This window comes from Mugil cephalus, chromosome 12 (genome assembly GCF_022458985.1).
Source record: "Mugil cephalus isolate CIBA_MC_2020 chromosome 12, CIBA_Mcephalus_1.1, whole genome shotgun sequence".
NCBI classification, from domain to species: Eukaryota; Metazoa; Chordata; class Actinopteri; order Mugiliformes; family Mugilidae; genus Mugil; species Mugil cephalus.
In genome coordinates, this window is record NC_061781.1 from 20,896,067 (window position 1) to 21,031,345 (window position 135,279).

Sequence of the window (135,279 nt, forward strand, 5' to 3'; positions counted from 1 at the left end):
CTGGGTTTCATTCTTCTTAAGTTTTATGTACTTTGTTTCATTCTTTTGTGTCTGTCTTTTTATTGTTTTATTGTGAAGCACTTTGTGGTTTATTCCCTGTGAAAGGTGCTATATAAATAAAGTTTACTTATTTGTTTACTTACTTTGTGTTTAGTAAGAGTAAATAATTCATAATCACCTCAGGGGGATTTTTTGTAGCTCTGATTGTGCCTCAACTTTTTCTCTGTAGTTTTAAAGTCAAAAAGTCAGAATTTGTCAAAATGTGTACATAGTGTTGCCTTTAAGTGGGATTTGTTAGCTTGAGAAGTCAAAATGCAAATGTGTAACATTAGTGAGACTTTTTTTATTGTTATTTGAAACTATAAACGAGCAACGTTAGAGTGAAATTTGGCTTCACTGGCTGAAAGAAACAGTCGATTAAAAAAGTATTTTTATACATCATTTTTAAAACTTACAATTAAAAAGGAATAATTTATTTATTAATGGGGTTTAGAAACAATAGTAAGAGGATTTAGTCTGACTGGAGAGACGGGAGGGGAACACGCAGCTAATAACATGCTATAGAGTGTTAGCATAGACAGGGTTAGCAACCTGGACCTTTAGCAGCGTAACTAAGGGAGGCTTCCGGGTAGAGGGCTGCATTGGGATCCCGCTGGGTCCCGCGGGTCCCAAAGTCAAATCTCGCGAGAGCGGGCAGTATGAACTTTGCAAACGGGCGGGAGCGAGCGGCTAAAAAAAGAAACACTGCGGGATCTGGACGTAGCCTAGCGACAGGATGTCAACAAATGATGTCGAAAGGAAGCTCAAAGAAGGTATTTACAGCACTAAGACAAAACAAGGCAAGTCTGACATTTGGAGAAACTTTTCAGTTGCCTGTGACAAAGATGGAAACGAACTGGACTTTGTTAGTTGTAACGAATGTCCAAAAATACTAGTCTACAACGGACACACAACACACCTGCTCTGTTCTCCAGGAAAACGAAACAAACAACCCCACGAATCTATTAATAGCCTATAAAAATGACGTGTTTTCTCCTGCGGGAGGTGGAGAAGACACAAAATGAATGCGTTTCTATCATTGTCATCATAAATACTCAAAGTTTTGCGGGTGCGCAGGGCTCTAGTTCAGGGTCACCTGTCCCAGTCCAATAAGTTTTATCAAAAACAGAGTGAAAGTAGAGAAAGTCTGCTGCTTATCCTGACCTCTACAGAAAGGTGTAAACTCTATGACTTGTCTCTCATTTCATTAGCCTAATAGCATAATTACCTAAATCATATATGAAATTTTCAGAAAACAACAACAAAAAATCAATTTTTAGCAGCACACTGGTATTTTTTGTTGATATTGTAACAGTAAATTATGATAATAGGCTAACGATTTGTTTAAATACACTGTAGACTCTGGTTGTCAAACCAACAGACTCTCCATATGAGTGTGTTTGTGTAGAGACAATTAGTTATGTGTATTAACCCTTTATGGGGCAAGGAACCATATCTGGTAACTTCATCCCTCTGCTTCTGAGTGAGGTTTAGAAGCGTGTGGTTTTCATTCAGCCAATCAGAGAAGATCAAGGAAACAATCTCAGGTCAAGTCCTGGTCTAATGTGGTCTACAAGGTCCACCTCTGCATGAACTCTGAGCATAACTGATATTTATTAGGTACCAAGAAGTAGAAGTGTCCTAATGTTGTCTGATGTGATAATGTTGACCGTTGCCTGAATCAGCTCTGATGTTCTAATGCTCTAAATACATGCTTACACTTGTTTACCACTTAAGGAGAAGGAACCATATATGTTAAATTCATAAATCTTGATTTTTTCCCCATGAAAATTTAAAAAATTTGACAAAAGTAAAAAAGTATTGTTATACCCTTCAACATAAGTCTTTAACAGGGGAGGTACTGCAGGGGGGACGCAAAATGTTTGGTTGATTAGACATTTTTTATATGTATTTTTTTTTAATTTCCCCCCACAAATTTAGATTTCTTTATGTACACATAGACATGAATCCAACATATTTTAGTAAATGGATAAAGAATAGCTCAATACTAAATGCAAAATAATAATAATAATAATGTATATGTATGTATGGGTCCTTGGCCTGAAAAACATTGAAGACTCCTGCTCTACAATCACACTCTAGGGCTGAAATTTTGAATTTTCAGGTATTTCAATGAGTTCCCTGTAAAGGGTTAAATTCAAATGCTTTACTTGGCTTCTGAACGGATCTGTCGGCCATAACAGCGTGAGGTTAAATCAGTCCCATCCTCTCTTCACAGAAGGACACACATGGTCTGCATGTATTATTTATACGACAGGATTTGATCCTCTCAGTCTAAACATACTTACCATTAATATTTTAGTATCATATTTAAGCTGCCACTGCCACAAGTGCCTGAAATAAAAAAAAATAAAATAAAAAAATTACAAAAATCTCAGCGTAAAGAGGACAAAACATTATTGGGTTTTACAAGGTTGGACTCGGTGACGTCCAGGTGACTTGTGGTTTATGCAAATCAAATAAACAATAATCTAAGATGACTAAATTTAAACCTGGCTAGCTAAATTCATTGTAGCTTCACCTTGAGTAAATATGTTGAAAGAGACAAATTTTAAACATTCCTTTGAGAGGATTTTTTTATTACGTAGAAACACAAATGTGTAAACTGGAGAAACTATCGCTTCTTAAATCCGTGTGTGTGTTTTACTGGTCGCTCTCTTTCACACACACTCTCTCCTGTATCCTTGTACAACCTTGACGTGATGTTCAAGGTGAGGGTGTGTGTGTGTGTGTCTGTGTGTGTGTGTGTGTGTGTGTGTGTGTGTGTGTGTGTTAAGTGGGTCGTTGCGGTGCTGGTTCGTGATTGGCCGGATGTTCTGAGGAGCAGCGGGATGCGATTGGCCTGCTGCCGCACAGCAAATGGAGGCATGGATCCGCTGGGACCTGAGAGCTGCAAAGGACTCTGGGAAACCAAAGCCTGGCCCTGCTTTAATAGATGGAGAGAGAGAGAGAGAGAGAGATGGGGGTGTGGGTGAGGAGGTGAGGAGTGGGGGAGTGGGGGAGAAAGGTGGAACACTGGGCTCTAAGTAAAGTAAAAGACACTTATTTTTTATGAGGTTGTGAGTGATTTAAAAGTTGCAGAAACTACATTTTTTTGGCCACTTGGTGCCAGTAAAACACATTAACTACACACTATTTACATATTGCCTCTGTTCAGTTGATTGGATGGATTTGTTAGTGATCAGTCAACTATAGAGCATCATTACCATCCATTAAAAGTCCTTCCTTCTTTCCTCCTGCTGAATGTAACTCCAATTTTTTTTTTTGCTCTGTTTTTGGTCTCCACCAGCTACTGATGAAACTGTCTTGGTATTGAGCTGTTAAATGCTTCAGTTTTTTAATTGGTTAAAACAAAAGAGGATAGCTGGATGTCTGGGATTTAAAAAAACAAAAAACAATAGTGCTTTCCAGTAACCATAAAAAAAAAATGAAATTAAAAATTAAACAGGCATAAATTAATAAATATGAAAACTATTACACAAATTAACACGAGTGGAGCTGAGAAGGGAGAGAATGAGGGATTATTAAAGAATGGACTACATGGATAATTTTCCCATTGTCTGGTTTTAGAGTTATTCCAAGGAAAACAAAGGAAGAGCAACAAAAAAACTTTTAAGTTGTGGAGCAGAAAAACACTTAATGATTTATAGATCAGTTATGAATGAATGATGAATTAATGAATTTTTCTTTTTAACACTTTGAATTTGTATACGTGTCCACCTGAGATCCAAATATTTGTTTGGAATGCATCTTAATTTGTTTAAGATAAGATTAAGATCTTTAGGTATTTGGTATTAGAAGGATGTAAGTAGTTTAAAAAATAAGCATCGTCTTTGCATCAAATATAAGCATAAAATATATGCACACAGGGATTATTTCACTGTATATTACAATTTAAGTCACCAATGTGAACCGAAATATAAAACTGTTTATTTTAATGCAAAAGCAGAATTGAAAACAATAAAATCCCAACGTCCTCAAACGAGTACGTGTGAATTTGTTAAAGTTACATGTTATATCAAACTAGAAAAGTTAATAAGAATAAATAAACAAGTGTATTGTCCCTTCGCATGGCAGACAAAAGTGTCTCCTTATGAGGACAACAGCTACAAACATAAAAACTATTGTCCCCATATGAGGACAGCAGGTCTCCGCAGGATAAAGAAAGCAAAGGAGGGAAAATAAAGGGTAAAGAATAATAAATCCATTTTCAAGACAAATCCAACTGCAAATTAGTTTAAATACTCCCCTGTCCTTTCATTTGCAGCTACTGAAAATTAGATATTTTCATTTCTTAAAAAGGGTTAAGAGAGTCGTCCACTGTAGTTTTCAGCAAATGTCACTGAGGAACTATTTTCAGCGGTGGATTAATACAAAGTCGGTGCTACATTCTCTTGATTATTTAAGGCAGTGACACAGAGGGAACCACTGTGCACGAAGCTGCAGTGTATCTAATTGGAAAACAACAAAATATTACCGTTGTTGGAGAACTAAACGCTGACTTAAAGAGCGTTAACTCCAGAAGTTTGCCACCATGCAGACAGTCAGACAGACAGTCAGACAGACGGGCTGGTGTGTTTCTCTCAGAGCAGCAGTGAGGAATGTCACAGCCCTTTGACATCACAGTACCTGTCTGTCTGTCTGAGCGGAGTTAACCCAGACTTCACCGGATTATCAGCTGAATCCGATTCATCCGTAAACTGTGTGTTTGGGTTGAGGTGTTAGGGTGGACGTCATTACTGATCGTATACAGAGGAGGCTGCACATATGATTACTGATGATGCTCATTGGGGGAAGTTAATTCAAAAATGGACAAAGAGGTGGAGCGTCAGTGGAGCGGAGGAGGGTGGATGATGTTGAAGCAGACAGGTAGACACCAACCTGTTACTATATCTGATAATTATGTTTGATTTTCACACAGAGATGTGTAGATTAGCTACAGAGATGAAAGTGGTATCAGTCTAAAAGAAACAAACAAATTTTTGCTGTAAAGTTTGTTATTTTAACATGGAGGTCTACGGGTTTTTGACTCACTTTTGGAAAGGCGTCTGGCTTTTGCGCTAAGCCTCTAGTGGTCATTTTGGGAACTGCAGTTCTCCACAATTCGCCTTAGCTTAATTATTCACTCCTGAAGCGTGTTGCTTAGTTGGTAAATATCATCTCATACCGAAAGGTTTTCTTTTTACATCGAGGCTGAAAAATGACGTGTAAATGTAAAGTGAACGCATTTGGTGATGGAAAAACTATATCATTGAATATCTTTGTCCCCACAGGCATCAGAATACACAACTCTAACTGTTAGTGGGCTGATGGTTAATGGCTTGGCTGATTGCACATCGGCACACAAGACACTTTATGTAACTGCACACTGAGACACTTTGGGACTGAGACACTTTAAAATGTCTGTATATCTCATGTCTGTACATAATGGCTTGTATATCCCATGTAAATTGGACTGTGTATTATTTTCTGCAGTTCTTACTCCCTCATTCTCCTTATTATTTTATTTTATCTTATTCTTATGTCTATGTCTGGTTCATATATGTTCTTTTGTTATCTTGGGACGCTTGGACAAAACAGTTTCCTCGTGGGGATCAATAAAGTGATCTTGCATCTATCATTTGGGCTATTTCTGCATTTCATTGTTACTTTAAAACTGCATCTCTGTGTCTACATGTTGACTGAGAGGATCATCTTACCCTCATCTTGGCAAACTAGACAGAAGCAAACGATCGAACCAGCTGCACTCAGTCCACAGGTTAATTTTTATGCATCAATAACACCTAAATATTTGAGATGATTGCCTTATACGTGTACAGGATACTTTCAGAAGATCTTATTGGTACATTAAAGTACTTTGGTTTCAGTTTCAGCGGAGGAAAAGAGTGAAATGATCCTTTAATGTGACACCACACGACATTTTGGGCAGGTGAGTTGACAGTAAATACAGAAAGAGGGGGAGAAAAATACTGAGCAGGGCTGGATGACATGTGTTTGTGCGTGTGTGTGCTGCAGACCAGTATTTATAGTTTTGAAATAGATTTGATCTGTTGTTCCTGCCAAAAGCAAAACCTGGAAACAAATCAGCAAGAAACGGGGCATGCGCACACAGGTGAAACCCTTTCTCTTAATAATCCATCCAGCAGCGTGTGTGTGTGTGTGTGCGTGTGTTTATATGTTGGATGCATTAAGTCTCTCTCTCTCTCTCTCTCTCTCTCTCTCTCTCTCTCTCCCTCTCTCTCCCTCTCTCCCTGTGACGCATGCGCAGACGCGCCGCTCTCTGCTCTCTCCGCGCAGCGCGCCTCTCTCCTCTTGAGCGGAGAGTTGATCAGTGTCCGGACGGATTCACCTGATGGATGAATGGGAGCTCCGTGACCGACCTTGCTCTCCGTCTCTGTCTCAGCGGACACGCGCCTCGGCTCGGGATCGATTATTGGCGAATGATTGGCGGCTGACAATGAGCGCGTGAGCGGAGTTGAGCGCTTCAAACCGACGGGACTCCACTTTCTTCTTCTTCATCCATCACCTCCTCCTCCTCCGGTAAGTCACCTTCCTCCTCCTTCTCCTTCTGTTTTTAAACCATATCCCTTTTCTCCTCCTTCTCCCCCTCTTCCTCTCATTCTTTTATTTATTTATTTTTAAATCTATCCCCTCCTTTTTCTTTTATTTGGGTTGAAGGTTATGAAAGAGACCGAGCAGCAGCGACTCTGTGTCTCTGACCAGGTCACTTTCAGGTTTCTTCTGCCAACCAGAAAAAAAAAAGAAAAAGAAAAGTCAGACTTTTTAAATGTTGGTTTTCCCTCTGTATCAGCATTTTGATAATTTCCGGGCTGCATAGTCCACATTACTGCTCTGTACTCGAGTAAGAGTACTTAGTTACATTTCTAATTATACAAGTAAACATGATATCTAATAATGTGATGTATGTGGATTTGTAAGTAATCAAACTCTGGTATAAAGTAAAGTTGAAATAGATATTTATTTATTTATTATTTTATTTAAAGTGTAGCACTATAGCATGTGTTGATATTAAGGCGTTAACATTTATTCTTCTTATCCAGTTCACTCTTATCAAAGTTACAATGCTGTTTACTCGTAGTTTTTTTTTTCTTTCTTATCTTGTTTTATTTGACTTTTAAGTTCTTGCTGTTTGCGCAGTTTTCTTTTTCTGCTGTAGTAGCGCACGTTGCCCTTGGAGCGTTAACACAAATGTGTGTGACTGGATAATTGATTTTTGGCTTCATGTAAAGAGTTTGAATCTGTGATAAGACGACTTTTCAAACACAGTCAGCGGTAAAATAATCAGAAAATTCACATAAAATTATAAATGGTAACTGCTACTCTCTCACATCAAATGGATGCATCAGTAATAACAGAACTAAAATGATTGTTTTCTAATAATATGTGTTATACTTTCAATACTGAACTAATGCTTAGTTCACTATGTATTTTCAGTTTCTTCAGATGAAAGTGTTTAAATCTCTGCATGCATCCTGCAGTAAGACCATTATGATAATATCAATGCCCTCTTATATTTTTACTTATACTTTACTTAATTTCTCTACTTTTCTTTCTTTTACTACAAGACTTGTTGTGTTGTTGTGAGTGTTTAGCTATAGTTTCACATTTCATCGTTATTTTTAGATGTAATATTTTGGATGTTTTGGTTCGTTAATTAATCATCTTTGGCTCTAGTAATTATTAAATGTGTCTATATATATAGTATTACATTGATCAGTAGCTACTGAAAATGATGAGCTGTGTGTGTTTGTGTGTTTGTCCTGATACGTGACTCCTCGTAGTTGTTTTGATTCGTTAATTGTTTACACGCTGTCAAATATAAACTGTAACTGATTCTTTTATAATCAGGGCTGAGGACAGACAGACAGACAGACGCTGTAATCGTGTGTGTGTGTTAAACATGCTTCATTATTGTCAATCCCTCACAATAATCCCTCACAAACCCCACAACACACACACGCACACACACACACAAACACACACACACACGCACACACACACACAAACACACACACACAGTCTGAATCGTCCAGCGTTGTCCTGTCTCTCTCTCTCTCTCTCTCTGCCTCTGTCAAGTAGATGTTGTTAATTTTCACATAGGTGACGATACGACAGGTTTGTGTGTGATCTTTCCTTTCCTTTCCTTTCCTTTCCTTTCCTTTCCTTTCCTTTCCTTTCCTTTCCTTTCCTTTCCTTTCCTCCCCCTGTTAATTTCCTTTCCTTTCCTTTCCTTTCCTTTCCTTTCCTTTCCTTTCCTTTCCTTTCCTGTTAACAGACTTTTTTTCAGTTCTCCAACGTGGAATACGCTGAACATCCTTCCTTCCTTCCTTCCTTCCTTCCTTCCTTCCTTCCTTCCTTCCTTCCTTCCTTCCTTCCTCCCATATTAGTTTCCTTTCCTTTCCGCTCTGTTAGTTTCCTTTCCTTTCCTTTCCTTTCCTTTCCTTTCCTCCCATGTTAGTTTCCTTTCCTTTCCTTTCCTTTCCTTTCCTTTCCTTTCCTTTCCTTTCCTTTCCTTTCCTTTCCTCCCATGTTAGTTTCCTTTCCTTTCCTTTCCTTTCCTTTCCTTTCCTTTCCTTTCCTTTCCTTTCCTTTCCTGTTAACAAACTTTTTTTTCAGTTCTCCAACGTGGAATACGCTGAACATCCTTCCTTCCTTCCTTCCTTCCTTCCTTCCTTCCTTCCTTCCTTCCTTCCTTCCTTCCTTCCTTCCCTCCTTCCATCTCCTCTTTGTTTGGACATCTCTCTCTGAGTCTAATTAACACCAGTCAGCTTAATTAAAGCCGAGGTCTTTTGTGTTGAAGACAGTTTGATGGTGAACACGTTGAGACTGAGCTAATCAGAGGAAGTTTGCACCGTTAGCGCTAACGGCCGCTCTGCTGGACCACTGTGATAACGGTCCGATGTTTGAACTGTGTGATGTTTGAACTGCGTGATGTTTGAACCGTCTGATGGTCGTCCTCTCAGACTAATGCGCACTGTTACAGACCTGAGGTGTGAGGTAGAGTTTCTTCAGACCGCTGCAGATGTTCAGTCAGCAGGACAAACTATTAAAGCTTTAAATAACATCCATTTCATTAAAGACCATTTACCCCAACTGCTGCAATTTGGTTTAATGGACTTCAATTAAATCTTAATTTTATGGTGGTTTTATCCTTGATAATGTGGTTTTTACGACGGGATTCTCTTTGCCTTGTTAAGCTGCTAATAGACACTAAGTAGCTGTTACACCACAGCAAACAGCTGGCAAACTGTGTTAACTAATAGCTAGATAAATAAATACTTTGTTTACGGCAAATTCGCTAATATAAGATGAAGGTACTGCTGGGATTTGAACCCAGGATCTCCTGTTTACTAGACAGGCGCTTTGACCAACTAAGCCACAGCACCAGACTGATACACATCATCCAGACATTCGGCCACATTTCTTCTTCTGCACTGGATTCACGCTGTAGTCTGACATGCACCTCCCCAGGAAATGAAACTACACATCACAGTAACGCAGAACAACTGTGATTAGTTCAATATTTGCATTCCCTCTTCTGTGTCTCAGAATCAAATCAAATTCCTTCTCGCTTCTCTGTGCATTTACAGTGATTTCAGTGTTGTTCATATCCTGAAACATCATCACTGACAATCGTTTTGTGGTGGAAAGTCGAATGTGGAGCTCCTGCAAAGATGTGGCAGGTTAATCACATCGCTTGGTCAGGATTCATGTGGTTTGCAACGAAATCACTGTCATAGGACAATCCAACTGTGTGAAGAGTTTGATTTCTTCTTCGTATTTGTCTTTATTATTATTCTGATCAGAACTGATTCTACATCCACCTTGTCCGTGAAGGTTCTCAGTCATCCACGTCGTAGTATATCCCAAAAAACAAGTGGGGTTTAAATAAGGAACATTTGTGGGTGTTGTCCATCTGAAACTTAATGACAGGAGTCAGTTTTTTCTCTGTAATCCGTGTTCCGGTGATTTCCATTGTGAAGGAGGATATTTTCCTCCTTCAGCCCCGGATCTTTATACCAGTTGGAAAGGGTAGTTCACCTACGCACAAATCACGCGTCAATTTCTCACGTTTTGGATATTTATTTGATACACAGAGAATAGACATTGATTTCAGCGCTGAGGCTTTGGTCAGTTCACCTTAAGGGTAAAAAGAACCAAAAGCCCCACTTCAGGGACATACAGTGATCTTATTCTACCTAAACCCTCTACCAGGCCTCTCATGTGTCACTGAGTTTCTATGTGTAGCCGATTAGCTTTATCTGGTCTCCAGCATGTGAGATATTAGGGTGTAATGTGTCCTAGTCTGTGAGTAAGCTGTAGCAAAGCGAAAGACAACGGTTGATATGGTGAGATGGCGTAAGTAACGTTCTTCTTGATTCTTCCCAAGGTGATACATAGGCTGAAGGCCTTATTAACCCCTTTAAAACCCAACGCCATAATAGAAATGAGAATGAGAGTACGATGAGAATACACAGTTGATTGGTCACTGTCTTAGCGGCGTAATTACAGAAGGAAATATACGATGAACGCTTACAAAGACTTTTATACATCGCAGCTTTCGTCTTTACTAAGTCGTTATTAGAAACTACCAAACTCCACCAACGTGAACTAGAGACATTATCTCTCACAGGTTAGACAGTACCAGCTGTATAGATTTTTACTAACCTGCAGTCAGACTGTACTAACCTTGTAGAGGTCATCATAATGCATTCGTTATCTGATTACACTCCCTCTAAGTGTGTGTTTAAGTCCAGGTTTGTACAGTAAAGGTAGAACGTTCCCACTGTAACACGCTCTCTCTTTTTTTGCTCTCCTCCACACAAATCAATTTTTACCTATTTATAGAGCATGACATTACTAAACACTGCGTGACTGTGTGTGTGTGTGTGTGTGTGTGTGTGTGTGTGTGTGTGTGTGTGTGTGTGTGTGTGTGTGTGTGTGTGTGTGTGTGTGTGCGTGCCAGGACTCCAGCAGTGGGCAGATTGAGAAGCAGCATGTTGTTACGTCAGGACAGATTAGTTTGGAAACCTGCGGAGAGCACACACACACACACATGCGCACGCACACAGACACACACTCACACACTCTCACACACTCACACACACACACACACACACACACTGATGCAAGCGCAAACTGTTGGTTCTGTAAGTAAATCTACTGAATCAGTGTGTGGACTGACAGCAGGCAGGTGTAATGAGCTCATCGTAACAACTTCATTGTGAGGTTGGAGAGGAGGTAATTGAGATATTGAGATTTATTTTTTATTTTTTTTTATTGTGAGGTGGCTTGTAATGTTGTTGTGGTGAAGATGGATAGCGCTGCATATTAGTTAAATGTGAAGCCTTCAACGTGGCCTAATTACAGTTACCTTTAAAACTTGTTAATTAACAACATCTTGTTTATGTGCACCCTATGAAACAAGTGGTAGCAGCGTTTCCTGATGCTAAGCTAAGCTCTTAGCAAGAAAGCAAAGATGCAAATTCTCCAAAACGATTCCTTTAAATAAATCCAAATGCTCCGAGCTCATAAACCAGTGTTTGTGTGTTGCAGAAGTTTTGTGCTTGCCTGACTGGTTTGCCTCTGCACGTTTACATCGTTCGCGTGAACCCGTGAAACCGTGAGGTAGTTTTCTGTCTCTTTAACAGGAATAATACAGATAGTGGAATAGCCAGGTAGGCGCTAACAGCTAGCCACCTCATTACTCCCATTCTGTCTGTGGTGATTTATGGAGCTACCTGTGTGTATGTGTGTGCATGTGTGTGTGTGTGTGTGTGCGTGTGTGTGCACCTGCTCCCCGTGTTGTCTGCGGATGTTTTAATTAATTTCCTGTCATGTGACAAAGAGGAAGTGATGACCGTAATGAAATGTGATTGGGTAATTATTGTCAAAAACACAAATGCAGAGCTTATGGTGATCCAAGCGTGTGTGTGTGTGTGTGTGTGTGTGTGTAGAAAGGACAAAATGCACACAGGAAATTTTGACTGTGTGTGTGCGAAAGAGAAAGTGTGTGTGTGTGTGTGTAAATAGGACGGCAGTGATGAAGTGTTTCCTCGCGACTCGTGTCTCCGAGGTATTACACGCGCACACATTGAGGTTGTGAAGGTCACGCACACACACATTTACACACTGTGTCATCGGTCGGTCGGGGGCAGGAGGAAGTCGTCAGGAGTTTCATGTGTGAGACGAACAGTCACTCCACGTCTGCGCTAATGAAGCTGAATGTGAACGTGACGTCCGGTCACAGTTAGACAGAATAAATTAAGACACTATATTCTCCTCTATTTTTATCTGTAGGTCTGTGTGCATCACAGGTAACAGGTCTGGCCTCATGGGAAGTAGAAACAGGAAGAAACTAGCAGAGATGATAAAATGATAATGAAATTCAGCGTTGATAGGAGAGAAAAAAAAAACTTAAGCAAGTTGAATTTGTGAGGTGCCTCAAGTAAGAAAAATGTTTGTACTTTGGTGCCTCCAGATTCACCATCCTGATTGATGAGTGTGTCCTTTCCTGTTAAGACACTCTTGGCCTGGTCTCTCTTGTAAAAGAAGTCTTTGATCTCAGTGAAACAGACCTGGTTTCACCACCAAATAAAAAAAGTATTTAATCAATCAACTATCAATTATGGTTTTTATTTATTGTATTTGTACAAAGCTGAGGTTATTTCCTTCAGTGGGTGGGTTCTAACCTATCCCGCACATTTCGTTTTTTTTTTCATTCTGTACATCCTAACTGTATTTTTAACATTTGTGCAAAGAAATTAAACTAAACTAACTAAACTGGCTAAAAAAAGAAAAGAAAAAGTGTGTTGTTGTAGACTTGTGTAATGTCATCAGTTGCTCTTCATACTGTACCAATAATGAAGTGCAGTCTAAACACCTGGATGACTACCAGCCCTGACTGTTCATCAGATGGAAAGTCAATAAAATTAGTTCCAAACAAACAAAAATGTAACTTGGAGAGTGAAAAACAGCCTCATATCATTATTAGTCTGTGTCATCAGTGATTGTTCTGAGGTGCAATACAACCAAATTTGATGCAACAGTAGCTGAGTTTACATGGAGCCAAATATTCCGATTAAAATCAGCCCAAACCAAATGAAAAATGCTCCATATAAACATCTCATTTGGAATAAACAGGCCCAAACTGAATTAAATTTAATTTGGTTTCACAAGAGTAGAATATTCCTTCTCCCAAACCAATCGAAAGTCATGTAAACGGTGAAGTGGAATGAAGTCAGGCTCCGTTCTGTCTGCACATGCAGAACTAGAGGTTATTGCACAATTAGACGTCAGAAACAATGGAAATATTGAACTGTTTAAATAGGTCCATCAAAAATTAAGCTGGGATAGACCGAAATGTGGAACTAATTCAAAACCACTGGAAAACCCCACAAACTTTCCAAATCAAGCTGTTGATTTAATAATAAAACTGTAAAAACAACAGCAACTACTGCTGATTAGACGAGAGACCTCCATCTTTGATCAGTCACATGATGTTTTCATCGATCTACGCATGTTACACGTGTGTGAAACGGCCATAGATCACCTCACATGTAAACAGCTGATGTGAAACCTTAAATCGGAATGAGAAAAAAGTCTCCATGTAAACCTGGCTAATGCTACAAACATCCAGTTGCTGCCTCTTCAGTGAATGTGCTGGGAAGGGTTAACTCCTTCACATTTCCCCTTTTGTTTCACCTTACGTTGCTTTAAGGTTGTTAAAATCATCTACATCCTCAATAACAACTCTTCATGTTAATGAAACAGCGGGAAACGGCCCTTATGTCTGGGCTTAATCCACATGTGGTGCTCTAGGGACTATTTAAAGCAGCGGGACGGTGCAGATTTGATTGAGTGTGTGCGCTCACTGTGATGAAGGAACATGGTATCGAGTGCAACAGCAGTGAGGCTTGATGTGCTTTTAATCAGTTTTTGCTTCAATAGAGCATATAAATTAGATTTTTTTTTTTTTTTTTTCTTCTACTGTTTAACTTTGCCAAACAAAACTTCTTTGGAACTTGATCAACAGTTCTTGGATGTTAAAAACTGCCCATAAAATTGTGAAACCGGACCCGAAACTCAAAGAGTGCGCATTTGTTTTGAGTCCCATGACTCTCGTGACTCTCGGGCGTCAGAAGGACTTCAACGGAAAATTTAATTGTGTCAAACAAAGTCACAATGTGTCCTTAATGTGGACGAGATGGACGTTCTTTTTATAGAGACCCTACTTTACTCTGGACGTCCTCTTGTCTGTGAGGTCATTGTGCCGGCTCCAAACTTCAGCTCGTCGTCTGGAATACTTTCAGAGAGAAGAAACCTAAACTTAAACCGCCTGCCCAGGTGTGTGTTTGTCTCATGTTTCTTCTTCCATTAGTTGAGTGGAGCAGCTGTTGAATGTTTGATGAGTCAGCATGTGGAGAAGGAAGTGATGTCACAGTCGTCTTCTCGTCTTTCGGGCCGGGGTTAATGTTTTCCGGCTGCAGCTTTAAGATCTTAACTGATAGTGTTAATACAGAGGATGTTCATGTCCACGGTACAAAATATGTTTGTGACACTGAGGTTCTTTTTTTTACTGAAGGCCGTGGTAAAACCTTGGATGTGACTGGCCTGGTTCAGTTGAAAGTACAGGTATGAACAGGTTGGCACGGTTGGAGGTTGTTCTGGAGCTGTTATCCTCTTGTATCCTCTTTTGACACATTCAGAGAAAACAAACTGCTTTTGGAAAGTGTTTCCAAACTAGTTTTCTCGAAGACGTTTCACCACTTTTTTGTAGTTGCTTCTTCAGTTCTCGGTAACTGGTGGGGGGGCCCAGCGTCCTCATATGGGGACATTACGTTTTAGGTTCGTGGCAGTTTATTCTGCTCCATTTACGCCTATTGTCCTCATGGAGAGACACTTTTGTCTTATTACCGAAGGGTCAATGCACTTGTATATTTATTAACTTTTCTAGTTTGATGTGACATACAAATTTAACAAATTAATTAAGTACTCATTTGAGGATGTTGGGATTTCATCGTTACCAGTTTTATATTTTTATATATATTAAATTGTGGTATACACTGAAATAATCCCTGTGTCCACATAACTTCTTTCAAAAACTACTTCCAGTTCAAAGATAATGCTTATTTTTTTATACTTCTTAGGTCCTGCTAATCCCAAATACCTGAAGATCCGCGTCCACATATGGGGACGTTAGGTTTTAGGTTTAAGGAGGCTTGTTCTCCTTCTTTTAAACCTGTTGTCCTCAGGAGTGGACACGTTTATCTCCCATCTACCAGTAGCAAAGGGTCAATACATTAATTGGTGTAATAACGTGATAGAGGACATTTTGGTGGATTCATTCCACAGTCGATCATCACAGGACATAAGTGGACAAGGACAAAACCACATCAAATTTTACAGTTGAAATTTTTTCTTTAATAAATTCTTTCAATAGTAATGAGCTACCATTTAGCTAATTAGCTTGTTAATTACCTAAAGTACTCGTTTGAGGACATTGGGACTTCATTGTTTGCTATTCTGCTATTAAAATAAACAGTTATGTTACACACTGGTGACTTTATTATAACATACCTTGAAAGAGTCCCCATGTTTTTTTGTTTTTGTTTTTTTGGCAGAAATGACTTCCTGTTCAAAGATGACACTTAGGTTTTATATGTCTTCGGTCCTACTAATCCCTACTAATGTCCTAATGTCCTACTAATGGAAATTAAAAATGTATAGCAAACAAAAGGTTGGTTCTCAGGAGGTTAAAATACTGCAGTTAAGGTTGCACATAGCTTACGCTGGCGCATCCACATTCTTACATCTTGCAAAATCAACACAACACCTGCTCATCCTGCGTATGAGGACGATGCCATTACTTATCTGTCCTTCACCAGTTAAAGCCAACCCAAAGGATTTGGTTGACCTGCCAGACCTTTGCCAGGCATAATGAATTTTAAAGGACAGGGAGACTCCTGACAGAAATTCACTCATTAAAATGTTTTGACCGAAAGGAACCTCTGGGCTTCAGTGGTACTCTAATGACCCATTAAGGGCCAGCAGATCTCAAGGTGTGAATAGAAATGAAACTTTGGGGGCAGATGTGAAGACTGTGTTGGATAGTGGATGGAAAACTGTGTCTCAGTCCAGAATGAGGTCATTAAGAGACGCCAGTCATGTCAGTTATAAATGTGAACCACCCACAGATGTCCTGATAGCTGTTAACGAGCTAACTGATACATCAATTAAAAGAAGAATAAATTAACTAAAAAAAAACAAAATGACTTAGTATGAACAGGATATTTCATAAAAATGATATCAGCATGTGGTTAATTAGAAATGTGTTATCACTGTGTGTGTGGTGGATGGGTCGAGCATCACATGCATGTACGTCTTTAAAATGACATTAGGGACGGAAATAATTCCCCCTCACAGTGATATATTACTGAATATACCGATCAGCCACAACATTAAAACCACTGATAGGAGAAGTAAATAACATCGACCATCCTGTGTGGATGTTTTTTTAGACATTTACCACCCACCTAGACCAGACCAGACACCCCCACCCTATAGCTTAGACACTCCTTTATGACAGCAGCCATCCCCAGCAGGAGGCAGACTGACACACAAAAAACATGAAAAACAGCACAAGGTGTTGATCTGGCCTCCAAATTCACTAGATCCTAAACCGATCAAGTATCTGTGGGATGATCCCCTCCCCTCAACCAAAAGAATCAAAGGCCCCCCACTAACAAAAATAATGGAGAGGTATTGAAGTCAGGAGGGAGGAGGCGAAGTCAGACGACTTGTGACAAAACTGCTTGTTGTAATCTCTATTATTAGACCTCAGATTATACTAACTGAGCTACAACTCATACACACACACAGACTTTTCCGTGGATTATAATCTCGAGCCCACAATCCCCTTCTGTCTCGACCAATCCTGTCCCACCGCATCCCGCACGGCCTGCTGGGTAACCTACATGCAGTGGGCTTGGTTGTGTGGGTGTGTGGCAATCCCAGACAATCTGTAATAGAGGAACATCTGGTTTATCTCAGACGTTTCATCTTTGGGCAGGAAACAGAATTATTTAGAGATTTTCACGTTTGTTGTTGTTCAGCTGTGGGATTTTACCTGGGAACTGCTTGTGATTGGCTCCATTTCCACCCTTCACTAAAACATGTTGGATTCACGTTAATGTGTATTTAAATAAATTTAAATTTGTGGTGGAAAATTAAAAAAATATATATATCAGTTAAAAAATGTCTAATCAACCAAAGATTGTTGCAGTACCTCCGCTGACCACCGGGGGGTCACAGACGTTTGTTTACATTTGTTTAGTTGAAGGTTCTCTGTATTGAAATGAAATGTACAATATAGCAATAAGTAGAGGAAGATATAAACCATGAGTTAGTTTAGTGCAGTGTTTCCTGTTTACATCTTTCTATTTAAAGCACCGTTAAGCAAAGATCCCAGGATGTGATAATCAGCAGCAGCAGCAGCTTCTGAACATGCAACATCTGCGTAAAGACATCGAGAAACATCTGGATCCGGTCTGAACTCTGTGTCCTCATTAATGCTGAGGAAAGCGTCGACGAGTCCAAGGATTTCTCAGTTCTATCTTCTTCTGCGAGAGCGGTGGCCGGTGGAGACACCGAGGTGGTTCATTAGTGGAGGGGCCCCTCGGGTCTCTGGCGCCTTTGTTAGCAGTCACAGTTAGCGCTAGCGGTCCTGGATTCCAGCGCGAAAAAAGCAGAGTTTCACCTTGAGCCGTAAGTGTCAGGTCCTGACGGGGCGTCTATTTAAAGACGGAACTAAAGTCACAGCGTTCCTGAAGTGAAGGTTGGACGTAGAGGACTCCGGCTCCGCACGTTGAGTGCGCCTAATCCACGCTGTGTTTTTGTAAAGCATGCAACACGAGGTCAGTTGTGTACATGAGAGGATTAAAATTCACGCTACATCACATCTCGACATGTGAGCACGGTCAGATTAAATCCCAGGTTCGGTCAAATAGTTTCAATTCACGAGAGCGGTGGCCCAGAATCAGTCATCAGTACTGATGCGTAACGAAGAAATAGAGTCATACAATGATCAGCCATAACATTATGACCACCTGCCTGTTATTAGTTAAGAACAGCACTGACCCGTTGACACATGGACTCCACTAGACCTCTGAAGCTCTGCTGCTCCTTAAATAGATAGAGATCTCTTTAAGGATCTGGAGATAGAGATCTGGGGAATTTGGAGGACATGTCAACACCTTGAGCTGTTGTTCACGGTTCAAGGACCTGTTGTTCCTCAACCATTTTTGCTTTGTGGCAGGAGGCGTTATCCTTCTAAATGAGGCTACTGTCATCAGGGATTATTGCCCAGGGCCTGCAACAGTGCCGTACAGTGCCGTCTGCATTGCTTAAACCCTGTAGACCTTGTGTTTTTTCGATAGATACTGACCTCAGCAGAGAAAGAAACAGCCCACAACAGCTGCAGTTCTGGAGATGCTCTGACCCAGTCGTCGAGCCGTCGCAATTTGACCTTTGTTACAGTCGTTCAATTCCATCCTTTCATTTTTTTTATGCTTTAGCTTTAACTTTGGGGATAAACTGTTCACTTGCTGCCTAATTTATCCCACCCGCTGATACCGCTGACAGGCGCCATGACAATGAGATAATCAGTGTTATTCACGTCACCTCCGCTGGTCTTAATGTTTTGGCTGATGCGTGTACTTGAAAGCATAGGCAACAGTGCAAAACTAAAGAATTTGCACAGTGTTATGAAGATGTAACGTCAGAGTTTTAAGATGTTCATCTGCAAACGTCTCTCTGTGGACTTGACATTTGGCTCATACTGATGAATGAGATAAATAATGAATAACAAAATATTATAAATTCAGACCACCTCAGCCATGCAGCCTGCAAGTTTCTTTTCCATTTGACTGTGTGTGCGTGTGTGTGCATGTATGATCCTCTGAGGTAAATCTTTAAACTTTAAGGTGAAGCCTTGTATTGAGCTCGGAGGGAGTCTCCAGGAAATAGATGTCAGACAAGGTAACGTCCTGTGAAGTGATGGAAACATGACTCTGTGTGACTGCGCGGGGACCGACCGCACCGACTTCACTGGCTGCGTTGCTGCTACTACGCCTACGTTTCTGTGACAACCAGAAAACAGACACACAGGAGCACGGGCCGTCTCCAGACACGTCTTTCCACCTGTCTGAGGTTTTTTTTTTTTTTTTTTCCGTTTAGTTAAGGTGACTCAGCGCTCGTCTCGTCTGAGTCTCCTCCAGGAAAAGGCAAGATGGAGAAATCTCTTCCCGTCCCGGTAATTAACAGTTTTAAAGATGATTTATTGTGGTGTCGTGAAACCTGGCTGGGATTAATCAGTTAAAACTGATGCGAATGCACCATCACTGGCCTTGCAGTTCAGTGTCCTGCAGTGTGCTTCCTGGATTTAATTAACCTGTCACATATGGAGAGATGGAGAGGCTCACCATGGCTCACCTCATCTGTTTGCTTTAAAAAAATACATAATTTCTATAAACGTCTACACTCTTTATGCTGCAGCCATGAAAAGCTGCAGGTATAAAAGAAAGTCTGTCCTCTTCTAGACTGTATGCTCTAGGACATCTAATGACAGCCTGTTTATATAAATATTTGAACCAACGCACCTAAAATCAAAATAACACGCTGCATAGTTACGGTTATTTCATGAAGAAACTTACCCTAAAATTAACCCTTTTTATTAGTAGTAAAATGTATATATCAAGCTCCCACTAGTTCCCGCTTTTAGAGTTAATCTCCTCGACGCGGGGGAACGTCCTCCGATCGCTGCGTCAGTGTCTGGAGGAGGGAGGGAGGGAGGAGGCGTAATTATCCGAGCGGAGATCACCTCGAGTGTCCTCTTCAGGTTTCGGCCTCCTGCAGGTCTCTGGATCCACTACAGCCTGAATGTGATCTCCTCAGACAGGCTGTTAGTGCTGCTGTGAAGCTTGAGTGGCTGTGTATGCGACACAAAGGGGGAAGGAGATGTATATTTGAAGAGACTGAGGCTCAAAGGAGGAGGTCGACCACGAAAAGCTAACAATGGAAGCTATTATTTGCACGGCTAAGGTTTTACCAGTCTCTGCATGTTTATGTCTCTCTCTATATATATATTTAAAGCTGGTTAGTGGTTCTGCATGCATATTCAACCAGTCAATGTACACTTCTATTTAGCTCAAGTTTCGCCGTGTGGAGAACCTGTAGAAGGAGCTAATGTGCAAACAACGGTCATTTATTGTAGAGATAAGTTCTTCAACAGTTACAGGAGCTAAGAAAAAGTTAAGTTTCTCTATTTTAGTAATCAGTGTAGGATAGTTGGACTGGGAACGCTGGAACTTTTGAGGTTAGAGAAGCAGCTTTGGATCTCTAAGGTCACTGGTTTAAATCCTTTTGACAACTGAGTTTCCACAAGCACCTAAACACCCAATGTTTGTACACCGAAAAAAAACTTCAAACTGGTAACGCGCAATTTAATTTAAAAAGTTTACAAGTTAGATTAACGCAATTGATTTGAGCCAGATACAGTTAATAATTTGCTTCGAAATGTGTAAAATACTGTTTGTTAATAACCTAATAGTCTAAGAAAGGAAGCTTTTATAGTCACTGGGCGAGAGGCAGGGTTCACCCTGGACAACCATTCACACTGACACTAGAATCACCAACCAACCTAACAAACATGTCTTTGGAGGTGGGAGAACATGCGAACGCCACCCAGAAAGGCCTGAGTTGGACCTTCTCGCTGGGAGGTATCAGTGCTAACCACAGAACCACTGTGCTGCCCCACTCAAAGGTCCGGTATCCACAAGAAGCTAAATTTATGCTCCATGTGCTTCCCTAACACGGCACATTTCTTACCCCCAAAGGAGCGATCGTACCGCGTGAAGTGTGTTTGAAGATAATGATCAGTATATCAATCTAATGAGGGAGATAAATAAATTATTATTATTATTTGCCACTTTCAGGACAAAAAAGACAATTAGAAAAAAAGAGTTTCTGAAAAAATCCAAAGAAACCTAATGATGTCGGACGCAAAAAAACAAAACCTAAAGAAACTTCACTCACACACTTCGACTTAAATAAGAATAGTAGGTTAATCGAACAAAGTGTAATTTGTGATTAAAGCTGAAAACTGACTTAAATACACTTTATAGAGTGTAGTTGTCCACAGATCTAACTATATATTTGTTCTTCATTGTCTAAATGTAATCATTAACAATCGGCGTTAAATACAAGTTTATTAGGGGCTTTGTCAAGAAAGTTTTTTTTTTTTTTGCCCTGAATTCAGCCTTGCAGGTAGTTCATCTTTTTCCAACAAGCTCCATAAATCCCGTGCTCGGCTCGGTGGTTTCAGGTCAGAGCTGCTCCAGTTAGGATTCGAGGTCAGAAATAAAATGGTTTGCTGAGATGTGACCTTGTGTAGTCTGCCGGAGGTCTTGCACAGCCTGTGAAGAATCTGAGCCCGAGAAAAAGTAAACAGTCAAATATTATGAGATAATTTTTCAGGGGGGGGGGGAGCTGCGGTTGTTAAAAAGTCAAGGTTTGGTTGTATTTGAACTGGTTTGGAAAAAGATTAGCAGATGGGAAAAGATTTTTTTTCAAAATTTTCTGCAGAAAAAGTAGCTTGTGCACACAAAGGGAAACGCAAACCTGTTTCATGAACGTATTAGAATTAAAATATATTATTATCCAGTTCCTCAGATTTGTGCAGTGACAAATATCTAGTCTTGTCTCGTAGTTTGTCTCTGCTCTGCTTCTCGTGTTTGTGTCTTTGACCACTGTTATTACCAGCTCCAGGCCCCACTCTCAGACCTCTCTCTCTGTCTTTTCACATCTCCATTAGTTCCTTTGTCCTGTCGTCCCCTCCGGTTACTGTGTGTGTGTGTGTGTGTGGGTGTGGGTGTGTGTGTGTGTGTGTGCGTGGTGTTCAGTCTCTTTCAGAGTACAGTGACATACATCTCTTATCAACTCTTACTCCCCGTGTCTCTTCATCTTTAACACCAGCGGGACTCGCTCGGAGCTTTCGACCAATCAGACCAGCTCCTTGTTGTTGTTTTTTTTTCCTACTCAAGGACATAAAAGCAGGATACAGGCAAGAAGATACAAGATGAGCAATGAGATGGGGAAAACCTGGGATATCCGTGGTTATTGACTTCCCGACGTTGTCACATAATTTAAAGTTCGCTCTTCCGAGCAGAATAACGGCTCATAAAAGATTTCACACGTCACCGAACAATAACACTTAACGCCGAGTAGTTCCTGAGAATAAACATATATTTTGCACATAAGGCAACAATCAAGTAATTGTAGCAACAAAGATTTAAAATAAAGACTAGAAACAACCATTAGCTTATAGCTGTCTGGTGTTATGTGGATGAATATTTCTTTATTTACACACCTAATTATTAATGTGACGTATATTTACAGTGACACCTATTTGCTTTCTTCATTTCTTACTTCAAAATTATAAATAGTGATTCTTTATTTTTTTCAATTTACAAAATGCAAAGTGAGCGAACAAAAGAAATATTTGGTGTCACTACCCTTTGCCTTCAAACCAGCATCAATCCTTATAGGTACACTTACACAAAGTCAGAGATTTTGCAGGATCGATGCAGTGATCGGCTGAGGAAACTTAGTGTCAAGCTTATTTCCATTCGAAATCAGAATATGTCCATCAGCGCCATCAGCTCAGAACTGTCAGAAACCAGTGGGACCCAGGTTCACCCATCTACTGTCTGGAGACTGTCTGGCCAGAAGTGGTCTTCATTCAAGAGTTGCAGACAAAAATCAGTAACTCTGACGTGGAAACAAGGCCAAGAGACTCAACTATGCACAAAAACATAGGAACTGGGGAGCAGAAAAATGGCAGCAGGTGATCTGTACTGATGAGTCAAAATTAAAAACATTTGGCTGTAGCAGAAGGCAGTTTGTTCACTGAATGGCTAGAGAGCGCTACAGTAATGAGTGTCTGGAGGTAACAGTGAAGCATGGTGGAGGTTCCGTGCAAGTTTGTTGCTGCATTTCTGCAAATAGAGTTGGGGGGATTTGGTCTGGATTAATGGTCCTCAATGCTGAGAAATACAGGCAGATACTTACCCATCATGCAGTGCGATCAGGGAGGTGTATGATTGGCCCCAAATTTATTCTGCAGCAGGACAAAGACCACAAATATACGGCAAAGGTCATTAAGAACTATCATCAGAGTAAAGAAGAACAAGTAGCTGGAAGTGATGGCATGGCCCCCACAGAGCCCTGATCTCAACATCATGGAGTGAGTCTGGGACTACATGAAGAGACAGAAGGATTTGGGGAAGCCTACATCCACAGAAGATCTGTGGTTAGTTCTCCAAGAACGTTTGAAACAACCTACCAGCCGAGTTCCTTCAAAGTCTGTGTGCAAGTTGAAGAACTGACGCTGTCTTGAAGGCAAACGGTTTTCGCACCTGCCTAAAATTCTGCACACTGCTGTGTATTTCTGTTGAGTATTAAAAAGTGTTTGTTGTGTAATGAACTTGTAGTGGATAGAGCCAGGTCAACTATTTCCCTCTCGATAACTCACCGACCAACTACCACAACAATCACACAAGACTCGCTGTAATAGTGAAAATGCTGACGGGGTTTTCTCTTTATTTTGAGCTTGGTTGTGTTGCTCTGGTGGGTCTTGTCATTTTACCGAAGACTCACACTTCTCACACTTCTGATGTTTGGATTCAGGCTTTTTTGGGGGCATGCCTGGCAGCGGGGGGGTCGCCATGACTGGACTGGACGCCATGACAACGAACATTTTTGATGTGTCATTGTATTCTAGGCAAATAGTTCACAGAGAAGTCACTTTTTGACCTTTTCTATTGTCGTGAAGCTGAATTCACTTCATCCAGCATAAAGGATCATAAATTATTATATATTGTTATATGATGTAGATATCACTCTAGGATTTCTATCCTCCTCTGGATTAATGGCCCCTGAACATGTTTGACCTCCTAAGTCCAGTGTCCGTTCACCGTATCGCGCTCTGTCCTGCTTCAAGATCTGAGTCCAGTCGCAGTCCAGTTAAACTCGGTCTCATCTGGTGATGATCACCAACCGTGACCAAGCACCACAGAAACTCAAACAAGCCACGAGGCATGGTGCTACGAGAGAGTCCTTCAACACGGAAAAGCTGAAACGCGATGACATGAGAACACAGAGCTGTGTGAGACGAGGCCGGCAGGGGAGACGGGAGACGGGAGGGGGGGGGGGGGGGGATGAGGCAACCGTGCCTGGTGGGAGTAACAACAGTGGCTGTCACACCCTGACGGAGATAATGGGCTTTTATTTCTCCTCTGACATTAAAGAGGTGGAGATGAGCCTGAAACCCAGTCAGGTGTTTCTTTGAAGTCTTAAAAAAAACGGACGGATGTGAAAAATATTCCTGCTTTTTCTCTCCAGTCAGGAAATTCAGCCATTGTTGCTCGACTCCATGTATGTGTGTGTTTGTGTGTGTGTGTGTATGGTGGTGGGGGGAGATTATAACCCACAGCTGGCCTCTCTGATTACTGACTGCCTGGTCAGCGTGGATTACACTCACACACATAAACACACACACATATATATACACACAAACATACATCACAGTGGAAAGTCTAAAGACGCACACGTAATTTTTACCTTGAACGCTCTGTTCACTGAATCTTCCTTTGCTTGCATCTTATAATCTGTGTATGTGTGTAAGTGTGTGCATGCATTTACCTGTGCGTATCTGTGTGTGTGTGTGTGTGTGTGTGTGTGTGTGTGAGTTTGCGTGTTGTGTGTGTGTGTGTGTGTGTGTGTGTGTGTGTGTGTGTGTGTGTGTGTGAGTTTGCGTGTATGTGTGTGTGTGTGTAATACCCAGCTCAATAGAGCAGATATATTTAATCCTTCCCTCGCTGAAGCTGATGTCAGCATCAGCTGGCTCTGTGTGTGTGTGTCTGTGTCTGTGTGTGTGTGTGTGTGTTTTTGTGGCTAATTCATCACAGTGGCAGATTAACCAGCTGTCTGGAGAACATAAAGTCGAGCGCTAACAACCAGCTGGAAGAGGCACAGAGACGGAGAGTGTCTCCCGAATAGCTGAACCATACCACGATGTAGGTTGCTTCACCGCTCTGTTGGCCTGGTTTATGACTTTGTCTGTGAGCTCCTAAACTTTTCCAGAAATAAAACCTAAATACCACATCAGCTGACGTTGTGTCAGAGCGTAAAGGAAGCACCAGCTGGGAAAACTTATCCGTCTCAGACAGAATACATGAGATCACTGTCGTTGCTGAGTGAAAAAGTGAATCAGCTTCAGTGAGAATATTCTGATGATGAGAAGCAGCTTCTTGGGTTGTAGGTTGTGACTGATTGACTCCAAGAAAATGAGCAAAAAGAGCATTGAATAAGTGTGATTGGGGGAAGAGCGTGGCCCGAAGATATAACCTTTGGTTTACACCAGGATGTAAATATATTCATCTCTGCTGTAAAGTTGATCATTTTAACGTAGAGGCTCGATTTTGGAGCCTGACGTCATTCGAGGAAGTGCAATTTTGACGCATCAGTTCATAATTACATTTTATTTTAAACATATGAAATGTGTGTATTGCTGCAGCAGATTCAATATCTGATACAAACTGTACCTTTAAAGTTAAAGCTAAAATGAAAAAAAGAATCATAACAGATCTATCCTGACTAGATTTTTTGATATTTATGTTATAGGTAATTTTATTGTTTCCCATTTTAATTTTATAAGGAATCACGTCACAACAGTGTCGCATATAAGAATGTTTTCCTCTTTAACAATACATTTTTAAACAAAATACATGAATGCCTGTTAATAATACAGAAGACCTAAACAAAAGAAGTGCATCTCAGGGAAATAAACATTTTCCATTTCTTCCAGATGTCTTCAAATCTGATTGTTGATTCTTTTCATCACAAATATATCATAGATGGTTTCACATCATTCTTCTGTGCTTATGATGTCACGTTTAAGCCTTTACTTACTAACACCAGTTGAGTGTATCCAAAAAGAAGTTCATCCCAGTTAAACGTAACGTCCGTTCCAAATGTAGTCACTGGTTTTGCAAAGATCTTTTGCCAGAAAGTATTTATTTTTGGACGGACCCAGAACAAGTGGTAATGACTGGGAACGACACAGCCTCCAACAGCTGGAAGAACCTGAGTGAAGGGATTTCTAAACCGGTGTAATAAAGTACTTAATGACACATTTCCAACCAAATAATCTCCACAAGCTTGAGCATGATTTCTTCTGAAATGCAGGCATTGGTTTCCCTGTCCCATTTATGTATTTTTTTGGTAATTATCGGTAATTTCATTTGGGTTTTTAATGAGGTGAACAGGACGTAGCTGGTGCACATGGGACTCCTTAGTAAAACCATAAAATCGTGTAAATCTGGTTGTAGGGATGCGGAAACCTCGATTTACTCGTCTGTTTAAGCCTTACGACCGCTGCTTCACCTAAATATCAAACAGAAAAGTCGTTATGAGACAATTTAACTCGCACCATTAATGCCTTAATGAGCCTTAATGATCCAAAACCCTGAAGTGAACTGAGGAGCTGTATGTATAGTAGTAACGCGCGTCATGGGAGTAAACCGCCCTGAATGAGATAAAAAATGAGTGTGTCCTGTCGGGAGGTCATGTGACTTGGCAGAGCTTACAGGATGACAGATGGACGCAGTCATGGACTGACCTAAACATGCACAGACACACACACTGGACACACACACGCATATGTCATCCTTCCTTTCTCCTCTTACTCATTACTTCATCTCTCTCCTTGTGAGCGTTTGATGCTTCACACTCTGCATCCGGTGTCATTCATGCTCTCGTCCTTTCCGTCCGTCTGTCCGTCTGTCCGTTCCCTGCGTGTCCGTCTGTCCCTCCCTCAGCCAGTGTCCCTGTCAATGTCTTTTGGACCTTTTGTTGCTCTCACGCAGTGCAGTTTTGTTGGGTCACTTTTGTTCACCAGCCACTGAAAACGATTTTCCCCCAAACTTCTGCAGGAATGAGCACAAAATTCAGTCTCTCGCTCGTTCTCCTGAGGTTAGACTTAGACTTTGATGCAGTTTATTCATCCACAAGGGAAATTGCTTGGTCACAGTAGCTCAGTCGCATATAAAAACCACTCGAGAACCACTAGTTAAAAGGAAAATAGGTGAAGACGGTTAAAAAATAAAGTAAATTAAGCAAAAATGTACCCACTTTGCATATGTACAAATGCACAAGAAACAGAGACAGGAGTAAATATATGGTATTTACATAGTAAAGATTAATAAGATGCAATAATATGTATTAATATTAATAACATGGAGTTATCTGTTATACAAAGGTGACTTGTACAACTGCCTGTTAAGAGCTTAAGGACCTTTTTTGGTGTTATTTAGTAGTGTTTCCTAAAATATCTAACAGAGTGACTCCAAAGTGCTCAGTTTAAAATTAACCTGAAAGACGTCCGTTGTCAGGGTTTGTCTCTTACGTCTGTTCCTCGTCTTCCTCAGACATGAAGACTCCTCTCAGTCCATCTCAGCTCCTGGAGAGTGGGCAGATCTTTGCCTTCGGTGGGATGTGTCATGAGCTGATGGAGGCTCCCACGCCTACAACCATCAGTCTCTCCGTGCAGCAAACTCCGACTCCAGGTGACTGTCATGCTTCTGAATGTAATCTAACAGCGTTCTCCTAACAACCAGACTCAGACTATTTATTTTATTTTTTTTATTCCAGGTCAGGGCGGGGCCTACTCGCTGTGTGAGGTGTGCAACCTGCAGCTGACCTCCTCCGCTCAGGCCCAGCTACACTACAACGGCAGGTCTCACCTCCGGAGGGTGAGGCAGCTCCAGGCTGGAGAGACGGCACAACAGGCAGCAGGTGCATTACAACATGTCATGTGACTGTAGTAGCTGTCATAGTAGTACCTGAGTAACACTTTATCCCAAAATGCAACTGCAGTTTTTTTATGAAGTAGCTTGTTTCCAGTGTATTGTTGTCTGAAAACCCGTTATCAACCCGATATGCAGTGAGATATGTAACGGCCAATGCTGAGAATAACTTATTTTACTCAAAACTAACTAAAGGAAACAGCGTCCACCCTGCTGATAGTGGGCTCCAGGTGAACCCATATCGACTATTGTGGCTGACAGCATTTCCTTTTCAAACAGACCTTTCCACAGCTTGTAAACAGTGTGATGGGTTTTGGAGGGGCGGGGCTTAACTGGAGGCAAAACATCTCAAATTTACATTGCTTGTAAATGCCAGTTAGCATATTTCAACGGACAAGAATTTGGCAAGAATGCAGCAGGAAAACACATATTTTAGAGAATATATACTTACTCTCTGAGACCATGAGTGTTACGTTAAAAAGTTGACTCTGACTGATGAGACCACATTCAGACAAAATCTGATCTGATATGAAGTGTGCGCTGCTTTCCTTTAATCGCGTTCAACCAAAGTCGTCTACAATAACTTGACGTTAGTGTGTTTGCTTTTTCATTGTTGGGACCCAAAAATACACCAAGACGACATATTTGGGGTTGACAGTGACAGTGTTCACCTCTGTTTTGCCTCCAGGTAACATTGTGACATCACAGTAACATAGGCCCATGAAGGGGTCTCAGGATGAGCCGCCCCCATCCATAGACTAGCAGTTTTTTAGAGAGCGTTCCCTTGGAAACGACCTACAGCTACAAAGTGATGGAAAACTTTAAGGTTTTAGAAATTACTACAGTGAACAACAGCAGAAGTTTATTATTTATCATCAGCAGCAGGTTCGTTCCAGTGACTCCTGATGTCTTTTATTCCTGCAGGGACTCAGTCCAGGTGTCTTCCCCGGCCTACAGGCCTCAGCTCCCAGCCTGCAGGACTAACTCCGACTCCCGGTCACAGTCCGGCCCTCAGCGCTCCATCTAGTACAGCGGCAGGTAGGACCAGCGCTGCTAATGCTACAGCTACACCTTTTTTTTACAGTGACTGGACATTCTGTCAAAAAGTTACACTTGAACACACCGCAAAAGGTAAAGGCAGAGGCAAATTTTCTACCTGCACAAGTTCTCTGTCAAAGTCGCCCGTCGCCGACGGACGTTGTCGTGGTAACCAGAAGGATGTTGAAGGATATTAAAGAGGGCATTCATTTATAAAGTCTGACTGACTGTCTGCTGAGTGAGAGTGACTTTGGCTCATCCATCACCAACAGCTGCTGCCTCCTGGGAGAGGTCAGAGTGTGTGTGTGTGTGTGTGTGTGTGTGTGTGTGTGTGTGTGTGTGTGTGTGTGTGTGTGTGTGCGTCTCAGATTGAGGTCTAAAAGGATAAACAGACCCTGTATTAAGTCAGATCATCTCTGCAGTTTCATGCTCCGTACTCCTCTGTATATATGGTGCAGATTTAGCTCCGCCTCATCACCTGTCAGTCATGTGTGTCATGTTGTGGCTCGTATCTCGACATCTCTTTGATTTATTGGCACCGAATGTGGCAGAAACATGCGTGTTCCCAGATGATGTGTCCTACCAAAGTAACTCAAGTTTTTTTTTTTTTTAATTTTCTTTTGGCATCACCGTGAGTCTTGGGAGTTGAGATGTTTGGAATGATTTTTCTCCACTCTGGCACATTCTCCAGAGGTTAGACTTAGATGGACTTTATTTGTCCACAAGGGAAATTGCTTGGTCACAGTAGCTCAGTTTCACAAAAAATAAAAAAGAAACACTTGAGAACCACTAGTTAAAAAAAAAATAGTTGAAAAATGGAATAAAATAAGCAAAAATGTGCCCAATTTGCATATGTACAAACGTACAAAAAATAAAGACAGGCGATATGAAGGCTTAATGAGGTGCATTAACATTAATATCATGGAGTTACAGAAAGGTGACTTGTTGTACAGCTGGAAAATGTGTTGAAAATGTAGTGAAAACCTTTAATCCTGGATGATCCTGTGTCTTACAGTATTTTCTTCATGGTCTAATAATAGTGGCTCTTGTGGGACCCTCTAATGGAAAAATCACAGCCGATACTCGTCACGTTGCACGATTCTCTCTGGTGCTTCGATCAGATCAGACGCGTCTGGAGCCGTTTCAGATCGTGTCCCTTTGAGTCAAACCGCTGGTCAACGGAGGGAGAACTCGCTGCGAGATGTAAAGGAGTTAAAGTGGAGCAGGCGGCAGCGGGTCAATAAACTGGGACGCAGCAGCGCTCCCAAAAAATAAACAAATAAATAAATAAATACAACTTCTCCAAATACATTCCTCGTATTGGGACCTATTAGCTGTGACTTATCGTGTGTTATATGTTCGTCTTATTGTAACACTGTGTACAAGTTTGTTGATTAAAAAAAAAAACACAAAACGGGTTTTAGGAAATTGCCGTTTTAGTGCTGAGTGGAGCCATTTTATTTTTTTTTTCTATTTCCAGGCTGCACTAGAAACACTATAAATATAAGAAACACACACACACACACACACACACACATAGAGAGAGGGACACAACTAATTACCGTATGTGGGATAATTATGTCAGAAGAGACGGATGAAACAGAAAGACACACACACACACACACACACACACACACACACACACACACACACACACACACACACACACCTGTTTAAAGTGTGTGTAGCAGCAGCTGTAATTACACACTGTGTGCCCATATCAGTGTGCAGGCTACAGTAACACTGATTAAAGATTAAATCTCTTTCTACTGGAATCACACACACACACACAAACACACAACAACACACACTCTGAACGATGATGTCGTTCTATCTCTCTCTCTCTTTCTTTCTTTCTTTCTGTCCATTACGTGATGCTCTCTCGACCATGAAAAGCTCTTTGGCCTGAACTCAGTGCTCCTCCAGGCCAGGCTGTGTGTGTGTGTGTGTGTGTGTGTGTGTGTGTGTGTGTCGGTGTGTGTGTGTGTGTTGGGGGTGTGCGTGTGACAGTGACCTGGCTGAGCTGAGCAGCCTATCAGCAGTCAGGTCAGATGACATCATTGGCCAATACCAACAGCTGTGCTGCAGGGAGACAGTGGCCACCGTCCAGGAGCTTCTTAATCAATGATTTTCAGCTAAAATCATCGTTTTTTGGGGTTTTTTTTCAGCAGATGTGTATTGATCGTCGTTCTCCGTTTGAGCTCTGATGATCTCACTAATCTAGATAAATCAGGGCTCTGAATTTACGTCCTCGTCTTTTCTACTTTACTCTTTTTCTTTCCTTATACTTAATTGATGAATGACAGACCAGTATAACCTGAAAACGTTCATTCTCATTGAATTATTGACCTAAGTGCACAAACAACCCAACTGCTTTCAGCGTCGACATCAAAACGCAAATAAAATTCAAAGAGATAAAATATTCATAAGTAGAAGAACAGGTTGTAAATCGATTGTTTTCCAGGACTACTACTGATGCGTCATGTGTAAGAATCCTCTTTATGTCCTAATGTCAACAAACCATATGATTTTAAATGTTAACATTTAAAAATTGAACATATTTTTTATTTTTTTTTAGGATAGTGATAGTGATTTAGAACAGTGATTCTCCTCCAGTGGCCGGTGGTGTAATTTCAAGGGGTCCAATAAAATAAAATCTATCCTATAGAAAAAGATCATGACATTTATAGAAATATGATTATTTTACTCAAATGTGACCTTATCCTCAAATAAACCTTTATCTGCCTAAACTACAGAGAGTAACAGGACTTTTTATTCCTCCGTTTCAAAATAAGAGGCTCTACTGTTTCAGTCAGCTTACATTTCTTAATAATGCTCTTATTGTGAAACATATGCAGGAAGGTGATGACGTGTCAGAACCCCAAAAGATTGAGAACCACTGTTTCAGGATGCAATAAATAATTACCAGGAAGAAATGACTGTGACTGTGACGTTGCCTCACGTCACCTGTGTCACTTGTAGGACGCCACAAAGACGTCTTTCTTTTACTTACTGAACAGAGCACTCTAAAAAAAATTTAAAAAAACTAGAGCCACAGACGCTCGGCCTGACCTCAACATTTAAAATCCTAATCTGACTGTGTTACCTACAGCTGTGATCAAAGCTACAATCTCACTAAAACAGCAGTGAGGTCAGAGGTAGGTGTGAGAATTAATTAATAAGAAACGAAAACTGAAGCCACATTCACCTCAGTCAAACAAAATCAAATTATTTGTGAGACTAGTGCAAATGATTATGTGGAAAATGTGTCTGTGTGGCCCAAAGTGACGACTACGATGCTAAAAACCTGTCTTTATGACGAAGGGTGACCTTTCCCTCTGCTCGTCTTCTCTTCAGTGGCAGGTGGTGACCAGCAGGGGGCAGCATATACTCTATCTCTCACTCTCACTTTAACACACACACACACAAAGACACATTCACACACACTCACACAACTATAAACGCACACACCCAGCCACTAATGAGAGAAGTGAATTCCCGTGATCCACATGCTCAGAACAAATTAAGAGATTAACTCACATGAGACTAATAACATTTACAATATTGCCCTCTCTTCTCCTCTCCTCTGTTCATGTTTTCCCCCTCGTTACCTCTCGTTTCTCTTCGTTCACCTTTTCTGCTTCTGCTTCTTCTTCTCTCCTGACTTCTCCTTTTATTTCCTTATAACTTATTTGCGACTTTCCGTTCCTCTTCTTCCCTTTCCCACCTCTTCTCCTCTATCCTTCATGTATCTCCTCTTCACATCTTCTTACTTCTTTCCTCTCCTTCTCTTTTAATCTCTCGTTCTGTCGTGTTGAAGGACACGATGCTTGAAGCACCGAAGGTTTTTATTCAAGGGCGACCTCTGAGTTCTTCATTGGATTCTTCTTATATTCAGTGGAAACTCACATGTGTGTGTGTGTGTGTGTGTGTGTGTGAATAAGCTAGCTCCAATTAGCTCCCCTGGGCTAATAAAGGTCACCATGTTGTCCTGCTGATACCCCGTCCACAATGAGCCGGGAAATAGACGGTTATTAATAGACTCAGACTGCTGCTGCTGCTGCTGCTGGTGGTGCTGCTGCTGGTGCTGGTGGCAGCAGTGTGTGTGTGTGTGTGTTTGTGTGTGTTTGTGTGTGTGAGGCGGAGGGATTTGGCAGGTGTTGATGTGTGCCACTGTGCTGTGTTCCCGTGCATGTGCGTTATGCGGTGTATGAATAGACCCCCGCTGATGGATTCACACACTCACGGAGCTCCGTGCGGGCGATGACAACGGGCTCAGAGGTGGAGGCTGGGTTTATGACCAGATCTGAGCTGGTGATTTGACGTGCCAGGGTCACAAAACCGACACGCAGGGGTCCAACAATATCAAAGACACAACAAGGGGACCTGTAATCACTCTGAGACCTGGTACATGACTTGGTGTGACTGATGGACTAATACAAAGTGCGTAGGACACTCACAACCAGTAGCGTCAAGGTGAAGAACAACATTGTTGACGTTTACGTGTGAGTACGTGTGAAATGAATTACTTGCAGGGCTGGTAGGATTAACAACTAGTAAAGGTTTAGTGGAATTTAGTGGCAGATCTGGGAGCTGATGCCATTGATAACAACTCCGCCATATTGGGGAAAAAAAAAACACACTTTCCCAAAGATCCCGCAATAAAACGCTTGTTACATTATGCTGCTGTTGTGACAGCGTAACAGTGACGCTGTTTTTTTAGCCGACAAACTCCAAAACTAGATGTGCATCATGAAGCCTGACTGCGTCCGTTTAGACGCCTCCAGGCTCTTGAACGCAGCCCAGTGGCTCCAGAGTAGGACGGAGGAAAGTTAATGAGGTGGTTCCATATATCTGGACACAGCGGGTCGGGAGCGTTGTCACCGCCGGCTGTTTTAATGCTCAAAAAGAAAAAGCACAACTTGCAGCATGATAAGAGTTTGTGATTTGTAATCTGTTGAGTTTTACTCTGTAGTTGTTATTTTGTATCTGTTTAAAGTGCAGTAAAGTAGTTTTTCCTCAGACTTTACTGCCAATATGACAATGAGCTCTATTAGAGACCTTGTAGATCAACCGAAACTAGAAGGACTTGTCGACATGTAGCAGAATTTTGAGAGGTCGCAGGAAGAAGAACATGATGCTCATATATGTTTATATGTTTAAACAGAAAGAGGTAGTGTTGTGGTGCTTAACACTGATGCCTCCCAGCGAGAAAGTCTGGCTTCGAGTCTGACTTTGGCCTCTCTAGGTGGAGTTTACATGATCTCCTTGTGTCTGCATGGGTTTTTTCCAGGTTACTCCCAAATCGTTAGGTTGATCAGTGATTCTAAATGTGTGAACGGTTGTCAGTCTGTCTCTGTGTTAGCCCCCGCGACCCTAGTAAGGATGAGCTGTAGAAGAAGATGAGATGAGAAAGAGCTGGTTGACGTCTGATAGTAAACTTTTAGGGCTAGCAGGGGTGGGACTAGTTAAAGTCAGTAGAAGACTTGTCAAATTCAGATAGGACTAGTCTAGAATAGTTCAGGTTCTAAGGTGAGGTTATTAGTTAACGTTAAAACTAAAACGATGGAAGGATTATTTATTCAAGGTTTAGTGAAATTAGTGGGAACTGACTAAAGACACGTTCTTGGACTATTAGGGCTGATATTCTGTGTTGGGAGTAACGCATTGTGAAAGTAATATAATTACTGTAATGCGTTGCTTTTTTCTGTAATACGGTAATGTGAGGCTTAATATTTGTAATATTTTACTTGGTACAAATGTCAGTAACGTGTGTTACACTGAATTTTATACCTGAAATTAATTAAATCAATTAAGTTGTGTGTTTTGTACAAATTTGACATTAGCAGAGGAGAAAAAAATCGAACAAATGTTAACTTCCTGTTAGAGCTAGAGAACAGCTGATTGGGGAGAAGACGACAGCAGCAGCAGCAGCAGAGTCAGACTCTTTCACATTCACCAGATGGACGTATGCTCATTATTTTTTTTTCAGTTCGCCAGGGAAAAAGATACAAGAACATTATAGTTAAGTTCACTTTCTGTGTCAAACCAAAAGATCTTTGTACCTCGTGAAATAGCACAAGTAATTTAAAGAAACATCTAACGTGGTGCAGCTTTCTTTAGGTGTTCGGTTACAATATACAGTAGTAGCTTCTAGCTGTATTGATTCCAATATGAACACAACTACAGTATCTCTATCACAATATGTATTAAACCATGAGTCATAACTGGGGATAATTATATTATATTAGTCATCATGTCCACATCAAATGAGCTTCACTGAATACAATAAGATCTATTGAGAACCCAAAATCCATATTTCCAATTATTTTGATGAAAGTAACTTAACACAAATGTAATTTAATGCCTTACAATTCATCTCATCTCATCTTCTACTACAACCATTCACACTCACACCTCGGGTCAGTTTAGGGTCACTAATTAACCTAACGAGCCTCAAGTCTCTGGAGGTGGGAGGAAACCGGAGAACCCGGAGAAAACACATGCACATGACTCCTCACAACTCAAAGGCAGTAATATTACAAAGTAACTCATAACTTTGAATTTACAGTAACAAGTAATGCACTAAGTTTTTTTTTTTAAGTTACTCGTCCGACGCTGCTAAAAACCGAAGAAGGATCAGTGAGATTAGTCGAGAGGTCTATTAATAAACTGTTAGGAAGTGGAGCTAGTGAAGATCCTCTGCAAAGGTCAAAGAATTATAACACTCCAGGCCAGTAGGGTTAATAAATGTCAGGAGAAAACTGGTGGGACTAGTGGAAATATTAGGCTTCTGGATAAGTGGAGTAGTCAGTGTAGTGGAGGCTGGTTGGTGCAACTTCTAAATACAATGGACGGTCATCGATGTGATAGGAACATTTCACGTCCGATGGTCGAGGGTTAGCAGGAGTCTCGTTTTTCCTCTTTCTACCTCATTGCTTTCATTAATTTGTCGATTCAACGTCCTCCTCCACTGTGGACGCTGTTGATTTTCCAGGTTTTTACGTTGGTGTCGTTACTCGTTATAATCGTGTGTTTTTATTCTTTTCCTCCTTCTCCCTTCTTTGTAATCGCGACGCCGTGAACTGGCTGAGAGCGAAGAAGCAGCACAGAGAGAGGGGAGGGAAGGAGGGAGGGAGAGGGAGAGGGATTTCCATTGAGACAGAGGGGCTGTCATACCCGTTCACCCTGAACATCATCACCTCAGTGATTCACATACACTGTACGCTCTGTCTCCTCCTCGCTGTCTGACGGTCGCCCTCCTCTACCCTCACACGTGTCTCTCTGCGTCCGCCACAGACACTCAGACCGTCTCTCCTCCGCTGTTTTGCTCTGGGTTCCCCTCTTCGTTGTTTTTATTTTTTATTTGGGTGCCGGAGGAGCAGATGATAGAGAGGAGAGGAGAGGGAGGAGGAGGAGGAGACGGGAGGAGGTGAGACAGTTGTCTCCCCGTTCATGATGTGGAGTAGTTTCCTGAGTCGAGGTAGGAAATCCTTCTGTTTATGTCTGTTTTTTAGCTGCACGCTCGGCCGCCGTTTGGTCTTCGGTGTTTGTCTGTCTGTGTTTTCACAGTCGCACCGTGCACACAGGTGTGTTGATTCAGGGTGGAGGTGGAGGTGGAGGTGGAGGTGGAGGTGGGGGGGGTCAGGATTGCATGAAGGTTGTGACCTGGACTAGACCCTAAAGATGTCTAGAAATGAAATGAGAAAAAAAAAGCTAAAATTCTAGGAGCATAAACATTAACAGTATTATTTCAGTGCATTTGTGTGAACGTGTGAAAGTCCTGACTATTCGAGGTAAAGATGTTTCTGGGTGAAGGGAAGATGTGATGGCGGCTGAGTAAAACTGATTTGACATTAGCCTCGGCGCCGTTTTGACAGCTGCGTTTGAATGTTCTCTGCTGGTATCTTTTCTCCAAATGTCATGTTTTTTTTTTTTCAAATACTCAAACAAGCAGAAATATCTAAAATGCTTAACCGTGCAAAAACATTCAAGCGGCATTTAGGAAATGTCACGTGTGAATGCAATGAAAAAGCACAGCAGAACTCAGCTTAAGCAGCTAATTGAGAGAGACCACCAGCAACCTGTGACGGCAGCAAACTGCCACTCAAAACATCACTTTAAGCCTTGATATCATTTAAAGGGGTGAGTTAATAAAAGTTCATAGGGATGTTAAGACTAGCTGAAATGTTTTTGTTTGTAGGCTGTAAACGTGTTGGATATTTTAACATGGAAGTCTTTGAGGGATGACTTGGTTTTGGTGCCACCCTCAAGTGGACATTTCATGAACTGCAGTTTTCGGTTCTTCGCCGCAGGCTTGAGTTTTTTTTAAAGTTCACGAACCGGGTATAAGTTTTAGTTATTATCTAAGTCATAGGTGTTCAACATTGGTTCCCGACCCCTAGATGGTCTGTGGGGGTACTGCAACAAAATCTTTAGTCGATTAGACATTTTTTATAATTTTTCCGGAAAGGTCACGCCACTGATTCACATGTTTGAAATAAAAAACATAATATTTGGACCTGTGTATTATTTGAATAGCTTAATATTGAATGCAAAATGCTAATAATAATGTATATTTATAAATAGCATTAGTTTAATATAGAACAGATATAATAGGTAGGAGTTAATCTCTTTGATCCTTGATCTAAGTTTTGCATGTTAGCATCAGTTGCCAAATAGCACATCACAAACGTCATTTTTACATATAATAAACACTCTAATGAAACGTTAAGGCTACACCAGAGATGTGAGATACTGTGCCAAATTTAATGGCCGTCCCCTCAATAATTTTACAAACTTACACAAATACAAACTTCCCGATGCTGCCGAGAGAAGTCAGGAGGATCAGGATTCATCTTCAGAGGACTATTCGTCTATTTACATGTGCAGTATTTTGTTATTTTCTTGTGTTTCAACTGTGGATTTGAAATGCACAAAAACAAATAGATGCGAATGGTGTGGGCAGCTCTGTTACAAACGCTGTCACAACACACCTCCTCTGCATTATTTACTGTCTTGTTTGTGCCTGACCCGGGAGTCTGACCACCTCCTCCCGCTCGGCCTTAATGAGCGTCGCGGATCCTCGTACTTCCAGAAGATTCCTGGATGAAGCCTCGTGTCAGGTGCTGTGCGATTGGTCCACTCAGTTTGCTACTACTTCCTCCCGTCTGTCTGACATTCCTCTCATTACAGATAGCGTGACTGCTGTGATTACCCACACACTGCTGCTCATCACGACTGTGCACTGTGTGTGTGTGTGTGTGTGTTCATGGGGCAAAAACACACACAGAGGATTCACTTGTTTTACTGTCAGGTTTTATCAATTCAGATTCACGTCTCTTTTCTTTTTTTTTAAGTCAAGTACGTTAGTCTGTGCAGATAATTCCCTAAATTGTTTGACTATAGTATAGAAGTGTTTGTTTTTTTGGGTGTGTTTTTTGTACGTACGTGATTGTGAAATGATTGAAGCCAAAGTTTATCTTTGTGTCGTCTGATGTTAGTTTGCTTGGTTGAACATTAAATCTCGTGCAAGAGGCAGTGAAGTACTCAGGCGACCATAAATAAAAACTGGTCTAACAGTGAGTGAACATTTGACGGCGGATGCATCAGCTCTGATGGAGAAACGCTGCATCTTTATATTTAATTCTCTCTTCAGTAATTTCAAAATTAGTTGTGTTGTAATCTCCATAATTTACTTCATCAATTAGTCATTAATTGTCAGATAATTCCTCACAGTTTTCTTTTAATTTACTTTTATTTGAGAAAATGTTCACAACCCAAAGCAGAAAATGCATCAGATCCAGTTGTTTCTATTAGTTTCTCTTAATATCTACTCAGTTAATTGTTAAAGCTCTGCATGCTAGATGCTAAACATCATTTATATTTGATATTTCTTAGAGAAGTTTCCACATTTTCGTGGATGCTTTGCTTCTTGAGGTGCATAACCTGGACATTTCTTGACCGACTTCCTGTTCCACAGAGGCTCAAACTCTCACATTTTAAAGCCTGCGTCCTTTCCTCTAGTGCCAACATCTATAAAAGCTCTACCGCTGAGGTGAGACAGCTCCATCGTCAGTATCTTGTTTGCTTTGTCCAACTTTTTTTATTGTCGTGTGGCGGTCGTTAAATTCAAAGCACAGGTGATTCTGCTGCTCTGTTTCCGTTTGTTTCCCCTGTTTTCTACTGAGTCTCAGACAGGAGCTCTCCTGTCTGCTTTCATATTCCTGATTGGTCCGCTCTGTGAGTGTGCGTGTTCATTTTGGATGAAGAAGGATCTGAACATGACCTACTTACACACACACACACACTCGCACAGGCTTGTTATGTTAATGTGTGTGTTTCTTTGCATAATAATAATGCAGCGTGATGTCTAATGCTGCCGTCAGCAAATCCACGCTCGACCTGCGGTTGCTCAGCCGCTCGCTCTCCGTGGATGAGGAATATTTAAGATGCAGATGAAGGTAGAGAGAAGGGTTCTCCTCCCGGTAGGATCACTGGTGTATTAATATCCTGCGTTCTTCTAGACTTCATCTGCAGATGCAGTCGCGTTCCCGCTGCAGAGCTTTCTGCAGCGGGAGGCAGGTGAGGGATGTACTGTATTTTAATGGATGCCCGGAGGCAGGAAAAGTGGGCACATTATGGCTCCGCTTGTACCCACCTGAACCTCTTTAGTGACACGCGAATGGGAATGGAGGGCCAGATTAGCCATTCTGGGTTCATTCATGAGCACTTTGGATCTGAGGAGTGAGAGGAGATACTTGGTCTGAAGGAGAACACAGCTGGAACCATTACACGGTTAGCTTAGCTTTAGCATAAACACCGGAAGCAGAAGGAGTCGACTGACGTGAATTCGTCCAAAAATTCAAATAAATAGCAGCTAAGACCTCAAAGCTTAGTTTATACTTCCACGACGTATCAAAGGAGAGTCTGCGTCTACTGAGCTGATGGAAGCGTTTAGTCAGAGCCACTGTCTTACTTCAAACAATGCAGCCGTCTCCCCGTTGAACGATCTAACTGACTTGATCTAAGTGACTCAAATGAGAAGGATGGTGAATTTCCTCTGCGTGTCTGCTCACAACGAGCGGTCGATGAGGATTTTACTTTTGGGCTAATAACTTCTGGGGAGGTGCACGTCAGGCCACGGCAATAATCCAATGCAGAAGCATAAATCTTGCTTAAAGCTCACTAATTACCATGATGTGTGTCTTTTGTTCAATGGGAACAGAGATGGAGAGTCTACATTAGTCAACACAAACACTGGACGAAGTGAGATGAATAAGTGATGAATAGAAATAAGAGTAACTAATAGGTTTTTTTTTTTTAAAAAAAAGGGCAGGTGATTGGGTGAATCATCTGTCTATAACTGTAACGGATCAATGAACTAACTGAGACTGAGCCTCATATCTGAGATTTGTTCTTTAACCCGAATCTTGGTGCGATACAGTTTTGTTTTTTGGCAAATGACTCACCGACTACAGAAAAGGTCATTACGTTGTCTTCACATGTTTTATTTTGCGTTGATCTCAGGTTTCTACTAAAACAATCCAGAAACGACGGTGTAGATGGACTACGTCGTCCTCACTTGAAAACAACTTTTTAAACTGAGATGGTTTGATTAAGGCGTAGGTGGAACATCACATATGAAGCAGTTGTCTCATTGTCTCACTGCTTTGTTAGTTAGTTAGACTTTAGTTTGAGGAAAGGAAGTCCTGTAAACTGACGCTACATGTGGGTAACAAGCAGAAAATCACGGGTTAACGTCCTGCGTCCTCATATGGGGGGATATTAAGTTTAAGGTTTGCAGCAGCTTATTCTTATTCTATTCATTTAAGCCTGTTGTCCTCTTAAGTGGACGCTTTAGTCCGCCACCTAGTGGTAGCAAAACGTCAACGCGCTAGTCAAGATAAGAGCATACTAGCAGACTGATTCATTGAAACTTGTTTATTTAAGCTTGTTAACTTTTCTAGTTTGATGTGACGCATAAATTTAACAGATTCTATCAATAGTAACAAGCTACAACGTCACTTATTAGCAAGTACTCGTTTGAGGACGTTGGGATTTTGATCCTGTTTTTTACTCAGCAATGTTCAGGATTTTTAAATAAATAGCTGTATAATTTGTTACACACTGGTGACTTTATTGTATTATACAGCAAAATGAACCCTGTGTGTATATACGAGGAGATGTTTGTTGTTTTGTGTTTTTCAAAAGCTATTGAATTAAATATGCACATCAAACTAAAGCTCAGGTCTCGGGAGGTTAAAGGACTGTGATGAGAAAAAACATGAGAATCAGAATCGGTTTTATTGACCAAGTATGTGTAGACATACAAGGAATTTGACACTTAAATGTGAGTATATACAATTAACAAGGTACGACATAACATACATGAGAAATGTAGGCTGTTTGCAAAGACTGTACACATCTGACCATTTCAGTTACTAAACTATGCGAACAAATACCACAACATAAATAAAGCAACATATACATATGAAACAGTACCCCAGATAATACAAGATGCAGCATGGAAATAGTGCAGAAAGAGTCGTGCAGGCTCTAGAGAAGTTGAACTGTGGCATAAATTCAAGGATTATTTTAGAGGATGTTCCAGTCTTGTGTTGCCTAGATAACCCTCTTATGAAGCTTCCCACACCAGACGTTTCACAGTGGAACGTACAAAACATAAAGATATTTCTAGTGCACGTGAATGCGGCGGTGGAAACCAAAGTCTGGGGTCGTGTTAGGTTGGTGGAAATTCAATCTACCGTATCTGCTGCTCCTTTTAGGTCAAAGTTAAAATGAATCCAAAAAACACTTTGAATGAATGAATGAAAGTTTATTTGAACACAGAATAAAAGTAGAAAAAAAATAAACGAATGACAATAATCAGCAAAATAACAACAAAACTTAACACATTTTTATTTTCAAAAGGAGTGCGAAGAAGCCACTCCCTCTCGCTATGATAATTCAATATATGCTATAATAATTTATTAAATATTAATATAGATATACGGTATAACGTAGGTCCTCAACAGGGGGTCAGCGACCCCTAGGGGTCTGCAGAGGTACTGCAGGAAGGTTGCAAAATCTTGGTTGATTAGGCATTTTTTTATATATATTTTTTAAAATTTTTCCCCCATAATTTTCCCCAACAAATTTAAATGTTTTTAAATACATATTAACATGAATCCAAAATATTTTAGTAAAAGAATAAATGGAGACAGAAGATGTTTCCGGCACCCTGCTGTTGCACATATTTGAAATAAAAATAATTAAAAAAAAAATATTTAATTTAATTTGAATAGCTAAATTAAAATTATAATGTATATTTATAAATATGACTGGGCTATAAAACACATGTTGTAGGTAGAGGGTCCCTAATTAATCTCTCCATCAGTTTCGGGGTCCTTGGCCTGAACAACTTCTTGTCGCCACATCGCAGTTAGCCTCCTCTCGAGTGCACAACCCCTTCGCTGTTGGCTGGAGTCTCGCGCAGTGACACGAGTACAAGACAAGTCGAGACAAATTTACTTGTCCCATGTCTCCTGTGTAATGGAAACGTTCTTTTTATACTTCTTCCCGAAATTGTTCCCAAAGTGTGAGCATGTAAAAAGATGTTTGCCCTCACAACACGAGCAATGCAAGTACAACACACTGTAACAGGAGATGTGTGAAGCGGCAACAACTGCTCTCTGATCTCATCTCACACACACACACACACAGCAGTGACTGCAGCAGGGTAATTTAATCTTTAATCCTCCAGTATAATCTGTAAGTAGTGTGTGTGGCCGTCTTTTCTCTCTCCGTGTCGCACTCTCCTCCCGGGGGGATAGAGTTTCTTCTCTCGGGAGAAAATGGCAGCAGAGAGGGGGGGGATTAAGGAAGCAACACACTCACACACACACAGACACACACACACACACACCTGACGCCGAGGGTTCGGGGGTTCAGATAGCGATGACACATGCCACTCCAGCTCCGGTCACTTGATACACTCCCTCTCTCCCTTTTCACACACAAAGTGAGCGGTGGTGGGTGTGTTTTGCTCTTTGGTTTGTTAAAAGACGACAGCGGAGTAGAGACGGAGACGACCAGAACAGACTAGAACCCAATAAATACAGAGAGAAGAGTTGGGAAAAAAAATAAAAATCTCATCTGGATCGAGATTTTAAAGGCTAAAATACATCTGGTTCAGGTAGGAAGCTTTCCTTTAAAAGAATAATCACACTCTTCCTCCTCCTCCTCCTCCTCCTCCTCCTCTTCCTCGGTCTTCATCACTTCCTGCTCTCTGAGCTTCTGCTGCTGCTGTCGGTTTCGCTTTGACTCCATGCGTTCGAATCACTTTACAGTCTGATTAACAGCACCAGATGTTTCTCTTTACGCCGCTGACTCGGACCATGATGTGATTACCGTCGGAGACCAAGAGGAAATTTGTCACAGAAAGTAACTGAAACAGAAAATTTCCACTTTATTTTATCAGAAAGAACAAAATATTGTGAATGCTACAAAATAAATTAACTTCATATTAATCTATTGTTCAGATTTTAGTTCCCATTTCCTACTTATATGATATGTATCTATGTGTATTTTAAAGTTCCTTGTGTTTTCTTTATATTTTTTTGATAATCTTTTATATTCACACTGATAAGCCATAACATTTTGACTATGGTCATTAACTGAATAACACTAATTATCTTGTTATCATGGTACGTGCCTTGTATGTGGGATATAATGACAGAGCAAGTGATCTTTGACAAAAGCCAAATTTCGACCACGTCAGAGCTTCTCCAAAATTTTAGTTCTTGAGGGGAGTTTGTGATCTGCCGTGATCTGCACCTTTCAAACCGGCGAAAAGGGCCGTGGACGACCACGCAAATGTCAGGCGTCACCAGAGGATCATTGCATCATGACAAAAGCATCGACGCTATTCACTCCACGGGTTGGCGGGCGGTGTTGTGTGTTGATGCGCTGATGAAAAGAAGTGATCACCGCTGACAAGTCTTCTCTTGTAATCTAAAAAAGATTTATTACAAGGAAGAACAGCGTCAAAAACCCGAGTCCCCTCCCGCTCAGCTCCAGCACTCTCCTTCTATATGTATATATCTCAACTACAGAACATCCACAATTATAAACAAATTAAATTAAAAGCGACCTTGACCCCTTACATCATACATTGTACAACGGACAGATGGTATGAACATGTGAAGGAAAGAAACATCACTTGGTAACAGTAGGTATGCATTGACGTCACTGGATGCATTTACCAAACAGGTCCACTCGCCCTGGGAGCCATGACAGTGGAGGATATTAGATTATATAGAGCGGTTATTATCAGTGGTAACGTTGTTATAGACAGCTTGTAAGTAACCTTTTAACCTTTGAGCAATGAACACACTTAATAAACCCTGAAACAGAAAGAGGAATAGGAAGAGGACCATATACTTAATGTTGTGGCTGATTGTTGTATGTGTACCAGTCTAGAGAATCAAGAATCATTTATTGTCATTGTGTGAGAACATTTTGGGCAGTAGTTCCTGGTTTACGTAGTAAAAATGTGAAAACATTATAGTAAGCACTGTAAAAAATAAAAATAGAGCTCTTATAGACAGTCTGTTTGATGCTGGATGAAGAACTAAATCAAAAATAGATTGGACAAATAAAAATAAAAGCCTTACATGCACCATAAAATGACTGGATCGTAGGACGTAGTACCATTTTAATTTGGAAACTGCTGAAAGACACTGGAGCATGGACACAAACCGGACGCCTCTGTCGTGCCTTTGTTTGAACCAAACCAACCTTGTGTGGTCTATATAAAACTACATATGCAGTAGAGTTTGTGATTTAAACCTTAAATTAAACGGCTAAACATATTTACTCTGAGAACAATTGTAGGAAATGTCAAACAAGAATCCTTGAGAGGCGAAGCGCATAATTATGCAAGATAAATTTGGTAACTATGTGGAACCAGTAATCCACTTAGCTGAAAGACATGTTGTGCAACTGACTTCAGAGCATCTCAATCATTCAAAAGTACAGCCAGTGACTGATACATTTTGGATATCTGCTTCAACAAGTGTCACAAGGAACTTTACGAGAGCCACAAACACAGATACAAGATACGTTTTATGTAGTTGAACACTGAGCTGCTGGTTGACGAGTGCTAGTTAGTAATTACACCTACTGCACAGCTCGTGTGAACAATTTGATCATGTTACAAGACAAAGCTCCTCATGGACGTTATGAACAGCCACGGTTTGAAACACATCCCCACAGATCTTAAACCATGTCCTACACCTTTGTGAGCGTTTATTAATTTGTGTAATTACCACTGACTGAATATACTACGGACAAACCCATCGAGACGTCACCCATTGGATTCTGAACCTAGAAAATGAAGCCTGAAGTGGGCGGAGCACGCGGTCGCCATGTTGGATGAGCTTCACTCCCACACATGGATACTCCAAATATGGACGGGGGGGGCGATCGTTGGATGTTGACACCTGCCCATCCAACTCCCTGCTACCTGTTAGCTCAAGCTAAAACAGGAACGCCCTTAATTATGCAGAATTTTAAACCTTATTAAGAAAATAAATAAATAAACGAATGAGTTTAAATTTAATAGACTAAAATCGTATTTTGAACCAGGCTGTAAACATGTTTAATATTGATGTAAAGTTGGATTTTTTTGACATGCAGACTCCCTTTTGGAGCCTCAAGTGGCCACTAGATGAACTGCACCTTTGAACATTTGCACTTTCGCATGGGCTTCATCATTCCCCAGAGTCACTTAAAGGCTAGTCGGTAGCTAGTCGGCGTTGGTCCTAATACATGTTGAGCAACACATAGTGTTAATGAAGTAGCGGCAGCTTAAAAAACATAGAAGACGTCCTACTAGACTGTGTCCAGTCGCCGGAAAACTGGACAATTGCTGTTTTGCTATTTTTGACTTGTAGTTAGGGAGGTGCATGTCAGGCCATGGCACAGGATACCAAGCTATGCTGTACATTGTAACATTGATATACTGTGATCTCTTCCTTCTTTATCTTGGCAAGTATTCATTTCTGAATGGCCAAACCACCTCCCAAATTTGGTGCAACTTTTCAGCTTCACCAAGTGTAAAAAACTTTTACTTGGTAAGTGGATTCTTGATTTTGTGACAGTGAAAATGTTGATATCTATCAGAGTTCCAAGTGGCTCCAAAATGCACCGCTTCACAATCTCGTTGAGAGATGCTCTGATTGACAGTTTATGCTTCTACCGTAATGGAAATGTGCGACTCAGTCAGCTCATTCGGATTTATCCCGAAGCGGCATCTGCGTGATTAAATATCAGTCGCATTTCTTCATAACCACACCCACTGGACTTAGAGTTCTGCAGGTCAGATCGGTTACAGGAGGTTGAGTGTGCAGCTCACATTAAAACACCGTGAGATTCGCCTTCCTACGTCTTTATCATATGAGCCTCCAAGCCGCACTTGCTATGGCTGTAGATATGTGTTTGTGTGGGAATCGGAGAGGTGTGAATGCCAGAAATGATCCCGACCGCAGGCAGAATCATAAATCTGACCGCTGCGGAGGAAACTACTGACCAGCAGGAAACTGGATGCCACAAATGAGAAAAGGATTAGAATCAGTTTATAGGGCGCTTAATCTCAGCAGCTGTTGATGTCAGCGAAGGACACACCAGCAGAAAGAGGCTTTGATCATTTAAATATGTGGAGCCATGAAGTGGTCTGATTTAAGACTGGGATATTCTCAGACAATCTCCAAGAATTTAAATGGGATTCTTGTAATTAATGGATCCAGTTATAAATATACAAATGTTTGCACGCACACTTTGGTAAACTGTGAAGTTTTGGCAGAACAGCTTTCGTGCCAGTTTACAGACTGTTTCCATGCGAGCGCAGCAGCAGATGTTTATAACAGTATTTATAGCAGCTTCTTAGAACAGCAACTTACTGTAAGAGAGAAGGGCTTCTAGGTGTGCGTCGTAACCAGATCTCGAAGGACATAAGGACAAGATTAAGACGACTCTGTCATCACGCCATTAATCACACATGTTAGGAAAAATATCTCTAATTCATACAGATCAACACAATGCTAAATACAAACTGTTTTCTAGCGCGTATACTCACACTGTAAAACTAAGAGTGCATAGAATTAAAATGCTGAATGTGGTGTTGAAAAGAACTAAAGCGCCGACACTGGGAAAATAAAAAAAGAAAAGAAAAGGTCACAGTGGTGGATACAGTATACAGGGTTTGTAAAGGCTTAAAGGGTCTTCAAGGAGACACAAATAGTCCATCAGGATATTCGGATGTCATCCAAGCTCCTTTAAGTCATCCATAGGCAGATTTACGTTATCCATAAAGAAGTTTTAATGGTGTTCTTGAAGGAAGAAATCAAATCTGACGATGCCGTGTAAGGTCATGTTGAATGTTGGTTACAGAGAGGAAGGTAGTGATGGCGATAAAGTTTCTGTCAGAGTGATCTCCAGTGGGCCTTCTGGAAGTGCAAGGTGGTTCTTGTGTTCAGATGGTTCTTGTGCTGTTTAACTGCTTCATTAATGCAGTCTCATTGGTGCTCAAAGACACTGTCCCTATGATTTGGTCCAAGTGTCCCAGATTCCTTAATGGAGCTTTGAAACTTTTCTTTTGATGGTTTCAGATGGTGGTTCAATGGTACAAATGTACATTCAAGACTCATCAACTGGTTCTTATGTTACATAACTGTCCGTAATGGGATTCTAGTGGTCATTAAGAGTGTTCAAATTGTCCTTGGTATACTTTCAAAGGCCCTAGAAGAGGTGTGACTTCCAGGTGCCCATATTCTTTGATGTGTTGTTTGAGTGATTGATGATAAAGTTTATCTGGTTCTTCTGGTTCTGCTGCTGGAGTGCTCCTACATGAGGTTCCATGGATCATAAAGGTGTTTCAAACAATACTTAATTACTTTCAATAGCCCCGGAGGAGGGTGTGATGGTGTCGCTAAAGTTTAGTCAAATTGACCTTTTGCAAAAGTCCCGTCCCCCTCAGTTACTGTTGCTAGTCCGTGAAGCTTCTTGATGCCGACGGAGTCTCACCTTAGTGTCATGGCATCAGTGGCTACATGTGAGAAACCCCACAACCTCTACCTCAAATTCAACGAGCACAGCCTCAGGAGTAAACTGTCCATTCACAAGATGCTACATGAAAGATGAAAACAAAATAAAATTTAAATTGCCTCTCGGGATGCAATGTTCAACTTTGATGTAAACTCAACATTATAGAGAGCTCCCAGCATTGAGACTCAACACTACAGCTAAACTTAGCTAGCTAACATTAAGTTGACTTATATTAGTTAGGGCACTAATATTGCTAATATTCATCAATAGTAACCAGCAACTTTGATCTACAGTTTTGTAGCGTCTTGCTCATTAAGCCTTGCTAGCTCCACGTTAACTAGCTAGCTATCACTATAGCTTTAGCCCATTCTAGCCTTACGTTGTTGCAGCTGCATGTGTGCTTGTTTATTTTCTTTAGAATTAGCTGGGAGTGGGGCCTTCCACAATGTTTGATCCACTTAAGTCACCACTCCTGCTGTGTTTTTGGCTTCGGGAAGAACTAGCCTCCCCCAGATAAACTCTTGGGATGTCCAACTTACATATGCCATAGACGCACCGATTCACCATTTTGCTTGTTGGAGGTTGGCAGCTTGACGGACCTTGTTTACATAGTAACGGTTGCCGGGATGTATGATTCGACAATGACCTTTTCGGGACTTGGGGAATCGTGCGAAAGGTCAATTGCCCCCGTTCCTTGATGGAGTTCTGATGGTTCTAGCAGATATGTTTATAGGATAGTTGTTTTTTTGTTTCGTTTTTTCAGGAAATAAGCCTTAACGTGGTTTGCTGATTGAAGTTTATTGGGGTCTTGTGTTGCTGTTGTATTACTTGTCCATACGGAGGCTCTGGTATCATTAAGGTTGTTCATATCGTCCTTAGAGATCCACAAGATGTTGTGTAGGTGTCCCTATAGTTTAACCAGGTGTCCGAGGTTCCTTAATGGGTGATTTGAGTCATTCATGATGATGTTTATTTGGATCTTGTGTTGCTGTTGTTTGAGTGGTACTTTGCTGCAACATGTTCCCAGAAGAGGCTGAGAAGGTGTCACTGTAGTTTACCAAATTGCCTGCAGAAGTTTTCTTGTGAACTGCCCCAGTTCCTTGGAGCTCTGATGGTTCTAGCAGATGTTATTGTGATTATTTCAGATGTTCTTGATTAGGTTCTGTTGGTCAATTGCTCATTGAGGGGATTCTAGGGGATGCTACCGTCATTTGTATGGATTTAGTATGAAAGAATCATGATTAACTTGGAGGGGATAATCATAAATTTGGATTATGTACTTCATTTCTCTTTTTTTTTTGTATTGAAAGTCTGCTGGAGTTCAGATTTCATTACATTCCCACTGTTAGTAAATTACTGAGGGCAAAGCTTTTATGTAGCAAACTCCACCAAGCTGATGCCATCTTTAAAAATAGACACTAATCTGTATTTACTATCATAACTAATCTCCCACAGCTGATTCAGTCAGCGATCTGAGCCGTTGTTGTGGGTCTGACTACATGTGTTTATGACAGCACTGGGTTGTGTCATGTTGTTCTGGACCTAATAATGAGCTGCAGTTATAAAAACAGACACTGACTCACGGCTCTGTTATATGAAGATATACTCACCGGCAGCAACACCACGATACACAGCTAAGACACAGCTAGTGCGCTGTCAGTGCGCATAAAAAGCAAACATCTCAATCAGATCGTGTAACATATAAAACTGTCTTAGTAATCCTCATCTGCGGGGTTAAAACTAAATGTCAGACGTGAATATATGTGTTAGAGTGGGCGAATGAATTTTAAAGAATGAGGTTTTCTGCATTTAGACCGAGTTAAAATGAGTGAAGTGAAATTATAACTGACTTGAATGTCACATGGTGGATTTAGAAAAATGCCGTCAGGTAGGTTTAAGGTCTGTGTTGCATTTAATGACACATTTTTAAGCGGGTTATAATGTATTTATAGTGAAACTGGTATCAGAACAGGTTTGAGGCTTACATGTTTGTATGAAGCTTGGTTATAATGGGCTACTCTTCGTTTATTTACAATGGGCGCTATAGTTTTATGCAGTGCACGTGAAACGGTGCAAACAAGATGGGTTGAGATGAAGTATAGGGCATTTAAATTAGTTTGTGGTGCAGTTGAAATTGATTAGAACTAGTCATATTTTATTATTTTATTTATAATTATCATTTGTAATGATTACAGTCTGCCACTAAAATAGATTATAACAGTGTGGGTGCGTGAGAAAGAACTCACAGCTGCTTTGTTGTGTGTTTGAACTGTGAATATGTTTGGAAAGTTGAACTGAACAGATGGACAAAACTGGTGAGACCAAAACTTCTTCCTCCTCCTCCTCCTCCTCCTCTTCTTCCTCCTCCTCCTCCTCTTGTTCCTCCTCCTCCTCCTCCTTCTCCTGTGTCAGGGCTGATTCAGTTTCCATCAGTGTTTCCACCCACGCTGCGTTGTTATGAAATAATCCACTGTAGGGCTTCTACAAACTCTCAGTATAAATGTACACAGACAGAAGAAATACACATTCAGCAGATATACAGTGTGTGTGTGTGTAACGCCTCCAGAAGAAGGTGGAAAAAAACACCACTTTTACCGACCACCCACTAAAATCCCACTTATTTTTTCAGTATTGCACATTATGACTCAGGTTGTTAAGATGCTAATATATCTTACATTTCATTTATAACAGTCACAACCCTTGATGTGGTCTCTTTAACGTCGAACGCCCCGTGGCCACTGGACACATGGACTCGTTATGTGATCCACCGGTTCGCCCTCTCCTTCTCTTATCGCTCCCCTTCATGTCGTTACCTTTCTTTGCCTCCAGCAGCTGCAGCACCATATGTTTTGTACAATGCGGCTGTAAAGCAGCAGCTCAGGACCTTCTACAGCGGCATAAAATATCCTCCGTTTGTCTGAGGCTTTGCCAAGAAGTGTCACTCGGAGCTAACGCGTCCCGACCCCGCTCACATTAACACATTACTCACCCTATTAATATATAACTCAATAACTTCTTCGGTTTAGTATTTAGGGTTAGGTGTTCTCATATTAGCTTACAGGCAGTATTTATAAAACTATAAGCCGATATAATTTAATATAACCTGTAGATGTGTCAACAAAGTGCAAATTGAAGACAACTTTACTTATAAATTAGATTTAATATTAGTATTTATAAAATGAGTTAAGCCACAAGGAGCTAAGCACCACTCGCTATCGAATTAGAAATGGTAACTATAGCAACTGATACAGGTTTGTCTTTATTTTTAATGGTTAATTATAAGTGTAGACACTCACAGTTTGGACTTAAGTGATATTTGTCCTGTCTTCCCATTTTCCTGGCTTGCTGTGAATCAAGTATAAAGTTATATTCCCCTACTTTTGTATGTGCCAGTTTATTTTGACATTTCTAAGGAATATATCCAAAAATGAAAAGATAAAGCTCTCTATAAGAAAACCAAAAATGTCCAGTTCCTTTTGTTTCACATTTGTTTTTTGGACAAACTGTAAATCCTCTGAGGATTTACAACGTATTTCGTTGCTGCGTCTGTTCCTGGTGTTTGGCAAAGTGATTAAAAATCAATTATTTAAACTCTGTGTTTGCAGGAAGTGGGTGTGGAGCAGTGGGCGGGGCATTGCCAGGACTCATAGGTGCCACCGGTCCCTCAGTGATGATGAAACCGTTCCTGTCATTTCCTGTCGAGACGACGTCACCGGTCGGGCTTTTCCCAAACTTCAACACGGTACGTGAGTGTGTTTGTGTAGCCGCACCGACGCAGAGACGCTTTTCACTCTGTCATCGCTCTGTCCTGTAGGCTGTTGACCTCTGACCTCTGCCTGTCTCTTGCAGATGGACCCCGTGCAGAAAGCTGTCATCAATCACACCTTTGGCGTTACCATGGTGCCCAAAAAGAAGCAAGTCATCTCCTGTAACGTCTGCCAGCTGAGGTTCAACTCTGACGTAAGTGTGTTGCTGTTAGATGAACTCCTGAATGAATCAGTAGCTTTGTCCTCCTGAGACCCTGCGTCCTCATATGGGGACAGGTTTTTAGGTTTGTGTTAGCTTCTTATTGTGCTTCATTTAGACACATTCTCCTCATAAGTGGACGCCGTTATCGGCCATCTAGTGGTAGCAAAGTGTCAGTACACTAGTCGGTGTAAAAACGTGCTAGCATGATAGCGTGCGTTCCTGAGGAATCTGTTTTATTTCTATGGTTGAAACTTCTCTATTTATGCTAAGTGACTTCTCTGGTTTGATATGACGTTTGATGCAAATTTAATAAATTCTATCAGCAGTAAAAAGCTACAGCGTCGCTAATTAGCAAGTTCCCATTTGAGGACATTGGGATTACACGTCCTGCTCAAAGACGACGCTTAGTTTTTATACGACAAAAAAAAACTCGGGCCTCCGGAGGTTAATTTACAGTATTTCTACAAGGAACTCTAAAATACCATTTCTATTGATGGTTGCGTTTCATCAGGAGGATGAAAAATATTTTTGATCTTGAAACCAATTAAGTGTCACTTTTAAACTTTTTTTCTGCCGCTACGGTGCAGAAAGAATTTAAAGTGATTCAAATTTCTCAAAACGTTTCTCCGCGATGAATTATTCAGGGGAATATTACCTTACTAAGCTACGATACGTGATACATTACGAGGTTTTGTTCCTAGAGATCAGCGGGTGTTTATAATCAGGTGTAACGCATAAATCTCTACGCTGTAATAACACTAGTTACGTGGAAATGACACGCGGCTCATTTACGACCGCTGAGAGGTAACGAGCTGCCTCATTAGTGGCACGCCAATCAAACATGACTAATTTAGTGGCTGATACATTATTCACTGGCGAACACGAAAACAGGAATCACCGCTGATGATGATGAGGAGGAGGAAGAAGAAGAGCAGAGTTAACTCCCCCTAATAAGCTGAGTTAATGTTGAGTCATGGAGCTTTTCAGACAGTCACACGGGGACACCGTTAATCCTGAGTCTGCTTTTACTTGTCACACAGACGCAGATATGTGAAATGCGATAGATCGCATTTATTTAGCTGAACTGATCATATTTCAGGTGCACACGTCGAGTTTAACCACATGTGAGCTGAAAGCCTGTTAGCACAAACGTCTTATGCCCATCAGAAAGAATTCACATCATCCAGACCGCATCGAATGCTTGTATCGCAGAGATAAGTACGCCCATTGACGTCAGTCGTGATTTTAGCTAGATTTATGCTTCTGGGTCAGGTCTGTGTTGTCGGCCAAGTTGCATCCATCTCCCCAGAAACGTAACGTTACCCCTCCAACACCCCACACTCGACTCAGATCTACTTTCGCACTGATTTAAATAAAACAGCTTTAACCGTTCCACGTTTAGACGCTCGGAAACTCAACACAGCTGGGAAGCATTTTGGCGGCGTTATTGTTAGGGAGCGATGATAACACACCGGTGCACAAGGATGCATGCTTACCACAGTGTCAACCACAAGCTTACAGCGGGGACAACTTATGCTCTGCTTGGATCTGTTGCAGAACTGTAAACTGATCCGAAGGGCTGAGCGTGTGATTGGTAGGTGGACAGTGAGGGACAGGAGGACGCTGGGTAAACTGCCCTCTGCTATGGACAATCCATCCGCTAGGTCAAACATTAGAGGAGCAGATAGATTCAGCTCAGCTACAGAACTTATTTTATTTCTTACTCTGTGCAGCTGTAGAACAGCTTGTCTTTTTGCAACAGCTAAAGCTACTATGACCAAGCAATTTTCCTTGTGTTAAAGTCTTAGTCTAATCAACCTCTGGGGTGGAAATATGAAACCAGCAAGTAAAAGCTAAAAAATACATTTTGTTAATCGTCCACTGGCACCAAATCCCTGCAGACCAGACTTCCATGTTAAAATGTCATGTTTACAGCCTGGAACAATAAAAGAAAGATAGTTTTGATGTGTTTGTAGCTAATTTCCTCATTGATGACACTGAAGACCATCTCTCCGTCAGGAAAATGATTATAGTCGACAACAACCTGCCAGGAAACCTGTTAAGAGCTCATTATCGTGTCTGTTGTAAAAGCAGAAAAAATAAAATAAAATAAAAGACCAACATTTGTGTTTTGACCAGTTTTGAATTAGCTGGAAGTTAGGCCCTGCTAAGATAGTGGTAACCAGAGTTGAATGCGTCAGTACACCAATCAACCACAACATTTAAACCACTCACAGAAGAAGTAAGTAACATCATTGATCATCTTGTTACAATTCAGTTTTCGGCTTGGAAGCATTTTTAGAGGGACAAGGGAGACCTACACAACATTAGGAAGGTGGTCATAATGTTATGCTGCTTGTCCCGTGTGCATCTAACAGAAAAGATATTCTCCTCTTTATTACAAGGTGGCGACGACGTGCTCTAATCACAACTTTAAATCAGAGCTGTGTCTCAGAAGCTCAGGAAGCAGAAACGAGGCCAAACTGAAAGTTATAACTTTGCTGTGTGTGTTTATCTCAGTCTCAGGCCGAGGCTCATTACCGAGGCAGCCGACACGCCAAGAAGCTCAAGTCTCAGGAGAACAAGTCCAAGCTGCCAATCACCACGGAGACCAATGGGAGCGGCTGTAGTCCCGCTGGCCCCGCCCCTTTAGTCCTGGCTGCCAGCGGCTCCAGTCAACACACAGGTATCTTTAACCCACCGCTCATCCCAGCGACGCTACAGGTGACGTTTTCATCCTGACGTTTTATCTCCTCCTCCCTACAGAACTCTTATCCAGTGACACCACCTCCCCTCCCCTCAAACCCTTCCTCCTCTCCTCCACCTCCCCCCTCTGCTCCTCCTCCCCCTCCTCCAGCAGAGCAGGCAGCGAGCCTCCCCCCTCCAGCCCCCCCTCCGCTCTCCCAGCTCCGGGCCTCTCCTCCTCTTCGTCCTCCTCTTCTTCTTCCTCCAAAGCGTCTCCTCCTCCTCCTCCTCCTCCTCCTCCAGCTCCGGTCACATCCTCCTCTTCCCCTCCTCCTCCTACTCCTCCTTCCTCCCAGGATGCTCCTCCTCTCTCAGCAGAGTCAGAGGAGGAGAAGGCGAAGAAGCTGCTGTACTGCTCCCTTTGCAAAGTTGCCGTCAACTCGCTGTCTCAGCTGGAGGCTCATAACGCAGGTGAGGAGGAGCAATAAGGAAAACTTCTTTAAAATTATGTTTTGAGTTAAACAAAAATGCACACGTGATGACGGCTTCTCCCCATCCTCCCAACACACTGAACATTTTCAGAAACACATGCTTAGTGAGTGCTCATTTCAGCATGAATGCAAACACACACATCATTCTGCACAGTGAACAACATCCGAGTAAACAAACGCACTGAGTCGAGATGGGAAAGATGAAGCCGGCGTCACAGAGTCACACTCCCCAAACCATATCTCTGCAGGATCTATGCAGTAAAGCAGCGGCGATGCATCCAAAACGTGCTCTAAACCCGAATCTGTTGACATGCACGGCGACTGTGCAACACTTGAAATCAGCTTGGCAGGATTATATAGGGAAGGAGATTACAGAGGAGCGGTGGCAGACATCCTGAAAAACAGATCCATCGCTCTACAGCCTGTGCAAGACTTAAGCGTTTCAAAGTAATCTGCACTGGAAGTAAGCAAAAATATTTCCAGATATGGATCCTTCCGTTTTGTGGGTTTGCACCAGCTTCAATAGATCATATGTTCTGTCAGATCAGATTATTGGAGGCGCATTTCCCTGACTTTGAACTTTTATTGATTTACATCCTTTGATATCAGTCCTGGGAGCTTCTGACTCTTAACTTAATATGAACCAACTCTGCACACAATATGCTGCCATGTGTTAGCATCGCTGGCAGAAAAAGAAAAAGATTTTATTTAATCAAAAAACTGCATAAGGACTAGAAATTCCTCATTTTACAAGATGTTCTGTGAGATGAAGGGTCCTGATCAGCAGTAGCATCAGTGACAAACAGAGGTTCTATCTGGATTTTTACTCTTTTACTTTTTTAACTTCTCTTTATTTATTTTTCTATTCATGACCGAGTAGTAAGTGACTTGTTAGGGGCGTGAAAAACACACAAAGTGGAGTATTTATAGGAAAGACGCGTATCAAATCTGTAATCACTGGAGGGAGGAACCAGGGTTCCTTTAATGTTCCGCTACAGCTCTGAGCTCCCCCTGCTGGATCCCTCTGGTAACTACATCTAATCTTATAACTAAAACACAAAGTACTCCACACATAAAAACACTAAAAGATACTAAATATGATAAAATGCTGTGTTAGTTTAGTAAGTTTTCTCTGCTTATACTAAATGTGTGAAATTTAGAGACGCCTGCCCAGACAGACTTATAAATTTACAGCCTTAATTTCCGTCCACATTCACACCTTGAGAGCGGAGCCTCTCACTTGCAGTAGCTTTGTTAGAGCTTGAGCGATAGTTGTCAGGATGGCCGAGTGGTCTAAGGCGTCAGACTCAAGGTACAAACCTTCCTGTGTACCGGGACTTCTGGTCTCCGAATGGAGGCGTGGGTTCGAATCCCACTTCTGACAGCACTTTTTGGGGAGCAGTAAAATAAATGTATGCACCTGTGAAGAAAATGGATGACTCATAATACAGAGGTGGAATTTCCCCATGAGGGATCAATAAGGGAATAATTATCTTATTATCATTCAGGAAGTTGTTTAGGGGACAACCTCAGGTAGCGTCCAGCTGTTTACGGCAATTAGAGGCACCATTTTCCTATTAAAACCTCAACTTCCCACTAGTCTCTTAGAACTGCAGAAGCTACTTGTTTGGCTGTAACTTAACAGTTTTACAAAGATGGGGACGTCATGGAAATTTTTGTGAATGTTGGAGGGAAACATGTAGAGATTTTATAACAACTTGTCCTCAGTAGCAACTTGAAAGAGAAAACAAATCCTAAAACAAATGGAAGATGAGGTAGATGACATTAAACACAAGACATGTTTATATGCTGCATTATATTTGAACTAGATGCATTTATTCATTTACTTATCTATCATTAGTTTAGTTTAGTTTAGTTTAGTGAATTGGGACAATACACATTGATCAACATTAATGCAGTATCCCTCAGTTCAAATGCACCGGACTTAGCACAAATGCTACATTTCAGCTATAGTCCTAAGGCAAGTACACAACACAGGCAGAGGAGACTTTAAAACAACAATCATGTAATAGACAATTACAGAGCCAGACACATAGATGTGTCAAAACAAACCAAAAAAGGACAAAAACAGACAATATTATGACAAAACACTTCACCCATAATTATATATATATATATATAAATATATAAATATACATACATAAAACTTAATGGACCAAGAACCCAGAGAGTATACATCAAATTAAGAAAACCATTTAGTCTATGTGAGTACATGTCTGTTTATTTTTTAACCAGTGTTAGAGATTTTAAAGTAAGTCAGTAAGTAAGTTTTGGATGTGTGGTGGCAACTTGTTCCAGGAATGTGTTCCTCTTAATTTAGTCCTAGACCTCGGTACATTACAGCCAAATCTGGTTAGAGCATTTAAAAAATAAGACGGACATCCATAAAGATTTGATAGCTGTCCAGGTCAGGAATATTATACTTTATTTAGGACTTTACAGTAATGAAAATGAAGAGGTTTCCTGTCTAAAATGTTAACTGCTGCCTTCTTAAAGCGAGACTTGTTTTACTGCACCTTCTATCATATCATTTCGTTCTGCGTGTCGTAAAGGTTCGGGGTCTGCTTTCAGGTTCGAAACACAAAACGATGCTGGAGGCCCGCAGCGGCGCCGGGCCGATCAAAGCTTACCCTCGACCCGGATCCAAGCTGAAGAGCAGCAGCGGCAGCTCCACGGTGAAGGGCTCCGGCCTGCAGAACAAAACCTTCCACTGCCAGATCTGCGACGTCCACGTTAACTCCGAGATCCAGCTGAAACAGGTGGGAACATGCGACGTTATGCGTGCACACAGACTCGTCTCAGGTCTTAGGTCTCAGGTCTTGTCACCTGGTTATTTCCAGGAGCTGGAAGACTGTTAAATTCTGGTGGAGATGTGTGATTTGCACAACCCATGGTTCACGCTTCTTCTACTTTATTTAATTTATCCTGTTTATTCCCATCTACACTGTCTGTTAGTATATAAATATAGTTATTCAAGTATCTATATATTATAGCTTCTATGGGTAATGATGCTTCTGTTTGGTTGTGAATGACAAGTAAAAATCCTTGAATCCTGGTTTAAAGTGGGACCGTGTTTCTTCTTGTTGTTGTTGCAGCACATCTCCAGCAGGAGGCACAAGGACAGAGTGGCAGGAAAACCCAGCAAACCCAAATACAGTCCTTACAACAAACAGCAGCGCGGCTCACTCACTGTAAATCTCACTCAAATCCACTAATACAGCAGATAATGAATCGATTAAATGCTGTTTAATTAAATTTATTAACATGTTAACTTTTGTCTCCTCCCCCTCCTCACTTTTTGCCAGAAGGAGCTGGTCAAGCCCTCCCTCTCTCCTTCCTTCCTCCCCACGCCCTTCGCCTCTCCTCCCGCCTCCCTCACCCCCTCCATCTCGCTCCCTCCCTGCTCCCTCTCGTCCTCCCCCCTCCTCACACCCACCTCCTCGCACCTCACCCCGGCCATCTCCCTCCACCCTCGCCCTCCGGCCACCTCCACCCTCTTCACCGCCTCCTTCCTGCGTCCAGCCCCTGGACCAATCAGAACTAGCCAAGGATCCATCCTCTTCACGCCCTACTGATGTCGCCGGTGTGTGCGGGGGGGGGGAGTCGAACCAGCAACCTTTGGCCGGCCTGACCCGACTTCTTTGTTGGATCTGCAATGGGCCGTGATGGCTTGCAGGGTTTCCAACCTGCGACGTCCTCCTCCTCTCGGTCTGGATCAGACACCTTCCAGCCGACCGTCTGATCCAGGAGAGGAGTCACTGCTCTAAATAAACCACAGACCTGAACCTGAACAGACTCGGACGCTGAAAGGTTCCCACACATAACAGAACACCAGGAATTCTTCTATGCACACGTGTAAGTACTGGAAACTTCCAGGATAAGTTTTTGGAAAGGCTACTGAGTTTTTCCGCCCGAAGGCAATAAGTTAGTGGCCGTTGGAAACTTCTTAACGTCTGGAAAGAAATCCAGCTCATTTGTTGTCTTAAGTCACGGTGTTGCTCCCAATTCAGCTGAAACGGAAAAGAAACACGAGAAACATTCTCACAAAACACCTCATCGTCTGTGGAGAATGGCTGGTTTTACGGCAGCCTGAACTGACCCTGAAGAAAGAAACTAACATGGTGAAGACAGTAATTTTCAGGCTGAAGATGCAGCTCGCGTCGGCTCAGGTCGGGTCATCAGCGTTCGGAGGAGCTAACCAGCACAAAACAAGATGTCAGAAAAACTCATCGTGAACAACTACTACTGCAAGAGGAGAGAGAAATTAACGGATAACACTGGATGTATTCTAATATTTTTTTTTCTCTCATTGTTAGAAAATGTCACGAAGAGACCAAAACCAACAAAGTGTTAGTCTGCCTCTAAATACCTGTTCTCTGTCTCCGGTCCTTTGATTCCTACAGAAAACATCCATCATTGTTTTTAGTGCCCTTTAGTAATTTAAATGTCAACACGCAGACAGCTCTGCAACTGTTCCTCCTGCTCTCTGGGTAAGAAACATAAAAAGCAGAACATTTACTTGCAATATGTCCGCCTTGTCTACATCACCAGCCCAGAGTAAGATCTGAAAACCTCCAGCAAACACTTTCATTTTGACCGAGTGACGGATATAACGGCCTTATATCTGGTTAGAAATCAGCTTAAAATCCTTAAATAATTCAAATTCTAAATTCTAAATAGGTGCAACTTGTGGCCAGAAATGATAGTGAAGTGGCAGCACAGCCCTCAGTGTCCTCAACGGCAGCTACAGTCAAGCCAAGCTGGAATAAAGCAGAATTACAGGAGCCTAATTTAACTTCCTCTGAGTGTAATTGCTGGTAGGACCCTGCAAAACGTATGAACTTAAGCAGAAAGCTTTTTTTTGTTTGTTTGTCACAACCTGCTGATTTAGTTTCTTTATGTTCTGAGCACTACTTCTTCTTCCTGTGTGTCTGATGTCTCTGCTGCCTATTATAGACTCATTGTGTTCTCTGGACGTGGCTACTTCCTGGTTTTACAGTGAAAAGGCCTTTGGTCCTGAAAACTGTTTTTTTTCTTTTCTTTTATTCAGCCTTCCTGCTTGCAGAACTGAAACTTCTCTCACAAAGAGTCAGAGAAACCTTTTAAAACACATCAATGGAACTTTTCACAAACTGCACGTTTTCACCTCCCATGAGCAAAACTAAAAGTATTTTCTGTTTTTTTTTTTTTTTTTGTGCTCTTCTACTTTATTTTACAGTAAATGTTGTAAATATACGACAAGAAGTTTTGGTCCATTTAGCACTTTGTTCCAGCGACGGTTACAGATTTGACGTAAATGCAAATGAACTTTCAATGCTCAACTGGCGATACTGAACACTGGAGCCTGTAGGGGGCGCTAGCAGGAACTTGTGGCTATTGATCTTGCAGATAGCTTTCTTTAGCACTTTTACACTTCAGGTGGTTGTTTGACAGTCGTGAGAAGCTTCACAGAACCACAAGAAACCATAGAAACTCTGCAGAAGAAGAAGAGTCCAGTTCAACCAATCGGCTCAACAGGTTCGACCTGGTTGGTTGAGTTAAAAAAGTAAAACCTACCACTAGTGGACCCTGTTCAGACGTGGTATTTAGATGATCCTGAGTGATCTGATCTCAAGTGTACAGGTGTCGGTACCAAATCTACTCGAGCTCTTCTCTAGATGACGTCAGCTACATGTTCGACTCAGGCTGCGAGATCAGCTCATGGTTAGACAACACGAGTTATTTTTCACAAAGTGTAAAATAAAATAAAGCTCAGTAAAGGTTTTTATTTATCATTTTTAATTTTCCAAGAAAGACAAAAGAATACGATGATGAAATAATTTGAGTTCATTAGTAAATAATAATACAGCTCTCATCAATTTATTTAAAGAATAAAAGTACAAAACAAAACCGCTAAGTTGCTCTGCTTCGACAACAACCGCTAAAGCTGCTAAACCTCTCTTCCACTTCCGCTTCTTCCTGTTGTCCAACCAATTATAAAACGCAACGTTACCGTCCTTAACGACTACGTGACGTCATCTGGAAGCACCGGATACTCCCCAAGCAGATCTGGTACCGAGACGCATTGAAGACAGATTCAAGTCCGTTTTGTCCACGTTTGGAGGTCGTCCCTTGTGTCCACATTCCTTTAGCAGTGGGAACACACCACGTGTCCTGGCCACATTGACGGGCCGCCTACTCAACTGACTTCCCTTCGAGGTTTTCCTTATTTATTCGCAGATTAAAGTGGAAATTGTGGAACGTGTCACGGCTAACACACAACTGACGACACAGTTTATGGTTCTGAAACAGCAGAACTGAAGAAGCTACTTGGACAAGTGATGAAATTCAAACCTCTACAAGTCCAGTTGCCTTTTTTAATATTTTGGAGACAGCAGTACCGATTTATTAAGGGCAACAGCTGTTATATAATAGTTTGCTCTAGATGTTGGTGATAATTTGCATCCCGAGTGCAAAATTGAGATTAGATCTCATGTGGTCACTCATTCATGTGGTGTGAACACAGGCACCTAAAGCTGGATGCGTGTTAAAACCAGGTCTAAACAGGGACAGAGATTTAAAGGATAGGTTCACATTTTATTTACCCTCATGAGACCCTGCGTCCTTATATATGGACATTAAGTTTCAGGTTTTATTGCAGCTTATTCTGCTTCAGTTAAACCCATTGTCCTCATTAGTGGACACATAGTCTGCCATCTAGTGGTAGCAAAGTCGGTAAAAAAGTGGACAAGGAACAAAACCTCATCAAATTCTACGGTTGAACCTTATTTATTTATGCTAATTAACGTTTCTAGTTTGATATGACGCAAATTTAACAAATTTTATCAATAGCAATGAGCTACAACCTCACTAATCAGCAACTACTTGTTTGAGGATGTTGGGACTTCATTGTTCTGGTTTTACTCAGCCATGTTCATGTTCACATTGGTGGCTTTACTATAATCCCAGTGTCCACATATGAGGACATGGTTTTAGTTTTTTTCAAAAACTACTACTTCCTGTTTAAAGACGATGCTTAGTTTTTGTACTTCCTGGGTCCTACTGATCCCAAATACCTTGGAGAAATTAAAAATGCATTGCAAATAAAAGCTGGGGTCTCAGTCTGGCTAATCTGAGGTTGAGGATTTTAAAGACATGTTTTTCATGCAAATGTAGTCGACACATGTATCACAAATATTAATAATATTAGTGAAAATAATCCAGTTGGCTGATGTTGGTATGAAACAGTTTTCTGCGGTTATTTCTATGGTTTCTCGCGGTCCGTCTTCCTGCCTCCTCCTGAATAACTTGAAGTATATTTCAGTCTTCCAGTGATGATCAAACAGGACATTATGTGTACGTGTGTTTATCTATGCAGTATTTTGGTGTTACGGTGCAGTAACTCTTATCTCTCTTAACAAACGATGTAAAAAAAAATAATAATAATACTAATAATTAACAAAATAATGTGTCAAATCCGTGTTGATGATGTCGATGTGCGCACTGAGGCTAGTTTGAAAACAAAAGTCTCAGCTGTTCACGTGAACTTCCTGTCCGATGCAATAATGTACAGATCAGCTGCTGCTTTTCTATCGGCGCCGCTTCCTTGTCATGAACACTGACGCCTGAAAGGCTCCAAACTGGGGCCCAGTTATAACACTGGAATGAAGAAGAAGAAGAAGAAGAAGAATGATGCACTGAGGTTGTGTCTATGTGTGCGTGTGTGTGTGTGTAGGTGCCTGTAATGAACGTCATCTGATCAACTCCCCCTCCTTCCAAAATAAAAGCCCGTTTTTCCATTAGCACAAATGACGTGCAAACAGTTAAATATAACTAAAGGAGGAGTTTTTATCTTTTCACATTTCAAACAGTGCTTCAGTCTTTGCCTAAAATGCTTTAAAAAATAAATCCAGATTGTGAAGTTTCAAACTGGTCACACACGAGTCACCTCAGCGTGAACTCTGAACCGCACGTCTTCCTCCACGTTAAAAATCAACACTTCCTGTTTCGCCAACACCTCCATCGGCTTCTTCATGTACAGTATTTATTCTCTGAGCTTGTTTTATATGACGATGATGATGATCAAAATATGCAAACCTGTCAGGTGCAGATCATGTAACATTTTTTCTTCTTTTTATTTTGTTTCTGTAATTTTGTTTTGTTTGTTTTCATTAAAAACTGCTGTATATCAGACGCCCGTCCTTTTTATTTCTTTTTAAACTAATAGAAAATCCTCTATCTCTAAATCGTGCATAATTTTAAAACTCAATATAATTTAAAGTAAATGACTTATATAAAAATTCAACCCTACAGTTATAATGAATGTGGGTAATAGCTGTAGAGACCAGGCTGTAAACATTTTTATTTCTGGTGTAAAACGTTCAGTGCTCCCAGTGGTTTTTGGCTCTGGTATAAATTAGACTTTATTAGTGATTTAGATTTCTATGAAAATTAAATTTCAGTGCAGCGGCTCAGAGCACAGCAGGAATACTAAACAGAACCAGTATTTAAATTTAAAAACTTTGTATAAAAAAAGATAAATATGGGATAAAGGATAAATACACAGAATTATTTACAGGGAATAAAGAACTACTGGGAATCAAGACCAACTTTGACGTCACTTCACTTTTTTTGGTCGCCTGTCCAAAAAATTGAACTTGTACACATCATAAAGACCACAGCCAATGGTAAACTGGCTTATACACCAATCAGGCATAACATTATGACCATCTTCCTAATTCTGTGTATTTATCAGTTTTTGATCTAGTGGATTTGGAGGCCAGGTCAACATCTTGGCTGTTTTTCATGTTTTGTTTTTTTTTTTGTTTGTTTTTGTTTAGTTTTTTTGTTGAGTTGTTCTTAAAGTGTTTGTGTGTGTGTGTGTCATTGCTATGGGGTGGAGGTACATGTCTAAGTAACATCCACACGAATGTCAAGTCCAACAGTTTCTGCGTCACAACAAGAATTTATGAATTTGTAATCTTCTAAACTAGTTAGACACTCACTGTAAATATTTCCTTCTTCTCTATGCATTTTAATATATAAACACATAAAACTACGTGAACGGGACCAGAAATTCTCTAAAGAGACCTCGATGATGATGACACACTTACTTAGACTTAGACTTTAATGATCCACGAGTAACTTTGTTGCACATAAAAGTAAACACTCTTAAAAACCACAAGAAAGATAAAATAAAACATTAGATTAAAATAAAGTAAAAGTAAACATTATCTAGTAAAATCAAATAAAAAAAATGTACAGAATTAGCATTTTATACGACTGTAGATCCTCCACCTCCGTCTCATAACCTGCAGCAACACGAGGCCCCATGTTTACACATTAATGATTGAAAAGTGTTACTCTGAAGTCGGCTGTACCAAAAAAAACCCAAAAAAAGTGTAAAGCTCCAGTCAGCTACAGAAACCACAACCTTTCTGCCTCATCAGAGCGAGGTCACTCCCTGACATAGTCACATTTTACAAAGTATTTCTTTCAAAGCGACATGTTGAAAACAAGTTGCACACACGACCTTGGAGGCGCAACAGCTGATGGGAAACGTCGCGTCCTCGTCCTCCTCCCTCTGCTAGTAATTCACTGCAAACCTGAGCTCCTCAAAACAGTTTAAAATCACGACAGAAAACACAACACATAAAGCTTGAAGCTCATCCAAGGAGAAAGAAAAGCACTGAGTCACCGTGGCCTGAATAAACTGGTACTTTGTAGGTCAGGCACCGAGCTGAACTGGACTGGAAGCTTTTAACTGGATTGATCATTTACTGCGCACGCTGTGTGGAAATGAATAATTAGACCAGTTAAAAGGTGACGGGGCGTCTCCCGTACTGTACAACCTGCACCTACAACCCTGTGTCTTCTCAGGAAATGAATCTGTAACTGAAGAGAGGGACATCGTATGTCTTTATGTAATAAACTATGGGAAAGTTCAGGGGCCGACAAACATCTAGTAAAGTGTCCAATTACTTCTGTCTTGTTGCATTTGGACACTTTTTAAAGGGCCGTTCGGTTCTTTGAGTATCGAGGTGAACATTCATTTTTCAAATTCAAACAACAAAGATCCCATTCAAAAGACGACAGTAAGACCTAAAACACACATCACAAATAAAGGTCTAAACAACAGACAAAATAGTGACGACAGTAATAGATCATAACAGTCAATCAATCAATTAATCAATCAATCAAACTTTATTTATAGAGCTCTTTTCATACAAAAGATGCACCCAAAGTGCTTTACATAAAAACAACAACAACAAAAACAATAGACACAAGAGATACCACCCTTCTCCCACTCATGTATGTAAACAGACTAGGAGGCACTAGGGAGATAAAAAATAAATGAATAAACAAATAAACTTATAAATAAAATTAAATTAAAAGCCATTAAGAAGGTAAAAAATTATAAAATAAGTTAAAGTTAGTTAAAAGCCAGGCTAAAAGGATAAAATGATAAATGAAATCCAATTAATAACAAGACAAAAAAAGTAAAAAATAATAAAAAAAATAATTCAGTTAAAAATCAGACTAAAAATATAAATGATAAAATAACTCAAATTAAATAAATAACCAGCCTTAAAGGTAAACATACCCACCACCTATATGGTCCAGACTCCACATACTAAACATAAAAAAAGAAGAAGTAAATAAAATAAGTAAATAGAAAAAAGAGATACCAGTTATTATGCATATTAATTATCAAAATAAGAAATAAAAGGCTGCCATCTCTTAGTGTCGCCCTGTGAAGTAAATCTAACATGCTCTAATTTATTAATGCCTCTATCCAGTGAAATAAGATCAATCTCCTGGTGAACAATGAAGAGAATCCTGTTACTTTCCTTGGAGCAATTATTAGTTGTGCTTCCTCTAACCGCCTCTAACCACTAACCACTACCTCACAACTCGTATTTACTTGTATTGATGATATTTCCAGCTCGAAAACGCTCATATACTCTGCTACTCCCTTCATTGTTGTTTACGTTTGTGACCCTGCATGGTATCACACGTGAGTTGTCCTCATGCTGAAAACGTGACTCGTCACAGTTACATCATTCCCCAGAAGAAAGTAAAAATATCTATTTTTATTCAGGAAAATGGGAAAAACAGTATCACACAAGTGATTACTGGTCTGGAAATAGTTACGCGTTAGACTTGGCATTACTGGGAAAAAAAAGTAGTCATATTAGAGTCACTGTTCACAGATCAGGCATAACATTATGACCACTTACCTAATATTGTGCTTCCAAAACAGTTGTATCTCATCATTGAATGGACATGGACCTTCTGAGGGCGTCATGTGGTGTCTGGAAACAGGATGTTGTTGTTAGTGGGTCACTTTGGGTCCTATAGGTTTAGGGGAATGGCCTCAAGTTTGTACTCTTAAAACTGCTGGGTTGTTTCTGTAAACACATTTCTGGGTTGTTCATGCTGGGTCATATTTCTGGGTTAATTTGACCCAACTCCTGGTTCATTCATTTTCCCGCTCATTTGTTGTTGAAATTTGTTTTTATCTGGATCCAAGCGACTGGACAGAAGGAGAGAGAAGAGAACTCAGACACAAGATATTTCTGGTGGGTTAAACTGAATATTTACTTACATTTTTAATAGTTTTGAATTTAATATTGTTCCACTGCACATAATCACATACTTATCTTTAAACTTTGACCTAGAATAATAAACAGTACAGTTCACGTTAGCTAGCACTAGCTACCATGTAACATTTGTTATGTAATTTCAGTTGAAACATGGATTAGTGATGACGAGTAAAAACGCTGAAGTGGAGGAGGAGGAGATGGAGGAGGAAAGTTACAAATCACTAAAACTAAAGATAAATCTGGAGTTATTTTTATATCTTATGATGGAATTATGTTAGTGGTTCGACCCTTTCAGACTGAACTGGACTGAATGTGGCTCTTTAACTAAAATGAGTTTGTCTGGTCGCTGGGTTCTGCTCAAGGTTTCTCCCTGTTAAAAGGGAGTTTTTCCTTGCCACCGTCGCCCTCAGGCTTGCTCTGGAGGTTGCAGGCTGGTTTTTGTGAAGCGTCTTGAGATGATTTGTATTGTTATTGGCGCTATATAAATAAAACTGAATTGAACTGAAATTGAATTGAATTGAATAGGTCTGGTCTAGGTGGGTGCTACATGTCTAATTAACATCCACATGAACGAATGCCAGGTCCCAAAGTTTCCAAGCAGAACATAAGATGGTTTAAATGTCATTTACTTCTCCTGTCAGTGGTTTTAATGTTGTGGCTGGTCGTACTTACAGCCTTGTCCGTCTTCCGTGAAACAGACTGTGGTTAAACCTTCCTACAATAATAGTGTTCCTCCGCTGGACACTTTGTTTCAGACTGCACAGTGTGTTTCCAGTACCAGTATGTAATCTCACTGTATGTAGACTTCACCTTTTTCCTCAATCCCTGCAAAACAGACACTGTGTTCCTCTCTTTGCTTTATTTACTCTCTATCTCAAATGAGGAGCAGTTTCTTCCAGCATGAGGAGTTTTTGCAAGTAGTTACAGTATGAACCCGACGTTTAAAGTTTGATGAGGATGAGAGGGGAGTGGATGGGAGGTGGAGTCTTTCATTTGGAGATAAAGGAGGTGTGAAGCTGCGGAGAGACGCTGTGCAGTGCTGCAGGAGAACTTATTGTTTTATGTACAGGTGGAAGAATTGTGTAGTTGTTTTAAGTTTGCCCACATGCAGCTGAGCAAGTAATACCCAGGCAGAGCATTTCAAGTTGTAGTTTTAAGGCAGATTATCATAGTTTCTTCTGTGACCGCGCAGTAAATTCAATCATCAAGTGCAGCTGCAAAGTGAAAATAAGAGCGGAATAGAATAAAATGCAGGATTACGAGAGGTCAGTGTCGTTCCTGGGGAGCTGGGGCCCGTTCCAGTGCAGAGTGTTCTTCCTGCTCTGTCTCAGCTCCATACCATGTGGGTACAACATCCTGTCTGTCATCTTCCTGCTGGCGAGCCCACCCCACCACTGCCACATCCCCGCCACCAGCAACCTGAGCCAGGACTGGATCCAGGCCATCATCCCAGTGCAGGTCAGATCTCCAGTGGGTCCGTTCATTCTGAGCGGGGTCAAATAAGTGCATGAAAGCGATTTATATTTTAACCCTTTTAACATTCTGCTGCTGGGTTGAACATGGGACGACGGTAGGTTTTTGAACCAATCAGAGCTCTGTGCACGAGTTGTGTTTGAGTAAATGCTGCATGATGGAATATGTCAGTTTCTTCTGATTTCACTGATCAAAGTCAGTATGGCCAATATATAAAAAAATTCAAAAAAGATTCAGGCGAACCCAACAACTTCTTATTTTTTAACTGTGTGCCAACTTTCATTACTCAAGAACAATAACATAAGAGTGGTTCTGACTTTTGTGATAAAAACTTCAGAGTCTTGGCTTTTAAAAGAGACAAAATGTTCATGAACAGCATTCAATTTACTTTGGGTATGTCTTAATTTTTGCACAAGGGCTGTAATGATGAAGTTATTAAATTATTATGTCATGTGAGAATTACAAAGCTCTTACAAAGCTCCCTTTGATCAACAAACAGACTTTGACTTAAATAGACTTTATAGAGAAAGTCACAAGAGAAATTGATTAGTCAGGTAGCTCAGTTGCACATAAAACAAAACCAGTAGTAAATGAAACATAGAATAGAATAGAATAGAATAGAATAGAATAGAATAGAATAGAATAGAATAGAGTGTCCTTTATTGTCTTTATACGGTGTATAATGAGATTGGAGAGCTTCCCCTTTATTTACAAGTTAAAATACTAATACAAAAAAGGTGTAAGGTATAAAACTAAATAATAATAAATAAAAAAAATAGTAATAATAACAATTAAATAATGATTTTACTAACGTCAACTGCCTTTGTAAATATACACTTTTAATTGTTCATCATCTTTATATTTCTGTCTTGTTTTTTGATCGTCCATTAGGTATAAACAGCAGTCGTCACTATTTTTATATTTACAATCGCTCACATGCCCTATTGTACATTAAAAGTGTCACTCTTAGCTTTTTCAAGTCTTTATTTTTAGTTTTTTCCCCTCCACTATTCCCGTTATTTATACTGTGATCTGTTGAGGTTTTCTTTGGAGAAGCTCTAAAAACTGAACCTGCTCAGCCACAAACACCAAACAATCAAAGTTAGAGACTAGATGTCGATGACACTGGAGCATTTAGCTGCTAAAAAGCCAATCGTTTCCCCCAGGAGTTGGTAGAGACCAAAAATGGAGCTAAAAACAGATTTTAAATTGGACTCAGGTGAAGTGAAAATGCTAACTTTAACGTCAAGTCTTATTATTTAGGTGGAAATGTGCCGTATATCATAGTCCAAACATCAAAGTCTGTTTTTCTTTCCTCTTCAAATACAACCAACTAATAATTTACCGCGTAGCTTTGGTCTGGACGAAGGCTTTGACCTCATGTATGTAAGAACTGGTCCAGTCTGAACAGATGTGATGTGTGACGTCCTCCTCCCTGTTACTGAAATACAGGCCGAGAATAACACTTGCGTTATTTCCTGGTCTTCAGGTAGCCGGGCAGCCGGAGAGAAGCAGCTGCAGCCGGTATGATCTGGACTCGGTACAGAATCTGTCCGCTTTGGGAGTCACACCCAGACTAAACCAGATCCAGGGGCCTGGGTCCGGTCCAGAGGTCCTCCTGTCCAACCTGAAACAGGAGGGGTGCAAAGACGGATGGACCTACAGCGATGAGTACTACCACTCCACCGTGGTCACTGAGGTACTATTAATTCGTTAATAATGGAGTTTCCTGCTGTTATTGTTTAGACAGCGTCAAGGATGAAATCTGGACTGAATGTCGTGACCTTTTCTCGGTGGCCACCAATCATTGACTTCACATCGCTACAGGGAGCTACGACCAGAAACTGGAAAGGGCTGGAACCGAGACATCGCCATGGCAACAGCCACTCTTTAGACTCTAGAAAACTTATATAACGTTTTGCATGCGCGAGTTCTGCATTTTCTAACATGGTAGTAATAAAAGTCTAAATGATCTGCTCAGTACTGACTGGAGGTTATGAATAAAAACACACATGGAGGCAAATTCAAAATAAATGTGGAGTATCACTGCAATTAAATTCAATTCTATTTATATTTATATTAATGTAATGAATATATTAATGAATGAGTTTATAATTATGTTAATGTAACACTAGTGCTGCCGAACCAGGTTTGATTTGAGGATTTAATTCAATTAAATTCCATTTATACGTTGTTAATAATAAAACTTGTCTCAAGACACTGACCTAAAACCCCCAGAGCAGCACAAAACTTATATGTATTAGTGTACAGTAGGCATACACTGTGTAGTGAGACTAACTTACAGCGTGACAAGCTACGTTGTCCAGTGGCACTTCTATTGTTGCTTGCCAGTTTCAAAAACAAATAATTTAAACTAAAAACACATGATTTGTTGATGTGTCGCCACGTCGCTGGAATGCATGCGGAGTTGTAGGTTCGTCGTGGAGTGACAACTATCTGCACCAGTTTGTAGCTTCTTCTTTTTCCGCCGGTAGTGTGAGCGCTGCATAGCATCATGTTACAGAGAGGCAAAGCACTGAAAAATACACTGGAGGTGTGTTTCCACCGCAAAAAGCAACAAGTGTTGGTTTGTATTGCTTCCATGGAAAAAAATACTTGTGGCCAGTTACTTGACGCTGTGGAGAACAGGATTCATGGGAAGAAGTGAAGCAGGAAACATAGGTTCAGAGGCTTTGGAAGATGAATGAAAAGAACAATAACCACTTAACGGGTCATTTTGGGCATTTTTGTTTGACTGTTATGTTTGTTATATTATTTATATTATCCCAGACTGCATTATAACATATAACATATAACACATCATATAATACTAGTATGTACAGGAGGCTGAATGACTTTAGATTACACGTTCAAAGCAGAATATATACAAATATATTATGTCCTTTGTGTTGCAGTTCAGTCTGGTCTGCAGTGAAGAGTGGAAACAGCCTCTGACGTCTCTTGTCTACTTCCTGGGAGGACTTTGTGGATGCTTCGTCTCTGGACAGCTCTCTGATCGGTACTTTTTAGTTTCAGTTCAACGTGTCTTTCCAACGTCAGAGTAGGTGGGTTTTAAGGGAGGATCCAAATACAGGGGAAAGAGAAGGTGATGAGGTCGAGGTTCGAAAATAAATTTAATAAAGAGAAGAAAAGGCAGGAAAATCCAGAAGGCAAATAAAAACACAAGAATGCAAAAAAAAGAAAGAACACACAAAGAACACAGGAACATGGGACCTGATCACAGAGAGGGGAAAAAACACAGACAGGATGATGGGGAGAAAAAAAATCCCAGGGAAACTGAAGAGTAAAACAACATGACAGCAAACAAAGGGAAATGCAGGTTATATATAAGTACACACAAGAGGGCTGAGGGACGACAAGACATAGGTGAAACTAAGGAGGGAAATCACACCTGGAGAAACAAATGAGCAATCAAGGAAAACACAAGGAAGCACAGCAGACAGGAAACCAAGGAACTTAACAAAAGTAAAACAGGAAACTCAAAACCTATTCACAAATAAAAGACAAGGACACATTCTTATTCTGTAAATACGGTCAAAAAGCGATTGCCTTGGACGGTTCTCCTGCTAGCTATCGATGCTATCGTCCTACGTCTTTGACATTTATATTGCGCTGCAGGATTGACTGACCGCCCTCTTGTATTTGAAGGTTTGGTAGGAAGCCTGTGCTGTTTGGAGCCATCGCTGTGCTCAGCGTCTTCAGCAGCGCTGTGGCCTTCGCTCCGTCCTGGCCTGTCTTCACTGTGCTTTTCTTCATGCTGGGCTTCGGTCAGCTCTCCAGCTTCATCGTCATCTTTGTACTGGGTACGTCTTTTCTTTTATTTTTAGGACACGCTCCACTGATTTGGATTTTTAATAATAACTCATTGGAGGACAGCGTAAGACCTTGTCCACACCATTGAGAACATTTAGTGTAATTCTCCAGCCTCTTTTTAAACAGAGGTTTCCTCCACAGGTTCAGAGATCCTGATGGGACCAACCAGAGTGTTCTTCTCCAACCTGTGCTTGCCTTTTGTCTACGTGTTCGGTATGATGATGCTGCCTGGCACCGCCTACCTGGTCAGGAACTGGAGACACCTGTCCCTGATCATGGCCGTGCCCGGCCTCGCCTGTTTCCCCTTCTGGTGGTAAGATTCACTATCAAAGTTTTTTCTTAAGTTTGTTTTAAGTTATTTGCAGGTGACATTTCCACACTTTGTAACACTTCTTCAAATAAGCCGACTCTTTTCTCTGAGTGTTCAATGGGTCTGTGTATGTTTTGGTCATTGGATTTTACATTCAGAAAAGAATATTTTAAAACAAAAAATGAGTGGTTATTTTAGTTAGTCATGTTCAAGGAATTTTTCTTCATCAGGGTGGATAAACAAAACTTTAAAAGCTGGTCGATTTTCATTTTCTGCAAAAAAATAAAATCATGAGACGGAAACCAAAAAGTGCAACCAGAAGTAGTCATTTTCAAAATAAGAGCACCTATGAGGCTGGTACTATGTTTATGGCAAGAACGCCCAAATGCTGTATATGTCTTCTATCTGTGCTTTCCCTTGCACTGGTTAAATGTCTTTGGGACCTTACTCTGTGTCATCTGCAGAAATCTCTGCACACATGTTAGTGTTAGCTAGTTGCTAACTATTGATTGAACTACTGATTATATGAAGTTATTTTTAGTTTTTACCTGAAATATGCAGCTTAGTTTTTCTGCAGTCATATCCTCTTCACTGAGACTCTTTTACAACGTACTGATCCATACCCATCAACTTCTGTTACATTTCCTTCTAATAAATTATAAATCATACATATCTGGCTCACATTACTGACTGACTGTCCACCAGGCTAATTCCAGAGTCTCCTCGCTGGCTGGTGTCTCGTGGCCGTTTACACGAAGCAGACTTCATCCTGAGGTCAGCAGCTATGGAGAACGGAGTGGAAGCGCCTCCAGTCATCTTCCTCCAAGCTGACGTAAGAGCCTCTAAACTCTAAACGCCTTGTTCCACACAGTGAACTAAGGTGGTTGTTATATATATATTTTGATGTCTTTGTGTCTACACAGGTCGAAAAAGCTGAAAGCCCAAAACCACCAGCGACCCTCAACTTCCTGGATCTGCTGAAGAACACGAATCTTAGATGTATGACACTCATTCTGTGGCTCATCTGGTGAGTTAAGGAACTGCAAGAAAAATTGTTTTGTTACAAGAAACAGTTGATTAGTTCGTCCATTATCAACATTTCAGAGAGACGGAAATTCTTTTTTCTCCATCCCATGAAGAGCATCATCTCCGTTTTGTCTTACACTAGATCCACAGAACTAGACGTCTGTGCATCTCAACATGCTTCTGTATATTTTAACAGCCATCCTACCTTTTTCAAGGCTTATCTTTCAGAGTCGTCTTTCTCTCTGCATTCTCAACAGGGTTATCTTTTAAATTGTCCCACCCCAGAGTCCCGTGAGTCCGCTGTATTCTCTTTAGGATCCATTTAAGTAGGAGTCCCAGACTCGCCCGTGCATGGTGTCAATGCCCAAAACCTGGACGGAGGAAAGGCTGTTGGGATCCGGCTCGAAGGACCAAGTTGTTACGGAAATTCCTTTATCAAGAATGACAGAGTCACTGGAGTCTTGTTTGAAAGTTTTACTTTCTTCACTTACTTTACTTTTCCCCCACTATTTGGTGAAGAGGAGAATATCTTGTGTGGCAGTTTAACCACATATGTTGGCTCTTGTTGTCCAGTGTGACACCAACAGGACTTAAGATCTTGCTCTTTTTGCTGTTTGCAGGTTTTCCATGAGTGTCAGCTACTTTGGATTGTCCTTCAATATGTCCAGTCTCTATGGTAACCCGTTCCTCAACTACTTCCTGCTGTCAGCCGTTGAGCTGCCTGCGTACGCTGCCAGCTGGTTGGCTGCACGCAACCTTCGTCGAAGCCTATCGTTCATCTGCTACACCCTGCTGGGGGCGCTAGCTCTGCTCCTCATCCAGATCACCACGAACAGTAAGTATCGCTGGTGTTTCTCCACCACGTTTTACCTTTCACTGCGTATTCAAAGGTATTGGCTTCCAAGGTGATGAGTTTGGTCGTAGATGCCAGAGCAAAGATCTTCTCAAATCAAATGATGAGTAGGAAGGTGCATTTTTATCAGACCTTCTTCTTCCCTGCAGGTCATCCAGCTCTCACCCTGTCCCTGGTGCTTGTGGGTAAATTTGGCGTTCTAGCCGGCACAAGCGTGTTATACATGTACACCGGAGAGCTGTTTCCCACGGTCATCAGGAACACAGCGATGTCCTCCTGTGCCATGTTCTCCAGAGTGGGGTCTTCTGTTTCTCCGTACCTGCTGCATCTAGGTCAGACTAATAAATAAATTGTATTTGAAGTTGAATCTAACGAGATCTGTATTATAAAGAAACTGATCTGATCGAGTCTGCTTTGGCCTCCAGCTGTGTTCGGTCAGTTCCTGCCGTGGATCGTCGTTGGTTCTCTGTCACTTCTCAGCGTTCTGCTCTGCATCTTCCTGCCTGAGACCTTCAGACAGCCGCTGATGGACACCCTCCAGCAGATGCCGGTCACACGGCGGTGAGTCCGCGAAGCCTGATTTGTAGCTGTATGTAAAAGAGGCTTTAATGTAGCTATGAAGTGTGCACAGGTAGCCTCCAAGCAGGTGGGTTGTAGATATAGAGGTAAAATATGCTAAAATATATCACTGTATATTCCTTGCATGCATGAATTATGAGAACCTTAGTCGAAAGTTTTTATTCCTCTTTATTTGGATAAACAAAAATATGCAATTGAATTCTTTTCATGAAGTTACAAAATTCGTAACTCCTAGTATAAAATAAATATTCAGAAACTTTAACAATTATATTAATTCTTAGATGTTACTTGATGCCAGCATTTATTTATTTATTTTTACTTCCAGTGTTGCCCTGCTATTGAAGTATTTACACAAAATGTCCAACGTGCTTGGCATTTCTCACTCTCTGTCGGCCATCTTGTTTTCAAATAAAAATATTGTACTTCCACCAACTGACGGAAGTGTATGGAGTGATTCACAAGCCTCCGCTGTGTTGGTTGATAAGAACTTACGACACCAAAACCCATACATACATACACCAAAAACTGCTGTTGATAGCTGTCCGTTATAGTGACCACTGTGCATGAAAGGGAAAAAGAAATATTGATAATTGAAGTTCATTTACAAATAAAGCATAAAGTAAGAGGAATGTAAAAACAAAACAACCCAAAAATAAGCAGTTTTTTAACTGATGCAACTATCTCTTTTTTTCTATTGCTTCTTTTTCATTACCATGTACAGGTGGCCATGGAGCTCCACTACTCCTCCAAAGGATGATGGGAAATCAGTCAAAGAACAGCCAACCTCACCTGAGGTCATCTGCTCAACTCGCCTATAAGACCCCCGAGACACAAACAAACCAAAACTGTCAGCAACGTCAAAGTCCTCCACAATTTACATTTTGCATAACATTTTACATAATGGTGGTGTCGTTTTCCTGCATCCACCAGTTGGCGACTTGTTAACGGTGGAAGAGGACTTGATTAATCATCAGTGATGCGTTCACTGACACGTGAAGAGCAGTAACAGAGCTGTGCAACAGTGAGATTGCAAAAGGAACAATTGAGTCTCATAAAAAGCAACACAATTATTTTTTTTTCCCATTTCAAGCAAGATCTAAAACTGGCAACAGTTCACTTCACTGAAAAACAAACTAGTATTCTGTGTTTCCCTCATGGATTAAAACACTGGTTTGTTCGAGATAATGGACAGGCCTCAGTTAAAGATAAAAGTTCATAGTGCCACATGAATAAGAAGCTTGAAGAATCAATGATATTTAGAATAAACATGTTTTTTTTCTACCTGTGTAAATATTAAAACGTTGTTTCAAAATGTGTGACAAAGACAAATTTAACTTTGTGTATATATTTTATGTGCTGTTTGAATTAATAAATAAAAAGTAATGCAAAATGTGTATTTTTCACAATTAAGCAAACTGTTCCTGTCTGTTTAGTTATAATGATGTCACCACTCCCTGTCAACCTGAAAGGATTAATATAAACAACCCTAAAAATACAAAGATAATTGCTGATTGGATGATAATTATACAGTTACTGCTAACACCAACCACATTCAAATTTACTTTCATATTCACTTTACCTCATTTTTTCCCCCCACATCAACCAGATGAACTATGAAAACCACTTGTTACTGTGAACTCAACCTACTGGAAAGTCAGATAGAGGGCTTCATTAGTTATATGTTCAAGAACTTATACAAAAAATAAGAAAACTTTCAGAATTTACCAAACTGTATATTTATTCCGAAAGGCGCTTATAAGTAAAATGTATTATTATTATTGTTGTTTTTGTTGTTGTTATAGTATATTCATCAACAATCATCCTTAATATTTTAATTAATTTCTTATGTTTGACTTGTTGTTGTTATTTTTTATGACTTCCGAGCTTGTTTCATTTATATTTCTACATAAAGCTGATCCTTTTGTTGTTTCTGGGAACACTGAAACGTCTCAATGGTCTGAACTAGATGGGGCGTGGCCTGTTTGACTGTGGCTCCGCCCAGGAAACCATGCTTGAACTTTATGAAGTTAAACACGGTTTAACCGGAAAAGACGTGGCCATGATTTTAAAATAAAATCACAACACGTATACCGCACTACTATCTACTCCACTACCACATTTTACAGCAACACATATTAACACACGTCGTATGATGAAAGCACCTTATTCATAGATTTATTGCTGAATGCTTTATTATTAGCTCAAATTAGTGTCAGTAAAAGCTAGTGAGCTTGTAAAGTAAATCTCAACCTTATTATATACACTCAGGAACAGCCATAAAATCCTCATACATATTTTTTTCTGCTTTCTTTTCTTTTCTTTTCTTTTCTTTTCTTTTCTTTTCTTTTCTTTTCTTTTCTTATTTTTCTTTTTTCTTTTTAATAAATCACTTAAGCAGCTTCAGACTTGTGCTCCAAACTTGTGCTAAATTTCGACACTTTTCAGGATTTGAATCCCTTAAAAGTCTCCCTGACAATTACAAAAAAGTAAATTTGGACACAATATTTGTGGAAATCTTAACGTTCAAAAAAGGAAGATGCAATGCCGAGTTTTAGGATTTCCTTAACAAAATACGGAGCAATACAAATTACTGTTTGTTTTGAACCTATCAGCCAAATAAATTCGCGTTTGTGATTGGAATAAGACAAAATACTAGAAACGGTATTAAAATGAGACTATAAAAATTCAAAAGTGTTTTCTGGACGCTATTTTTTTCCATCCAGAATCTTTAAGGCTTTTATTTTGAATGTCGCTTTCCCGGAAGCCGCGTTGTTTGATCCGACTTAACTGAGGCTGCGCAAAGCAACGAGCTCCACCGCCTGCTCTCTGTGTGCAAACGGGGAACAAACTGAGATCTTCACTGTTTTTAATGGAAACTACATTTAGTTTCTGTTGATAAATCAGCCCGAGAGGAGGAAGGAGAAAAGAAGGAGAAGGAGAGGAAGAGCTCTAGAGGAGAAGGAGACACAGAGGAGAATAGGAGGAGGACTGGGTGGAAAAGGGGGAAAAAAATCGGGACAGTGTAAAATGCTGCAGATTTGACTCAAAGGTAAGAAAATCCTCTTTATCAATACTTATTGCTGATCGGTGCCGAAGTTGTCGGTATTAAGTGGATCTGCGGTGAGGGAGGTCAGATCCGCAGCAACCGCAGCTGCTGAATGTAGGTCATTGTGTCTGTGGGCCGAGCCGAACCAAGCCGAGACGAGCCGAGCCGAGACAAACCGAGCCGAGCCGGGCCGTCCGGCAGCCGCAGCCAGGCCGCAGGCAGGCAGGCCAAAGGGGGAGGAGGAGCAGGAGCAGGAGCAGGAGGATGGTGGTGATGAAGGTGATGGAGGTGAAGCCCTGCAGCAGGACCGGTTGCTGCATTATCATTTACCATCAATTACTACTACAGATAATGAGGGTAATAAATATATTAATTGCATTTGTGTCGAACATAATAATAAAAGGAAAGCGCAAAAGTCTCTGAAAACAATAAATATGCATGACTCAAAAAGAAGCAATTGAACTTTGGATCATTTTTAATATTTTTAATGAAACCCTAAAAACTCAGCTTATCTGCTTCATCAGGATTTTGTGGGAGTAATGTGGTCAGGTTTAAGATGGATTACATTCAGCTGCCTTCAGGTTTTAATTCAAATATTGACTTAATTTGAAGAAACTGCACCTTCTTGTTTACATCCAACTAGTGACAAGAGCTCAGACAAAACCAAAGTCTTTGTGTCATGTCGGGATCACTTTATTAATTGTGTTATCACACATTTAAATGAGTCAGGATGAACTGATTTAAACTGGTGTGGTGCCCTTTATGGGAAATGGATTAAATCTAAGTAATAAGTATAAATATACCAAAAGCCACATAAAAATAAAAGTGAAGATGGACATTAAAAGGAAAAAGACATTTTCTAAAGTACCTAAAAGCCAGAGCTATTGCTTTGAAAGACCACTACGACAGTCTAAGGTTAAAGCATATAAGGCCACTAAAAGAGTGATGAAGGTAATGCAATGTGCAGAGCGAGTTTAAAACAACACAGATGTCAAACCATCCAATAAACTGGCAGAAATGTAAACTGACTGATTTACTGGCTGATGGCTTTAACTGCGCTAACATGCTGATGAAACAGGCAGTAAATCACAGGGCTGAGCTGAAGCCAAGAATCTGAATCTGCTGGGATAAACGCCAGGGTAGAGAAAATCCTTATGGAAATTCACCGTGCTGTCTCTGTCATATCATACTCCAACTGGGGAGTTTGTGATGTGTCATTTGTGCTGCACACAATGTTCAGTCGTCGCCATGTAGTTTATAGGTCTGTATCACCTGTTACACGACTACTACGCTCCTGCATTGGGTTGCAGTGGGTTTGAGGAGGAGACTGAGGAGTCAGATTTCTGTGCTCTACTAGTAAATTTGACTTGTGTGATATTTAGACCGTGATATGTTGTGCATTTAATTTCTAACTTTAATAGCACACAGAGCTGTGGAACAGTGTAAATCTCTTGGCTTGTGTCAGGGCCTGAGGACGTACGGTGAACCTTTTCGGTCTTTGTGTTAGAGTTTGTGGACCAGCGTCTGTGTCTGTGAGCAAGTGTCTGAACTGGTGGACTTACGTCAGGACCAGTGGACTAATGTCTGAACCTTTGTCTTGAGAGTGCGGAGTGGTGTCTGAACTGTTTTTGACTAGTGTCCAAGTCATTTGACACTGTAGACTAGTGTTTTTTTTTTTATTATTGTTTTGTGGGCTAGGCTAAGAATTTGTGAACTAGGTTGTGAGTCTTGGGACTAGGTTCTGACTCTTGGGACTAGGTTCTGAGTCTTGGGACTACGGTCTGAGTCTTGGGCCTTAGGTTCTGAGACTTGAGTCTACGTTCTGTGTCTTGGAACTAGGGTGTGACTAGGTTCTGAGTCTTGGGACTCGTGTGTGAGTCTTGGGACTAAGTTCTGAGTCTTGGGCCTTAGGTTCTGAGCCTTGGGACTAAGTTCTGTGTCTACGGACTAGGGTGTGACTAGGTTCTGCGTCTTGGGACTCGTGTGTGAGTCTTGGAACTATGGTGTGACTACGTTCTGAGTCTTGGGCTTTAGGTTCTGAGTCTTGGGCTTTAGGTTCTGAATCTTGGGACTAAGTTCTGTGTTTTGGGACTAGGTTCTGAGTCTTGGGCCTTAGGTTCTGAGACTTGGGACTAAGTTCTGTGTCTTGGGACTTGGGTTCTGAGTCTTGGTCTTACTCCTTGAATTTGTGGACTAGTACCTGAGTCCTGGGACCAGTTCTTAAATATGATGAGTATTGAATTTGTGGACTAGTGCTCGAGTCCAAATTACTTTTGGGACATGGTGAGGTCGTTTTATAGGTCTTTAACCTCCCCTCTACCAAGAGAGATGTGTAAATGTACTTCTTGTTTTGTTTTTTTATTTTATTTTATGTGTGCAAATTAATAAAATAAAGTATCCTCACTAGACAGTAGGAATGATGGCATTAACCAAAACTCTGAGTGTAATAGAACCTTTGCTTTGAGTTTTACACTTGTGTGTGTTTCCAGATGTCCAACGTCAATATGGAAGCAACCACCATCCTCCCCATCCTCAAGAAGAAACTGGCCTTTCTGTCGGGTAAGATACTACAGAATGAGACGCGTGCTCGTGTTCCCTCAGCGTCAGGATGGTGTAAAATTTAAAACAGATTGAATAATCCGATTTCTCCTCTTTAGGGGGGAAGGACCGTCGTAGTGGTCTGATCCTGACCATCCCACTCTGCTCAGATCAGACCAGCATGGAGGAGCTCAGCGCCACTCTCGACTACCTGCTCAGCATCCCCAGGTAAACACACACATATTGTATGAAGTGTGTGTGAGTCTGTTTGGATTCAAGTTTAACGACATCGGATGTGTTTGGATTCAACTCGGCAGTGATTGTATGCTGGACATGAAACCTGAGCCTTGGCTCGAGTGGAAGACTCCGGCATATTTGGATGTACTGCTCGAAGCTTAAAGGATGATTACAGTTTATTACAACTTCTTTTTTTTTTTACTGTTTTGGCCTGAATATAAGAAAGCCACCACCACCATGAATTTTTCATTTTCACATGATTCAGTCCCTTTTTCCATTTCTGCACTGGAACATTCTTGTGGCTGCTTATCGCTTTAGCTTATTGAATTCACTACACGAGCCGCTTAAAACTCCTGTAGGAGACCATTAGCTAACAACGCTCTCCATTCAGGATAAATGCATGATGTTGAAAATACATGAATGTTTCCCAGAAAAGCTCCTCAGCTCCTATTTTTGTGTTTTTTATTATCTTTTATATCAACTATGATGAACTCGCTGTAACGCTGCAGATAACGCAACAACTACTTGGTGACAAATGACGAGGTGTTAACTTGTAATCCACCGGTATTATCTTTGTGGCAACACTACCTGGGCTGGCTGTAAGACAACTGCACATTTAGAGCTGCAGTAAATAAATCTGTTGCTCATTCATTTGCAAATATCGGCAATAATCACCTGTGCGATTCAATATTTTTTTGTATATATGCCATATGCCATTTCCCCATTGCGGAAGAAATAAAGGTTTTCCAATTATAAAGAATCATTTTAAATAGACAGCCTTCAGATCAAGGAAATTAGACATTTTTTTTTTACACATTCTCTGACGTTTGAATCACAAAATTATGAGGGGGACCAATACGATTTTTAACTGTGTTCAAAACCAAACTGGAGCTTTATGAATGAATCGGGACATGAATACACCACAGACATAATTTGACTGGGTCAGCCTGGCCACCAAAAAGCTGCACGACCAGGAACCTGCATGCAAATGTTAGTCTGTGTTATTCCTAGTGACGCTAAATGCTTTCTCTGTCTCCCAGTGAGAAGTGCAAGGCTCGAGGCTTCACCGTCATCGTGGACGGACGGAAGTCTCAGTGGAACATTGTGAAGACTGTGGTTCTCATGTTGCAGGTACAAACACATTTAATGTCCCCCCAGACCTGGCGCTGATTTGTTCTCCATTAGCTCCACTGAGTTTTTAAAAGCTGAGGAGGAGGATGACGATGATATTGATGCGGTTTCAGAATGTGATCCCAGCTGAGGTGTCGCTGGTCTGCGTTGTGAAGCCAGATGAATTCTGGGACAAGAAGGTCACGCATTTCTGCTTCTGGAAGGAGAAGGACCGTCTGGGCTTTGAGGTGAGTCTCTCGGCTTCTCGGCTGCATTTGGTTTCCTTATGTGTTCTTGCAATGACTTTGGAAATGGAGGTCTTTGTGGATTTTGAATATTTAGTTTCTAGTGAATGAGAAATGTTCACATTTGTCAATATTAAATCATTTTAAGGAACATTTGTCCAGAAAGGTGTCTCTGGTTAATCGTAAATGGTAAATTTTTTACTGCTGGAATTAAATCAGCTGTAACCTGAGACTTTCCATGAGCAGCACTTTTAAGAACCATAACAGCAGGAAAAAGGCAATTTTTGTTACATTACAGTTGAAGCATGACTATAGGGATGTCAGTGTTGGTTGGTCCACCACTTTGACACATTAATGCCCATCAGGATTGGGATAGTCTTGGAGGATCTTGGTCATCCAGGTCATAGTATGTCCATAAACAAGTTGAAACAAGGGCAACTAAACTTGTTGTAGACCTTCTTGAAGACGTTTCATCCACGTAGCTTCTTTAGTTCTAAGTAGTGGTTGAGGTTTAAATAGAACATCTGTGGGGTGTTGCCCATCAGAAAATTGCATGACAAGAGTCTGTTAACGACCAAATACTCACCTATAGTTGGAGAAAACTGCTGTGATCCTGTTTCTTTTCCTTAATAAATAGTATTCTAACAACCCATTATCATCCAGAAACTCCAGTCTCAAGCTGTGAACAAGGGTTCAAGCCCAGTAGGCCTTGTTTAAGTGTGTTTTTTGGATGTTATATAATAATAACTTTGCTTAGTTTTCTTGCAGGACCTCTGACAGGACATGGAAAATGTTATTCATTAATGTCATTCATGCAAGAATTTAGCATTTTAGCATTCTCACCGGCCGCCATTGCTCATTGATGATGACGTTGAAGAAGTCTGATTTAACTGGTCAAACAAACGCATATGATTGGTTGACGCCTCCATTGGAAGTGAATTGAAACTTGTTGCTCTGTTGCTGCTATGAACAAGATGTAATTGCGGGTGAGTGGAGCTGAGGTGGAATCTCAGTGGAACTGTGGTGACCGCATGAAGTTTAGGCAAGAAACTAGCGACTTTGAAGGCGCCCACCTTTCATCCATCATTGGGTAAATCAGTTTCACGTAGCCTGTTGTAAACCTGGTTCTGGTGGAAAGTTTTACACGTGGATGAGGACTGACTCGGTTTTGGCTCCATCCTCAAGTGATCATTCACCGTGCTGACGTTTTTGGTGCCTCCACATTTGCTTCATGGTTCAGCTGCAGCTTGCTCTGTCATTATGCTTGTGTCAGCATTCAGCTCAGCCTGAGTACGACGCGACAGAGCTGCTAGCACGGCTGTGAACTCTTGTTACTGCAAGCCCTGTTTAATAAGTGAGTGAAGTAAACGGATATGCTACAGTAGAAGTGCTGACATTAATTTCCCTTTCACATTCTTATGCGCTAAATCCAAGTGCCCGCGGGTTGTTTCCCCCCGTTGACGAGCGAGAAGCTTTCTGTTCCACCTTTTGACCCCTTCTTCCTAAAAAGCTTCCTCACTTCTAGTCGCCCTCATTTCAAGGCAAAATGGCTGCTCTTCGCAGAATGGGACCCATGACAATTTCAACCCAAGCATTTATGTTACCTGATATCAAACAGAGAGGCGGTTATAATAAGCTTGGGCATCATTTACCATCCTGAGTGCTGCCGGAAACCCGAGCCTGGATCAATGGTGAGCATGTGTGTGTGTGTGTGTGTCTGTGTGTGTGATTTTCGTCCGGCTTCCTTCTCCGTTACAACAGATGGTTTTTACTGACGGAGATCAGTAGTCACCATGACCCAGATTTCTGCAGCCATGTTGGCTCCACCGTTGTTGCCATGGCAACCGGGGCAAGTTGGTGGTTCGGTAGCGACTTGAAAGTTGTCGCGGGGAGATAATCCATCACGGTCGGTGTCGAAAGGAGTTATCTTCCCGTGCGCTGAGAACAGAGGACAGGGAGTGTGTCAGGAGGACCTCTCTCCGTTGATGCGTTCAAGGACGCCCCGGCATTTAAGTGTCAACTTATAAACGGTAACTGTTGTCATGCGAGGAATGACTTGTGGGATTTTGAACCTGTAATTTGTCATGCGTCACGGCGCTCCTCTATTATTTTAGTGCTTACACACTCACAGCTGCTGGATGGGAGATTCCAGCGACGGTGCCGAAATGTGACTCATCTTAACTATGGCGTCTGTTTGTGGATGACCCAGCGGGGTGTGTGTTGTACAGCTGCTCTAACGTCTGACCTAACATTTAAATACATACACACACATCTGCTGCAGTGACAACTGGATGACAGACTAACCACCAGCTGTCTTTCCGGGTTCATGCGTAAAGCAGCCATTGCAGTTGAAAGTGCTTCATGTAGTCACACCACAGTGATGAAGGATAAAACGTTATGTACAAGCACACACAGAGATGATTGGTGTCTACAAGTTTAAGACAGCTTGTTAATTGTTTCTCTATAAAAGATGCCTCATATCAGCTCCCAGGCTGTGCACTAACACTAGCGCTTTATCTCCAGAGTCAGAAATACTTAAAAGAAGCCAAACGTTTTGTCTCGTGATACAACAACTCTGTTGGATTTATGGACTGATACAAGGTCTAACATGTACTATTTGAAAGTTTGACTAATGCATTTGAAAAAGTTACGGTTTTAAATGAGAAATGTTGAGTCCAGAAGTTCAGTGTGGTTTGAATCCAGGATGCGTCCCTTGCTGCATGTCAAACTCAGAGCCTGAATCCCCAAGAGCAAATACGGAAGGCACAGTGGCTTTAACTCTTTTTAATTGGAAGAAATATTGAGGCATCTCTGTGCTTCAGGGAGACTTGGATGACTTGTAACTTTCTACTTCTAAACTTGGACGAAAGAGCAGTGAGTCATTGTATTTGGCCCTAAGCACCTCAGATATTCAGTATCATGCAGTTACTCTGGATGGCATTACCTCAGCCTCAGATCCTACCCTGAGGAAACATGGAGTTTTTTTGTTTGTTTTTGAACAGGATATGTCCTTTTACTTGCCCATAAAAAGTGTAAAAAGGGCTCTGTTTTTTCACCTTCACCTCTGGGTGTCATGTGCATAGTTAATATTTCCTAAGGGAAACTTCTATAATATGAAATGTACTGGGCCCAGCACAGAACCATGTGGAACACCATGATTTGTGTATGATCAGTAGGGTCAAATACAGCACTGAGCTCCAATATAGAGACAAATGAGTTGTCTGATGTGCTCTTACTTAAGTTTTAAAGTTTATTTTAAAAAAAACAGAAAATTTAATGTGCATTTGAATGCTTTTAACCAGCCATTGTGTGAGCTGTGGAGTGCACATTTACTCATGCGTTGCACGTTGCGCTTCCTCTCAGGTGATCCTGGTTTCGGCCAATAAACTGACCCGTTACATCGAACCCTGTCAGCTGACCGACGACTTCGGGGGAAGTCTGGACTACGACCACAGCGACTGGCTCAACAAGAGACTGGTACCGTGTTTTATGTAAAATCTTTCATGTATTCATGATTTTATTTGTTTATTTTTGTTTTTATTAATTGCTGTAGAAATGCCGTTGCTATGGTTGCCTGGCCCCAGGACTGAGAGGCTTGTGTTTGTGCGTTGCAGGTTTTTGAGAAGTTCACAAAAGAGTCGACGTCACTGCTGGACGAGCTGTCAATTATCAACGACGGCGACAAGAGCAGCTCGGTGGACAAGGACAAGTACGCACACATACACAAACGCAGACACACGGCGGTAGTATATAGTCTACTGACAGCAGACAGAGCAGATCCATAGTTGTGTGTCTGTCTGTCCTCTGCAGATCAGCTGACTGCGCCCTCTTGCCGTCCTTTGACCCTGAGACTGTCCTTCAGACTGGTAAATATAATTTTCTCACCTTTAATAGGTATTTTCACAGAAGACTCTGTAATGAGTTTTGTCTGACTGTGTGTTTAAAGTGTTGCAGCTTCGCACCCAAACAAGACATTTGCAGATAAAATGCTCCAGTGCAGCTTTCTCCTCTTTGTTATCGAGGACCAACCTACTTATTTTCCATAAAGCACACAGTGATGGCTGCGACAGCTCCACTGTAGTGAACGCACAACGATAAACCGCATCCAGTTTTCAGGTCAAGCGAGCAGCAATGAGAATAAAGGAGGTCTCCATAATGAAGCTCAGACATGATGGCTGACTGAACAATCATTTCACTATCCTCAAGACAAACACGCTTTATTCTGACATAAGAGAAATTAATAGAGCATGTTTAAAAGTGCCGTTCCTGGTTGATTCGGTCACACCTATAGTTACTGGTGGTAGAAACTAATGTGTCTGCAGATGACAGACCTTTTTCCATAATTTTATTTTTGTGAGCAGTGAAAGCAGTTGGTTACCTTCACTAAGTAGTTGAAAGATGTGCAGCTCTTCATCTAACAGCTCAATGTGGCTGCTCCACCTGGTTCCATTTTAGTTCATATTTTAAACTGTTGTCAACAAATACCAAAAAAATATGTTTTGTTGATTTATATTGGATGGACAACAACAAAAAGCATTGCATTTCATAATAAGGGTCATAATGCACTATATAAATACTGCAGTACTTTAATATATGGGTTTGATCATCAATGTGTTACCTAATTTACCAGTAACAGACATTCATTAAAATGAAAGTTGCCTCTTTAAAATTTTCATCCTGAATGCTGAATACAAGAAAAAAAAGAAAACATGATGACTACAAGCTCCATAAAACTCAGTTCTACTTCTCTACATACACAAGATGCTTCTCTGTAAATGGGGGCAATCAAACAGCAACATATGGATGATTATTAATTTATTAATTCCTTAGTTACTGCTGAGTTGTAACTGGAATTGCGGAAAGAATTGGATTCAGATTTGTTACACACAAGCTAGTAAAAATTAATGGATTCTAATAAAATGGCCTTTTACGACTGTTTTAATGTTTGGTTTGTGTTAAAACGGCATCAGAAAGTTAGTAATTCAACTGGATGGTTATTTTTGGTGGGTGTAGTTTGGTGCTGTGAGACTGGACTGAATTAAACGCTCGAGTGTTTATTATTTAGCCTAGCTCGCTGAATGAAATGTCAAAATAAAATAAACATGTGTCCTGGCAGCACAATGCAATTCAGTAGTACTACAAACCACAGCCTCCACAGTGAAACCACAGTTGAATCAACATCTCCCTCAGTTATTTTAAACAAACGCCAAACACCATAACCTTCATGGAGCTGCAACATTTAGACTGGGAGCAGGACGGTTACATTTGAATGCGTTTCAATGCATTTTATGAAATCCAGAGCAAGAAACAAAAACCATGTAGCGAAGAAAAACTTTATATATATACATACATACATACATACATACATACATACATACATATATATATTTTAATTTTTTTTATCATTTATTTATTTTTTTTATTTAGTATTTTCAGTCTAGGAAAAAAACAAGTTGACAATAAGCTGTCAAGGAAGAAAACAAACAAGCAAACACACAATAAAAAAACATGAGGGCTCCTCTGTTGATAATATTGTTGTATAAAATGTCCAGTGTCTTTAATTGTTAATGTGTAGTGTCCTCTATTGTTTTGATAAAACCAGGCCATGTCTCCAGCACTGTCCTTGGGCGAAGAAAAGCTTTTTTTGGCAGGATAATTATTTATGTATTGGTTTATTTCGTTTGGACAGTGCATGTTAATGAACAGTACATACACGATGTATTGTAACGATGCTGGTGTTAGCATTACATGCTAAATTTCATCCGCAGTCCCCACCAACAAATATATACACACATATTTTAAAAACAGAAAAAAAGGTCAACACATTGCAACACAAAAGGCCAATATAAAACAACATCACGACACCAAAAACAAATAAAAACAAGAATTCTTGTAGGTTTGGTTGAGTGGATCCAATATTTAAGTTGAACTTTAAAAGGACCAAAAGTTGGACATTCTTTTATCGTAGCGATTAGTTTGAACAGCTCATCTGATCTGCTTGAGGCTGCCCCGGAAAAAAAGAGTAACGGTATCAAGCAGACAGATTCATACGTTCATCTGGATAAAGCAAATCCACTGGATATAAACACGGTACAATCAAGAGTACACATAACAGATAAAGAGGACGGATAAAGCCAGCAATATTTATTATAAAGCAGCTTAGTGGGAATTTAGCCTGTTCATGAAGCTACTGTTAAAAGAATAAACGAGCAGACAGTAAGCAGATAAGGAGAGTATTGGTTCGGTTTGTGAGGAAAGGACCACGAACGAGAAAACGAGCCACTCAGCAGATCGGGGACGTGCAGCCGAGGCATCGATTTCCCTCTTTGAGTTACCAACCTTGCACAACAACGAAACACAAAGAGGGAATTCTGTGCTAAAGAAGGCTTTGGAAGATCCCCTTCAGGCTCCTGAAGCTTGATACCAGAGTCAGATGATGACATTTTACATATGGAGCCATTACAGTGAACAACAGTTGTGCCACTGTTCATTTAACAGTTGTTAATAGCGTCACATCGGGCCAGCAAGGTATGAAGTTTCACAGATCCAGACACACTAGCTCCTCGTCACCCTGACCTGGAGGAGGAGAGGAGGCTCGGACGTAAATAAATAGACGCTAACGATGGATGAATGATGACGGCTGCGTTCACTGTACTGAGCGGCCTGTGTCTGTGTGTCGGGGCGGAGGTGAAAGGCGTCTTTGTTTGCGGTGCCACCCTCCTCCCTCCACCGCCTCCTCTCGTAATGTAACAGCATGTACACACAAACAAACAAACAGTGACGCATTATTGTTTTCAGATGCCTTAATAACAGCCTTTTTAAAATGTCTCTCTCTCTCCGCAGGTCATGAGCTGCTGTCGGAGCTGCAGCAGCGTCGCTTTAACGGCTCGGAGGGGGGAGGCGGAGGAGGAGGGGGAGGACAGGGAGGTGAGGATGCGGACGCGTTCGCGTGACTGTGCCGGTTTGGCCCAGACTGACGGGTGGAGAGGTGGAGGATTTACAAAATGCTGCCTCCAGTGTTTGGTGCATATTTGTTTGTCCGAGCTGGAGTTGAGTGCGACGCAGCACAAGTGAATGATGGATTGTCGGGGTTGTGGGTATCACTGTAACACCAGGAGCGAGACGTCAGCAGAGTCTGCTGCTGACAAGTGTGCCTTCGCTGTAGTTCCACATTCGTCTTTTTCCGTGACGCCTGTTTGAACTTCTCCACTGAAACATCTAGAAAACACTTAAGCGCTTCATCAACATTATCAATGCCCTGTAAAATGTTAAGCTGCAGACTTTATTATTTTTTACTGAAAATGAATTTCCTGCCTGATCCCTCTCTGATCCCCGGCCCCCAGGTCCAGCCTGGTGCCCCATGGAGGAGGAGCTGCTGGCTCAGCCTCAGGTCATGAAGCTGCTGGACTCGCTCAGGGAGCAGTACACCAAATACCAGGAGGTCTGCAGGCAGCGAAACAAGCGCACCCAGCTGGACGAGATCCACGCCAAAGTCATGCAGGTACTGTCGCCGTGGCCCAGTGGCAGGTAGAGCGGGGCGATCACGAACCAGAGGGGCAGGGGTTCGAGACTCAGTTGGGCACTTGAGCAACTAAACACTAAACACAGAGTGGTTCTGTGAAGTGTCATGGTAGATCTAGGTCTCACTTGTGCCTCCAAAACAGTTGTGACTCATCAGAGAATGGATGTGGGCCTTCTGTGGTAACAGAACGTTGTTGGGGGGAGCTTTGGGTCCTATGGGTTGAGGGGAGGGGCCTCTGTGGATCGCATACATACTTGATCACTTCATCAATTTGGGATTTAATAGATTTGGAGGCCAGGTCAACACCTTGTGCTGTTCTTCAGGTTTTCTTGAATTGTTCCTAAAGCGTTTTCCTGCTGGGGATGGATGCTGCCGTCAAGGAGTGTAATTTCTATGGGGCGGGGGTGCCTGGTCTGGTCTAGGTGGGTGCTACATGTCTAAGTAACATCAACATGAATGAAAAGCAGGTCTTTCCCAGTATAACACTGAATTCTCACAAGGTGGTCAATGTTATCTATTTGCCCAGTCAGTGGTCATAATGTTGTGGCTGATCGGTATATATATATCGACATGCATTTGGTCGACTGTGATTTAAGATTTTGAAGGAATTCATTTGCTCTGGTTGTCAGATTTATTTACCTTTATTAGAATCAAACCCCCTCCCCCCTCTGTTTTCAGGGTTTACTCTAAGCAAAGCTACGCTAAGCTAACTGGTTGTAGTTTCACAGGAGATTTTTCTTTCAATAACATTCACCTCCCCCCATACACCCTATTTTTAATTCATTTGTTTTATTTTATTTTATTTGTAAAGGTCGAGCACAGAAAAACAGAAGCACTTAGTTGTTCATGTGCACGCGGGCGACTTTCATTTCCAACACATTGTCCCTGTACGCTTTCCTTAAAACACATGTTGTTGAACAAATGTGTGAATGTGGCCTCCGTACAGCCGCTGTGTGTGTGTGTTCAGGAACAACTAGATTATATGGTCACTTGAGTTGCTGCCGCCACAGGGGCTGATGGGTAACACCGACCGTCTTGGAGATGAGCCTGACATTGCCATGGTTACCGCAACATGTCGGTCGCTAGCCTGGAGGATTTGTGGTGGTGGTGGTGGTGTCGGAGGTGGTGGTGGTGGTAGTGGGGGGTTTGGCCTAGTTCTGGATCGAACTGTGGTGTGTTTGTGTGGTGTTCAAGGCACCACTGACCTGAAATGAATAATAAAATGCAGTTAAGTCATGATGATCCTGACGTGTGCACATCTGGACGGACGCTTTACAGATGTTACTGTCTGGCTCTGCTGTGGTGAATATTTCATCCGCAACTCATGACTCAATTATGACAACTGTTTGTAGTTTTATTTTGTAATATGCAGTGCAAACACACAGAAACATTATTGCCGCGTATAAACATAACACAACATCAGGTCAAACAAGACATTTTACTTTGTAAAATAGACTTGGGAGTTCATGTCTTTCTTACAAACTCCAGGCGTAGAGTTTTCTGCATGTGAGCGTTTAATCGACAGAGATGGTCTTCTAAAAGACAAACACAGATGTATTGTGGGAAATGTAGGTTTAACCCATTTTATCTCTGGCTCCACACATACACTAGAGCTTGATCACACAAACAGTAGAGCCCAGGAGCCCCCTGGTGGCCACTCATGGACAGTGGAGATCCTCAAATACAACAACTTCTTCCTCCTCCTCCTTTTCTTGTCTCCTCCTCTAATAATAATAATCTAAATAATATCTCACAGTATGTTCGTGTTAGCGAGAACATCTGTGACGTTTCTCCTTAAGTGTGTGAATCGTCCTGATTTAAAAGTCAACCATGGTTTTTACACTCTAGTGGTTTAATTCAGTTCTCTGGGGGTTTTGTCTTCCTCTCAGGTGGTGACGTGGCTGCAGGGTCCTGGTTCAGAGCTGTTGAAGACCCACCAAGCTATCGGAGACTCGATGCGGGCGGCTCAGGCCCTGCAGCAGAAACACGAGGAGATCGAGAGCCAGCACAGTGTAATGACACACACGGACACACGCACACACACAGACACACACCATCATCTTCACGTGACAAACTAATGAGTTAAACACAGATCCTCTGCTGTCTCTAGCCTGACCGCAGAAACCATTGAATTCTTAATGCATTTAATAAAACACGTTGATGCTGTGATCTCTGCTGACTCACACAGACACACACCAGTCTGCTCACACTAAACTGAAAAATTAACACAAAATACACTAAATATTAGAAACACTTTTCTCTGTGCACGGTGTGATATCACATTAGGATTTAATAGCTTCGTTATCAAAAAGATAAATAAAAACATTAACTGTCATGAAGTTATTTATTATATCACTATTTTCAAAATAGTGATGTTCGATACCAACGATTTCCCTTCTGATCCGATACTGAGTGAAATTCAGGCTGGTATCACTGATACTGATCCGATACCGATACTTTGTGAAAATACACCCTAATGTGTCTGGTAAACCTAATAAAAGTAGTGTATTTCAAATTTATTTCTTTATTTTAAAGTAAAGTAATTAGACCATTAAAATAAATTATTGTTTAACTATTAAGAACTACTATAAAAATAAAACTTGCATCTTAGTTCTGATACTGTTCTCTCCTCTTCTGTCCTCCTCATCATAAATGCCTCGTATTCTGTGTTGTGGTTTAACCTGAGGTTTGTTGTGTTGCCACAACTCAATAGTTTAGTTACTTTCCACTGTGTTCCTACATTACCTCAAATGACTGAAGTATCAAAGTATCGATATTCTGCTTTGAGAATCGTTTTTAGTGGTATCAGAGGTATCGATCAATATTTCAGGACCGATACTCGCATCGCTAATTTGAAATGTGAGCTGTGTGGTGATTCTGTGTGTGTCTGTGTCTGTGCAGGAGTGGTTTGCTGTGTACGTGGAGTTGAACCAGCAGATCGCTGCCTTGCTCAGTGCCGGGGAGGAGGAGGAGGTTCTGGAGCTGAAGGCGCTGCAGCAGCAGCTGAGTGACGTCTGCTACCGTCAGGCGGCTCAGCTGGAGAGCCGACAGAACGTCCTTCAGGCGGCACAGAGCTTCCACAACACCACACAGGAGGTAACAGACAGACATCGCCACTAAACATATAAGATACACATCAGGATTTCCTTTACATAGACATGTAAAAGTGGATTTAGCTCAGTCAGAGCTCTGTGTTTGCAGCTGTCCCAGCAGCTGGACGGTCTACTGGGCATGCTCTGCGCCGACGTGGCTCCAGCCGACGGAGCGTCGATTCAACAAAACCTCAAACTGCTGGAGGAGAAGCTGCAGTCTGTCGGTTTGTACTCGCAGTAATGAATCTGTTGGCGGTCCTCGGAAATAATGAAGGGTGCAGTAAAGTTCCTGTGGGGACATTAACGGCTTTCCTCCTCATGCAGAAGCCGGTCTGACCTCCCTGCGTCAGAAGGGGGGGTCGCTGCTGGAGCAGATGTGCAGCCAGCCCTCGTGGCCTCTGGAGGAAACCGAGAGTCCGGCCGGAGAGCAGCAGGACAATGTTCAGCAAATCCAGTCTGTAATGGAGGAGATGCAGCTCCGCAAGCAGAGGTAACTGTCTCCTGGTTTTTCTTTTGCTGCGTTTGCTACAGGTTTACGATGAGAAGAATATATTTTTTTTAAGGGCTTCCTCCGATCAAAACAGTGTGTTCTGATGAGATGTTTTCATTCAGATTGTTAAAATTTTAATCCAATTCAATCCAATCTAACTTTATTTATAAAGCACTTTAAAACAACCACAAGGTACCAAAGTGCTAAGTGCTAAAAGACAACAAATAAAACACGTAATAACTTGCACAAGGTATAGATACAAGATAAATTAAATACATATAAAACATCAGTAAAAACAGCTATACAATAAGATAAGACAACACAATAAAATAAACATCTTACAGGGTGTCAAAGGCCAGGGACAAGAGATGAGTTTTAAGAAGAGATTTAAAAACAGACAAGTTTAGGGGCTGCAACAGCGAACGCACATTTTTCCATTTTAAATCATCATGTTGTTTGTTCTGCAGCCTGTTTGTGTGATTAAAACACTGACACTGTGTGTGTGTGTGTGTGTGTGTGTGTGTGTGTGTGTGTGTGTGTGTGTGTGCGTGTGCGTGTGCGTGTGCGTGTGTGTGTGTGTTGCAGGTGTGAGGACATGGTGGACGTGAGGAGGCTGAAGATGCTCCAGATGGTCCAGCTGTTCAAATGTGAAGAAGATGCTTTACAGGTCAGACGCACAACAGCATAAGAGCAGACACACACATATCTGTATCTATGTGCACACTTCCAGAACTGGTTGTGAGGACTGTGTGTGTGTGTTCAGTCCGTAGAGTGGCTCGGTGAACTGCTGGACGCCTTGTTGAAGACTCACGTCAGGCTGGGCGACGACTCGCAGGAGACCAGGACCATGTTGGACAAGCACAGGAAGTTTGTGGATGTAGCTCAGGTGAGGCTCTTGTTTTATCTTTAGTAAAAACAATTATATAAATATGCACCATGTTGGTTTGGCCTATTAGCTCATGCTGAGGCTGAACTGATAATTGGTTTTGCAGGTGCTTTGGCAAAAATAAAAAGCGGACAAAGAAAAACTTTGACCTTATGTTGGCGCAAAAGTTGTACTTTTTATTTTGTGGGAAATTGTTTCTGAACTATTGCATGACCATTCATCCAAACCACAAATGTCAACCTCTAATTAACATTTGCTGCCGATTTGCAATTAAAAGTCATAGTGGTTTGTGTCTGCTGTTGCCTGCTGACAGTGACGACAGAATGGGTAGACTATGGATAGATTGATGACATCAGATGGCAGTTTTAAAGTGTTATCACTGGGAAATGGAGAACAAATGTTATTGTGTTGTTATCGCAAAGCGTCTTGGCCACTCAGAGCCACTCTACATTTAATATCTTGGACTGAGTTTGCTTCTACTGTTAGAACAAGCTGACAGGCCCGTCCTGATTTCTTAGACATTGTTGTCAACAGTGACGTTGCATTAAAAAGTCAGGGTGGAATTGTACAGTTCTTTTGGATGGGTTGCATTCAAATGTGCACAGCCACAGCAGTAATTTGTTTAGTTTTTGTACTTCCTTGGAACCATCTATAGGAAAAGTCCATCTGTGGCCCCAAATGTCCCACAGTTGGCAATGTTACTTTAAAAATGTAATCCAATACAATTACAGGTTGCCTGTTAAAAAAATGGAATCAGTAACTAATCAGTAAGTGTCACAATATACAAGCAGTGTACCTGATTATTTTTAGTTGCTTTTGGATTACTTCAATTCCAAACATGCAAATGAAGACAAACGTGTACAGAAGATATGTCATCAGCTAAAACGGCTCAGTGTATTTATTAGAGAAAGGCATAAAATCTCATTTTACACTCCAGGAAATGCTGAGACCAGACAAACCTGTATTATTTTATTTATTTATTTTTTTTAATCGGGTATCCGTTGATTTTTTTGATTTTTTTGATTTTTTTTTTTAAAGTGGGAAAAAAAAGAAAATTAAAACCAGAGCCATTTGTATAAAATATACTGGTAATCTGATTACATTTTTATCCCTGTACTGTAATGGATTACAGTTACCATTTTTTTTTGTATCCTGCTTACGTAATCCCATTACGAATCCGTTACTTCCCAAGCCTGCAAATGTCTGCATAAATCTTATGGCAATCTATCTGATATGAATTATATTATTATCATTACAGTAGAAATGTAGTTAAGAGCTGCTGGTATCAATGTTTCGATCACCTGACAAAAAAAATGGGCCAAACTAATTTGGATGTTGTGGTATAGCTTCGCTAAACACAACCGCCTCCTTTCCTCCGATTTTGTCATTGTTCTCCCTGATTTAAAATAACTTTTGTCAGTCTTTAAATTCAAATGTTTTCGGTCTGTCCATTTGATACAGTCAAAAATACGACAATAATTCACCATATTTCACAACCTACCTCAGTGCTTCCAAAAAAGTTAACGAGATGGTGCAGAAGAAATAATTCTGAAGTGAGTGACATTAACTCGTATCTTTTCCTTCAGAGCACCTACGATTACGGCCGCCAGCTGCTGCAGGCGACCGTCGTCCTCTGCCAGTCTCTTCGCTGCACGACGCGCTCGTCCGGAGACACTCTGCCGCGGCTCAACCGAGTCTGGAAACAGTTCAGCGTCAGCGCCGAGGAGAGGCAGCAGAGACTGGAGTTGGCTCTGAACTTCCACACGTCTGCTGAGAAGGTGAGAGATGATGCTCAGTTAGGTGTTAATGCTGTTTTCAGATCATATGCGCACTCGGTACATGTGTTTTTCTTTTTGTTTTTAATTAAATTTCAGGTGTTACAGCAGGAATGTGTGGAGGCGGAGTCTCTGGATGAAGTTGACACTTCAGGAAGGACTCTTCTGGACAGACTGACCGTGCCTATTATCTTCCCTGATGGGTACAAACACACACCACATATGCACATTCCTTCCCGACACTCTGGTTCTTTGAGAGAAGGGAGTTGCAAAAATGCTAACTTTTTGGCAAAGCCCAGTTTTAGCCCATGCTCGGGGACATTTAAAACAGCTGCTTGCCACATAATAAGAGCTGTGAGAGTCAAGAGAGCTGTGCTATTAGGTCCCCGAACCTGGCCTGTTAGCATTATGGGGACTCGCCTCTGGATCCCCATAATGCTAAACAGGCCAGTAGCACGCGACAAAACACAAACATGCTTCATAATACGAGCTCCCGACTCACGTTTTTGTGATTATTTCAGGAGCGAGCAGTACTTTGGGAGTCCCAGCGACACGGCAGCAGCAGCGGAGGGAGTCCGAGAGCGCCTCCTGCTGGTAGAAGAGCGACGACTGCAGCTTCAGGAGGCGAGGCTTCATAACGACGACCAAGAGGAGGGAGTGATGAACGGGCAGGAGGGACGGCTAGATGTAATCGGAGAGGAACTGAGTGAAAAAGAGGAGCAAGAAGAGGAGGAGGAGGTGGAACATGAGGAGAAAGACGGCGACGCAGAGCGCCGTGATGAAGGTTTAGATAGGGCGACGCAGGACTGTTAATGGATCGCTGGTGAGGTTAAACTGAGCAGCCTTAACGAAGCTCGGCAACGAAGGGCTGCTGATTCATTTGCAGAGTTCTCCCTGAGCGAGGAACCGTTGCTTCTGCCTAAACTGCAGCAGTAGGTTTTTCTTACTGCAATACCCATCAGCCTCGGTTCTCAACCCTTCCCTGCAAGAGGAAATTTACATTTAGGATGCAAGTTTTTTCCATCATGCACTGTCTGTGAAAGCTGTCAGCTCTGGACGAAGCAGCCTCATGTAGTTTTTTTTTTTCCTCAGCGGTTCAACAGATGAAAAATACTGGAATTATTTACCTGAATAACAAATCTTCACATTTCTGGAAGCTCTGTTGAAGATGATGGACTGTAAAATAGTTACCGTTGGATTCTCCTAACGTACGTCCGATACTTTCACAACCTCCCTTCTTGTCATCAACTTTCAGCAAAGTGGGAAGGACTTCCATGGAGTTTCAATCCCCAGAACAAACCTTCTGACAGAAATCCCTCTATTGCAGCATGTGGGAGAAGAGTCACCAACAAGTCCCAAAGAACATCAGGAAACTAGTGAAAAATCACATTCAGTCACCTTAAAGAACCAAGTTTTAAGAATTAGAGATTTATTTAAGATCTACTGCATTGGTAGAAATGGAACATGATATTAATAACATGTTTTTATCTGTGTATATTCACCTGTAACTATGAATTGTAGTATTTTTCCTCATTCCTCATCTTTATAGGAACAGTAGCCCAGAATGGACAAACCAAATATTTACCTATTGACATTTTTACAGTTAATGGAGGAGCATTAATTGGGTGCAATTTATAACCTCACCACTAGATGTCTCTCTAATTCCCATATACTGGTTCTTTAAGGTAAACCATTTATATTATTTTTGTTTTAAAGTAATTCCTAGCCCCATGTAAGTGGTATTAAACTATGCTAGCTTAGCTTTAGCAAAATGATGCATGACTTTGGCTCCACGTCTGCTTTAGGACAAAACATGTCCAACTACAATCTGCAGAAGACGTCCATTAAACGAAAGGCCAGCCCCCTGTCCTTTAAAACAATGTGCCAATAATTCAAGCTAAATATTGTGTATGGGAGTTTTGGAATTAAGTTTTATGTTATTGCATTGTTCAAAAAATAAAATAGGAAGATAAGAGTTCTGCATATTTGTGGAAATATTTTTCACCGAGACACACTATCAGGTGTATTGTAAGATCATGTCTCACAATAATGCCATTTAAAGCAGAGTCAACAAACAAATTTCACCCTAAATGTAAATTTGAGTGGTTCTTATAATTTCCTTCGTTAATGTCTTCCATTTCTTAAAAAAAAAAAAAAATGGCTTCAGTGTGTCTTAAACGTCTGTCATCTTCATTTAATTATCAGTTTCCTGTTGAAATTGTCTCTGGGACACCTCAGTAATATGTAGAAGCAAATGTCTTTCTTTCAAGGAGTTTGAGGCTCTGACCACATCGCTGCTCTTAAGAAATCCTGTGCTACCGTAACGGAAATCAAACTCTCGCTGCTCGCCTGGGCCTCTGACTGCAGTCCAGTGTCCAAATGAGGAACTTTTGAGACTTTGGTCATTTGTAGGATATGGTGACATGAGAATAGGACAGATACCTTTTTGTATTTATTTGACTTTTTCCAAGCAAACCTTTCTGTAATTGGTTGGCATTTTTTGACCAATAACTGCTGCTGTATGCGTAGCCGCTAAATGCTTCCTGTCCTCTTCGTCAAATGACATCAATGCATCGTCGTTCTCTCAATAAAGAAGCTTTGGAAGTTGCTGTCTGGAGTTAGTCTCCTTTATTTTGACAAATTAAACTGTGAGGAGCAAGAGCAAGAATGACAAACGGAAGATGACTGTTGTGGAGACCCAACAGAGCATCACCTGTTACCCTGAATGATTTGAGCTCGCTGGGCATCTGTAGATGGATATATAAACAGTTTCCTCTCTGCTGCAGTATGATCTTATTCATGCTGGGATATTTATGCGAGTTACTTTTGCATTTTGACTGACATTGGCAGTAACATTTATAGGTCCTTTAATGGTGAAAATAAAACATTTATTTCAACATAGCACATCCGCCTCTTAGGGTTACGCTGTAGAATCTTCCCTCTGATGTATGTAACATAGAGCCCATGATTTGAGTTGGCCGCTCTCTCTAATATACATAAATAATATACATAAATGCCTGTTGTATAAAACATGAAATCAAAAACTATGATTTTTCCTTAAAAGGTCCTATAAGCACTTCTATTTGAAATAAATAGATTTTCTGATTATTAGTTAACATGTCAGGCTACACTGGGTTCAGTTGACTCGCCCACACAAACACCCAGTAACTGCATATGTTTACAAAATAATTTAATTTTACCACTTACCACATAAATAGATTATGTAACACTCGTTTACACTCATTCCAAAATGCTTCACACAGGAAGTAATGAACTCAGCGGTCGCACTGTTCCATTTCTAGCCCACTACCACCCACACCTTCAGTTTTAACACCTGAAGTGCAATATTAAGTGATATCATGTTACAGAATAGAATTCATGGTAAGCTGAAGAGGGAAACCATCATGACAGCGTCCTCTCTTTTCGTCGTCTTCCAGGAGCATGAGTGAATTCGTTGGTGTGATGTTCATGTCGATGCCGATGGAGCAGAGCTGCAGAGATGATGGAAATCTTTAAAGTGAGTCCTTAACAGTGCAGGTCACCGCCGGGTCTCCTTATCGAAAAGGTCTTTGGCCTCGTTGATCTTAGCAGCGAGATATGGTGATCCACCTAAACAGATTTTAAAAAGAGAAAAAAAGTTTAGTCTGATTCTGTTATGGATGACACAGCAAACAACTTTTAGCAACTGAATTTTGTTCTTGGTTGAAAATGACTTTTGCTTTAGTAGCTAATCGCCAGTGTAACACAGCTCACCTTTATCTGGATGGTTGAGGACCATGATCCTACGATGGGCCTCACGTACTTTGGCCTTTGTGCTGGTTGGGCTGGACATACACAAACAATAATTCCATGTAATCTATCATAAATCATGCTGTCCTCTGAGGGACACATACCAAAGTTGTCGGTTCTCAAGCTGAATCATAAATGTACACTACCAGTCAAAAGTTTGGACACACCTTCTCAGACTTCCAGACTTTTGACTAGTAGTGTATTTACTACAACACTGTTTATATTACCTGATCCCAAGAATAAGGCTGGCCTCTCGTCTGGACATCTTCTGCTCAAAACCTCCTTTGTAATATGAAGAGAAAGCCTGAGGAGAGATATGATAGGAGTAATGTTAATAGTCAGAGCCTAACCAGACTCATATCAAAACTCTTGAACCTGAAGAGGAATGCATATTTTGTTTTCATAAACTGAGAATGACTCACTGATGTGGGCATATTTTTGACAGTTTCTGAGAAAACCTGTCCAAGAGGCTTCCACAGCTGAAAAGCATAGCGACCTAAGGACCCACAAGACACATGAAGCTGTTCAAACCAAGAAATTTTAAAGAGAATAACAAAAAGAACAGAACATAAAAGTAAAAAAAAAAAGACATGATGAAATTATCAGAAAACAGATCATAGATCACACAATTCTTACCTGCAAAAGCTGCAGCAGCCACACCAAGACCAACAGCAATCAGAGTCCCTCCCTGTCATTAAAAAAAGATATCCAACAGTTACCACACTGAGACAGATCATACAACAAAGAAATATTTGCAGGCCTCTTTAAATGCACTGCAGAAAGCTGGCAGGGAAAAATAAAGTCCCCAGCAATAAACAAGGTGAACATTTCATAATATTTCTAATACTGTGTAGGTATCCCTTGGTGCTATGGGGTTGGGGTGTCTGGTCTGGTGTATGTAGGTGCTACATGTCTAAGTAACATCCACATGAATTCCAGGTCCAAAGGTTTCTCAGCAAAACATTGAATTGTCACAAGATGGTCAATGTTATTTACTTCTCCTGTCAGTAGTCTTAATGTCATGCTTGACTGGTGTATACTAACGTTTTACATTAACAACTGGTGCAACATATTTCAGTAGATCGTAACCTTGTGTTTTGTTAGCTATATTTAGTTTGTTGAACCTGTGTTTGATATTTCCTCTTTTACGGTTTGATCCAGATGAATCCTGGCATTGTCACCTTGGAATATGCCCAGGCCATCAAGGGAAGAAAAAAATCCATTGATGGAATAACCTGGTCACCCAGTATATTCAGGTAGTCAGCTGACCTCATTCTTTGGACACATAATGTTGCTGAACCTAGACCTGAGCAACTGCAAAAACAGACTTGTACAGTCGACACTAGGCTTGATGGGTGCATCACTTCATCTGCCTCTCTTCTTAGCCTGATACCCCATCAGTCTGGACTCATCAGACCACATGACCTTCTTCCATTGCTCCAGAGTCCAATCTTTCTGCTCCCTAGCAAATTGAAGCCTTTTTTTCTGGTTAGCCTCACTGACTACTTGTTTTAACTGCATAACTGTTCAGTCCCAAGCCCTTAAGTTCCCTTCACATTGTACGTGTTCTTACGTTCACTATGTTGTTTACCTCAATTTGATTTCACTAATCATTTAAGTTATCACCCATCACGATCAGTCACGATCACCACATTTCTTCGTGGAAGACGATGATTTGCCCCTTATCAAAAATACTAACATCTTTCCACGAGCACGAGATGCGTCTTTCCACATGGTTGTTAACGAAATGAGAAGCTAACATTCCACAGTTGGAGTTAAATAACTTGTTGCAATTTGAAATATAATCGTCCATGCAGTAATTATCCAATAGGATGCTCGTACCTATTTGCATAGTTAAATCTAGGTGGATACTTTTTTTTTTTGTTAGTTTAAGGTTAGTTCAGTAGCTAATACATGTGATGCAACACAGCGACGTGCCTTTAGCGGTCATTCAGGTTACATAACTCTAACGTCTGGTTTAATTTGACAGGCTACTCAAATATGTTCCGTGTTAAAACAAATACTTACAAGCCGTCCGTCTATCTCTGCGTCACTCCTCATGTTTGTTTTTGGAGAATATTCAGCGTATCGCATCATGTCTCCTCCATCCGTGGTCATTCTGCCGGCGCCCGCCATGTTTTCTGTCAGAGCCCGGAAGTGATGGACGACAACATCCGGCTTAAAAAATAAAAGTCACGTCCTGTCGTGAATCCATGAAGGCTAGAAAACTCGTCAAAGCCTCAAACTTGGGCCATTGTTTGTCTTTATATATTTGATTACTTGATTTTGTCTGAGAAAATCTTACACAAGATATTGTTGATTGAAGCATTTGCCAGCTGTACCATTCTCCACCCAGGAATCTTATTTGTACTGAGGAGTATTAGGGCCACCAGAAAAAAATTAGAGTAAGTTTTTTTTTTTTCATGATGCACTTCAAGAAAAAAAAGTAGAAATATTGTCACCATCATTTGTAACTAGGGATGGGTATCGTTAAGGTTTTATCCAATACCGGTGCCAAACTGGCTTTTGAAATGGTGTCTGTGCTTAAAAGGTGCCCAAACTGCTGCTTAAGGGAAGGAAAACATACAAACTTTGTCTAAAACCAGTGGCTTTTTATTTTTAAGGAATTTTGTGACATGCCACTTGAACAGAATATTAATTTAAATAATATAAATACAACTAAGACAACTAAGCTCTGAACGACTGGACCATTAAAGACGATTACCTGTTACCCTTTTGTCCAAGATACCTTGGACACTCTCTCTGCTGCCAAGTGGTTCAGCACACTGGACCTTGCATCTGTTTAAGTGGAATGTCATGCCTTGTTGACTATGCCATGCTCCAGCTGGATGTATCGTTTCTTGTCTGTCCTGCACTGGGAGACTTGTTTGGTCAATCTCGACAACATCATAGTGCCAGGCAGGGATGTTTCAGAGATGCTGGAGCCGTTGGGCCAGGTTTTCAGTAGACTCCACCAGACTCATCTCAAGTTGAAACCCAGAAAATGTTGCCTCTTCTGCCGCCAGTTAAATTGCTTGGGCCCCATTGTCTCAGGGGAATGCATGGCCACTGATCCCAACAAGGTACAGATGGTACAGGAGTGGCCAACACCAATATCAATGCAGTAGATGAGGCACTTTGTTGGCCTTTGTAGTGGACGGAAAGCTGCCAGGCTGCTTTTGGTAAACTAAAGCAGCAGCTAAGTCCTGGGTTACCCTCTCGACCAAGGTGACATGATACTTGACACAGACACCAGCAATACTAGTGCTGTGGCTGAGCAGGAACCACAGGGCCATCATCATCCCTCAAGACAAGGTCACTACCGGCAATCAAATGTCAGTTTTGGTAATTGGGTTGCCCACTGAAGGAGAGTAGACAGTTCAAGAGTTCAAAAAAGGGGAAAAAAGACTGTTCTCCTTGACTACTGTTGTTGACTGCTTACACATTTACAGCTTGGCGCTAGTTTGTTATGTTTGAATGTGAATTTTAAAAGTCGAAAAAAAAATCATCTGAGGGGTAGTGGTCACCATCTGCGTTTGCTGTATATTCCCACTAGGGTTAAGATGGTGAGTTGTTCTTAAGAAGATTATATACTTCATAACAGTTTAACTGAAGGAACATTTTGATTCATGCCTTTAAAGGATAATTCTGTTGATGATCTTGTTTCTCTCAAAGACTGCTTTGTGTTTTGTTGCGCCTAAGGCTGTGCTTTTTACTACTGCCCACTTGTAATGAGCTTAACATCACTGGTTACTGTAGCATCTCTAAGTATTCACGTACGGTCCTTAAGCAGGAACAGTTAACAGTAAATTCAATGTGCAAATGGTCGGCTATAATTTATCTGTCTTCAAATAGACTGACAGATGCATGTGTATTACAAACCAGAACCTCTAAAATAAAAATAGGATTGAATCAACAGCTCTCTGCGTTATTTTAAACAAATGCTGAATACCATAGCCTTCATGAAGATACGATTTGGTGCAGGACTATTTTTACTAGTGTACCTAATGAACTGTCAAATGACTGTATAATCATTACCTCTGAAACACGTGACTTCATTGTTGATTTTAAAAAAGAGACGAATGAATTGAAACCCACAGTGGTTTCATAATTTATTTGAACGTTCATACTTCAGAGAGTAGAGATCATTTGGGAAATAATTTGCATCCTTCAGAACAATGGACAGAATTTATATCAACGGTGAAGAAGCCAATTTCCATTGCCCAGGTAAGAAAAGAGACACAGAGGTGAATAGATCAATGTTTTATCATCAGTCATTTTTACTGTTGTAGACTTTGTTGGTTTTCACTCTTTTTTTCTCTGTTCAGGTCCAAGGGGTTTATATACAGGTGTTGCTGTCTTTCTGTGTATTTTCCTGTTTGCTGGGATCATCATCCTTGCTGTTCTCTGTGAGTCTGGTTTTCATAACTTTACCTCTAATACTCAGTGCCTCCAACCTCCACTGACTGTGACTCACTAACATGGACCAGTCAAAGTCAAACTGTCATATCTCAGATATGGCACACATGTATGTAGAAATGCCACATATGTTGTACACGGACAAACAGAATTCCAGGCAAAACATTATGACCACCTTCCTTCTTGTCTTTTGGTTACTTCTTTGAGTTCTTCTTGGACAACATTGTTTCAAAGGGATCTTCTGTATTTCTGAAACGTGCATCTTTTAGACAATCACTCAGTACGTGATGCAGAGCTCTCCACCCTCAAAGACAACCTGACTGCAGAGAGAGACCTTTGCCTGACTAAAAAGTTGGAAAGTTTGTCTGCACAAAGTGAGTCTTTGGATTTGCTTGATAGTAATACAAAGGCATTATGATCAGACTTTATGTTTTACTGGCTCTTTAACTAACATTTTAAATCAAACTGATAAATGAAGACTCTAGCACCTTCATTACAGCTGCAAATTCCCAATCATTGAAAAAGTCACATCAATGCAAAATTTAAACATCCATGGTCTTATTAGTTTATAATGTCTTTTTTGATATTTGTTCCACATAAAACATATCTAACATGTTTGAAAGTGTAGAGCTTTGAATGTGTTTCTAAAACATGTATGTTTATTTATTTCAGACCATAAGTTAAATGATTCAGTTGCAGAGCTCTCTGCCATCAAAGACAACTTGACTGAGCTCCTTCAGACCAGCAATGATAAACTGTCCTCCATAACTAAAGAGAGAGACCTGCTGAACGCCAACCTGGCTCAAATGACAAAAAATCTTCGGTGCTTGTTTGAACCGAGTGAGTCTTTGTCTGTCTTACTTGTCGTCTTTTGATAAACATGTTTTACTAAAATATTCAGTGGTTAGGCGATCCAGCATGTAAAAAGATTAGTCTATGCACTGGTTTCAAACCTGCAAATGAATAAAAAACATAAAGTAATTTACAAAGTAATGATGAGGCAAACTCCACAATGCTTGTATTGATCTCATCAAACATGTACTGTAACAACAGTTGGTTAAATACATGAGAAGTTTAAAAAATAAAATAAAAAGACAATATAACTAAATACTATCCAGATAATTCTTGTCAAATCAACATTGTTGCAGGCCTTTCAAATGGTCATTTATTAAAAAAGTAGTACTCACACCTCTACATTGAGAAATCCATGGATTTGTAATGTCTCTTGTTTGACGTTTCTTCCAGATAAAGTGTGTCCTGCAGGATGGCAAATGTTCAGCTGTTCCTGTTATTTCCTCTCTGGAAAGCCTGGTTCCTGGGATGAAGGCAGACAGGACTGTAGAGACAAAGGAGCAGATCTGGTGGTGATAGACAGCCCTGAAGAACGGGTAGTGTGTGTTTGCTATTGTGTTTACAAATGTAGTCATTCATACATGCTAAATGCTTAATGTGCATTATGTTTATGTTATGGTACAACACTAAAAAGAAATTTTCCTGTTGGACAGATGTTTCTGTCTATCAGCATAAACAGCAACATGTGGATTGGTTTGAGTGACAGAGAAGTGGAAGGAACCTGGAAATGGGTTGATGGGACTCCACTGACTCTGAAGTAAGTCTTCATTTTGGTCCAATATTAACAAATGACTTCATCTTCTATCACATTTCCAGATGGCATTTCTCCCATTCGCAAAAATACTAATATTCAGAGACTTAACTTGTGGAAATCAGTGAGAGGAGAGAATTTTTCTTTTTTTTGAAGGCACACATTGGGACAAAATAACTTGTCAACAACTCATGGCATATATGACATGTGATAACATTAAAATATTTTATGGTGGGGCGGTGTCTCTCCCCCTCTCTGCCTCCATTTCCTGTCCATCTCTCTCTACTAAACTCTCAGTAAAGGCTAAAATGCCAAAAAAATATATACACTCTGATATATACTGATATAATGACAGACGTTTAGTGATTATATTATTTCCTGACCTTCCAGGTACAGGGGAACAAAACAACTTGATATTGCAGGTGGCGACCCAGAGAGTGGTGAAGAGGACTGTGTTCATATCAGACATGGAGACACCACTTTTTGGAATGATGTTTCGTGTGAAATCCCTCTGCAGTGGATTTGTGAAAAAATTCCATAAACTTGTTGTACACTTTGCTTGAACATCAGATATTTGGAGATGTTTTAACTTTACATCTTAACGCTACTGAAGCACCAATGTTTTAACTTTAGCTACTGAAGCACTATTCATTTATTCTGCAACTGTAAAATGCACCTATAGACAAAAGTAACTCACTTACTGTATATATATATATATATATATATATATATATATATATATATATATATATATATATATATATATATATATATATATATATATATATATATATATATATAACATTTTAACATTTAGATGAATTTAGTGTGGTTTTACATGAAGCATCAGCATCTTGTCCAGAGAGGCTGACTTCAACAGCAGAGAGAACACAGCGTTGCTGTCTGAGGAAGGAAGTCCCCCAACAGTGTTCAGGAATATGCGGAACCAAAGGGGATGTGTGATATTTTGAAGTGTATTTCATTTTGAGTTTGCTGGAGTTTGTATGGATAGATGTTTCAGTTTAAGTTTCAATTGTTGCTTTTCCTGTTGGTATTTTATTTCTGTAGAACATGAAGTGATGTTACACAATGACTGCTTTGACTATTTCCCAGAAACTGATGATGTGAGAGATGGTGACAGGGGTTCAGTTCAATAAACAATGTCTGCTGTTTAAGAGCTTGATGAAAATTGTGATTTATCTTCATATCTTTTCACCACTAATATGAAACTTTCCTCCACAGCTGAAAAGAGAGACCTCCTGAATGCTAGACTCACTGAAATGACTACGACAGCTGTGTTTAGACTCCTTATATCCAGTGTAGGCTCAGTGGAAGAAAATGTTTTTACTCTACAAAGTCAAGTGTCTCATATTTTGTACATTGTGTTTCTGCAACCTCTGCTCCACCATATAATCAATACAACTGGAGACTTGTCCTCTGCCCCCTGGTGGATTTATTCATGCTCTGCAGACATGCAGACATCAATTAAAACAAGTTGAGATCAGATAATATAAGAGATAAGATAATATAAGATCAGATAAGACTTTATTTATCCCTGTGGAGAAATGAAGGTGCTACATTGCCAGGGAACAATAGTGCAAATTGTAAAAAAAAAAAAAAATATATAGAATGTAAGACGAGAGAAACTATAAACTAAAAAATATATTTCCATATTATTTCAGGTTTATAGTATTTAGACAACTATTACTACCAATTCTATTAGTAGTCTTTGACACTTTCATACTTTTGACATATTCAAAAATCACTGGTTCATCACATCAACTTCTGCATGGATGTTTTTGTTCCTACCAGAACTGTGCGCTGCTTTTTCTGTTGGCTGGACTCATCACCCTCGTTAAACCTCTACAATATTCCCACAAAAAGTTTAATGGGAAAAGTTAGCATTATTATTTAGTATTGATTTATTTAGTATTATTGATAACTGATAAACAAACTAGAAAAATTAAAAAATATATATAATTTGTAGCAGCAACTCAAGGTCTATTTGTTTCTGATGCATGCATCGTTATTTATTTCAGACCATCACTCAATATCAAATGACTACTTTCAGCTGCATTGTTTGCAAAGTACAGTGGAATTGCAGTGTAGAAAGGAATAAACTGCAACTCCTCAAGAGAAAGAGCGTCCTGGTCTTGCTTCCCAAACCTGCTGGGAAAATGACTGGAGAGGGGTTTGACCACAAGTAATCACTTGGAGCTGCTAATGTCTCCACTGTGTTTGCTGACTACGGTCAGGTAACCGAAGCAGGAGCAGTTAACAGTAAATTAAATGTGCAAAAGTTCTGATATAATTTATCTGCCTTCAAATAGACTGACAGGAGCGTGTGTATTACAAACCACAACCTCTAAAATGAAAACACAGTTGAATCAACAGCTCTCTGAGTTATTTTAAACAAAAGCTGAATACCATAGCCTTCATGAAGATACAATTTAGTGTAGTACTATTTCTACTAGTGTGCCTAATGAACTGTCAAGTGACTGTATAATCATTACCTCTGAAACACATGACTTCCTTGCGTGTCTATTTTAAAAAAGAGATACGAATAAATTGAAACCCACGTAGGTTTAATGATTTTTATAAACATTCATGCTTCAGAGAGTACAGATCATTTAGGAAAAATAATCTGCATCTGTCAAGGTTCTATGTCTGTCTTTTATTTTGTGGAGTTCCAACACACGAACTGAATGAATGTATTAAACAATGTATGTATGAATGTATTAAACAATGTGTTTGTCAGCTATAATATAACTGTTAATATTTGCATTCCTGACTAACTACTGTATTAGGAGTATCCAAAAAAAATCTTAAGAAAGGCATCTGGACTTCTGGATGTAGGTGGACATGTACAATCTAATCGTGATATAAAGATATAACCGATGAGATGGGACATACCCTCCCTTCTCTAGACTATCCTCTCCTTTCCTTTACGTCACATGGGAAACAACAATTTAGCAGTTGATCTTGAAGTGATTCAAACAGTCTCGGCATACACACATACATTCATGCACATCACACCTATTCCTGGGGCTTTGAAGGTTCTTTGCAGTGTCTTAGCTGTTCCTAGGACTGTGCTCTTCTGGACTGAGGCAGTCACTGCCTCGAGTGCTCCACTTTCTGTGATATGGCCCATTGGGTTTTGGGTACTTCTGGCCCAGTGACCACACCACAGAAGGTAACTGAAAACAACATGACCAAGGTTCTATGGGACTTTAGCTTCTAGACTGACAGATTTTTTCATATACTTTTAATAGGGGAGCTGTAGAGTTAGTGGTTAGAGATGCAGCTTGAGGCTGAAGTTTTCTTTCACTATGACATTTGTTGTTTTCTCTCATCGCTATAGACACTGAAGGCCTGATTCATACAGTGAAGTTGTGTCTGCTACTTTAAGTCTTTCAAGCACTGATGTGCTATTAAGTGTTGATGACTCTGATGAACTGAAAGCCATTTTCATGTGAGTGTCTTGGCAAGTGGTTTCTTACCTCCAGAAGTATAGCTATCGCTTGCATGTCTCTCTGGTCTGTGAATCATTTTTTCTTTTGATATAAAATAATGTTTTATGTTGCGTATGAATTGCGTGGGTATGAATTTCTATTCAATAAATACCTTAAACCACATCGCATCTGTACATCCCATCCTGGTGATGAACTGAAGGAAATTTCAGATGTAATCTTCTCACAATTACAAACATTTGTTTGCTAAATAAATAATATAATTATAATATATATTATATATTAAATATATAAATTATATATATATATATGACAACAACTACAAAGTGAAAGTAAGATTCTGCAACTTTCTACAGAGCATGAATAAATTTACCAGGGGGCAGAGGACAAGTCTTGACGTTGTAGGGTTAAAACGTTGTCTTCTACTGAGCCTACAGTGGATATAAAGAGTCTAAGCACAGCTGTTCGCATCATTTCAGTGAGTCTAGCATTCAGCAGGTCTCTCTCTCCAGCTGTGGAGGGAAGTTTCATATTGATGGTATAAAGATATGATTTAGATGTTTTAGATGTTTCCTGCTTCAACACACCTAATTCAAATGAGTGGCTCGTTATAAGGCCACTGCAGAGCTTGATGATGAGCTGATCATTTGAATCAGGTGTGGGGGAAGAGGAAAACATCTAAAACATGCAGGGCAGTGTTCCCCAAGGACCAGGATTGGGAAACACTGCTCTAAATTCCCTACAAGGCTTGTGGGAACCAAGAGCATGGCATTTGTAGGTAACCCAACAACTTGTTTACTTGACACTAATTCTAAGGTACTATTTTGTGAAATGACAGCTATTCCTTCATGCTACAGTATAGAGTAGAAAATGATTGACAGAAAATGAACTTGATGATTATTCTTCCCAACAGGAGAGTGCAAGAATTTGTCAATTAGCATCACAGCAATTGTTGGAGTCAGATGTTCATGCTATTTGTGACAAACACATTGTCTCTAACTCCATTGTGGCTGATGTAAACCAGCCAGAGAACCAAAGAGTTGACCCTTGTATCAGGCAAGTCATTCAGCAAATGGAGTCAGGAGTGAGTTCATAGCCTACCATCAGAGCTGAGCTGCCAGAACTTCCTCTTTACTCAGATACCGCTCATCATGACACATTTATGTAAGTGCACTGGAACACTGCAAGGTAAACAATGGACAGCATGGTGCAAAACGTTGCTCTAAACAGATCAGATACATCAACGTCATGGTGTAAATTAGCAGGTCGACGCGGGATGCCTGTTCACACTGAAGCCAACCAGAGCTGAGCTCAGCTGATAAAAGCCGATTGCCGGGTCATTTGACCGGGGTCAAATTGCCAGGTTCTTCATGCAGTGTTAAAGGGGCTAGAGCAGGGGTGGCCAACCAGGCAGAGACCAAGAGCCACATTTTTTACTGTGTTGCGGCAAAGAGCCATATCATACACATGGGCACACATGAACATCACCCCATCCCTTCCTCACACACACACACACACACACACACACACACACACACACACATTAGCTCGGCCAGATTTATTGTAAATGTCACACACCAACATGATAATGACAGAAATTGACTCCTACAGTACAAAGAGAGGCCAGTCATCTTCATGTTTTCGTTTTGCTGTGCACCTGCCGTTTTGAGAGCGAACTTGGCGCAAATTGTTTACTCAAATGATCTTGCTTCTCTTGGGAAACTTTGAGGTATTTTCATCCAACACACATGCACGCTGGATGAAAATACCGTATTGAACTCACGCGAAGCGAAACCTCGATATGAACGTAAGAGCCGCATGGAACCGGGCTAAGAGCCGCATGCGGCTCCGGAGCCTCGGGTTGGCCAGCCCTGGGCTAGAGAGTGGAAAAATAGTCCTTGGAGCCAGATTGCAGCAGCACTAAGAATATATACTGGTAATCAATAATCACTTGACTGAATATGCAGTAGCCATTCCCACTCTAAAATGAAGACTTACTGCTGAGTCAATGGAGTCCCATCAACTCATTCCCAGTTTCCTTTCACTTCTCTGTTATTCAAACTAATCCATGGGAAGTTTTTGATGCTGTTAGACAGAAACATCTGTTCAACAGGAAGAATTTTTTTTTTAGCGTTGTACCATAACATAAATAAATAACAATGTAAATAACAATGATCAGACCAAAGACTGAGGTTAACTGAGTTTGTTTACTCTCCACACAATTAATACACTGAAAACGTAAGGTTGCTAGGAAACCGGCATAAACTCTCTGATTGCTAAGCAACCGTAAACTCTAACTCTTAAAGGTTCTTAAAGGCACAGGCCCTCTGGATCTGGGTGAATGTCTTTACTACGCTAACTATTGTGGGTCACTACAGTACATTAAACACAATAGCAAACACACACTACCCATTCTTCAGGGCTGTCTGTCACCACCAGATCTGCTCCTTTGTCTCTACAGTCCTGTCTGCCTTCATCCCAGGAACCAGACTCTTCAGAGAGGAAATAACGGGAACAGCTGAACATTTGCCATCCTGCAGGACACACTTTATCTGGAAGAAATGACAAGCAAGAGTCATTACAAATCAAACGCTCCATGGATTTGTCAAGTTAGAGGTGCAAGTACTACTTTTTTGGTAACACTTTCTATGATGGTTGTATTTATAATGCCCGATCAATGCACTCATGATGTTTTATAAGGTGTCTATAAAGCATTATAATGTGATTATTACCATCTATACATACATATAACAAGTCGTTATAACCAACTTCATGATGCATTGTGACAACTGGTTATGAATGATTATAATTTTAATCTGAATAGTGCATTATAAATATGTCAATATCTGTCCAGTCACTTGTTAGTTTTATGATGCATCATAACTACTTTGCTTTGCTCAATGTGTGTAGTGATGCATAATGAGTTTTGACTTCTACTATAGTCCTTTATATCTGTAGCTATAAGTATATGTAATAAAGTTATAATAATGTATACATCTCCCTACAGCACACACGTATAAACAGCTATGCAATATCATAAGTGCTATTTGTCAGCTCTAAGTAAAGTGACAAGAATATGACACTATTATTAACAGATATTAGTTACTATGAGTAATCAAAAGGTGCAATGAACTAAGTCCTGAGTCTGGCATCTTTACCCCATATGCACAATATTATAAATGACTATGTTAATATCATAGGTGGTATTTGTCAGCTTTATGTAAAGTAGAGCAAATGAGGTGTTGTAGATATAAGATTATAAACAAATATGAGGCACAATGAAATGAGAGCCTGGACAGTAAAGACAAAAGGAATGCATTTAGTTCACTTTATTTTCATTTAAACCAACACACATAATCAGAATGATGCTCTGAGCACATTACACAAACACATGAAACACGTGAAACAGGCCACAAAAGTGGCACAGCGTGGTCTTAGAGATGTGGCTCTTAAAAGTGCCTTTGGGTTGGTGAGGTGATTCAGGGTCAGAGGTCAGGGGATGGTTTGACAGCAACTACAAGAAGAAAAGAGGGAAATCTTTAGTGCTCTAGCTAAGTTTGTTTTTATGCAGAAAGGTTTGATTGAAAACACATAAACAGATCACGTTTTTTTGTTTAAAGCAGCGTAATGAGACATTGTGTTACCGCATATCATGCAGGCAGCGCAGATTACCCGTAGGTGGCTTAAGCTAGCTAGACAAAAGTTACAAGACACGGCTAGTTTTCCCTCACAAGTGAGATCGTTTTCATCTTCTTGCGTTTAATGATTGAAACCATTCGAAATCATTGCTTTCGTACGTAAACCATGTGCTTCGTGTAAGCAAAGTAAGGCATTAGTTCCCAAAACACTAGCAGGACAGAGACACATCCTACCTGTCCTGGAGAGGGCTCAGCAGAGAAAGGGCAGAAAAGCCGCTTTACGACTAGTACATACAGTCAATGCTTTACGTCAGTGGGTGGAGCTGGGGACGGAGGTGGGTGGGTGGGGTCAGAGGTCAGGGGTCATGGACTGAGGAATGACATTTCTACAATAATAATAATATTAATAAAAATGATAGTTTAGTCAGGTTGGTGTTCAGCAGGTCTCTCTCTTCAATCATGGAGGAGAGTTTGTCATTGCCGGTCTGTAGGAGCTCAGTCAAGTTGTCTTTGATGGCAGAGAGCTCTGCAACTGAATCATTTAACTTATGGTCTGAAATAAATAAACATACATGTTTCAGAAACACAAAAGACTTCATGGATTCAAAACTGAACATTTTCAAACCTATAAGACATGTTTTATGTGAAATGAACATCAAAAAAGAGACATTATAAACTAACAAGTCCATGGGTTTTTAAATGTTGCAATGATGTGACCAGGGGTTGACATTAACTTTTGTGACTAAACAATAAATAAGAGTTTAAAAAATATGAAAAAGATATATTACAAACAAACAAGGCAGAACAGAGAGGGACCGTCTTTATACCAGTCATTATCAAGCTTCGCCCTGTAGCCCTGATAACAATAATGCATTGATTTTATATTGCAGTTTTCCATTTATGGAGTGATTGGAGTGAGACAATCATCATCAACGCTATCAGGTAAGATAATACATCATCAGTTTCAGTTTTTCTTGAATTTTATGGGAAAATGTCTTCTGCCTAAAACTCCACGTGTTATCGCATACAAATCACTGCCAGTAGATTACTATGGTTGAGCGCGATTAAAAGAAAGAAAGAAATAATAATAATAATAATAATAAAAATAATAATAATGCATAAATCACGTTTAAGTTAATCATTATTTGTGGGATTCTTGTTACAGGCTAATGCTAATGTTAACCGCATTGGGGGCGTTAACATTTGAGGTGTTATATACAGGTTCAGAGTTTAGAGTAAGAAGTTCGGAGTTAATACTTAAACATTTATATCTAGAGGTTTGATTTAGTGACACTTCTCTTTTACACTCAGTTTTGACAACAACTATTTATCAACTGAGAGTTAATTATAATGGATTAACTCTACCCAGAGTATAATTAACTCTACTAGTGTATATCTAGTTTAACACCAAGAATTCAACTCTTCTCAATTTGCTGTGTACCTTTACTTCATTACCTGGAATCTGGAATGAACTAAACAACATTATTAGAGATGGTGCTAAACAAAACAAGTTACCTAAACATGTTGTTATAAGTGATATTGAAAATTATAATATGGAAGAGGTGGCAAGCAGTTTTAATCAGTTCTTTGCAGATGTTGGTGATGTCCTGATCTAGCAAAAACAAACAAACAAACAAAAACATTCTAAATCCAGGGTCAGATGGAGTCTATATGGTTAAATTAATAGAAATGAATTGACACTCAATGTTTCTGAAAGCAGTGGAGGAAGATGAAATGATCTCCACAGTAAAGAAAAAGTGCAAAAATAAAACATCTACAGACTACAATGGCATTGAAATGTCATTAATTAAATGGGTCATCGAGGGGATAGTGAAGCCATTAGCACACATCTGCAATTTTTTGTTTAAAACTGGTACATTTCCAAACCAGATGAAAATTGCTTAAGTCATTCTGCTATACAAAACTGAGAGCATGCACAACAATACCACAACTCTCAAAAAATATTGGAAAAGCTTTTTAACAACAGAATGGATGCATTTTTGGAAGAAATAAAATATTTTCTGAAAGGCAGTATGGGTTAAGGGTTAATAGATCAACATCAACATTACAAGCAATAATGAAATCAATTGAGGAAATCACAGATGCAACATACAACAAAACACATGCAATAGTATTTATTCATCGATTTCAAAAAAGCGTTTAATGCAATAACATAACATAACATACTGTTCAATAAACTGGAAAAAATATGGAAAATGGGGGCCGGTATTAAACTGGGTTAAAGAGTTATTTGAAAGAACAGTAACAGTTTGTAATGTTGGGTCATCACTGCCCTGGATATTAAGTATGTGACATTGGTTGTGGCGCCCCCCAGGGGTCAGTATTAGGCCAGTCAAGACAGAAAACAGAAGCAGAACAGAAGACAAAAGCAAAAAATGAAAACAAAGACTTTATAGTAATGACATGTGCAAAGTGGTTAAAATTTGTCCATTTTGCAGATGACACAAATATTTTTGGTTCAGGAAGAAACATGAAAAATTAAAAAATATGGTTTGACTGGAATACATTATCATTAAATTTAAGAATAAGTTCATGTTATTTGGCAAAGGCACAGTAAACACAAAGGTGTGAATAGAAATTGATGGGTTGAAATGGAAAGAGTACAACTAATTTCTAGGGGTTATAGAAGATGGCAGGCTAAGTTGGAAACCAAACATCAACACAGCAATAAGGACAATTCATGAGGTCAATTAGTTGGAACACACTAATGCACTTTTTATACAATCAAAACTCCTGAAATTCACTGACATCGTATCTTATCAAACAGCAATTATCATGTATAAGGTGAAAAACAGACAACTACCAGAAAACAATCAAAAATATTTAGATTACGCATTGTTTCTAATTGAGAATTACGCACAGATGTCCAGCTCCAATACGCACTGATCCATCTGCCGGTAAACCAAACTATTTAGGGGGCTAGGGAATGCATCATGCCAATTACCACTTTGCTGCAGCTTGCTCACAGACTCGGGCATGTTGTATATCACTGTTTAGAGCAGATCATTGGCTACACAAAACGCTGTCATTCGCTAAGTTGGCTGCAATTGTTTCAGTATGTGGATGAAAGAAGGGGGAAGGGGCTTCTTTCCAGTGCTGACTCTTATTGGCTTCTGAAGGCTGGTGACGGGACAAAGAAGCTCCGAAATGGTTCAATGAGGTGTCAATCAAAAGGTCAGAGTTCAGCTGCGATTTTTAAAAGTTAAACACCAGTAAAATTTAAGTGTATTTTTTTTGATAAAATGCGTAGATTGTGGCATATCTCCTTCTTCTTCCAAGACACTGAAACAGCTTTTCGTGGATTTTTATGGAACTAAAAGTCTTTTTGGACTGAAATTATGACTGAAATGGACAGTTTGAACCATTATCGATACAAAAGGAGTGTTTTGACCTGGATAATATTGATTATTGGATTGGTATGAGGCTTTTCTGGTGAGTTTATGCTTGTTTCTTGTTTTTATTGTTTTGAGCAAAATGTGTTGGTTATGTTGGCTGTGTTGGTTGAATCCTCTAATGGCTTATATGAATGAAATCAGAAGAAAATGAGCTTTCCAACGACCTATTACATACAGGATTTACCCCAACACAACTCGTTTAGAGATCTCTGATTTGTTCAAAAAACTGCTGCTATCCCATACAGGCCCCAGCTGAAAACTGATGCCATGTTAAAATAACCAGAGGTTCCCTGATACCATTATGCTATAGTTTGAAATGGATCAGGACAGGAAAACTTGTCATAAGTCAAGACAACTGTCTGATACTGAATACAAACAATGCAATGAATGCTTACATGAGTTTTGAACTCAGTTATTATACATGTGTGTAGATATTGGAGCAAAGTGATGTGATATTTACATATTTTAATCACATGCCATTCATATTGATTAAAAAAAAAAAAACTCATTTAGATGCAGTATATAAACTTTAAATGTGCCCAGTAGAGTTATGGTATCTTTTCACAGACCCATGGCAGAGATGACGCACATGAAATATCATTCCAAGAAGTGAGGTCATGAATTCTGATATGAGCACAGTCTTCTTCACCATACTTTGGGACTCCACCTCCGTTATCAGGTTGATTTGTATCCCAGTAGCTGGAAGGTGAGTGAACAACAAAATCACTCCACTGTTAATCTTTGACAAACTAATCTTCTAGAAACAGTGTAAACAGTCAATCACAACCATCAGGGTGAAATTCTCATTGAAAAGTTCCTCTGCCCCACATACCCAAAGTCTCCATTGTCCAGCTACAATGTTATTTTTCCTTGGTTCTATCTACGATTGAGAGAAATATCCTTGAGAAGCCGAATAAAAGATAAAAACAACAGACTTACTTCAGAGTCAGTGGAGTCCCATCAACCCATTTCCAGATTCCTTCATTGTCTCTGTCATTCAAACCAATCCAAGTTTGTCCCTTGGTGAAGTCCTCGAGGAACCTCTGTTCAAAAGGAAGAAAAACATGTTTACTTTTAAACCACAATCTACACTACCCGGTCAGAAAAACAAGTCGCTACATGAAATTAACCAAGCAAAGAGATAAGAGCATCATATTGGATAATTACTGAATGGGTGATTATCTTTCAACTGGCAACATGTTATTTAACTCCAACTGATGCAATGAGTAGCTTGTTAATCTGTTTAAGAAGGGTCAAATCATTAGCATGCATCAAGCAGAGAAAACATCTAAGGAGATTGAACCATAAACTACTCAAATTAGGTTAAAACTCTCCAATGCATTATGAAATACTGGAAGAATAGTGGGGAACCATCATCATCTAGGAAGAAATTTGGTCAAAAATATACCCTGATTGATCATGATGGTCATGGTGATCACTTACACATTTGGTGAAATCAAATTGAAGAAAAACAGTAGAACCCAATAAATAGTGAAAGTAAGAGCATTTCCATTTGTACAATGTGAAGGGAACTCAAGACACTAGGACTGAACAACTGTGTAGTCTTAAAAAAGTGAGGCTAACAAGGCAAAAAGCTTCAAGTTGCTAGGTAGCATAAAGATTGGACTCTGGAGCAATGGAAGAAGATCATGTGGTCTGATGAGTCCAGATTTACCCTGTTCCAGGGGTTCCAGGGAATCAGGGTAAGAAGAGAGGTAGATGAAGTGATGACCCCATCATGTCTAGTGTCTACTGTACAAGCCTGTGGGTCAGTGCTATGATCTGGGGTTGCTGCAGTTGCTCAAGGTCCAGGTTCAGCAACATTATATGTTCAAAGAATGAGGTCAACTGACTACCTGAATATACTGAATGACCTGGTTATGACATCAATGGATTTTTTTCCCCCCTGATGCCATGGACATATTCCAAGATGACATTGCCAGGATTCATCTGGCTCAAGTTATGAAAGAGTGGTTCAGGGAGCATGGATGAATTAGCCACCACAGAGCCCAGACCTGGACCCCATAGAGAATCTTTGCGATGTACTGGAGAAGGCTTTGAACAGTGGTCAGACTCCCCCATCATCAGTACAAGATCTTGGTGAAAAAAGAATGCAACACTGGATGAAAATAAATCTTGCAACATTGCAGAAGCTTTTCATAGAAAGAATGATGCTAAAGTCCAAAGAAATATTAGAGTGTGTGACCCTTTTTTTGGCCAGGCAGTGTAGAATGTAATTCCGATACAATCATAAAATATTTATAATGACATTTTATTTACATGGAAAATGTGTTAAATATGGTACTCTATGTCTGTAGTCAGACAGGCTTATAGTTATTCAGTACCTGTTCTTCAGGGCTGTCTATCACCACCAGATCTGCTGCTTTGTTTCTACAGTCTTTACTGCCTTTATCCCAGGAACCAGACTTTCCAGAGAGGAAATAACAGGAACAACTGAACATTTGCCATCCTTCACGACACACTTTATCTGGAAGAAATGTCAAACACCAGTCATTACAAATCAAACACAAGATTTGTCAAGTTAGAGGTGCAAGTACTACTTTTTTTTTTTTTTTTTTTTTTTTTTTTTTTTTTTTATTAATAAATGACCATTTGAAAACAATCCTGATTTGCTAAGCGGTCGCTGGATAGTATTTAGTATCTTTTTATTTTTTAAGCTTTTCACATAATTAACCAATTGTTAGTTATATGTTCAGTAACATCAATAAAATAGTGGCATTATGGAGTTTGCCTCATCACGGAGGTGAATTACTTTGTTCCATTTATTTTTTATTCATTTGCAGTTTTAAAACCAGTGCACAGACTACCCAAGTCTAACCTCCTGCCACCAAATGTTAACAAGGATCTTTTTACATGCTGGATGGATTAACCACTGAGTATTTTGGTAAAACATGTTCGTCGATAAACAACAAGTAAATTTTAACAAGTTCAAAGACTCACTCGGTTCAAACAAACACTGAAGTTTAGTCAGGTTGGCGTTCAGTAGGTCTCTCTCTTCAATAATTTTTTTCAGGTTTGCGTTCAGCAGGTCTCTCTCTTCAGTCATTTTACTAAGGTTGGCGTTAAGCAGGTTTCTCTCTTCAGTCATGGAGGAGAGTTTGTTGTTGCCGGTCTGTAAGAGCTCAGTCAAGTTGTCTTTGATGACGGAGAGCTCTGCAGCTGAATCATTTAACTTATGGTCTGAAATAAATAAACATATATGTTTCAGAAACACAAAAGACTTCATAGATTCAAAACTGAACATTTTCAAACCTATAAGACATGTTTTATGTGAAATAAACATCAAAAAAGAGACATTATAAACTAACAAGGTTTAAATGTTGCATTGATGTGTCCAGGGTTTGACATCAACTTTTTTGACTAAACAATAAAGAAGAGTTTAAAAAATATGAAAAAGACATACTACAAACAAACAAGGCAGAACAGAGAGGGACTGTCTTTATACAGGTCATTATCAAGTATTCAGCTCCAGTAAGGTTCTGCGTAGGCCTAAAGCTCCTTTTATATGAAAATATGCAGTCTACTATAACGAAAGGCGTAGTTTCTTATTACATTAAAAGCTCACTTAGAACACAGCTTACAACTAAATTATTCAATAATATGACACAAAATAATGATTCAAATCCTGTTTCCAAAAGCGTTCATTTACTCCCTAACCCCTACTCTATATGTAGGGTTTCACTTTGTAGGACATTATACATGAAGCATTCATCCGTTTGTTTTTTTTTTTGTTTTGTTTTGTTTTGTTTTTTTAACTGAACAGACTGAGAGTTTGGAAGCATTTTCTTTGAACTAGTTTAGTAAATGTAGAGTCACCACATGATACCTGTGTATGTCTCTATAGAAAAGAGTTAAAACATTATTAGAGATGAGTGTTAGAGAGTTAACTAAAAACAACAGACTCACAGAAGACACCAATGATGATGAGTCCAACCAACAGGAAAACACTGAGCAGACCCAGAAAGATGGTAACACCTAAATATGAACTCTTCTCAGAGCTCGTTGGACCTGAACAGAGAAAACACCAGTGAAACCAATAACATCTACAACAGTGATAATAAAAAAAACATCACATAACTCTCTATAAATGTATCCTTACCTGTGTGATCTGTTGAAGGTTTTGGATTGAAGGATTTGACTTGTTCAACATTTTCATAAATTTCCTCCATTGTTTGCAAGGATGCAGATTATTTCCTAGATGAGCTCTGTTCTCTTATGTGCAAAATGCACCGTTGTACATGTAATGTGTGATACTGTGGGTTTCACTTCATTTATCTTGTCATTTTTGATGGACCTGTTAGGAAGTCACATGTCTTAGATGTGATGAATGTAGCTTCCTGAACAACCAAGTTCCCCTTAAATCGAACAGTTCTTCAATATTTCTTCTTACCTTAAATAGGCAAACCTTCTGTATCTGTTATGTTACCTGGTCTGGTCTAGGTGGGTGGTACATGTCTAAGCATCAAATAAGTAGGATACAGTTGAAAATCACAGAACCTTATGAAAATCAGACTCAGACCGATGGTGAGAGGACCAGAAAATAGTAAAACATTCAGCAGGCCCAGAAAGACCGTAGCACCCAAATAGAAACTTGGATTGAAGCAGAGAAACATATAAAGGTAAATAGTCTCGACTCATACCACTGGCTTCACTGGCAGTGAGCTCTGCAGCAGGACAAACTGATAAAGTGCATGTATGTAGAGTGTCAAAGTTATTTTTTACACCTCTGAAGAGGTGACATGTTTCCCAGCTGAATAAAGTCTGTACAAATATAGTCCAACACTCTATAAAGGCAGTGACCTAAACAGGGACAAATGAGTAATGACTAAATTCACACTATGAATTCTTAGAACAGACAGAGACAATGCATATCTCTCGCCTTCAAACAAGTATATGAAACTCCCCCATGTGTGATTCAGTTCAAGTCCTCTCTTCTTGTTTCTTGAGAAACATTTCAACTGTGGACGTCCTTTACTGAACTGAACAACTGTCACCATGTCACCCTCAATTTTTGTGAAGCTGCAAATAATTTTTCAGATGATAACTGAATTGCTGTATTTCTCAGCTTCATTTCCAAATGACTGTTGTTTTGGGACCTACCATGACCCTCCCTACCCTGACATGGCCTGCCTCTCTCATTGTCCCTTAGACTGTACAGCCCCCTTCAAAAGTATTGGAACAACCAGGCAAAATCCTGTGTTTTTGTTGTTCACTGAAGACATTTGGGTTTAAGATCAAAAGATGAGTATGAGACGAGTTCAGAATGTCAGCTTTTATTTCCTGGTATTTACATCTAGATGTGTTAAAAAACTTTATCACTGTTTGTATTACACCACAGCATTTTTAGGTGAGCAAAATTAATGGAACAAATAATTCTTAAGTAAATAATATTTAATATTTGGTGGCATAACCCTTGCTTGCAACCACTGCCTCAAGCCTGTGACCCATCGACATCACCAAACTCTTGCATTCCTCATTTGTGATACTATTACAGGCTTCTAACACAGCTTCTTTCAGTTCTTGTTTGTTTCGGAGAGTTTCTCCTTTCAGCCTCCTCTTCAGGAGGTGAAATGCATGCTCAATTGGGTTAAGTCTTTTCAACTCATGTTTCACAAACACAGAAGACCACGTGGATTTATATTAATATAGTTTCTTTATTTTAGTGTACAATAAGTCAAAGACTCCCCAGTTTTACCAGAGAATGATGAAAGATCTTCATGAATCAATCAGTTTTTCCCTGTGGCCCTCAAACAGTGGAGCTGCCCCGTCAGATGGACTCCCCCCATTTGTATTAATGATTTATAGAAGTGTGGTGGTGGACACGAACAGTTCTGGTAATTGAAACTGAGTTGATAGGAAAAGTGTATGAAAATATCTTGATCCTGACCAAAATAATCTGAAACCTTCATCTAAACCAGGCATGTCAAACATACGACCCGCGGGCCGGACCCGGCCCGTTGGGTCATTTAATCCGGCCCGGCATAAATTTCTGAGTATGTCAAAAATAGAAGCGAGTCTCTAGCTAATTTCTATTAAAAGTTGTGATTTTTTAAAATAAATACAAACCAAATGCTCCCTCCGGCCGCTAGAGGGCAGTAAATGTGTAAAAGCGCTCACGTCAAGCATGCGGCACTGACACGAGTGAGTCACAGGAAATAAACATTCGCAACGTGATGTGTCCAAGTAAAAATAAACCGGCAATCTTGCTTCACCATTGACCACTACTAAACAAGTTATCGGTCAACACACCCTTCCCAAAATGGCACTGTCAAAAAAAAAGAAGAGTGGACACGGAGTGCAGAGTTTTCCAGGAGAAATGGACCGAGAAGTATTTATTCACAGAAGTGAATGCAAAACCAGTGTGCTTGGTATGTAATCAGCAAGTTGCAGTGTTCAAAGAGTTTAATATTCGGCGCCACTCATCATAAAGACAAGTATGTCATATTAAAGACAATTAATATTGTGCAGTATATTCTCAGCTTCAGTAGGCCCAGCCTAGTAGTTTGATCTGATGTAGTCTAATCTTATTGCCCATGCACTGCTATAACTTTTTTATTTATTTATTTATTTTATTTTATTTTGTATTTCTTTTTTCATTTATTTCAAAGCAGTATGACAATTAAGGCGAAAATATTTTTTTTATAGCTCCCACTTGAGTTTGTTTAGTGTGGTGAGTTGGTTCAGGTGTAAAACTGCATTCACTCAACTGTTAAAATAAACCAGTTGTTAACACATTCACGGCCAAACATGAAAAATAATTTTTTCCCCCATTGTTTTTGAATAAATGTGTTGTGCTTAGAAAAGATCCCTTGTCATCCGTGATTATAATATGTAGGGTAGGCTACAAATGTAGGCTGAATGATAAAGCATAGTACTGAAAAACAAAGCTAAATATTTGGAGTTGACATTCTTTTGCTGATCCGGCCCACCTGAGAACAGAAAGTCTGGATCCGGCCCCAGACCCAAACTGAGTTTGACATGCCTGATCTAAACCAAACAACTCGCACAAATATTTCTAGAAAGATGGTTTAAGGCCACTCAACTAAGTAGGACACAGAAAAATGCTAAATAAGACATAGAAAGTCTGATAAAAAATTTTTCTATTCTAAAGCACAATGATACTTGCAATTGTTAGTTTATGAAAATTAGACTCAGAAGACATCGATGGTGGTGAGGCCAGAAAACATTATAACATTCAGCAGGTCCAGAAAGACCGTAACACCTAGATAGAAACTCCTTATTGGACCTAAGCAGATAAACATATAAAGGTAAATAGTCTCCATTGCTCTGCAGCACCACCATCTGATACAGTGCATGTATGTCAAGTATGAAAGTTATTTTCTCAACCTCTGAGGCTGTGACTTGTTTCTGAGGTGCTGAATAAAGTTTGCACAACACTGTGTGATAGAAGTGAGAGAAACAGGAACAAATGAGTAATGACTTTAAATTCATATCACGTCACTTTCAAACACGTCTATATCAGTCACATCATGTATGATTCACTTTGACTCTTCTCTTCTGCTTGAGAAACATTTCAACTGTGGACGTCCTTTACTGACCTGAACAACTCTCACCATCTCTCACAATATTAGCCTCAGTTTTTGTGAAGCAGCAAATTGTTTTTCAGAAGATAACTGCACTGGTGTATTTTTCAGCTTTATTCCAACTGATTATTGTTTCAGACCTACCATGACCCCCCTACCTTGACCTTGCCTGCCTCTCTCATAAGTCCCTTAGTAGACTGTATATACCAGTCTACTAAGGGAGTGCCTGACAGGAGCCCGATGAAAATGTTTCACAGGGCCTTCATCAAAGCTGTCATTTCTTTCTCTGTCAATCGTTGGTTTTCTTTTTCTTTGTCTCCTCATCCTGCGTTTCATCTTCAGCTGTTTTTTTGTTTGTCTCCATGGTGTTTTCTCCTGGAGGCCGAGGAAAGCCATGTTTCCTCTTTTTTTTAGCAGTAGCTGATTTTATACACACACATTCTGTACACATTACTGTGTGTGAACAAATGGATGGGTCAAACAGCAGGACATAATTTTCCCTCAGGGGATCAATATAGTATGTCAAAATAAAAAAAAAAAATCAAATATTAACAAAAACTTGTGTCACTTCGCCTCTTCCTTATTTTTCTTCTCTAATTATACAATGTGTAAAATAGCCCCCCTCTAAATATTACATAACGTAGTGGTGAAATCCGATATTGCATGGTTGTTCGAAGGCAAGCCAAGCAGAGTTGGTGAAAAAAGAAGAATGATTAACCAATCAGGTGAGGCTGTTTGGGATCGTCAACAGTCTTCAGCGGTGAGTCAAACACCAACTAGAAAAACATAATAGCTCACATCATCCAGGATGACACTGATAAAGAACTAAGTAGATGACACATCAGACATTTCCAACAAGTGCCAACTCACCGTCATAATCAGATACATTAATGAGAAATGCAGTTTGTAAGAACGTTTTCTTGGCTTTTATAATGTTAGCTTTGATAGCGATGCAAAAGCCATTACAACAACAGTGGTGATGAAAGCCATCGGAAACTACAGTCCTGCAGATAAACTCATTTGACGTATGCCAGAGCAAGCTCCATGAGTGGACTGCATGGTGGCGTCCACGCTTTAGTAAAAGTGCACTGTCCCAGCGCGTTATTCATCCACTGCCGTGCTCACAAGCTAAATTTGGCACAAATAATATTCAAGAAGCAAAACTGGTGGATCGAGCTGTGCGTGTACCAGAGGGAAGCTTGAGGCAAACAGCTAAAGAACAGTTTTAGAGATGGTGCTAAACAAAACAAGTTACCTAAATATGTTGTTATAAGAGATATTGAAAATGATAATATGGAAGAGGTGGCAGTTTTAAAAATTTCTTTGCAGATGTTGGTCCTGGTCTTGCAAAAACAAACAAAAAAAACATCCAGATGCAACATACAACAAAACACATGCAATAGTATGTATTCATCGATCTCAAAAAAGCGTTTAATGCAATAACATAACATAACATACTGTTCAATAAACTGGAAAAATATGGGATTAGGGGACTGGTATTAGACTGGGTAAAGAGTTATTTGGAAGAACAGCAGTGGTTGGTAATATTGGGTCATCACTGCTCTGGATATTTGGTGTGTGACATTGGTTGTGGCGTCCCCCAGGGGTCAGTATTAGGCCAGTCAAGACAGAAAACAGAAGCAGAACAGAAGACAAAAGCAATACAGAAAATGAAAACAAAGACTTTATAGTAATGACATGTGTAAAGTGGTTAAAGTTTGTCCATTTTGCACATGACAAAAATGGAAACATGAAAAAAATAAAAAATATGATATCATTAAATTTAAGAATAAGTTCATGTTTTTTGGTAAAGGCACAGTAAACACAAAGGTGTGAATAGAAATTGATGGGTTGAAATGGAAAGAGTACAACTAATTTCTAGGGGTTATAGTAGATGGCAGGCTAAGTTGGAAACCAAACATCAACACAGCAATAAGGACTATTCAGGTCAATTAGTTGGAACACACTGATCCACTTTTTATATAATCAAAACTCCTGAAATTCACTGACATCGTATCTTATCAAACAGCAATTATCATGTATAAGTTCAAAAACAGACAACTACCAGAAAACAATCAAAAATATTTAGATTACCAGTGTCAGAGTTCAAATTTTCAACCAGTACAAGAAAGGATACAAGAATATACTGTTTAGTGGGTACAATGATGATTATTAATGATTATTGGTGATGATTTATTAATTGATATGGCATACTGATGACACCTGTGGAATTGTGCGTATATTATACCTGATATTATAGGCAGTTGATTTGATTGAGGGGAGAAAAATAAATAGATAAAAAACTTAACCTTTCGGCCTTTTTGCAGAAAAACACCTATGTAGGACATACCCAAAATGACTTGAATGCTGTTCATGAACAGCTTGGAGCTCATGGATGTTCTTGGTCTCTTTTGAAAGCTAAGACTCTGAAGTTTCTATCACAGGAGTCAGAATCACCCTAAGTGGTATTGTTCTTGAGGAATCAAAGTCTAGGTGTATAACCAGGTGTTTCCAAACTGTGCCATTTGGACACATTTTGAATAAAAAGGCCATAACTTTTGAATGCTTTAATGTACAATCATAATCTTGGGCTCCACTGAAAGGTGGCACTTATTATATTTTATAATCACAGTAATGGATACAGAGTTAGTGAAGTAAAGTCACATTTTTTGCATTGTTTGTAATTTGAGAATTACGCACAGACATCCAGCTCCAATACGCACTGATCTATCTGCCAGTAAACCAAACTATTTAGGGGGCATGTTGTATATTACTGTTTAGAGCAGCTCATTGGCTACATGAAACGCTGTCATTTGCAAAGTTGGTTGCAATTTTTTCAGTCTGTGGATAAAAGAAGGGGGAAGGGGCTTCTTTCCAGTGCTGACTCTCATTGGCTTCTGAAGGCTGGTGACGGGACAAAGAAGCTCAGAAATGGTTCAATGAGGTGTCAATCAAAAGGTCAGAGTTTAGCTGCGATTTTTAAAAGTTAAACACTAGTAAAATTTAAGTTTATTTCTTTTAATAAAATGCGTAGATTGTGGCATATCTCCTTCTTCTTCCAAGACACTGAAACAGCTTTTCATGGATTTTTATGGAACTAAAAGTCGCTTTTAGACTGAAATTATGACTGAAATGGACAGTTTGAACCCTTATCGATACAAAAGGAGGGTTTTGACCTGGATAATATTTATTTGTTGGGTGGGTATGAGGCTTTTCCGGTGAGTTTATGCTTGTTTCTTGTTTTTATTGTTTTGAGCAAAATGTGTTGGTTGTGTCGGCTGTGTTGGTTGAATCCTCTAATGGCTTATATGAATGGAATCAGAAGAAAACAAGCTTTCCAACGACCTATTACATACAGGATTTACTCAAACACAACTCGTGTAGAGATCTCTGATTTGTTCAAAAAACTGCTGCTGTCCCATATAGGCCCCAGCTGAAAACTGATGCCATGTTAAACCAGAAGTTCCCTGATACCATCATGCTATAGTTTGAAATGGAGCAGGACAGGAAAACTTGTCATAAGTCAAGACAACTGTCTGATACTGAATATAAACAATGCAATGAATGCTTACATGAGTTTTGAACTCAGTTATTATACATGTGTGTAGGTGTTGGAGCAAAGCGATGCAACATTTACACATTTTGATCACATGCCATAATGATATCATTTAAAAACAAAAATCAAGCTGTGGATAATTAATTTGATGGAACACCTAAGTCGTAGATAGAAATAAAAAATATAACTCATTTGGATGCAGTATATAAACATTAAACACCGTGACCAGTAGAGTTATGGTATCTTTTCACAGACCCACGGCTGAGATGACGCACATGAAAGATCATTCCAAGAAGTGCTCTCATGAGTTCTGATATGAGCACAGTCTTCTTCACCATACTTTGGGACTCCACCTCCATTATCAGGTTGATTTCTCTCCCACTTGCTGGAAGGTTAGTGAACAACAAAATCACTCCACTGTTAATCTTTGACAAACTAATCTTCTAGAAACAGTGTAAACAGTCAATCACAACCATCAGGGTGAAATGCTCATTGAAAAGTTCCTCTGCCCCACATACCCAAAGTCTCCATTCTCCAGCAACAATGTTATTTTTCCTTGGTTCTATCTACGATTGAGAGAAATATCCTCTAGAAGCTAAATAAAAGATAAAAACAGTAGACTTACTTCAGAGTCAGTGGAGTCCCATCAACCCATTTCCAGATTCCTTCATCGTCTCTGTCATTCAAACCAATCCAAGTTGGTCTCTTGGTGAAGCCTGAGAGGAACGTCTGTTCAAAAGGAAGAAAAACATGTTTTACTTTTAAACCACAATCTACACTGCCTTGTCAAAAAAAACAAGTCACTACCTGGATTTAACCAAGCAAAGAGATAAGAGCATCATATTGGATAATTACTGCATGGGTGATTATCTTTCAACTGGAAACATGTTATTTAACTGCAACTGATGCAATGAGTAGCTTGTTAATCTGTTTAAGAAGGGTCAAATTATTGGCATGCATCAAGCAGAGAAAACATCTAAGGAGATTGAACCATAAACTACTCAAATTAGGTTAAAACTGTCCAACGCATTATGAAAAACTGAAAGGAGAGTGGGGAACCATCATCTTCTAGGAAGAAATTTGGTCAAAAATACACCCTGACTGATCATGATGGTCATGGTGATCACTTACACATTTGGATGAAGTGATGACCCCATCATGTCTAGTGTCTACTGTACAAGCCTGTGGGTCAGTGTTATAATCTGGGGTTGCTGCAGTTGCTCAAGGTCAAGGTTCAGCAACATTATGTGACCAAAGAATGAGGTCAGCTGACTACCTGAATATACTAAATGACCTGGTTATTCCATCAATGGATTTTTCCCCCCTGATGCCATGGGCATATTCCAAGATGACACTGCCAGGACTCATCTGGCTCAAGTTATGAAACAGTGATTCAGGGAGCATGGATGAATTAGCCACCACAGAGCCCAGACCTGAACCCCATTGAGAATGTTTGGGATGTACTGGAGAAGGTTTTGAACAGTGGTCAGACTCCCCCATCATTAGTATAAGATCTTGGTAAAAAAAGAATGCAACACTGGATGGAAATAAATCTTGTAACATTGCAGAAGCTTTTCATTGAAAGAATGGCGCTAAAGTCCAAAGAAATATTAGAGTGTGTGACCCTTTTTTTGGCCAGGCAGTGTAGAATGTAATTCTGATACAATCATAAAATATTTATAATGACATTTTATTTAAATGGAAAATGTGTTAAATATGGTAGTCTATGTCTGTAGCCAGACAGGCTTATAGATATTCAGTACCTGTTCTTTAGAGCTGTCTATCACCACTAGATCTGCTCCTTTGTTTCTACAGTCTTGTCTGCCTTTATCCCAGGAACCAGACTTTCCAGAGAGGAAATAACAGGAACAACTGAACAGTTTCCATCCTGCAGGACATGTTTTCTCTGGAAGTAAAAAAACATAAAAGAAGAGACATTACATATCAATCACTATATGGAGTTGTGAAGTTAGCTGTACCTGTTAATTGTACCTACTTCATGAGAAATCTCTATAGCCACTAGACTGAACCTCCTGTATTTGTTCATGAAGCCTTCTCATAGTAGGAGTAGCTGAATTCATTTCCTCTGATCATGGTACTGGTGGTCATATGAAAATATATCAATAATAAAGTATCTATTAGGTCTCAATGATAGCTATGTTCAGGGGCGATTCTAGGGTCAGATCTTTAGGGGTGGTTTAATATCAAACTACTATGTCACACAGCGAACATTTGGTTTAGAAAATAAAGAAAAGAAATTGCATTTAAATGAGGAGATGAGGTAGGAACAATAAGTGCAAAACAAACCATAAAAATAGGAACCCTGCCTAAGAGACAACATCAATCTGTTCTTTGGTCTCTTCTTTTGGACTGAACAGACCCTGCAGACTCTTAGCAGGCAACCCCTAAAAATGTGCTAGACATGCCTATGGCTATTTTAAATTACAAGGGTGTTGTAATCGCTTCTTCAGTTTCTCAATAAAGCACATGTGTCTTATTGAGCAACCAGTGGATAAGATATTTAAAGACTCACTCATTTTAGTCAGGTTGGCGTTCAGCAGGTCTCTCTCTTCAGTCATTTTAGTCAGGTTGGTGTTCAGCAGGTCTCTCTGTTCAGTCATGGAGGAGAGTTTGTCATTGCTGGTCTGTAGGAGCTCAGTCAGGTTGTCTTTTATGGCCGAGAGCTCTACAGCTGAACCATGGACTGAGTTACGGTCTAAAATAGAACAATAAAAGAAAAGACAGTTTTCAGAAACACAAATGGAATGACCCACAGAAAAATACATTGTGTAATTAATAAATTTCATTTAACTTTCTCTGTTTCCATAAATTAATGTCATCTCCTGTTTTAATTCAATTCATATCGACTTGACAGAAAACACTTCAGGACTGGTTCATGCAGTCTTTTAAATATCTAAACTCAATAGCAGAAGTGTAACTAGGTTTGATTTTATAGCATCAGTGGACGGAACCAATGCAACTGTCATTGGTTAAAAAAAAAAAAGTACAAATACTGTTATGTGACAGTGAAACTGCATCTGATTCGCTTTATTTTTTATAGTTTTCTACAAAAAAAAATTAAAATTAAAATGGTTCACGATATTTAAATTTTGAGGCTGTGCTTTCAAAGGAGTTTTTCAATTTGACGCTTTAGTGCTGATACGATTAAAATATATTAGAAAATGAGTGTTAGAGGGTTCATTTGTGAAAACTAAACTCACAGTGGATCCCGAGGACGACGAGACCAACAAACAGAAAAACACCCAACACTCCCAGAAAGACAGTGACGCCTAAACACGAACGCCTCTCAGAAATTCTTGGAGCTAAACAGAAAAATAAACATGAGACAGTACAAAAGTTGAAATGAAAATTGTGTGTGTGTGTGTGTGTATATATATATATATGTGTGTGTGTGTGTGTGTGTGTGTGTGTGTCTATCTCTATAAGTTTTTTCTTACCTGTGTTGGTTGAATGTCTTGTGTTGACAACTTTGACTTGTTCAGCGTTGACATAAATCTCCTCCATGGCTCATTCGAGTGCAGATTATTTCCTAAATGATCTCTGAACACCTGAAAAATCTGTGGTTTTTAGTTCATGCACTTTCATTTAGGAAGTCACATGCTTCTGACAAGACGAACATAGATGGCTGAGCTTGATGGTTACACTAATGGTTATCTTGATTTAAATTACAAGTTCAAAAAATGTTCTTGATCTTGACATTGTGTACAGCCATGTTCATATATGTTTATCTCAAGATCCATACAATGCTCAAGAGCTTAGCTGCTATAGTCTGTTACACCTATTAGAAATGTGTAACTGCATACTTTGAAATTTCTTTATAGCCATACCATACACGCACAAACATATTTGTGTATAATAACAACTACTTATATTGGAGCAGTGTTGTACAATAGCAAAGTAAATTACTTTGTTACTGTACTGTACTCGATTTGAGTCGAGTGACGTTGCTGGAGACAGAGACTGGGTTTCGGCCAGTGGCGATATTCTCATTACTTTCAGCTTATGGCTCGAAAGGACAGAAATATTCGAGTGAAATACACTCTATACCCAGGCAACAAGTTTCTTTCAACTGCTGCGAAGTCAATGAGAAACCTGTCCAAGCATTTGTCAGCCCAGCATGGCAATACAAAACCTGCTCACCGGTCATCTGGAGGAGTCGATGAGATGACAGTTTTGAGAGGTTTAAGCACCTGGAGGACCTCCTCTGCCACTCTCACAACAGACAGAGTGAGGATGTCTTTGACATTTTTCTTCAGGGTCTTGTTGGTCACTGCAGAGTATATAGCTGCCTGCTGCTCCAGATAACGCTCCAACATATCATAAGTGGAGTTCCACCTTGTTGGGATATCATGCATGATCTTATGAGTAGGCAGCTTTAGCATTTCTTGCTTTGTACATGCACATGAGCAGCTGTTGTCCTTTATTGGAGGTAGGAAACCACCTTCCTGATCCTCCCAAGGATCAAAGATTATTTCGTCCTGGGCCCAGGCAAGACCGTCAGCTGGCCTGACAAGAATTCACACTACTTATCATTCAGTGGTGGTCAAACCAGAGGCTTTTTAAATAAGGATAGTGTGTACCCACTTCCTTGCATTGGCCAAACACTATTTTCCCAGGGATACAGGGGGCACCGTCGTCTAGGCCGCTTTAATGCACGGGCTTACCTGGGCTGAAGCCCAGGGGCCTATCAAGTTCAGGGGCCTATCGATGAGTTGGCAAAGTCGCATTGTTTTGTTACTTATCGGGTTTTCTGTCAATCAAAAATACGCACGTTTGTGGCTGCTGTTTAATCCAAATTAACCCTTTGCTAAGACCCGCCCCGCAGCCCCCGCTCCCCTTGGTTACTGTTACTATGTGTACTACGCCTTGAGTGACAGTTGGAAAATGACGGGGGAAAAAGTGGTTTGCGAGAAGGAATATGGAAAAAGAGTTATTGAAGAGCAACTTTGCTATATCATCGAAGATTTTGTCTCAGTAGTAGCATTACATGAGTGATGTTAGCAGTTTGCAAATAAGCACCGAAGGGTTACAGTTTAATATATGCTAAAAGGATTTAAGCAAGAAAGCACTACTCTCCCCGACACGACGCGGGATCACTTATATTTTATCGTCACTATATCGGTTGCATATCGGCTATCGTTATCGGTCCAAAAATCCTTACGGATTTTGTATCCACTTATTTCAATTCTATATATAGTATATTGTGCTTTCCTGTCATATGATATAGTATGGCATTCCCAGTTTGGGATGAATAAAGTATGTCTGTCTGTCTATCCACCTGTCTATCTATGGTTTCACCCCCCTCAGACGCAGATCCAAGCCCACGTTAAATACTATAACAACATGGCCTGAGAATGTGCTCTGTGAACTTCAGGACTGCCTGCAAAACATAGACTGGGACATATTTGAACTGACAGGGAGAAGATCTCCAATCTTGCTGTACACTATATAATGACAATAAAGGGCATTCTGTTGTACTTTTGAGGAATAATTCCACCTCCATCTTTTTACAGTCTCTATCAACCACAGAAATCAAGTTCTTCTGCCCCCATGTGGCCGAAGTTCGAGTGTTCAGTGATGTATAAGTCCAGCAACAATATTATTGCATGGTAATATTTGCCATTGAGACAAATGTACAAATGTACATGTGGATGTCAACACTGAACTGAAATGTAGGATTACTTCAAATTCACTGGATCATCAATCTAATAACTTAACAAATAAAAGTTCGTAATGTAATGATCGACTAATAATATAATATAAATCATGACCGCATAATATAATAATGGTTGCACATAATGTAACAATGTAATAACTTATTAGATTATGAGCCTTGATGGTTCCGTCCATAATATAATAACAGCTCATAATGTAGTAATGGCTCATATTGTGAGAAAACTGCTGCATTATCATAATCTATTGGTTTTAAATAGCGCTTTGTCAAAGACACTCACGTCACACTGCATTCATTTGCTCACTCTGGTCCAAAAAAGTTAACCGGTGACAAAGAGCACGCCTGGTGAAGTCCAATTCTCACTGGGAACAGGTCCGACGTACAGCTGGCTACACAGACCTAAATCACGCTCCTTTCATACAGGGACTGAATGGCAGCAAGGGGCCATCCACCCCATAGTCCTGGAGCACTCCCACAGGATGCCTCTGGTGTCATAAGCCTTCTCCAAATCCACAAAACACATGTGGACCGGTTGGGCGAACTCCACTAGCACTAACACGACATGGACAGACTGTGACTCGCGCAGAAGTCCAATAAAAGAACACCGCTCAGGTACACATCAGGCAGGCCGTTCCTCCCAATCACACCCCTTCAGGTCACACTGTCATTGCCCACGTGAGCGCTGAAGTCCCCAGTTAGGGTGCAGTCCAGCATCCATCCTTGGACCCATTCCTCTGACCGAAGGTGTAGCCTTTAAACGACCTTTTCCTCCGCCAGGGAGAACCCCGTAATGCAGACAGAGAGTCTGGGGCCAAACAAAAAGTCCATCCCGTTATCCCATTATTACATTATGAGTTGCTACATGCCTCTTGCCACACATCCAGGGCCAGTAGAACTTCAGGAGCACAGTATCCAGGTCTTTGAGTGGTCAGCTCATTCCCCGGACATGAGCAAACACAAGAATTTAAAACAATTAAAAGTAGTAACTCGGGAAGAATGGGACAAGATTATTCTTCAACACTGTGAAATGACAACACTGGGGAACATACCAGCCAGGATTAGAGCTCTACTGTGTGCTAATGTTGGGAGTACTAAATATTAATTTGGTGTGATGGTTTATTTCTTTTTTGTTCAGTTTTGAGCACATTCTCTTTATTAGTTTTTCTTGTAAACATAAACAAAATAAATATAATTTCCCCACAAATGTTTTATGATAATATTTGAGATTGTGCAAAAGGATGTCTGAATACTTTTTTCCACCACTGTATATGTGTATGTTGAGACTGAATCAATTCACGAGAATTATCTACTGAATGTCTGCCTCACTGAAATCTTGTGAAATTCTAATGACGGGGCGTGACCAGGGATTAATTTGAGCCGGATCCTGCCGGAACAAGATCAGGCATCTCTTAATTTTGGCCTCCCTGGCTTCCGGTACTTATTTGGGCAGATCCGGTACCTCTCAAAAAAAAAACAAACAAACAAAAATGTTTAAAATAAAACAATAATATGCACATATTAATTTACAGAACAAATCCCAAGAATTTCATGTTGTTTACTAAGATTTAATGTCATTTCAAATAGTCGGAGATCTGCTGACGCACTGAGTTGCTTGACACTTCAAAACGAGTCAGGAAAGCCTCCACAAGCGGCAACTGTCTGGGCCTACAGAAAGTACGGACTCAGATGGAAAAGACACCCCCGATGAGTTGATGGAGTTACTTGTTGCTGTCACCAGCATTCCCATTGCAAGTGCTGAATGTGGCCAAAGGACACAGAACTGCCGCAGACACACGCAGTAAAACCCGGACATGCTTGTGATGTGGGGTTTTTTGGACAACTAAATATGGTGAGCATACTGTCTATTAATAGGCCGCCGTGCCAATCTGTGTGATTCATTAAAAGCTCTCTCTGTCTTTTTTTTTTTTTTTTACACGTTAGACCTGTTGAGAAATTAATTGCTGACTGTATACTGTAAGTCCCACCTGTGTTGATGTGGGCATTTACCTGTGCTGTGCGGAGTATAGCCTAAAATAATTGTAAATTATTGTCACAACGTTTATACCATGGACATTATTTGAAATTGAGGCTTGTAAGTCCCACGGCGTGGCAAGTGGGCATTTTCATGTTGTTTTCAGCACGTTTTCTGTACACGTACCATGTATAGTACGTATGTATATGTACTTTGCGTTCTAGCACCTAATGATTTACA

General features: G+C 40.3%; 7 protein-coding genes and 2 non-coding genes across 9 annotated transcripts; 5 read left to right on the forward strand and 4 right to left on the reverse strand.

Annotated features, from left to right (window-relative positions):
- Window positions 1–6,338: 6,338 nt before the first annotated feature.
- On the forward strand, window positions 6,339–60,565 carry znf385b (zinc finger protein 385B). The gene is made up of 11 exons (XM_047601909.1): window positions 6,339–6,600; window positions 27,627–27,764; window positions 27,850–27,993; window positions 28,929–29,042; window positions 51,755–51,891; window positions 51,999–52,109; window positions 54,639–54,804; window positions 54,885–55,274; window positions 57,887–58,074; window positions 58,411–58,506; window positions 58,621–60,565. Exons 2-11 carry the CDS (start codon window positions 27,629–27,631, stop codon window positions 58,888–58,890), a joined length of 1,752 nt encoding a protein of 583 aa, XP_047457865.1. The 5' UTR covers window positions 6,339–6,600; window positions 27,627–27,628; the 3' UTR covers window positions 58,891–60,565.
- Window positions 9,394–9,467, reverse strand: trnat-agu. The gene has a single exon. It is a non-coding gene; the product is annotated as a tRNA-Thr (tRNA).
- Window positions 56,569–56,678, forward strand: trnal-caa. The gene is made up of 2 exons: window positions 56,569–56,606; window positions 56,633–56,678. It is a non-coding gene; the product is annotated as a tRNA-Leu (tRNA).
- Window positions 60,566–67,648: 7,083 nt separating the features above from the next.
- On the forward strand, window positions 67,649–76,786 carry LOC125017701 (solute carrier family 22 member 5-like). Its single transcript, XM_047601135.1, has 11 exons — window positions 67,649–68,358; window positions 69,863–70,072; window positions 71,289–71,392; window positions 72,043–72,197; window positions 72,349–72,520; window positions 73,223–73,349; window positions 73,441–73,544; window positions 74,164–74,378; window positions 74,546–74,728; window positions 74,822–74,957; window positions 75,697–76,786. The coding sequence occupies exons 1-11, from the start codon at window positions 68,149–68,151 to the stop codon at window positions 75,791–75,793; spliced, it is 1,713 nt and encodes a 570-aa protein (XP_047457091.1). The 5' UTR covers window positions 67,649–68,148; the 3' UTR covers window positions 75,794–76,786.
- A 971-nt stretch (window positions 76,787–77,757) lies between these two features.
- Window positions 77,758–98,525, forward strand: sestd1 (SEC14 and spectrin domains 1). The gene is made up of 19 exons (XM_047600867.1): window positions 77,758–78,024; window positions 80,511–80,580; window positions 80,679–80,787; window positions 81,837–81,927; window positions 82,041–82,154; window positions 85,515–85,628; window positions 85,766–85,860; window positions 85,962–86,017; window positions 88,995–89,078; window positions 89,495–89,652; window positions 91,563–91,685; window positions 92,575–92,769; window positions 92,875–92,989; window positions 93,090–93,255; window positions 93,841–93,922; window positions 94,019–94,141; window positions 95,728–95,919; window positions 96,016–96,119; window positions 96,438–98,525. Exons 2-19 carry the CDS (start codon window positions 80,511–80,513, stop codon window positions 96,727–96,729), a joined length of 2,283 nt encoding a protein of 760 aa, XP_047456823.1. The 5' UTR covers window positions 77,758–78,024; the 3' UTR covers window positions 96,730–98,525.
- Window positions 98,526–98,527: 2 nt separating this feature from the next.
- dnajc15 (DnaJ (Hsp40) homolog, subfamily C, member 15) lies at window positions 98,528–101,867 on the reverse strand. Its single transcript, XM_047600868.1, has 6 exons — window positions 101,734–101,867; window positions 100,342–100,393; window positions 100,128–100,201; window positions 99,933–100,009; window positions 99,670–99,740; window positions 98,528–99,525 (listed from the first exon to the last, which is right to left on the reverse strand). Exons 1-6 carry the CDS (start codon window positions 101,839–101,841, stop codon window positions 99,455–99,457), a joined length of 453 nt encoding a protein of 150 aa, XP_047456824.1. The 5' UTR covers window positions 101,842–101,867; the 3' UTR covers window positions 98,528–99,454.
- Window positions 101,868–103,883: 2,016 nt separating this feature from the next.
- LOC125017137 (CD209 antigen-like) lies at window positions 103,884–105,737 on the forward strand. Its single transcript, XM_047599984.1, has 5 exons — window positions 103,884–103,932; window positions 104,394–104,498; window positions 104,797–104,964; window positions 105,370–105,512; window positions 105,630–105,737. Exons 1-5 carry the CDS (start codon window positions 103,884–103,886, stop codon window positions 105,735–105,737), a joined length of 573 nt encoding a protein of 190 aa, XP_047455940.1.
- A 9,147-nt stretch (window positions 105,738–114,884) lies between these two features.
- On the reverse strand, window positions 114,885–120,562 carry LOC125017782 (CD209 antigen-like protein A). The gene is made up of 5 exons (XM_047601267.1): window positions 120,179–120,562; window positions 119,213–119,452; window positions 118,597–118,739; window positions 117,191–117,294; window positions 114,885–116,950 (listed from the first exon to the last, which is right to left on the reverse strand). Exons 2-5 carry the CDS (start codon window positions 119,358–119,360, stop codon window positions 116,800–116,802), a joined length of 546 nt encoding a protein of 181 aa, XP_047457223.1. The 5' UTR covers window positions 119,361–119,452; window positions 120,179–120,562; the 3' UTR covers window positions 114,885–116,799.
- An 8,534-nt stretch (window positions 120,563–129,096) lies between these two features.
- Window positions 129,097–130,912, reverse strand: LOC125017140 (CD209 antigen-like protein A). Its single transcript, XM_047599989.1, has 3 exons — window positions 130,831–130,912; window positions 129,906–130,088; window positions 129,097–129,278 (listed from the first exon to the last, which is right to left on the reverse strand). Exons 1-3 carry the CDS (start codon window positions 130,895–130,897, stop codon window positions 129,097–129,099), a joined length of 432 nt encoding a protein of 143 aa, XP_047455945.1. The 5' UTR covers window positions 130,898–130,912.
- Window positions 130,913–135,279: the final 4,367 nt, after the last annotated feature.

Excerpts from the sequence above, each read along its gene's own strand:
- LOC125017782 (XM_047601267.1), bottom strand. The coding sequence starts at position 119,360 with ATGACTGAAGAGAGAAACCTGCTTAACGCCAACCTTAGTAAAATGACT. Across the intron at positions 117,295-118,596 it reads TAGACAGCCCTGAAGAACAG|AGGTTCCTCGAGGACTTCAC; the intron begins GTACTGAATAAC and ends CCTTTTGAACAG. Across the intron at positions 116,951-117,190 it reads GGGACTCCACTGACTCTGAA|CTACTGGGATACAAATCAAC; the intron begins GTAAGTCTGTTG and ends CTCACCTTCCAG.
- LOC125017140 (XM_047599989.1), bottom strand. The coding sequence starts at position 130,897 with ATGGAGGAGATTTATGTCAACGCTGAACAAGTCAAAGTTGTCAACACA. Across the intron at positions 130,089-130,830 it reads AAGACATTCAACCAACACAG|ACCGTAACTCAGTCCATGGT; the intron begins GTAAGAAAAAAC and ends GTTCTATTTTAG. Across the intron at positions 129,279-129,905 it reads CGCCAACCTGACTAAAATGA|AGAAAACATGTCCTGCAGGA; the intron begins GTGAGTCTTTAA and ends TTTTACTTCCAG.
- dnajc15 (XM_047600868.1), bottom strand. The coding sequence starts at position 101,841 with ATGGCGGGCGCCGGCAGAATGACCACGGATGGAGGAGACATGATGCGA. Across the intron at positions 100,202-100,341 it reads GGCTGCTGCAGCTTTTGCAG|GTCGCTATGCTTTTCAGCTG; the intron begins GTAAGAATTGTG and ends GTGGGTCCTTAG. Across the intron at positions 100,010-100,127 it reads TCAAAAATATGCCCACATCA|GCTTTCTCTTCATATTACAA; the intron begins GTGAGTCATTCT and ends ATCTCTCCTCAG.
- sestd1 (XM_047600867.1), top strand. The coding sequence starts at position 80,511 with ATGTCCAACGTCAATATGGAAGCAACCACCATCCTCCCCATCCTCAAG. Across the intron at positions 80,788-81,836 it reads TACCTGCTCAGCATCCCCAG|TGAGAAGTGCAAGGCTCGAG; the intron begins GTAAACACACAC and ends TCTGTCTCCCAG. Across the intron at positions 92,770-92,874 it reads TCCACAACACCACACAGGAG|CTGTCCCAGCAGCTGGACGG; the intron begins GTAACAGACAGA and ends CTGTGTTTGCAG.
- znf385b (XM_047601909.1), top strand. The coding sequence starts at position 27,629 with ATGAAGACTCCTCTCAGTCCATCTCAGCTCCTGGAGAGTGGGCAGATC. Across the intron at positions 29,043-51,754 it reads TCCATCTAGTACAGCGGCAG|GAAGTGGGTGTGGAGCAGTG; the intron begins GTAGGACCAGCG and ends CTGTGTTTGCAG. Across the intron at positions 58,507-58,620 it reads AGCAGCGCGGCTCACTCACT|AAGGAGCTGGTCAAGCCCTC; the intron begins GTAAATCTCACT and ends ACTTTTTGCCAG.
- LOC125017137 (XM_047599984.1), top strand. The coding sequence starts at position 103,884 with ATGGACAGAATTTATATCAACGGTGAAGAAGCCAATTTCCATTGCCCA. Across the intron at positions 103,933-104,393 it reads AGCCAATTTCCATTGCCCAG|ACAATCACTCAGTACGTGAT; the intron begins GTAAGAAAAGAG and ends TGCATCTTTTAG. Across the intron at positions 105,513-105,629 it reads TAGACAGCCCTGAAGAACGG|ATGTTTCTGTCTATCAGCAT; the intron begins GTAGTGTGTGTT and ends CCTGTTGGACAG.
- LOC125017701 (XM_047601135.1), top strand. The coding sequence starts at position 68,149 with ATGCAGGATTACGAGAGGTCAGTGTCGTTCCTGGGGAGCTGGGGCCCG. Across the intron at positions 74,379-74,545 it reads CATCCAGATCACCACGAACA|GTCATCCAGCTCTCACCCTG; the intron begins GTAAGTATCGCT and ends TCTTCCCTGCAG. Across the intron at positions 74,958-75,696 it reads CAGATGCCGGTCACACGGCG|GTGGCCATGGAGCTCCACTA; the intron begins GTGAGTCCGCGA and ends TACCATGTACAG.